Source organism: Triturus cristatus, chromosome 1_2 (genome assembly GCF_964204655.1).
Source record: "Triturus cristatus chromosome 1_2, aTriCri1.1, whole genome shotgun sequence".
NCBI lineage: Eukaryota > Metazoa > Chordata > Amphibia > Caudata > Salamandridae > Triturus > Triturus cristatus.
This window is the reverse complement of record NC_140580.1, coordinates 761153908-761298086: the sequence shown is the minus strand read 5'-3', so window position 1 is coordinate 761298086 and position 144179 is coordinate 761153908. Positions and strand designations below refer to the sequence as shown.

The following is a 144179-nucleotide window of genomic DNA, read 5'->3' as shown; positions in this document are numbered from 1 at the left end:
GGAGGGTCTAGACAGGGGGAAGGTTACTCCCATGTCCTTTGTCCAGTTTCGCGCCAGAGCGGGAGCCAACAGCTCACAGACCTGGTGTGAACTGGACTATGCACGGGGACACCAAGTGTGTCCCTCATGCAGACTTTCTGGCGCTGGCAAGCGCACCCACCTGGTCCCACTACACTAAATCCTGTCTGGGAGAGGGTCACACCTCCCTGTGACAGGATGCCTATTGTGACAACTTCCTCTGCTTGAGCTTGGCTCAGCAGCAGGAAGGCAGAAATATGTCTCTGGTCGGCAGCAACCATTTTTTGCTGTCCGGGTCTTGAAAGTTGGTACTGGGAACACTGAGACCCTAACAGATGGCTCTTCCAGTGCTTGGAATCATACCCCCACCTGATTTACAGTGTGGGGGTATGATTCCAACATGTTTGATACCAAACATGATAGGATTTGTTACAGCCGTTTTCAAGATGGCCATCTCGTAATTACGCTGTACCCCTATATATAGTATATGGCTGCTTCACTGACAACCCGGGAGAATGGACTCCGTAGGCTGCAGGGGTGTCCTTCTCATGCAGGGGCACCCTCTCACTTTGAACCAAGCACTCTGCCTTCAGGATTGCAGAGGCCTGCTATAGGGGTGACTTATAGGTTTTAAGTGCAGTGACCCTTAGATATAGTAAACCTATATCTTCAGTAAGTGGTGCATGCACCAACTTGGAGTGTACCTAAATACTCAACACAACAATTTAGGGAGAAAGCAGATAAACTGGGGTCCTGATTAGCAGTATCCCAGTCAGACTAGTCAAAATACAGCTTAGCACCAGGCAAAAAGTGGGGGTAACCATAGAAGTAGATCCTACTTTCCTACAGCATGTGTGTGGGCTACAAATCACTTTAGACATTTCATATGAGAAAATCATTTAAGCCCCTTTTAGAAATTTTGTCTCCAGGAGGTAGAAGAATTTCTACTGCCTGTATTGCCAGATTGTCCTGTAAGTTACAGGAGTATGCTTTCGATATTAGTTATGGGCCTGACCGATTGAACCAAGCAGCAAATTTTCTCTCCAGGTTACCCTGTAGTGATGAAAGAGAGAAAATGAATGAGGAGAAGGATTTTGATGTGGTGGCCAGTTTAAGTGATGTATGTGGAGGTAAGGCAGACATTGACGACGAAGATATGTGGATTTACGAATATTCTAAGGAAGTGGAACTCAATATGTCAAAAAGTACCTTAAGGAAGGAGGTCCCAAGTATTAAAAGTCTTGTAGGCCTCTTACATTCCTTTGCCCAGGTTGCGTCAGAATTATCTGTGAATGGGGAATTCCTATTTCGTAATGACAAATATATCCCATCAGTGAAATTGCGGAACCATCTCTTTGAATGGAGTCACCAAGGGCACATGGGAATGACTGCTTTAAAAGTGGGAATATTACTGGTGGCCTGGGATAGATGTTAATGCTGATCGTTTTTAAGACCGTGTGATGTATGCGAAGTTGCCGACAAAAATTGCAAGACCTAGATTCCACCTATGCCAGCAATGCCATGGGCGGAATGCACATGGCAAAAGGTGGGGTTAGACATTGTGGAACCATTGGTGAATTTAACAGGTGAGATGAGGTTGGCAATAGTCCTTATAGACTATCATTCAAAGCGGCCTGAGGAAAAGTTTATGGAAAATGTAAGCACCAGTGCTATCATTGAATTTCTCACGGAAATATTCAGTAGAGAAGGCTACCCTGAGAAATTGGTCACGAACAATGGTGTAAAATTTATTTCAAATGAAATGACACAGTTTCTTCATACTCACAAGATAAAGCATGTATGTACAGCTTTATATGATCCACAATGCAACAGTTTGATAGAGCGATTAAATTGTTATTTGAAAGAAAGATTCCCTTGGCTGAGGGGGTAAAAATTCCTTTCTTGGTATCTGTTTGCGAAAGGTTGTGGGTGTATAGAATCACACCCCACACAGAAACAGGGGTAACCCCTTTTATGCTTTTGAAATGGAGACAACCCACCTCATTCATCTGTCCTTGTGGTTCAAACTCAAATTCTCAAAGCACAAGGTTATGAATGAGTGTGACATGTATGTTATCCGGAGAAAGATCAGCGACAAGCAGAGCATGTCAAAAAGATAATATAACATAGCACATAAAGTCACTCCATGCAACATATCTGCAGGAGACTTTGTGAGAATTAGATGGGGTAGAATAATGAGTGACGGTATGAGCAAATTCTCTAAACTCACCCAAGTGATAAAAAACAATAAGAGGAGTGTGAGCACCCAAGAGGGAAAATGTTGGAGCATGGGCAGGCTGTCTAAGTGCACTCTTGATGAGAGTGGAAAAATGCCTGTGGAATGCAGAAATGGTACGGAACGTGATTTCATAAATGAACCTAGTGAAGTAGGGAGTGGGATGCTCTTTGAGGAGAATGTGTGTGTAAATGAAAAGAGCTTGAAACCACAGTATGAGGTAACTGATGAGTCCATGACAGAAGAAAGCTCTGTAGACTATGATAGCCTGGCAGCATGTGGTAAGGACTGTTAGATTTGGGGGTCTCTGGTTGGCACAGGTAGGTACTTGTGACACACAGGGACCCTCTCCTCTAGTCAGGACAAGGGGATTACCCTCTCAAAATAACTCCTGCTCACCCTCTAGGTAGCTTGGCGCGAGCAGTCAAGGCTTATTTCAGAGGCATTTTAGGTTAAGCATTTGTGACCACATACAGTAACTTAGTGACAACACCACAAATGGACACCACACTCGTATCATGTCAAAAATAGTTTAGCTTTTATGGAAGACTTAGCACAAGACCACATAACGACAAAAATAATCCACAATACTGTCAGCAATAAAGAGTTCTGGTTTAAAAAAGCTTATCTTAGAGTTCAACGCGCTTCGCACCCTTTGTCTGGCTCTCACGGTGATGAAAATGCCCAAAAGAGTCTAACCGGTGCAGCGGACGCTCCAGCCTGATGCGCACACAAATGCAGTGCGAGTCGTTCACAGTACCTTAGTTTGATGTGTCCGGCACGGACGGGGCGATGCAAAAGAAAGCGTTGTACGCGGCGATGTCCTCCTGTCACGGTGCGAGCTACGGCTCGTAGACGTCCACAGTGCGGGTCGTTTGGAACTCAGAGACGCGTTGTTTGAGGGGAAGGTGCCTGGTGCGGTGCGATCTCTTTACGTTGCGGCGTACGAGCCGTACCTTGGGAGCTGGTGCCTTTCAGTCTTTAAGCGCGGTGCGAGGTGCCCAGTACGACGCGGATGGGCGAAGCGTACTCCACCTTTCAGCGCGATTGCAGATTTGACATCAGCGGCAGGGTGCGCGGTGATCAGTGCGGCTCGAAGGGGTGAAGCGAAGTGCGGTACGTGGTCCCCCTGTCACGGTGCGAGCTACGGCTCGTTGACGGCGCTTGTGCGGGTCGTTGGGCTCAGAGTCGCGTTGCTTGAGGCGGACGGCTTGGCACGGGGTTTCACAGAGTTCGAGTAGATCCTACGAGGCGCACACAGCTCCCTGCCTCGGCACTACAGGGAAAACAGCGTTTCCAGCAGCTCTCCTCAAGGCGGGTGAAGTCCACTGGTCCTGGGACTTCGTTCAGGGGGCAAGCTCACTCACAAGCCCTTGGAGATCTTTGGCACAAGTTAAAAATAAAGTCGTTGAGTCTTTCTCCTCTCCTTCAGCAGCAAGGCAAACCCTGCAGGCCAATCACCCAGATCAGTGACAGTATTCCTCCTTCAGCTTTCCCAGTTCCTTCTTTTCAGGCAGAGGTTTCTTCTTGGCAAATCTGGATCTAATTTGTTGGGAGCAGGGTCCCAATACTTATACCCCTAAATCCTTTGTTCCTCTGGGGTAGAGAGGCCTGTGCCTAGTTTAAACCAGTTCTGGAGCACTCTGTTGACATGACTCTGGCTTTTCTTTCAGTGTGCAGGGCAGAGACATCAGACACTCCACAGGAGGTGGAGCCAGTATTGTGGTGGAAAGGCACAGTCCTATTCAGAGTCCAGGTGTACTCCACCCACCCATCTGGATGTAAATCTCACTATTCACCACCGGGCTGCCCCAGCCTGACTCCTGGAATTCCCCAGCCCTGTCACTCACAGAAACCAGACAGCAGATACACATCCTAGCAAAGGCGGGGAAATGGTTAGGCAGGCAAATACCAACTTTTTAAAAGTGGTATTTACAAACACAGAATATTAAAATAACCTTTACTAAAAGATGTATTTTATTATTCTGAGTTCAGGCATACTAAACTCGAATTTCTACCATGTTCTCTGAGTCTGCTAGGATTATAGAATGTAATAATTCTAACAGCCCATTCTGGCCTATGGAGAACAGGTAGCCTTGCAATAGTGAAAAACGAAAATGGCTGTAATTCACTATTAGGACATGCCACACCCACCAGGGCGTGTCCTACCTTATACTTACAATGCACCCTGCCCTTGGGCCTACCATAGGGCTGACTAATATGAAGTTAAGGGAAGGTTTAGGGACTGGCAAGTGGGTGCACTTGCCAGTCAGCATGACAGTACCAGACTGCATGCAGGCTATGCAACGGCAGACCTTAGACACACTTTACAAGGCTGCTTCTGTGGGTGGCACAACCAGTGCTGCAAGCCCACTAGCAGCATTTGGATTTACAAGCCCTGGGCACTCCTGGTGCACTGTACTAGGGACAGTAAACCAAATAAGCCAATCATGGAATCCAATCAATATAGCAATTTACACATGGAGCACTTGCACTGTGGCACTGGTTGGCAGTGGCACAGTGCTCTGAGCAGCTAACACCAGCAAAACACACGAGGCAACAGCAAAAAATGGAAGGGAGACCCACGCCAATGGTGCCAGGTCTAACAAGGACACTATAGCCAACCTGGTGAGAATTCCTCCTAGGTCTATAATTCTGTCAAGGAAAATATTGTTTGATGATTAACCTTTAGATTGTTTGAATATTGTCTAGAATGGAGATGCCATGTTTTAATACATATGTACATATCACAGTAAAATCCTCTTTGCTCTTCCTTTCCCATTACGTGTTTCCTTCCTCTCTTTCTCCTACCCTTTTCCCCGCATGTGCACCGATTGGTTACTGGGCTCATGCCCAGAATGTTCATGTCATGGGGGTTATATGGGTTGACAGTTGAATGTGATGGTTGGTATTATTACTGTTCAAGGCGTGGAGATCAGAGGTTGACTAAAGACACTCCTGCTACATACAAGACCTTGTGATATCTTCATTCAAATCTACCTCCAGTACCACACTGAGACTCGAACCCGGTTACCCAAGTCATAGATTCGGAAAGAACTTATCTAGAAGCTGTCCATCTTGTGCTTGACAGTTGCACGGTACCATCAAGCTATAATGTGTGAAGAAATACGTGTAAAAGCAGTTTCTATAACTAACAACTCAATCTAATTAAAGTTGTTTTAAAAAAAATATATTTTTATTTGAAGAACTGGTTCCCCGAAGTCAGCAGCTCTTTCCCTTACTTCACATCTTTATTATTTTTTTTTTTGGATAAATCTGTTTTTATTGTTTTGCAGAATTTACACCTTGTAGACAGGCAACAGACATCAAATAACAACGACCATACCATAAAGTATTAGGCAATAACGGATGAGCATGACCGTGGACCAGGAAACACCCCCCCCCCCTCAAAACTCAAGAGACCCCCAATAACCAAGAACAGCAGCATAGTCCGACATTTAAGTGTATATCCTGCATTGTTTCCCCCACCGCCCCCGCCACCCCCACCCCCGTCACCCCACAGGTGGGCACCACCACACAGGGAGCCCAGCACTAGCCATCCTAAGCGTCAGATAGTACACAGGCATCTAAGTGGCGAGAAGCTGATCCCTGGTGGCCTATTCAGCAATCCCCAGGAAAGCGCCTCCTCCATGTACAGGATGTCCCTCCGCGGTGTCCCCCCGATCCGCGTCAAGGCCTGTAATGAACCCTCCCATTGTGACGCTATAGGCGTTTTCCGGAGCCCCAGTGTTTCCTCCCTCAGGAGAGCTATTCCCTCTGCTTTGGCCCACGCCTGGAGCGAATGCCGCCACGCCTGTATGTGCGGTAGTCGTTTAGCCACCACCAACCCCAAGTCGAGGAAGCGGGAGGTGACTTTCGTGGACGGTGTTCTGCGAAAGAGGTGCAGCAGGTAAACGGGCCATTCAAATGGTATGGTACGGCCTGTGCACGTATGCAGCGCCTCTTGAATTGCCTCCCAGTAGGGGTGCAGCTTGTGGCAGCTCCACAGCATGTGTACTAGCCCCGCTCCCAACTCCGCCCAGCGAGGGCAGACCGTGTCTGTGCGGTGAAAGTACCTGTTGATCGTTTCGGGTGTAAGGTATGCCCTGTGAAGTATAAATAGCTGTATTTGGCAGAACCGCATATTTTGGGTATGCACGTTGGACTCTGTAGCAACTTGCCCCATGCCCCATTCCTTGTCTTCTAGTGGCCGCGCTAGGTCCAGGCTCATCGCTGCGTGTGTGCGTAGGGTTGCTGCAAACCACCGAATTAAGTGCCTACCACGCCCCATAACATGGAGATACTGCATGGTGAGGTGTTGGCTCGGTTCCTCCCAGCTAGCGGTCAGTGTCGCAATCAGGGAACGGTGTCTGAGGAATTGCCCAGGTGGTAGCCCCGCTTCGTCAACCAGGGATTCATACGTCATGAGGTTTCTGTCCCGATAGAGGTCTCCCAGGGTCCGTATGTCCGCTTCGTGCCACTCCACAAGCTCAGAAGATGTGAGCGCCCCCAGCCCGCTGGGGGAGCCCTCCAGTGGTATGGCTGGAGCGAAGGGGACCAGAGATCTGGTAAGGTATAGACTGCAGTGGTAACATTTGTAGGCCACCATCATGAGGAGTGGTGTCGGCGTTGGGGCTTTTGTGGCAGGGTGAAAGATCTTGGTAATGTCAGTTAGAGAGAGGGGAGGTGCTGTGGTCGCGGTGTGTTCGCGGCCTCTGTTTACTAGCCAGAGGGCTATCCATTGTAGTTGCGTCGCCAGATAATAATGTTCAAAGCACAGCGCAGCCAGGCCTCCCTGGTCGGTGGGCAAGTACAACTTGGGCAACGCTACCCTGTGACGCGCATTACCCCAAAGGAAATCCTGGAGCGACTGAGCGAGTGTGGTGAAGAAGGCCGCCGGTATATATACTGGTAGGTTGGCAAAATAGTACAAGTAGATAAGGCTACCCTGTCAGTGACTGTTAGTGGGAGCATGTTCCAGAATCGTATGTCATGATCGCAGCCCGGGAATGCGCTGAGCACCAAAGAAACGCACTCCCGAGCAGCAGCTCGAATTCCGCTCGAACTTCAATTCCCATGATGCCCGAGTGAAGCACGCCCCACGTGATGGACGTAACGCTCGGCAGAGCGGATATAGACCAAGACGCCTAGGGGGGTGTTGCCGAATATTCCCGGATGTTTTCCTGCTTTCGGCCTACAGCGTTCTTGCTGGTTCCCTTCGGCTGTTTCTTCGTCTATCGGCTTCCCGTGTTGCCCAAGGATTTCCAGGCCCCCAGACCACCGCGTAAGCGCTCCTCTGCTCACAAACTCCCAGGAACATAGAGTGGCAGTGCGAACGCCAACCTTCGTTGCCCAAGGGTTTCCGGGCCCCCAGACCACCGCATAAGCGCTCCTCTGCTCACAAGCTCCCAGGAGCATAGAGTGGCAGTGCGAACGCCAACCTTTGTTGCCCAAGGATTTCCGGGCCCCCAGACCACCGCGTAAGCGCTCCTCTGCTCACAAACTCCCAGGAGCATAGAGTGGCAGTGCGAACGCCAACCTTCGTTGCCCAAGGATTTCCGGGCCCCCAGACCACCGCATAAGCACTCCTCTGCTCACAACACCCCCTTGAGCATCGAGTAGCAGCGCGAGCACCCCCATTCGGGCCCAAGGAATTCCGGGCTCGCACGTTCATCGTACACGCTCCTCTGCCCTAGGATTTCCGGGCATAGAGTGGTAGCACCCCCGCCTGAGGTCTTCCAACCAAAGTTCTCCCAACGCTGCCGAGACACTCTTGCGGCGCTGCATCACCGTGAGTATTAACGGGGCGGTGCGCACTTTACTGACTAGAGGGAAGAAAAAAGAGGTGCGTTACTTACACCACGAAGCAGAGACATCGGGGCATGAAGCTCAAGCAGGATTGAGCTGCTCTTTGCTCCGAGAAACCCGCTCCTTGTGTTTTCAAGTGTTCCTCTCTCAACTACACACTCCGCCCAACGCCACCCACCAGTGTTGCGTAACTGGATAGAGGCAACAGGCGGCATCGTCCAGAGAGGGCATAGGTCGTGGGAGGAGGCAGCAGGTAAAGTGCGAGAAAACAAAGAGCGGGTGTCCAGCGGGGAGGTGGTGGGAGAGTTATTTGTCTCATAGTTTGCTTGTCTCGTTACAGGTCTCTCTCCCTGCCGTTCCTACCCTTCCTTCCCTCGCTCACCTGTCTCCTTAGTCCGAGTGTGTTATACCTTCTCCGGACTATGGGGCAGATGGGAGGTGGACCCCTATAGAGCATCAGCGCCATCCCGAGGAGAGGAACCCGAGGCAAACTCGACAGAATATTCGGCCCACGAAATATTTCTCCTCCTGATCGCGCTGAGATAGGGTCATGGCCACGTTGGAAGACGTAGTAGCTGCCTTAGCACAAGTGCAGGTAGAGTTAGCTGCTTCACGGTCTAAAACAGCCGCGTTAGATGCTCAAATAGATCGACTCAAGAGAAACCCCTTCGATGCAGGGAGCGTATTTCCTACATAGACACCTCAGGTTGTGGTAGAGATGCCTGCTCATGTCCCTTTGGCCCCCCCTGAAAGGTTTCACGGAGACATACAAAAAGTTCAGGTCTTCATGACACAAGTCTTACTGCACTTCCATTGCAAGCCCAAACAATTTCCCACCAACCAAGCCAGGGTGGCGTTTCTTATCTCCTATCTGGCTGGAGAAGCCGCGCAATGGGCAGTCCCTATCGTCAGAAGGGACGACGCCCTGCTGTACGATTGGGACACCTTCCGCACAGAGTTTGAAAAAACCTTTGATCGACGGGCTGACACCTTCTCCGCAGACCGCGACCTGCTTGATCTCAGACAAAGCAGTACCGACTTCATCGGATACCTAAACAGCTTCCGTCGATTAGTGGCAGAAACCGATTGGCCCAAATCAAAGCAGTCCGCAATCTTCTACAGAGGGCTAACAGAAGAGCTGAAGGACGTCATTGCCCAAATCGACCCTCAACCTCGTACTTGTGCGGCCATGATAGAATTGGCCTCCCGGTTGGAATACCGGCTCAAAGAAAGAAAAGGGGACCATAAAAGGAAAGAGAAACTTCCCTCTTCCTACGAACACTCCCGTGCTCCGGAACATGCTCCACCCCGGGCCGACCCTATGGAAATCGGAACGGTGAGAGCATCATTGACATTGAGCGAACGAGACCACCGCTGCAAACAGGGCCTCTGTCTATACTGCGGCAAAAAAGGCCACTTCCTTCGAGAGTGCCCAGTTCGACCCAAGAACGGCAGACTTCGCGGAGGGCAAGCTGCAACCGTAACTGGTGACGGAGCGGCGGGAAACTCCAGCGCTTGAAGGACCAGGAAGGAAAACCTTCAAGCTATCACTCCATCCCTTCTATGGAGTCAGAAACTACCAAGGAACCAGACCATTTTTATTTCACATTGGACGTAGTGATAAACCAGCATACCCAGACCATAAGGGCTATGATTGACTCCGGGGCTACCGGATGTTTTCTGGATAAAACGGAAGCTGAACGTCTAGGATTCCAGCTACTAAACGAGAAAACGCCAGAACTTGTCTACGCCGTAGACGGTAAATAACTAGAGTCCGGACCCATACGGTACGTTACACCATCCCTCTGGGTTACCATAGGGGGGGATCATAGCGAATGGCTTACCCTTAATGTTATCCAAGCTCCTCGGTGTAAACTCATCCTGGGGTTACCGTGGTTGAGACGGCATGAGCCTAAGATAGAGTGGTCTACAAACTTGATATCATTCCGCTCCGCCTTCTGTCAACTCCACTGCAGGCACCCTGATTCCTATCCGGTCACGGTAACAACGTCCCCACAGCACGTTGCCACAGCCGCCGAGAAAGACGTGACGCTCCCGGAATGGTACGCCCCTTATAAAGAAGTGTTCGATAAACAGAAGGCAGAGGAATTGCCTCCACATCGGGATTATGACTGTCGCATAGACTTAATACCTGGTGCCATTGTTCCGTGTGGTAGAGTTTACGCCCTCACGGGTCCCGAAACCAGCCATCTCCGAGAGTACTTGGACACCTACCTAGGATTGGGATTTATACGCCCATCAAGGTCACCAGCAGCGTCTCCCCTCTTTTTCATACCGAAGCATAGAGTGGCAGTGCTCCTGGGAGTTTGTGTATTACAAGAGACAGTGGTCCCTGAAAGCAAAGGAGTATATCAAGCAACAATCAATATAGCCACACTAGGTACTATATTATAGCCTATGTCCAGCCGGACAAGGCAGCTTTAATAAGCAAAATGTCTTTCAATGATCAAACAAAATGTAAGCAAAATATTGGTGGGACACAAGCCTGTATCCTATGGCTTACATATCAAGAGGACAAAAATTATGCGGTGGTCTGGGGGCCTGGAAATCCTTGGGCAACACGGGAAGCCGATGGACGAAGAAACAGCCGAAGGGAACCAGCAAGAACGCTGTACGCCGAAAGCAGGAAAACATCTGAGAATATTCGCCAACGCCCCCCTAGGCGTCTTGGTCTATATCCGCTCTTCCGAACGTTACATCCATCACGTGGGGCGTGCTTCACTCGGGCATCATGGGAATTGAAGTTTGAGCGGAATTCGAGCTGCTGCTCGGGAGTCAGTTTCTTTGGTGCTCAGCGCATTCCCGGGCTGCGATCATGACTGTACATCCCCCCTCACTCCTCAACTGGCGCTGAGAGAAGCTCCGGGTTTAGCAGGACACCTTCGGTGAAAGGCAGCTACCAGGCGATCCGCGTGAACCGCCGCAGCAGGCTCCCAAGAGTTTTCTTCAGGCCCATAACCCTTCCAGGCCAGTAGGTACCAAACCTTGCCTCTCACCAGCTTGGAATCCAGCACTCGTCTCACCACGTATTCACGTTCATGCTGCACCCATACGGGAGGTGGGACTCTCCGAACCGGGCACAGTGAGGGCTTGAGTAGCGAGACGTGGAACACCGGGTGGATATGGAGATGCGGAGAAAGTCGCAACTGCACCTCCACGGGGTTCACGTGTCGAACCACTGGGTAGGGGCCAATATATTTGGGATTGAACACACTGGGTCTCCTAAATCTGATATTCTTAGTGGACAACCACACTCTATCCCCTTTGTGGTACACGGGATTGGGCCTGCGGTGTTTGTCAGCTTGAACCTTGTAACACGTCTTCGCTAAACGAAGGTTCGCGCGAGCTTGTTTGAGGGTTAAGCGAATCGTGTTGAGTCTGCTCTGTAAGTCTGGAAGGCTGACGCTTGTGCGAGGAAGTAAGAATGGGGTGAAACGGGGGTGATACCCTGATGAGAGAAAAAAGGGTGTCTGTCGAGTGGAGGAGTGTATGGTGCTATTATATGCAATCTCTGCCACCCACAACTAGTCCACCCATGCTTCAGAAGCATTGTCCACATAGCATCGAAGATATTGTTTTAATGTCTGGTTGAGCCTCTCCGTCTGTCCGTCGGTTTGGGGATGGAAGCTCGTGGACAGGGATGATTGGATGCCCAGCTCAGCACACCAGACCTTCCAAAAACGAGCGGTAAATTGGGAGCCTCTGTCTGACACGATTCCGAGAGGAAGGCCATGGAGACGTACTACGTTCACTAACAAGAGTCTTGCCAACGTACCCGCCGTAGGCACCTGTTTGCACGCTATAAAGTGTCCCATTTTTGTGAGGTAGTCTATCACCACTACTATAGCCGTGCTTCCGGATCCTCCAGTGCAGCCGGTTGGAGACGCCAGGTGGGGACAGGGGGGCGACCGGGGTCCCAGTTCAGCCGCAGCCTCAGAGGATTGTGGTCAGAAGGCGTCCGCCCCAAATATTCAGCGTCCTCAATCAACGGGGTTAGTGTTTGGGAGCTCACTACCCTGTCTAATCGTACGTGGAGGTCGTGTACTGCAGAGTAATAAGAATAGATACGGTCATCGGGATGTAGGCTACGCCACACATCCAGTAATGCCCACTGCGATATCCAGTCTGTGAGGGCCTGCGCGTTTGAAACAGCCGTTGTGGTTCGGAGGGGTGGAAAGGACCTATCTAGGTGTATGTCCAGTACTGAATTGAAATCCCCGCCCAACAGCCAGGGGAGCCCAGTATATGGGGCTAACGATGTGGACAGTTATGCCAAGTACGAGGGTTGGTCAGTGTTCGGAGCGTAAATGGAGCCCAACAATATTTGTTGACCGTTAAGCGTACCATGAGCCAGAGTGTACCTGCCTGCAGGGTCTATCACTGTATCAGTACAAATGAACGGGGTACCCGCCCGCACCCAGATTAGTGTGCCCCACGCATGTGCTGAGTATGTGGTGCTATATAGTTGGCCTCTCCAACGTTTGCGCAACCTGCCTAACTCCGGCTGCGTCATATGTGTTTCCTGTAGGAGCGCAATAGCTATGCGAAGATGGTGTAGCGACGCGTGGGTGTGTACATGCCCCGTATGTTCCACGTGATTATGTCAGTGCGTGCCATCCCGGGTGAGGCAATGCAATGAAGGCGCCGGAGCCACGGCAGGCCCAGGCGATGTGGGGAACAGGGACAGGCAGTATCATGTTGGTGTGCCGCAACAAAAAACATAACTGATGAACAAAGAACGGTGTAACATCTGGGGCAGACATTGTACGGTGTCTGTCCAAACCTCTGTAACTATGAAGTAGCGTGAACTAGGTCAGTGGTGTGGCTATAGGGGTGCACGCGCGCTAGCGGTGTCGTGCTGTAGCCATCCCCCTTGCTCCTGCACGTGCTAGGTGTCATCCATGGGAGCACCGGTGTTGCCATTTGGGACCAACAGACTGTGAGTCAGGCCGGCGGACCAGGTAATTGTGCTTCCCCGCACATTCACCCCCTTCCCCCGTCCCCATGGGGTGGTGTATGAAGCTTGACCGGTGACGGGCGGGCCACCGCTGCTCCACCACCGCGGAGACCGGGCAGTGCCGACAGTGCAGTAGACCCATCCCTACACCCAACTATAGCTAAGACACAAAGTGAACAGACAATGATCTACTTGCGTGAACTGTCCATGCTGATGACTAACACAATAAAGTCAGTTCAGATAATATCATCGGCAGTTTGCGGAGTCACCACTGGCAATTCGAGATCTTCTGAAACGATTGTGGAGGGCGAGGAGGAGCCGCTGGGTACAAAGGTGGTGTGCATGTGGGAGTCCAGACGTTCTTGGACGTGTGCGGAGCAGAGGGTGGTGACCGCTTCTAGGGCTTCCATTCTCTCCCTGCGCATGTTTTCCGGGCTCTGGCATTTGTCCCGGGTTGGGCGGTCTTCATAGTCCCACGCCACCGGCAACGTCTGGTTCTCCTGCCTGCCGAGGCGTCCCTCTCTGAATTCAGAGGCCTCACGCCCCACCACTGTCCCGACTCTTCGAGCCAGTCCCACGCCTCTTCTGGGGAGTCAAAGAAGTGGGTCCTCTCCTTAGTTACAACACGCAGGCGGGCTGGAAACAGCTATGAGTAAGGCAGCTCTAGGGCGCGGAGTTGTCGTTTCACCGCTGTGTAGTTGCTCCTACGCTTCTGTACTCGAGCTGTGTAGTCGGGAAATAGCATAACTGGGTTGCCGCCCACTTTAAGATCATCCAGCTTGCGTGTTTCACGGAGGACCACATCACGGTCTCTATAGTTGAGCAGCTTGTAGATGAACGGCCGTGGTCTGGTTCCCGGCTGGGGTTTCGGCGCCGAGATGCGGTGGGCTTTCTCGACCACAAACTGCTGTGACAGTGTTCCCTGAGGCAGGAGATCGCGTAGCCAACGTTCCGTGAACTGCTCCGGGAGTCTACCTTCTTTGCCTTCCGGCAGGCCCACCACGCGAACATTACTGCGGCCGGAGCGGCCCTACGCATCATCCGCTCTGTCCTCCAGTTCGTGGACATGATCCATTAAGTCTTGCAGCGCAGCAGCATGGCTTCGCGTGGTAGGCTGGAGCTCCTTAATCGTGTGGCCTTGCGCGGTGACTTTTTCGGCCAGCTTACGATGATCAGCATGTAGGAGGGTGAAGTCCGAGGTGACCTTGTCTATCCTGGTTTCCAGGGAGTTTCTGGTGTGTTCCAGCGCGTCACCTATCCTTTCCACTGCTGCAAGGCCAGAGTCCATTTTGGATTCCAGGGCCGTGGACGTGGGTTCCAACATCCCTCCATTGCTCAGATTCAGGGGATCCAGATCGTTCCCGCGCATGGGCCCCTGCTGAATCTTGGTTCTCATTCGGCCCATCACAAGCTGCTGCGCTGTTGGCATTCGCAGGTGTCCACCAGCCGAGGCGGAATGCCAGCAAGAGGTTTACTGACGGGATAGGCCACCCCCGCTGCAGCTGCACACGGATATGGTCCGGTGAGGCAAAGCATAGCGGCTGCACCCCGTTATCTATAGCCAGGGCTCGGATGCTGACCCGTAGAGGCCGTGGATGGACTCCTGCTCAAGTTGGCCAGCAATGGCGCGGCGGCGGATCACGTCGGTTGTTTAGCCGGGGTGCGGGCCGTCAGTTATTTGTCAGTTCAGGTGGTTTGTAGGTCCCTGGGGGTGGCTGTCTGCGCAGGTGGTTGCCTCTCTAGTATCGGAGCCTCAGGCGCGCAAACCACGGGGTTTTGCCTTCGTCTGCGTTCACCTAGGACGTCCTCCATCCACTTCGAGGGGACTCTGCGGAGGTTGCCACTGCGCCAGCAGCAATCGCTGATCAGCGTCCTCCTGTGTGTGGTGTACACCCAACGCTTCCGCCCTTGCCACTCATCCAGGCACCAATCGGTACGGGTGTGGCCACTGTGGGTGATAGGTGCCGGATCACAGCAGGGTGGTCCCAGTGGGGGCCCCCCAGTTAACGCTCCGTGAACGTGGCTCCCCGCTGCTCCCACCTAGGGACACCACCGTTGGCGCTACAGTCTGGCGCGGGGTGGCCAACCTTTGCTCAGGCCTCTCCAGGATCCCCGCTGGTTGCGCCCAACCACCACAGCCTCGTCACTTCAGAGCCGCACGTTCTCCATAGGCACGACAGCGCATGAGGGGCTCCCTTGACACCTTCAGGGCTCCGGGAGGCAACTCATGTGCTGTACTTCAGTGCCCTCCAGCGCCAAGCAGCGAAGTCCGGGCAGGCACAGCCACAGCCAGCCACCACCGCCGATAGGCCCCTGGCTTCTGGTCCATATCTTCTCCGAAGGGACTGCATGAGCAGATTGGGCCCCGTCGGATGCAGCGCCACTACCGCCCGGGTTCACCCGGGGCAGCGCGAGTGTCTATCCCGCTCACCTCTGCCGGCACTGTCCTCACGGGAAACACTCCGCCACCCAGGCCCGGGACCGAACTTCGGGAAGGGGGGGCAGCACGGTCCGATGCTCACCGCCGATCGTGTGGCCTCCTCTGCACAGCCCACTTGGTTCCGCTTAGGGCCAGAGTCCTCCACTGCCGCTGGCTACTGCATTCGAGCGCGGGCGGCCATCTTGCGATGTGGGGACACCACGCGCGGGCTGACAGCAAGCAGGGCCGCGCGGTTGTCACCGTCACTGCCGCGGCACCAGCGGTTCAAAAGGCACGAAGCACAGCTCATTGGGTACGGGAGCGCTTCCGCTACCGGTCTTCAATTGTCAGGTGTGTGGATGGTAGGGATTACAGGAGAAATTAACAGGATTGGGGGATTAGCGATACGAGCTTCACGGACCCGCGTCCGCCCTTTCGGCTGGCTAGCCACGCCCCCGTTACTTCACATCTTTATTATAGTCTTCTGCAAGCATTGATAAAGCTAATAGATTTTGCATAGGCAAAAACTATTGGCTTTGCCTATGTTCTTTATTATTACATATAATACGATCTTGAAATACATACCTTCAGGATGTGCACTGTGCAAAAACTTCTCCAACATTTCATTTTATTAAAATGTGGTTCATGTAAGATAGCAACCCAAGCCATCCAAAGGGTTCACTATTGGCATTGTCAGTGTGGGTGGAAACATGAACATTTAAAAATTCATGTTTGAAAACTATTCCTTAAAAAACATACTTGCACTGATTTAGGCTGATCTACTACTAAGATTAAACCATTCTGCATGTGAATACAATACATTTTTGGAATTTTTGAAGAGGCTTTTTCATATTTTACACTTCTGTTGCAGAATGTATTTAAAAATGATAGTGGTCCAAAAGTTAACTGAGCAGGACACCCCAGTAACTTGCTTTCTTTCATGTTTATTAACTTGTAAATAAATGCTTGCCTGTTTTGAACAGGGGGCCGCATGCAAAGGTCAGGAGGGTGATGGCTGCCCTCAGACTATAAATCTACAGGGACGTTATAGTTTAGATTATACTGTACAGCAGTGCTGGCTTCAGTGCAGCATAGCTGCAAGTATTTTGTTTTTTTTTAAACGCTATGACACAGTGGTGGCTATGTCATAAAACTTTTTTTTTTCTTTCAGTCATTTGCAACATGGCTAAAAAACATTAGCAAAGACAATAGATCTCGTATAGGCAAGACCTTCTGGCTTTGTCAATGCTTGTACTTCTTAAAATTCAGCTTGAATAAGACTACAAGTTACAGAAATCTAGGAAAACACTGTACATTGTGTTGTAATCTGGTCCTGTTTACCTTTCCCCTTTTCCCCCCTCCTCTCCCTCGCCTTTTGGGCTTGCCCTGTTTAGAACGTTGGGGCAGAAGCTCCTCTTAGAATGTTGGCGATCTCACTGTGAGAGGCCGAAGGATCTGCATGATTAAACCTTCATCTCCTGACTTACTTTGTTGTGGAGTATTCATTACAACATTTAACTTAACTAATCACGATGAATCGGGGAAGCTTGGAAGCTACACAAATATTTAGAAACTTTGTTTAGAGTTGTAAATTAGCCTCTTGCTACTTGCGACTGTGCCTACATTTGAGCTACCTCGAATATTCGTCGACTGGAGAGATGTCAGTTGCCACATAAAATCCTTACAGTTTGCTTTCTGGCGTAGTTTATATATAAGGCTCCCAGTTTTCCGTTTTTACTGATAAATACAGACAGAAAACTATTTATTTTCCTGTCTGTGTTTATTTTTAAATACAGAAAAATACGGAAAATTGGCTTTCTTCGGATATATTTTTACTGTCAATCATGAGTGCCAGGTCAGTAGGTGTATAGATTGCGAGGTAGGGGAGATTGAAAAAGACAATATATTTCCAAAGTGTAGTGTCGCGGTCTAGTTGACGCGCACTACGTCAGGGCAGCAATGCGAGTAGCGGCCATATTGGACGCTACTGCGCATGCGCGAGGAGCGCGGCGCGAAAGCTAGCGATCGGAGCGTGTTGCCCGGCGCTCTCTCTAGGCGAAGTCTTTATTTGTTTAATAAATATATATATAACCCTCTACACTGCCTCCAGCAAGTCCTTGGGGATAACAGCAAGCACCTACAGAACATAGCAACATTACAGTGGCGACGAGGCTCGGACGGTGAGGACCCCGTGTGACCCAGGAGGAAGGTGCCCCCCAACTTGCTTCTGGGAGGAAAACCCACGAGGAGGGACGTCACCCCACGCGGTAAGAAGACCGACGCCTACGCACAGGGAGAGCGCGGCAGTGGCAGAAAAAACGCCAGAGGGTGGCACGTGGGCAGTGAGTGTGCCGGCCACGAGGCGGAGGAATATTACAGGCGGACCGCAGGAAAGCAACGGAGACCCTGGCGGAATCGGGAGACGACGGCGCAGGCAGCTCCAACGAAGTCCCGGGAACCCGAAGAAGGGGAGAGAGGACAGACGCGCCAGGTAGCCCGAGGCAACAGGTGGTAGCCAAAATGAGCGCACAGGCATCAGCTTTAACGACGCCGATCCCGTTCCTTCCACGTCCAGGAGAACCCCAAATGAAGTGGGAAGACTGGAGGGAGTACTTTAAAAATTACCTGGAAGCGCTGGAAGATGAGAACGAGGAGGCGTTCTCCAGTGCCAGGAGGAAGAGGATACTCTTACACAATCTAGGACCAGAAGGAATACGGGTATTCCAGAACCTCACACAGGTCACCAGACCGGCAGCGGACACGGACGTGTTCAAACACGCCATTGAAGCCTTGGACAACCACTATCGTCCTGCAGTGTGCACCTCCATCGACCGCTACAATTTCCAGCAGAGGAAGCAAGAAGCGGGGGAAACGATAGATGACTACGTGGCGGCACTGCGGAAACTTGCGATAACGTGCAAGTATGGAGCGCTACAGGAAGAATTCATTAAGGACCAAATCGTAATGCATACGACCAGCAAGACGGTGCAAGATAAACTGTGGGCGAGTGGAGATGCGACGCTGAAAGACGTGATCGCCATAGTGAAAAGGGCAGAACTGACCAAACGCTGTGCAGAGGCCGCAAAGAGAGACCAAGCCCCAAGACTCGCAGTCAATAAGGTGGATGACGTGGACCAGTACGGACGAGGAAAAACAGCGCCTGGGGAGTACAGAGGAACACCCAAAGGGAAAGGAAAACCAGGACAAACGTGGAAGCAAGACAAAGGAGAAACGGTGAGGTGCTACAGATGTGGAAGCTCGAGCCATGCAGCGCACGACAAACGGTGCCCCGCCTTCAGAGCCAAGTGTGCGTTCTGCGGCCTGGTCGGCCACTACGAGAAAGTATGTCGAAGGAAAGGGAGACAGCACGCGGTGAAATTCGTGGCGCATGACGCAGGAGAAGAAGTAGACCAGTCACCTACACAGGGGAACCTATCCCGATGGTAGGGTTCAGGAAGCTACTGTTCCAGTTCAAAGAACGAAGCGCCCACTGCAAACTGTATGTTGCGGAGAAGGGACCTGCAGTACTGGGATGGATGGACCAAGGAGAGTTGGGCGTACAGCTGAACCCCGGAGGGAACACCCAAGTGATGGTAACCCTGGACGGAGATGAGTCGACGGCGGAGAAATGGCGAAGTGGACACCCGAAAGTTTTTGGCGGCACAATCGGAAAACTCGAGAAATTCTCCCACAAGATCGTCCTTAAGGAAAACGTCCGCCCTGTAGCGCACAAAGTAAGGAACATACCGATCGCAGTGAGAGAGGCGGTACAACAGGAACTACACTGGCTGGAGGACGGGGGAATCATCGAACCCATCGACAGCGCGGAGTGGTTGGCGCCTCTGGTAGTGGCCATGAAACCGTCAGGCAAGGTGCGCCTATGTGTGGACCTCAGGGAGTTAAACAAGTGCATCGTGGTAGAAAAATTCCCCTTACCACGCATAGAGGAAATGTTGGCCCGCACGAAAGGTGTGAAATGGTTCTCCACTATCGACCTACAATCGGTGTACCACCAGGTAGTGCTGCATCCCACGAGCAAGAAACTGACGTCATTCATCACGCCGTTTGGATGTTACCAGTTCTGCCGCATGCCCTTCGGTCTAGCTTCGGCAGCAGCGGTGTTCCAGAAGCTGATGGCCCGCCTATTCAAGGGCATAGAGGGAGTGCAATACTTCCAGGACGACATCCTAGTAATGGGGACAGAGCTGGAAGACCACGACAACAAGCTGGGAGCGGTATTGAAGATCCTGGAGGAAAACGGCCTGACGGCAGAATGGGAGAAATGTCATTTTGGGATGACATCAGTCACATACCTGGGGCACGAGATAGGAGCGCAGGGGATAACACCGAAGAAAGGGAACGTGAAGGCCATCTGCGATGCACCCCCGCCCACCTCCAAGGAAGAAGTACGGTCATTTTTAGGGATGGCGGAATACTACAGCAAGTTCGTCCACCACTTCGCCACGAAAACGCACCACATGAGGCAACTCACGAGGGACAAGACGGCGTTTGTGTGGACGGAAGAGACGCAGGAAGAGTTCGACATGGTGAAACGGGAGATCAGCCAAGCGATCCCGCTGCATGGGTACGATCCTCAGGGGCGATCCATATTGATGACGGACGCGAGTGACAAAGGGTTAGGAGCGGTGCTCATGCAAGAAAGACCAGAAGGAGGGACAGAGACGATCAGCTTCGCGTCCAGGACTTTGACGTCACCAGAACAAAAGTTCAGCGTGATCGAAAAAGAGATGCTGGCCGTGGTATGGGCCATGGGGAAGTACTGTCAGTTCCTGTGGGGCACAAGATTTCAAGTGAAGACGGATCACAAACCCCTAGTGAAGGTTTTGACATCCGACGGCCATGCCAGTGCCACACCCCGGATTGCGAAGATGACGCTGAAACTCCTGGAGTATCGGTACGACGTGGAGTACATACCGGGCTCGAGAAACAAGATTGCAGATTGCCTCAGCAGGGCGTCAGCGATGGAAAGTGCCTCCAACAGCACGGAAGACGAAGATGGTAGCCCTGACAGACGACCCGGAAAAAGCCATCAGTAGACAGGAGTGGAAAGACGCGTATGCGGCGGATGAAGACATGGACGACATCAAGATGTACATAGTACGAGGGTGGCCGGAGCGGAGACGACAGAGACCCAAGGTCCGGCAGTTCTACGAGGTCAGAGAAGAGCTGTCAGTGGGGAACGACGGGGTGTTCGTATACAGAGGAAACAGAGTGGTACCACCGGAGAACATAATACCGGATCTGCTCTCCATAATACACGAAAGACACCTGGGAATTGTGAAGACGAAGGCCAGGACCAAACAGACGTACTGGTGGCAAGAATGGATATGCAAGTAGAGAGGCACGTGAGAGACTGCGTGCAGTGCCAAGGAGCGGACAAGATACTGAAGCCAATGAGGCCGCCTCTAGGGAAGTTCACGAGTCCCAGTAACCCATGGGAAGAGGTGGCAGTGGACATCTTAGGGCCTATACTGGATGATCAGGGGATACCTAAATACCTCTGTGTGTTAGTGGACAAGTACTCAAAGTGGCCAGAGGTACACATCCAAGAGGTCATGGACACGGATGAGATACTGCGCATCCTCAAGGCAGTGTTCCTCAGGGAAGGCATACCCAGGACCATAATCAGTGACAATGGCCCCCAATTCACCTCGGACAAATGGACCAAATTTGCTGACAGGAATGGCATCCTACTTAGTTACACATCAATATATCATCCGGCCAGTAACGGACAAGTAGAAAGGTTCAATAGGGTGCTCATGGGCTCCATACAAGCGGCCATCACGAGGGGCAAAGACTGGGAAAAAGAAGTGCAAAGTACGATATGGGCATATCGCATCACCCCCACCGGTACGGGGTACAGCCCCTTCCAGATCCTGCGAGGAAGGCAACCCTTCACCAGAGACAATGTTGCTTGGCAGGAGAAGACCATCACCAGCAAATGGTCTCCAGCGGTGGTACAACACAACCTGGAGAAGGCACAACGCATTTACACGGACCACTACAACCGCAACAGGAAGGTGAAGGAGACAGTATTGGAAAAAGGGGAGTGGGTCAGAGTGAAGCTGGCAATTCTGAAGCGGAAGGGAGAAAGCAAGTACTCCCCACCCCTAAGAGTAGAAGAAGTGTACGACCGGGCAGCGTTGCTCAGTGACGGAAACGTGTGGTCCCATGATCGCATGGCCAAGTGCAACAAAATCCTACAATGGCCCAGGAAGGACACGGAAGGGGAAACACCGACAGAAGGAGCGACAAGGGACGCAGTAACGTCCAAAGGAGGGTGCGGAGAGAACAGGAGTGAAGAACAGGACGGAGAGAGAGACATACCGGATGGAGGGCCCATGGAGGAAAGGACCCGGGAAGACGGTGAGAAAGGAGAGAGAGAGGGCCAGGGCACTCCGGAAGGAAGGAGAGGAGGCCCGGTCGCAGGAGGCCGAGAAGGACATACCACTCTGGTAAGACACACCCGGGTGGGGCGAGCAGTGGTGAGACCATCCAAGTTTAGAGACTATGAAATGGACTGACCCCCGGGTTGGAGTACACTGTGTTGGATGGTATAAAAAGGGGGAGATATGTAGTGTCGCGGTCTAGTTGACGCGCACTACGTCAGGGCAGCAATGCGAGTAGCGGCCATATTGGACGCTACTGCGCATGCGCGAGGAGCGCGGCGCGAGAGCTAGCGATCGGAGCGTGTTGCCCGGCGCTCTCTCTAGGCGAAGTCTTTATTTGTTTAATAAATATATATATAACCCTCTACACTGCCTCCAGCAAGTCCTTGGGGATAACAGCAAGCACCTACAGAACATAGCAACATTACACAAAGTAAGCTTAATTAAGTGCATATCTACAGTTATTTATGCTATTGTACATAGCAAGTGTACTGCAAGTGTAGTGAAAGCTATTGTACTGTATACTGCTGAAACCTCCGGGACATTCAAATGCGAATATACATTAATCAGTTAAATAAATGTGGAAAAATACCAATTGCAGCTTTATTTATACAGAGAACACAAAATAAAAATGGATAAATACAGAATAAACGTTAAAAAAATAAATATGGATAAATACAGACGGAAATATAAAAAATAAATACCATTAAACCGGGAGCCCTATTTATATAGTCCTCTCTCAGTTACCCTTAGATTTGTGCGCAGGCAATGCCTAGGCAGCCTGGGCGGGGTCCTCTTGACGCCATCTTGGATGATGTGTCAGCCTGGAGTCGGACCAAGGAACCTGTGGGTGAATCCTTCACCTGACTTGATCTGAGAGCTGCTGGGTGTGCACGACCCAGGTAATTGGCAATTGGATATTCCTCTGAAGCCTCAGGTAAGGGCGAGGACAGTCCTGTTCCCCAGAGGCTAAGGAAAAACGATTCTAGAGTACCACCGGCTCAGGTAATTAGGGATGGACCAGGCTACCGTCTCCTCGGGGACAGAGTTGTGCTCCTCCCACAGGCTCACGTTTTCAAAGACTTCATCAAATGACCGAAAGTTGTTGTCAAGTTATAGCATGTGAACAGACTCAGAAGTAAATTGAAATTGCAGAAGTGTTGTCGGCAAAGCGTACCAAAAAGCAAAATGTTTACGTGATAGCCCGTAAACCCCATGTTTATTCGCGGTGAATCGTTTTATGTCAGAAGGCAAGGTTCTATGTGTTTGTATTAGTTCGTGATTTGAAATTGATAGCGTGGATCGTTTTCTTTTGTTGGAGGCTGCGTAACGTAAGGATGGAATGTGACATTATTGAAATCCACCCATCTTTTGTGGTATGTGTATGTTTAATCTCTCCAATAAAGGGTATTTTGTTTTGCATTAAATTGTTTTGTGATAAAATCCTACTTGGATCAACGCAGTTTCCTCAGTGCTGACCCAAAGTTTGCTCAATTATGAGAAACCCACAGCTCTGCGAGTGATCCGCTAACCTACCAGGTAGTGCTGCATTTCAGAACTGGAGTTGGTCAGCTTTGTCACTCCTCATCTAACGTCTAACACACTCTGCAGTTGTACTGATTTCGCGCATGGTTATTAATCTTTTTCACATTGTCCCTTCTGTTGTTCCAAAAGTAAAAACAAAGACCGTTTGCCCTGCATCACCCCTCTTCCAATTGTAATACTGAGTCCTGCACAGTGAAATGCACTTTATTTCATTCTTGATCTGTAAAAGCCGAGCTATCCCCTGATCTGAGATAGTTCTTTTAAGTTCTCCACAGTAAAGGCACAAGGGAGATACTATATAATATAATGAGCGCTGGTGGTTTGTGATAAAGCACACTCCCTCCACACGTTCCAGAACAAAAATAAATATTTGCTACTGTGTGCCAGTACTTTTTGTGTTGAAACAAGGGAGAACCACTCTGTTGCTCCATCCTTAACTCACTACCTCATCTGGCTGCCTCACCTAGAAGAGTCAGTACTTTATGTTGTGGGCACCAGGCGCAGCTTTTCTGGGACTGTTCTTCTAAACTAGTCCGCATGCAGTAGACCTAGTTTTCTTAGTGTAGCATGTTGCACAAGCTTTCAACGAGCAATACAGATTTTAGTTTAATCGTAAAATGTTCACCTAATTTTTTTACACTCCAGAGGTTCAGCCTCCTACAAGATGTTTGTGCTCCTTACCCTTCCCACCACTCCTCGCCCTTTCATTCTACATCCTTCTTGTTTGTGTGGTGTTCATACGTACATTCCTATCTCTACTACTGGTATTTGTACACATTTGAGTAAGTGGTGTGGACACCAATTTCGTTTTCCCTCTGGTACAGCACTTTTATTTACTTTCCTCTTCATTCACTCTTAGCAGTTTGAACATTATGACGTTCAAGTCAACTTAGATATACAGCATGTAAGCCACTTCCCTTCTTTTTAGGTTAGAGTTGCACCAAAGATGTCCTTGTGCCAGTTGCACTCAGTCTGGCTGATAAATGTGGGAAAAGTCCCTAATTCTGTCCACTCCAAAGCCCTTCACGAAGTATTTTTTTTTTTTTTTTAAATAAACTTTATTCCAAAAGTTCATGGCTAATTTGAGATCCAAGATGGCCCAGTTTTTAGGTCTCGCCTGGTCTGGCGAGACTTATTGAGAGGGCTAGAGCTACAGTGCATGTGCGCGCCGCGCTTTACCGCGATTACTTTCACTTTCGCGGCCGCTTTAATGTTTGATCGTGATCACTTTAACTTAGCCAATAGGTCTCGCTTTTGGGATTTAGTTATGCAACTTTTGCATGGCTAAAAACTTATAAGGTCCCAAAGGCAAGACCTATTGGCTATGCCAATGCTTGTTTAGTTTTACTGCGTTGTAAATGTCATCATACTGTCTTGTAGCATGAACACAAATCAAATCTTGGGCATGAAACCCTGAGTTGCACTTGGAACAAATAGTAGTTTGGCTGTTATATTAGGTTGACCAGTCCTTGAAAGGCAAGATTGTTAAAAGTGCTCAAGAAATAAACATAAATGATACATCTGGTTTTGAAGGTGGTGTGGGCAGACAGTGGAAGCTAGTGTAATTTCTTCGTGGTCAGGGTGATATGCTCTGGAGTTGTTTGTGGTCCCGTTCAGCTGGTTGCCAGCGTTCATGGTTTTCTTGGCAGTGTGTTCCTTGGTGAAACTAGTTGATTTGATGTTTAGTGATAGTTGTCTTTAGACGTTGTCCAGGTATGTCATTGAGCCAGGTTTGGACTAGTTGTTGCTTGTTCTCGGTGAAAAGAAGTAAATCTATTTCTGTGGGAATACGTTGCCTGCATGGGGTAGAAATCCTGAGCTGTATGAAGTGCAGGTAGTATTTGCGATGTTGTATATCTGGATCTGAGATGACTTCTAAGTTGAGTTCTGTGTCATTGGCATATTGGGGAATCTTAAGGCTTTAACCTGTGGGGAGTCCCAGGGGGCTCCAGGCAAAGCGTCAAAATGACTGCGACAAGATGGAAGCTTTGAGGGACGCTGTCGGTTTGCAGGAATTTCTGGGACCTGGAGGTGCCTATGTAAATGAACTGGTATGGAGGCAATACACTTCATTCTCTTTAACTAATAAACATATTCAATAGGTGGACAGCCAGTAGAAAGGCATTGGCATTGTAAAATTATATTGTTTGGCCATTGTGTCATGATACTTTCCCCAATTGAAATTACAACCTTCATAGTGATCTTACCTATCCAGGTTTTCTTGATCTTTCTTTTCCAGCAATTTGGTGTGACAGCAGTTTAGGTATGAATCTATCTAGTGGCCAGAGAGAGCTGTTACCTGCTGGGCCATAAAGTACGCTATAAAATCGGGCAGATTCTCCTGTTTAGTGATCACTCGACTAGGATCAGGCCATCTCCTGTATGAATGCAAGGTACCGATCTGGGTCAGTCATCCTGCTTACTCATCCAGTATATTAACCTTCTTGTTTGTTCACCCTGGTCGTTTAGTCTGAACTGGAATGCCAAGCGGGCCTCTTTAACTTCCTTCATACTCATGTGGTGGAATTGCAGTTTAGCTGCAATTTATTCATCGTGGATATGCTTGGTAGGTTCCTTCCTATAGCTGTCATCTAAATCAAGGGTCTGTGTCTCTGTGGTTCTCAAGGCATATCCCTTCTCTCTTCTTGCTATAAAACCAATAGCCACTCCTCGAACAACAGGTTTAAAAGCCTCCCAGTTTGTCATTGGTAATTCCACTGAATCTTCATTAGTTTGTCTCTCTACTGAGAGCTTTCCTGAAGGACTCCTCCTGTAGCCACAAAGCATTCGGATGCCACCTTGATGCCTTCTCAAGGACCCCACAATCAAAACTGTATGCTTACTGATGCGTGGTTAGAGAGTGCATGTATATGTGTCTGTGTATCTGCCATGGTAGTCCGTATACATATGTAATACGGGAGGATGACCAGTGCAATCCGGAGAAAAAGATGAAGCCTTACTCTCATGTGTTACTATTGCCAAACATGCACAGAGGTCGTCCGCCTCCACAAAGGATTCAAGGAAGAAACAAGCCTTTATAATTTATTCCACCTCACGTATGCCTATCCCTGTTCTTGTCCATTATTCAGTTGAAATCGTCCCCAATCAACATGCATTCCAATTGGCCCTCCCATATATTGGGCCAATTACTAATTAGAATTTCTAGGACAGAGGAGGTGGTACATAGACATTTAATAATGCAATTGTGGTTAATTTTATTGAGCCCGATATCACTAGGTATCCGTCCTTTCCCATCCTAGTTTTCTGTATACCAAATGGAAATTATTTCCTAAAGAGTCCCATGAGACCAAAGACGAAATTTAGACAGAGGATTTCCAGTGGTGTGTGTGAGTAATTGTAACTATTTTTCTGCCTTTCTCTGATCACCCATCTGTTTTGGGTTATTGAGCAGTTTGTGATGCATCCTAGTCCACCTCAGCCAAGCTTTGTGACAACATAACAGTTGAGGATTGTCTTCCTTTCCCTGTTCCAAACCAGATGGTTCTCCACTGGGATTGCTCCACTTAGCCTCCCAGTATTGTCTTATGATATATTTTGTGAACTAGAGTGGGGTCTGCGTCTCAGTCTATGACGCTGTTCTTTCGGTCTGACATCTTTTGCATGGGCAGCATGGTATTGCCCTGTATCTGTCTCCCTATTGCCATGTAGCACATGTCGCTCTTAGACCCACCCATAATGCAGAATTTCAAAGATGAAGGACTTATTTTGAAAGATATCCATCAGTTTAGCAGAGTAAAGGATCATGTACTTTAGATTTATTGGTCGTAGTTAATATTTGACCTACTAAATTATTTTGTGGTTTTTGCACCATTCTGGTGTAGACTGGGAAATTCAGACTCTTGTAGGATTCATTCATCACCTTTGTTTTCTCTGTGGTACCCATATAGATTGTATCTCTGTCCTTATAATTCAAGCACTAGGCAATAAATGAATGTGTAGGAGTTCGTGGCAGAGGCTCAGGGCTCGATTCACAGAACTAACCTAAGACAAAATCAGGGCTCGAAAAATGTAATTGCCCGCTCGCAAATGCAGTCAGTTTCTTTCAGGGCGAGACAGTTTTCAGGCCTACTTGACCGTTCTGGCGAGTGAGCTCTTAATTCCCAGCCAGCCGACCGAATACCTACACACATTAACCTGCTAAGCGATATCAGTACGGGCGAAACGGGCAGAGAAGGAAAAGGACTCTGTCTTCTTTGGGCACGAAGGAAAAGACAAAGACATTGTCTAGTTCCCCTGCCGCTGGCAGCTGCCCCCCACCCCCTTTTTGTTCCCTCTCTCTCCTCCCTCTCTTACTGTCGCCCTCGTGCTCATTTAGTAAAACCGAGACTTCAAGAAACTCGTATTACCTTCTCTTTCCTCCTTTCGTTTATTTCCTTGTGAAATGGATCCAAAAAAGAAAAACACTTGCTGGATACGTCGGCTTTTTCCGACATTCTTCAATTTCAAGTGCAGCCTCGGGGTGGAGAGAAATAAAACAATCAAAATATAAAAAAAAAAGCAACTAACTAACTAAAGCAAGACAGAGTGGTTGCAAGGTGGCCAGATAATCCAGATTGAGTTATTCACCCCTAAACACATTAGCGCCACTTTACAGTGTTTGCCAGTGAAGCGCTACTTTTGTTTTCTCCTAGCTCTTTGAACAACATTGTTTTTCCTCGGAGGGAAAGAGCACTATTCCTGGAGGTAATGAAATACCTGCTAGATGGGTGAATTGGAAAACAAAATGCATACTGTGGCTCTGTATTCACAAACGTGGTCTTTTTGACCCCTTCAGTGCCACGCCCTTTCCCCCGCCTGTGCCGGGCGTTGTATTAGTGGGTGGGGTTCATGACGAGATAGTCTCGTCATGGAGCACGGTTGCGCTGTGCCCATGACGAGACTCGTCATGGAGCACGGTTGCGCTGTGCCCATGACGAGTCTCGTCATGGAGCACGGTTGCGCTGTGCCCATGACGAGACTCGTCATGGAGCACGGTTGCGCTGTGCCCATGACGAGACTATCTCGTCATGGGCACAGAAGAGGTTAAACCACACTGCTTACGTTTTGTAAGGATATAAGCAATGGGCATTGAAACGGGCCCCTTCTAGACCCTGTAGTCATGGACTTAACTTTTCAGGCAAAAGCACTCACTAATTTCTGAATAATGAGTGTAAAAAGAAAAAGGTAACCATGTTGTTCCTAGTTACATTCACATGCTTTATTTAATATTGCATTCTATATGAGGGTTTGCTTTTTCTAGGATGTTGTTAATTGTTTTTTAGGCAGCATATTGCTTCTAATTAGTGTTTAATTTGAATTGAGTCCCATCCAGGTGTTTATAGCGGGTCAGTGCAGTGCAAGTTTCTCTCAATGGGGCAGTATGGTGTTCAGTGGAGGAGAGGATGTGGCACTATAGTCAGAGCTGCTGAATTTGGAACAGGGGAAACAGGTTCAGCCTTCATGACCAGTCCACCAGACCACTCTCCCTGAAGGAGCACATTCCCATGCTAAACCTTAGAAGGCCCCACAAGATCTTAAAAGCCCTGGTGTCTTAGCACCAGCAGGTGGACCCTAGCAGTGGCAAGTGTAGGTTAACCTTGAAGGCCTGTCCACCACAATTAATTCTGAAGTTCACCTCCAGTCTTGAAGGCAGGCCTATGAAGCAGCACACCATAGAGTGACAGTGACTCTGTCACTGAGGTCACAGGACCCTTGAGCATGTGTTTATCTGGGGCCGTACTCTAATATATTTAAGGTACAGCGGTGTACCAGAGTACTGCTAAGAGTCTTTTTTTTTTTTGCAGATATTTATATAGCGCTTACTCGACCCAAAGGTATTGGAGTGCTTAACATGAGCACCAGTTATGGTACACAAGGACACACTCATTTTTGTTAGGCACGGGGAGATTAAGTGATTTGTGCAGAATGACAGGATGTTGAGCCGCCGGGGCCGTAATCTAGTATGTTAAGGTACAGTGTTGAACCTGAGTACTGCTAAGAGTATTCATCTGGGGCCACGCTCTAGTATGTTTAATGTACAGTAGTGTACTCGAGTACTGCTGAGAGTGTTTATCCAAGGCCGGGCTCCTAACTTTAAAGACATTTCAGTGAGAATAGTAATGAGGCTAAAAAATTCGATCAGGTCTTAATGGTCATAGATCAACGGCGCTGCAAATGTTTTAAAGAAAATTTGTATGCAACCAATTTGTGGGTAAAGTGCATTGATGTTCGGTCGAGTAGAAAATTCTAGTCACTAGACCTACAGGTCAAGTAAGATTTTAAAGATTTGTCGAGCCCTGCAAAATCCTAAACTTACTACCATTTTCGTATTCACAGAAGGCACTTACTCATTTTGGTATTCACAGAAGACACTTACTCACTTCGGTATTCACAGAAGTTAGGAGTCCTAACTTTAGGACTCCTAAATGCCTTCTGTGAATACCGAAAGTCTTAAAATTAGGATTTTTCTCAGTTTAGGAGTCCTAAAGTTAGGACTCCTAACTTTACTACTACTAAACTGAGAAAAACCCTAATTTTAAGGCTTTCGGTATTCACAGAAGGCATTTAGGAGTCCTAAAGTTAGGACTCCTAACTTCTGTGAATACCAAAATGAGTAAGTGCCTTCTGTGAATACCAAAATGGTAGTAAGTTTAGGTTTTTGTCTTAAGTTAGTTCTGTGCATCGGGCCCATAGTGAGCATGCTCAAGCAAGAAAACTACAGCTGGCTAGCCTTTCAACCTGGATATTTTACTTCATCCTACATTCTATAAATTGTTCAGGGTGGGCCCCTTCCACTGCCCCTGACAACCCCAGAAACCTTGGACGATTATGGCAATAATGTCCCTCCACATTGTCTATATGGCACACCATTACTTTGGTTGTTGATGCCAGCTGTTGTGCAGCAGTTTTTAAGTTAAGTTCCTTGACATTGTCTTTGAGCTCACATATTTTGTCTTTGGCTGTCATAACTCTTTCAACCACATTCTTGAGGTCCCGTTGCTGGAGGGTTAACATCTAACACCATCTCTCTGATTATTATTATTATTTCCTTTCCAGGGTACACCTGGACTCTTGAAATGCTTGTAGGATCCGCTTAGTAAAGGGGGAGGTCTCCTGCTGGTCGAAATCTTTATCTCCAACATTTGCTGTTTCTTTTTACATTTTACCCTGTTTCTGTGGGGATCATGGGTTATATCTAGTTATGGATTTCAAGAGGTGAGATATTGTTCCAACATTGCGCAAGGAAAAGATGCTGAGGTATTGGAAAACCTTACACCCTCCCCAGAGCGTGGGGACCAGATCTGTTATCCTAATTCCCCCTGGCGCTGCTCTCCGTAGTGAAGCTGTCTGTTCCTTCTTATTTAACAGGCGAGACAAGCAAGATGCTAGTCCGAAATGTTCTCTTGCTTGTGTGGTGGGTTTTTCAGATACTGGAAAGATCTGTTTATTCTGCCGTTGACTAGGTCTTCAAGGGCTGTTGCCGGCAACATGGTCTTATTTAGCTTTTAATTTCACTCACTGAACTATCTTTATGACCAGAGGGTCCTGAACATATGTGGCAAGGCTAAGCGCAAGGGAGCTCCTTGGGCATGGCAGCAGAGATAGCATGACTGATCTGGAGATATCTGAAGGTCTCGGTGGGAGCCAATTGATACTTGGCTTGTAACTCGGCAAAAGAAGCCAGTTTTCCCTTCACCCACATGTCCCCCACCGTTGAGATGCCTATCATATCCCACCTGTCAAAGCCAGGACATTTACTTAGCTGATTCAACATATCTGGTTTCCAGAGTGGCGTAGCTTTTGTAAGTCAGTTGTGCCAGCCCCATTTCTTTGTGATTCCGTGCCATACCTCCACTGTACGGGCGGTGGGGCCCGTAATATAAAGTTTACGGGGGTTCGTGTAAAGTGCCCTATTGTATCCTCCCCGTCCCAAAAGCCAACTGTCTGTAAGAAAGTTTGGATCGTCGTACTCCCCATGCACCCATCTATTAACCGCAACCAGTTGCGACGCTTGGTAATAGGCAACGCAATACCTCCATCGGACCACCCCATGGTAAGTTTGTTCATGGCTATACGCGGTGCCCGTCCCTACCATAGCAGTCCCCGCACAACGTTATCAATACTGGAGAAATAGGCGTCTGGTATCACATTTGGGGGTGTTTTGCAGTGCATACAGGCAACGCGGTAGCGCAAGCATCTTAAAGAGCGCCACCCGCCCCATAAGAGTGAGAGGAAGAGATTGCCTATTTCTGTCGTCCGATTTCAGACGAGTCAGTGGCCCCAGCAGATTGGTTTCATAAAATAAAGTAGGGTCCGGGGTGACGAAGATTCCGAGGTATCTAAAGCCTCGATCTGCCACCGGTATGTTGTAGCCCCTGGGACTAAGCGGCGGATCACCCCACAACACATATAATTGGGACTTATCCCAGTTGATTGTATATCTCGAGTGGGCACCGAATATATGGAATAAGTGGCGCACTCGATGTAGGGAGTGCGAGGGCAAGTAGAGGAGGATGTCTGCAAAGAGCGAAAGGCGATCCTCAGTCCACCTAAGTCCCCTTATCTCCGGGTCACCCCTAATCCAGATGGCCAGCGGCTCCAGTACGAGTGCAAAGAGTAGGGGCAACAAAGGGCATCCCTGCCTTGTGCCCTGCTGCAATGGAAAACGACTGGAGACCTGATTATTAACTGTTGCATACGCCATCGGTTGGGTGTTAAGTAGCCTGATCCACTTGATAAAATGGGGTCCAAAGCCCATCCGAGCCAGAACCGCAAACAGAAAGTCTCATTCAATGGTGTCAGACGCCATGGTGGTGTCCAGTGACAACCGGATCGCATCTTCCCTGATGGTGCCAAGTCTGCCGAGGACCCCATTCAGCCGCTGCAGGTTCAAGGCCGTATGCCTTCCTGGCATAAACCCGGATTAATCAGGATGCACCAGCTCGGTGACATGGGGGATAAGTCTTTTAGCTAACACTTTTGCTAGAATCTTTGCCTCCACAGAGAGGAGGGATATGGGGCGTTAGGATTTGCAGTCATCCGCTGGCTTGCCTGATTTTTGTATTACCACGATTGAGACCGTCCTAACATCGGCAGGGAGGATACCCAGCTCAAAGCTTTCAGTATACATGTGCGATAAGTGGGGAGAGCGCTTAGAAGCCATCGGTTTGAAGAGTTCAATGGGGAGCCCGTTGGGTCCCATAGCTTTACCTGATAGTACACCCCGAATAGCTTTTTGAATTTCAATCTCTGTAATGTCACTCTCCAGGGAGTCACTGTCCAGCGTGGACAGGCACGCAACTTTGATAGTAGACAGGAGGTCCGCAGCCATAGGGGCATGTGACGTCTCAGCGGTACTGTATATCGATGCGAAATGAGTGGCTAATGTGTCGGCAATCTGCTAGGGGTCCGTGAGTAGCACACCTGGAGGCGCACTCTTTTTTTTTTTTTTTTTTTCTCTCTAGCCAGGCTAGGAGTTTACCTGTGCGCTCGCCATGCTCGTAAATCCTGTGACAGGTAGCGAGAGAACGCGCCGTGGCAGCTTCCGTCAGCAGTTGCCGGAAATCCAGACACACCATATTTAGTGTGTGTTGCGCACCTGAATCAGGAGCACACGGAAGGGCTTTTTTCCTTAACCAAAATTTCCTCTTCCAATTCCACTACTCGCTTGGAAAGTTCCCTCCTATGCCGCACCATCAATGATAGGGCACAGCCCTTAATGACAGCGCCTAACGCCCCCCCACAATACCCCAGCGGAAGCTACTGACCCCACGTTTTCAGCAAAATAAGAGTCGGTGTCTTTGAGCAGTGTCTCTCTAATTGGGGTATTATAAGCGCCCAAGGATTAATAGAGAGGGTATTGCGGCGCCTAGTCTGTCCCAAGGTTAAAGTCGTGAGAATGGGGGAGTGATCAGAGATTCCCCGCGCTAGGCACCGGGACTCCGTAAAAACATGAATGTTCTGAGCGTGTGTGAGCATGTGATCAATACAAGATTGACGATTGTGAGCCCCAGATTGAAACTCGCCGCTCCTGCAGGATTTATTATGCCATTGCTGGGCCCAGAGCACGCCCGGGGCCTCACTGCCGGTGAAACATGTTCTCTCAAGACACTGCTGCACCCTCTGGAAGGCCGGGGTGTGGACGGCAACTCTCACGGCCCCAGGACGGTCCAGTCGGCAGTGGGAAGATAAGTTGCGATGCAGCGCACACACAGCCAACGCCGTCAAAGATGCGCACGCTGCTCTGCCCCCCTACCGTAGCCGTTGCCCGTTGCACCAGTAGGCTGCAGCAGCGGTGTTGATGGGCGCCCCTGCCTGATGGGTCCGGCGGGGCATCTCTTGTGTCGACAGGGCTGCCAAGGAGCAGCACACGCGCCCCACTCAATTAACTATTGTTGGTGTGGATGTTGTCAGTGTTGGCGTCGGTAAATGCGCCCCCACCAGGCTGGGGCCCACAGCTCTCGCTCGTGGAGGCCGCTAGTTCCTCGCTGGGACAATAATGGCCACTAATCCGGGGCAATCTGTCCAACAGGAAGTCGATGCGTAAGTGGCACACTCACTGCCAGCACAGCCGATGCTGAAAGCTCTGCGCGGCCGCTCCGGCGCCAAGGCCTACACGTAGATAAGGCCACATCCGCGGGATAGGTTAGAGCGCCTTCCCAAGGAGCACTTGATCAACCATCTGTTCTCGATCAGTCTGATATTTATGCAGGCATTGGCTTGGACACCTATGTCCCTGAGATCCATCTCCTGTAATCCCAGGCTTATTTGGATGTTCCAGGTGACCATTCCGATCACAAGTCCTAGTCAACTAGAGCACCTACTCCTTATTTTTATTTCATCAGGTAGCCTCGATGGGCAGATAACTGCAACATCTACTCCGTTTAAATCCGATCAGGTATTTTAGACAGGCAGTGGATCAAGACACCCAGGTCCTTCCCATGGGGTCCTTCCCCCTTCGGTCCTGGTTCAGGCAATTGGTCGGAATGACCCGGACGGTCTACCTCCGATTCCGGGTCTCCGTTTGCAGAATCAGCGCGCATTGGACGTTTACACCTAGGCGCAATTACACTAATTGATGTAGCTATTTATAACGCGCACCGTCCGATTCAGTTCTATCGACGGAGCCAACCGGGGTGGTTGATTTGGCGGGACACTGATCCCTGGAGTCGTAAGTACGGCGCTTCAGTGAGAATGAGGTAACATCTTGACAACGCTAGTATTTTGGTCGTTTGCCCACTTTTGCCTCTCCTGTTCCTCTCTTCATGCAGGTAGCCCACTTGGCACGCCCACCACTCGGTTCACGAGCTCATGAGGTTACTTATCTCCTGTGAGCAAGTATGTCCATACTTTTGTGGGGAATTTGATTCTGGCATGGATATACATTGAACTAGTCCCCCCTTTTTATTAGAGTGTTTGCTTTTTGTTATGTGTGTGTGTTATGTTTAATGTTGTATGTCCATCTGTCACACAGTACTTTCATCACTGATCACGTGATAACGTTACGGATAGCGTCAAGAGACCAGTACTCTTCACCTTTTTTACAGATCACCGTACTCACACAATGGATTCAACTACTTCATACGTAATTAATACGCCTTTTATTTCCCTCTAGGTTAATAGGACTATGTAAGACCTATTAAGGCATTGATATCGTGGAGGCTATTTACTTCCTTTTACATATTCTTTTTTTCTCTCACAATCTTTGTTACTTGACACAACACAGTTAGTGACAGGAAGGGATCCTTAAGGTCCTGACGAAGAAGCATGGGGAAGCTTCGAAACATGTCGACACCACTAGGAGATATAGCTCATTGAGGCTTACACCCTCCTTACCCCACCTTTTAACAATACCAGCTCGACCGGCAGAATAAATTTTCCTAGACCTGAGAGCCAGGTATTTTTTAATTCACTCCTTATTCACTCCTGACCCTTCCTCTCACACCCCCGCATCACACATAGCTGTCTCACCAACAACAGTGCTCCCGCGCAAACGTAGGTCGTAGCACGCCCTGTCCCGTAGAGGGGCAGGAAGACCCCTATGATGAAGCATGACACCAAGGGCCCTTTTGGTGTGTGAGGGGTATTTAAACAACTAATGTGTATTTTCCACGATCGTGGGATACACATTGAGTAATTGGGTGATCTCTTGTACTTGTGGGTGGATCCTTTTTGTTTATGTGCACTTGAGCACCGCCACGGCTGCCGGAACACTCGGGGAGTGATTGCAGTGCGGGGGCACCTCCGATCAAGATAGCCTCTCGTCCAGCCGCAGGGCTCAACGTCAGGTCCAGGTAGGCACACTTTCAGGCGAATCTGGCCAGGGCAGGGTTTAAATGCGGATTTATCGGGAGTGGCGCAGCAGAGCTCGGCTACCGTGCGGCCACTCCCTTCGGTAGTTGGCCACGCCCCCCTTAGAGAGACTTTTTAAGTGTTTTAGGACATGCATAAACAAATATAGCTTATGTGAATTGAGTCCAAGTTACACGATTTTGTTGTCATTGTATTTGGATTGCCATCCTTGTGTCAATCTTTGTTACACCCACATTGGCAGCGATTGCTCTCTTATAAGATCCCAAAGGCGAGACTTGTTGGCTTTGCCAATGCTTGTTTATACGTGCCCCCCTTCTCACCAACTAAAGCAGCCTTCCTTTTCTCATATGTTTTCTGTGCCAAATGTAAGTGACCCTCAGCCTTTGGGAAGAAAGAAAAGAGCTGAGCAGGATATTTATTTTCTAGTTTATACTTATAGACTAGTTAGACAACAAGTGGCTTATCCTACTTTGCTTCTAACCACCTATCTGGAGTTGATCTCTCAGTGCACTGTATTGGTACCACACAACTTAGGCTAAGAGATTAGTAGGAACGTACAGTGCAGTAGCTGATTTGGACCACTAACCTTCGATTGTGACCCAGACTAAAATCAGAGGTGCAGAAGTGACTGGAACAGAGAAAGGTTTTGTACCGGGAGGCCTTTGGCTCCTGGACCCTGAACTCCCTCTCTTGTCTGGAGCATCACGTTTTGATCTGTAGGAAATTTGTAGATGATCAAGAAAGTCCAGGGTGTGGGGAAAAGGTATATACACACCGAATAAACTTATCTTCTCGTGCCTCCGGACAGACTTATTTAGTGGAGAGAAGTGCTCCGCCAGTGTGCCACGTTTCTGTTGCAAAAACCCCAACAAGAATCGAATTATCTTGCAGAGCCCCACTGCGGTCATCTCATTGAGAAAAATGTGTTGTGGTCCACCCATGGGAAAACGTCTTAATCCACTGCTGCATGATGTAGTGCTTTACTCGATGAAGGGAAAGAAGATGTGGCTGTTAGGTAAGATTTTTCTCATTGCACAGTGAGCTGGGGTGATGTGAGAGCAGGCTTTGCATTGAGGCACACCACTTTTTTGTTGCTAAAATGCATCATACTGCATGGCACCACAAGTATATTGTTGCCACATAGTGAAGGAAAGTCATTGTTGAGGGGCACGTCACCCAGGCAATAAACAGAGTGAAAAAGGAAGTGATTAGTGAGAGGACACTACATTGTGAATTATCTGTCAATCTAACCAATGAACTGGGCATTCTTGGAACTACGGTAATTTGTTTGCACCTTTCATAGACATCGGTAGCCATTGCACGTGTTTAAGCATGATTTGTAAAAAAAAATGCTTGCATCTATAACAAAATTAGATCTTGCAGAATTAGATATTTTTTGTTGAATGAACGTAATCATCAATCATTTACTTCATTTCAGTCATTAAAACCATAAAAGTACATAGCATCATCAATAATAATCAGTCATCATCATTTAAAAAAATAAGAAAGCACACTGGTAGAAAAGAGATTAAGCAGTACAATGGCTCTTAATAACAACTGCTGGTAAAACGATAAAGTTGTATTCAAGATCACCTTAAAATTAATTTTGCAAATGATTGTCCATTTTAGGGTTGGCCCAGTGTCTTTGCATAAAATAGAAAGCAACCATTTTCGCAAGTTCGTTTTACGCATTCAGATTTCACATTTCTGTCATTTGCTTTTTACTCAGATCTAGGAAGATTATTACATTTGTTACCAATATGAACTCGCATTTCCTGGATTGCCAAGGTAAAACACAGTGCAGAGTGCCGATTTCACTTTAATATAATACAGTATACGTATCCCTTAAGATTCAGGATTGTGTAAAATTTAAAGAGCATATTATAAAGCAGTCAAAACGGAGAGATGCTCAAAGTACATAATGCTATCACACAATTGTTTCTAATTCATATATGTGCAGTGACCTAAAGACCGAGTCCTTGGGTAGAGAGACCAGAATCCTAGCCATATCACTTTAACCAATGAACTGGGTATTCTTGGAACTACGGTAATTTGTTTGCGCCATCAGTAGCCATTTCACGTGTCTAAACATGATTTGTTAAAAAGTAAAGGAAAAAAAATGCTTGAATATATAACATTACAAAATGTGATATTTTTTGTTGTTGAATGAACGTAATCATGGAATCTGTTTTACCACCGCCTATGTTACTTCATTTCCTGGGAGGTCTGGCCATGTGTTTAAATGACTGGAAAGTATATCTAAAGTATATCTAAAAGGTTTTTGGAGGGGAGAGATTTGTGTTAAATTTGCACTTTTGAGACCTGACTTGGGGGTAGAAGACAGGAAAGTTTAGAAGCAATCGCCACTTTCCAAGCAGATATGTGGTTGATGAATATGATGTGGATTTAGAAGATGCCGGTGATTAGTATGTAGAAGTTTTTCTGACATTAGAACGAAACTACAAAGCATGTTCATGTTGCAGTAAAGAGACCTATATTATTTTCAATAGAACCGTTTCCAAGTGAAACAAAGTTTAGTACATGAATGTTTTCACATAATTCATAAGCAATAATATGTAGATTTAAAGACCTCCGCGATTAAATTTTCAGAAACTATTTGCTAATCCGGACCAGTAAACACAAATCCAGGAAAAGTTGGAAAGTGTTTAGTAGCCTGGACACACCTATACATATTGCAGAAAAGATGGAAAATATATGTACATATGTACGACAATTGAATCATAAGGTTTCGTTTAAGAAGACTGATAATAATCTGCGAGTTTGTGGTGTGAATGCTGTTGTGATAAGCCATTACATAGATCACATTTTTCGGAAAAGCAAGGAGGAGGAAATCAGTATGAATGACTAGGTAAAATTATTTCCTTGAATCATCTTAAAACATTTGGCCACATCTGTTAGTTGACCAGAAGTACAGGTTCGTTGTTACCAATGCAAGAAAGTAGCAAATTTTTTTTCAAGTTAGGAAAGGTGAACTCAGCTAGGTAAAACTGCGACTAATGTGCGAATGGACAAGAGTGGGAGTATCAGTGAGGCTGAAGTGTTGGTGGAATGCATACAAGAAGAGTGGTGTGATGCACAATGTAAATAATCAAAAGAGGTACCCTCTATAGGAAGGAGGAGTAAGGGATAGAGAAAGTATTACCTTGCAGAGAAACAACTGAAAAGGAAAAATCTTTTCTTTTTAACATAAAACCCTCACCCACCCGGGTTTCCAATTGGTGGCATGCTTCATCATCGGGTGCATCCTGGCTCTCTAAGGACCGGGGCGTGCTACGACCTACGAATACGTGGGAGCACTAACTTTTTAAAATACAGGGGTGTCCTTATACACCTAACTGCTTATGGTGAATCAGAAGGGAGTGGGTTTTTTATGCACATTTCGAAAGTTAAGTTAAAAATACCAGTTTAGTGGGTCCAAAAAGACAATTTTATTTCTTACCACCAAAAAGGTATGCCAAAATGTGGGGACACATGGAAAGACTCTAGGCTTAGTTACCTAATGTTTCCCTTGGTGGTCAACTAGTTTCATGCCTATCCCCAAGGCATTTCATCAGGACCTAGAAAGGAGAAAATGATGTTCCCACTCCTAGTGTTATTATAAACACAATATTAATAAAAATACAAAATAAACATAAACATACAGCACCTAATTAGTCTGTGTTAAATCAAAAAAGACCTGCAAGGATATAAAGAGAAAAACAAGAGATTAAAAACATACACGACCGTAAGGTCCATCTGGTATTCCTTAGGTTGTGAAAATTCCGTGGTGGTGAAATATATTTTTCAAACTATGCCCACAGGCGTGTGGTAAACGAGACACACAAGACAGAACAAACATTAAACATATAATACGGTGTCACCAGCATATTCATGTGTTAGAGCTAATTACATACTTTAAATGCGACCATCATTGGACCTCATGAGTCCATTGAAGTTTAAAGGAGGGACGCCTGTAGTCAAACCCTACAGATGCGGTCAAAAAGTAGAGAAATGCGTGAAAAAAAAGATGGGCGATCCGATAGCCAGCGTTTTTTCCGAGACGGGTAGGACGCCCCTACTCACTTCATCAAGGCTACTCCCTCACAGTGGACTTGTCAGCACTTGCCTGAGGCTCCGATGTTAGTGGAGCAGCGGGGCGGGAAATATTTAAACACGTGGGTGGTGCAGGACCAAGCAAACCAACCAGTTTAGTTGTAAATCTCACTAACGCTATTCTCACCTCCATCCAACAAGGTGTCCTGGAAAGGGGAGTTGGCTTTGTCCCCACATCCAACATAGACAAGTTCAAAGTAAGTTGTGAAGTCAACGAATTTATAAGAATGCTCAAACTGAGGGCTTTCTTCTTGGACAAACCAAACGACGTTGAACAAAAGGATGACACAGGACTGAGGAATAAATCAGCCTTCACACCCCCAGCATCCAGCATACCAGCGTAGATTCTTGCTTTTGAGAAGGCAGTATTAAAGGAAATAAGAGAATTCAATCCAAGGAACAACAAGGTGTTCTACAAAACCTCTAGGGAAGAGTTACAGGCCATCAAGGATCTTTCACGAAATGACGAACTAGTTATAAAACCTGTGCACAAAGGGGGTGCAATAGTGATCCAAACCTAAGAAGCATATCGTACTGAATGCTTTCGTTTGCTACAAGATCAGCTGAACTATGAACAATTGACTATAGACCCTACAGAGAGGATCAGAATACGAGTGGGCAGTATGGTGGAAGTGGCTTTAGCTCACGACTGGTTATCGAAGAAAGAAGGGGATTTCCTCATCAACAAGAAATCGGTCACACCCTATTTCTACACCATAGCCAAGATGCATAAAAACCTGGAAAACCCCAGGGTCGTTCTATCGTCTCAGGGATGTGGTCTATTCTGGAACCCCTCTCCAAGATGCCCATGCATTTCTACAACCCATTATCCAAGGAACCAAGACATACCTAAAAGGCACCAAGGATATTCTACGCATCCTGAACACACAACCATTCAATGAAGAAACACAATGTCTCATTGGACTCGACATAGAGAGTTTATATACCAGCCTCCCTCCTACAGAGACCATGGAGATTCTGGAGGCAGTTCTCTTCAATACCAATTGGGAATACCAGACACCACGTCACCTGGTGATGGAGTGTGGTCATCTGGCTTTGACGGAGAACTTCTTTGCTTTCAAGGACCTACTCTTCCTACAAAAGCACGGGACGAGCATGGGTAGCACTTTTGCTCCAAGTGTGGCTGGTTTGTATGTCCACCACCTTGAGCAACAGAAAATGTTGTCATCGAACAACCCCAATAGAGACAACATTAGCATCTGGAAGAGATATATAGATGACGTTTTCGCCATCTGGAATGGAGATGAGAACACAGCAAAGTCTTTCATCGCATGGCTCAATGAACAGAATCAATACTTGAAATTTACCTACATGATCTCAAGGACCACGATGCTCTTCCTTGACTTTAATGTCAGTGCCAATGGAGCGGGCCTGAAGACGACCACCCACTTCAAAACGACGGCTAAGAACTGTCTTCTAAGCTTTGACAGCCATCACCCGAGAGATCTGAGGAAGAACTTACTGTTCGGGCAGTTCCTACGCCTCCGGAGGAACAGTTCCGAGGTTAAGGACTTTAAATTACAAGCAACAGACCTCCGTGCCAAACGGAGAGCACGCAACTATCCAGAGAGAATAAGAACACGTGCCAGGACTAGAGCCAGGAATAACAGACAGTCCCTACTGGAACACACCAGCAAGGCATCAGACATGACTCGTCCTATATGTGTCACAACATACAACAGTGCCTCGAACACCATCAGAATAATAATTAACCAACACTGGCGTATCCTGAGTGGATGCACAATGACACTGCTAAAACGCATGTTCTCACACAGAAGGAATTGCAACCTGAAGGATATGTTGGTCCACACACGACCACGAAAATCTTGGGAGAGCACCCCGAATCAAGGGTTTCTGGCACCCATCAGCGGCCATCATCCATGCGGCAACTGTAGCATGTGCCATATCACAACTACCAGCAAGAAGATTACCTTCAATGATGGCACTATTTGGGAGCAACAAAGTTTCACTAACTGAGAGTCAAAGAATGTCACATGTCTGATCACATGTCCCTGCAAACTCCACTATGTGGGGATGATGTCAAGGAAAGTAAGAACACTTATGTGCGAACATCGCAGTAACATAAGATGCCAACGAGCAACAACCAAGATGACCTCACACTCTGAGGGATTTTAGATGGACTGTGATTGAATTAATCAATAATGAGGCTGACCTCCATGAAAAGGAGCTGAGATGGGTCTATAGACTCACATCACAGGACATTGGATTAAATGAGAATGTACCGTGGGTCAGTTTATCTGAAATGTAAATTTTTAAAAAATATATATAATTACCACCGAAGGGTACCCTAGATCATGATCTTGTATGACCACCTACTGCATCCATACCTTTACATACTTCTCTGTATAATTCATGTTGACATGTCCTACGACAACGGGATTACTTTTTTGAGTTACTTAGCTCTGACCCCTTGTGAGAATATCCTGGGATGACTCTTAAGTTTCTCCCCCTATACCAATTGAACTTTTAGTAAGATGCAAATATATTTTCCTCCAGTGATTTTTCTCCAAATAATATTTTTTCCAAACATTGATAACCATGCATTTTACTGCTCGCTCCCAGTCCGCTACTATTGTGGAAGTTTAATAGTCTATTCACACACAGTTTTTTTGTCGTGTCATGCGTCTCTAAAGCTTTTCAACGTGCGACATAACCGCCATTAAGACATCGCTTGTCTTTGGTTTACCCCCATTACAAGTTTTTTTCTTGTGTCAGACCCTTGCCAATAATCCTTAGCTATTTTGTATTTTTGTATTTGTATTGTTATAAATATTTTGTCTATTGGAGCCGAAACCGCTCGGAACAGAGTATTTCTTGTAACAAGCTGGAAGTAGCCAGTGCGAATACTTTCGGAACGAAGTGCGTGGTCAAGTCTTTTTCCTTAATCAATAAAGGAGCACGCCACACCACCCACGTGTATATTTCCCTCCCCGCTGCTCCAGTAACATCGGAGCCTCGGGGAAGTGCGGACAGGTCCTCTGAGGGAGTAGCCTTGATGAAGTAAGCAGGGGCATCCTGCCTCTCTCAGGAAAAACGCTGGTTATCGGATCAACCCGATCCTTTTTTTTTTTTTTTTTTTCCCCATGCATTTCTCTACTTTTTGACCGCATCTGTAGGGTTTGACTACAGGCGTCCCTCCTTTAAACTCCTCAATGGACTTAGGAGACCCAATGATGGTCGCATTTTAAGTATGTGATTTTCTTTAACACATGAGTATGCTGGTGACACCGTATTTTATGTTTAATGTTTGTTCTGTTTTGTGTGTCTCATTTACCACACGCCTGTGGGCAAAGTTTTAAAAATATTTCACCACCACGGAATTATCACAACCTAAGGAATACCAGATGGACCTTAGGCTCGTGTATGTTTTTAATCTCTCGTTTTTCTCTTTATATCCTTGCAGGTCTTTTTTGTTTTAACACTGACCAATTAGGTGCTGTATGTTTTTTTTATTTTGTATTTTTTTTAATATTGTGTTTGTAATAACACTTGGATTGGGAACATCATTTTCTCCTTTTTAGGTCCTTATGAAATGCCTTGGGGATAGGCATGAAACTAGTTGACCACCAAGGAGAATATTAGGTAATTAGGCCTAGAGTCTTTCCACCCGTCCCCAGATTTTAGCCTACCTTATTGGGGGGTAAGAAATAAAATTGTCTTTTTGGACCCACTAAACTGGTATTTTTAACTTAACTTTCTACTTTTGCATAAAAAACTCACTACCTTCTGATTCACCATAAGGGGTTAAGTGTATAAGGACACCCCTGTATTTTACAAAGTTAGTTCTCCCACGTATTCGTAGGTTGTAGCACGTCCCTGTCCATAGAGGGCGGAGATGAACCCTATGATGAATCATGCCATCAAGGGGAAACCTGGGTGGGTGAGTTTTATGAAAAAGATTTTTTCATTTTCAGTTGTTTCTCTGCAAGGTAATACTATCTCTATCCCTTTCTCCTCCTTCCTATAGAGAGTACCTCTTTTGATTATTTGTATTGACCCGTGGAGGACAGGTCCCTTGACTTCCTACCTCTACTCTCCCCTTTGTGTTTTTGATAGTGATGCACAATGTGGCATAGTCTTAAAAGCCTCCAAATTAAAGGTTAGCAGAGGAAGAAGTGAAATTGGGATCTGTGCAGACTCTTTTTCACCATACACATTGATAGAAAAAGATGCCTTTTTTTAAATCGAAAGGGGTGGTGTTACATAGCATCGATGTGAAGATTAGGGGCCTGTGGAGTTAAGTTGTCTTTTTTGCGTTGGTCTGAAGATGAGCTCGTGTTAAAGGGGCTAAGAACTCAGTGTGCAATTCACGTGGTAAAGAAAATACTGTTGCGTTGTTGAAAGTAAAATAAGTTGCATATCATTCTTTTATTATTATTATTATTTTTTTTAACTTCTTTTCATTAAACAGTAGTCAGCTTTAACATACATGGTCATATGCTTACAATGGGTTGCGCACAGTATCATTCGAGTATACATTTTATTAATCAAGACCCACTCAGATAGTAATAGTCAGAATCACCCAATCTCGGAGCCAGCCTAGCTGATCAATACCCACCCCAATCCCCCTATAACCTTCCCATTGTCGCCAAACTTTTCCCACTTCCTGGGACATTCCCTGCCCTCATAAAAGTTGGATATCATTCTTAATACCAATCATTCTGAGCTGGTACTATTGAATGACGGCAAGGTATTGTATTGGCTGGTGGAAGTATATATTCTCAGAAGTATTGCAGTCATGAATTGAGTCGCCTTAAGGGGTTTTCCCACATCATAGTGCTAAAGGAGGGAGTCACACCTTGTTTGCATAGGGCTGGAGGGGACTGTTTTCATTGAGGGTGCATTGACGAAAGAATAAAAACGGTTGTATAGTAGTGATACAATGAGCCTATAGGATCTCCTGAGTGACTAAGTCCAGTGGTGCTAGCAAGAAAACCACGCACTAAGAAAAGAACGTACATTAAGAGCTCTTAACAGGTCTTTGTTGACTGATCAACATCCCTTACTTAATAGAAATTAGATGTTTTCTACCGGCCGGGATGCCCTGATGTTCACTGCATTTGATCTTTCTACTCATACCACTCAATTAAATTACGCCCCCAGCCAAAAAATCTGACCTCTTTTATTGTGCTGATTGGAGTGAACAGATTGGTTAAGATGCCCTAAGGTCTAATATCTGCTCTATTTCAGTGCGTGATGCAGAAATTGTTCATTGGAATTGCTGAACTAATTTTGTTTCATGTTGACATTATGGCATGGGAAGTGATTGGGACAAACATAACAGGGTGTTAGTGAAACCTTTTGAACATATTATATGGTCGAGGATTGACAGTGGGTATTGAGAAATGCAAAGTTGCCAAGGAAGAGACTGAGTGTTTGGGTCAATCCATTTCAGGTGCGAGAATTAAACCCAGTTTCATGTTGCCAAAGGCTCTACAAGATGCATGTTTTCTCAAGAATAAGGAACAGTTACAGACTTTTCTTTGGCATAGAGGAGTATTATACCAAATGTGTTAATCATTTTTCAGTGAAATTTGAATGGATCAAGAAATTCGAAGAACAATATATTTGGCCATGCAATTGCTCTTAAGCTTTACGACCCAAAGGACAAAACAGTTGTGACTCATGCAAGTGCATATTGATTGGGGGCTTCTTTGATGCAGGAAAAAATTAGTCTGAAAGATTGGTTGAATTTGCCTTGATTATTTTCAGAGGAGCTGAAAGAGCATATTTGAAAAGATGAACTAGCTTACTGGTGAGCTGTGAAGAGGATAATGTGTGTTTGGGTAATAACGTTTGAAATGCTCACAGATCATAAACCTTTGGCAAAAAGTTTTCTACTCGTGGATAGCGGTAGATCAATGCATCATTTTGCCAAGTAAATATATGATTTATGGCAATTTTCATTCAATTTAGTTTAAATGCCAGATTGTCAAAATGTGAATGAGGATTGTCCATCGTGTTTGTGATTAGATGTCTAGGATGAGGAGACTGAGGCTGAGGATTAGTTGGTGTTGTCACAGTAGGGGAGTTGTGGTGGTGCTATAAACCCTTTGGTGGTTGTTAGCAAGGTCCAGCTCCAAGTTCTCTTCTCTTCACTGACTACTAGACGCAGCAGGCTTTAGGTATATGACTCACCCTTTGGGCATGCTTTGTGCCCATGCCCGCTGTCCTCAGTGTAATTTGAGTGTGAATCTGTTTAGCAATTACTAAAAAGTTTACAAACTGGTGTTAACCTGCTGGCACTCAAGCTTACCACAGAGTTCCAAAATGGTGTCTTTGATCTTCTTTTTAGGTCTGGAAATCTACATTTCTTTGGGAGAACTTCCCCTTTCCATTATTTTCTCTCTCTCTCTAATAAAAGATTTTGATCACCTGCAGGTTATAGGCCAATCTCTGCCTATTCCCTTGAACCTTGCTAGAATCTTAGAGTACCCTCAGATTTGTTTGTAAGATAATCCCTGGTCTCCTGACGATGCGTCAGTTGCAGATTGCGTGCTACGTAATTGACAAATCACATAAATGACAAATAACAAAATTGTGTTTTTTCTCAGCAGAAAATGATCCACAGCCTCTTCCTTATAAACAGCTCTGGTGACATCTTCCTAGAGAAGCACTGGAAGAGTGTGGTGAGCCGCTCTGTCTGTGATTACTTCTTCGAAGCTCAGGACAAAGCTGCAGATGTTGAGAATGTGCCTCCTGTCATCCCAACCCCTCATCATTACCTCATCAGCATCTACCGTGATAAGCTGTTTTTTGTGGCTGTCATACAGACCGAGGTGACACCCCTCTTCGTTATTGAGTTTCTCCATCGAGTAGCAGAAACTTTCCAGGTTGGTGGCTTTATGTCTGTCCTACAGCAGAAGCTCTGTTAACTGTATCATGTTTGACTTGCGAAGGTGGTTTTGTGGGTTGGGGTAGCTATACTTGCTTGTTTACTTATTGACCTCTAAACTCCGTGCCAGTTGCTACTCCCATTCGAAGTGCTGTATGATCTTTACCATCTTTTACCACTGTCACCCACATCTGCTTCTCACCTTGACATAACATTCAAGTATATTTTTCACACAAGTTGCTCTGCATGCAACTCTAAATTCGCCATTTCTCTCTGAAGTCTGTGGAAAATATTCTTTGCAGTTTGGCTTCGAGTAAGGCTCACCTTTCTCTTGTCCCTTTTTATGTGCTCCTTTAGTCCTTCATCCTTTCTTGTATACAAAAGACCATTTTAACTGTCTTAATGTAAATGATCTGCAATGGTTCTCCAAGACTGTCATCCCTGTTTATTTCTCCTTTGCCCTGTTGCTAGGTTTGTGCAGTATGAGTGCCCTTACATTGGCATCATTGGAGACTCGTTTTTATTACACTATTTGATATAGAAAACAATTCTCTTGGACAATATAACATTTTCTGTTGTAATTAATGGTGACTTTGACGGCTTCCTTAGTTTGCCAAAGTTGATAGTTTTGGTTTTAGTACTTGTGTTGGATACAAGCTACAACTCAACCATTTTATTTTTAAGGATTACTTTGGGGAGTGCTCAGAAGCTATAATAAAGGACAATGTTGTCATTGTGTACGAACTTCTTGAAGAAATGTTGGACAATGGTTTTCCACTGGCAACGGAATCGAACATCTTGAAGGAGCTGATCAAGCCACCCACAATTCTTCGCTCTGTAGTCAATTCCCTCACAGGTAGGAGAGTGCTTTTTCATAGTGCAAGGCACGTTTATTTTGCATCTGTGCGCCTAGTTTATGATTTGTTTTTGCATTTGTAGCTGAGACTGAGGTGTGAAACCTAGATGATGGCATAACACAAGTTATGACTATTTGAATCTGTTTGTACCTCATACATTTCCTACTAGCAAAGGTTTTTGTAGCTAAGAGGTCCTTGAGCAGTTCAATTTCAGGAAAGCTTGGCAATGCTATAACGTTTTCTCAATGTAATGAAAGCAGTAGAACACTCTTGTCTCTTATCACAACTCCAGTGAACGATGCGCCCTTTAATAGAATCTTCCTCTCTTCTCAACTACTCAGTTGCTAATACTTAACCAGGCAATTTAAAAGGCAAACAGAAAAAGAAATTAAAGTATAATATAACCAAGTGGATTATCATAGTAACAGTAAACATTAAAAATCATAACTTGTACAACACAAAAAAGAGAAAAGGAGAACCTGAGCTTGGACTAATATGATGAAACCTTGTGAAATGTACAATAAAACAGTCTAAACTAGGAAAGTTGCAGAACCAAAATATTGCTAAAATCTCAGAAAAATTTAAGAATTGCTTTCCAGTACATAAGTGTAAGTCAATTTCAGAATAATGAAACATGGATTATTTGTTTTGATTTACAAAAAGGAAGTAATGTCTGTTCCTCGATGAATGACTGCCTCTGGGTTTCAGTTTTCTCAGAATGATCTGTTTACTAATTCATACCAAGCCCCAAATCCAGGTAATCCCATTTCATGCCAGAATTGGTTTGTGGCAAGTTAAAATGAAATTTTGTATGTCCAGCCTTCAAATATCTTCATATTTTAACACCTTCCCAAGATATTCACCTTATGAGCACCCGGTGAATAAATGTTTGTAGAAACCTGCAATGTCACATTTCCTGCAGAGATTAGAATGTGCCAGACCTAGTTTCAAAAAGCTTAACAGGATCCATTATAGCACGTCCGTACCATTGTGATACATATTAAGTAACTCAAAATCATTTTTCATCCTATTGGATGTTTGTTCATTAAATTATTCACTCCACTTGTACTTTTTTAAGCATGGTTTAGAGTTGGCGTTAGCTGTGTAGCCTGCGTCATGTAATCAAAAAGTTTTCAAAATAATTTGGGATTTTAAATAGAACTCTTCACTCATTGGTCTGTTCATATCTGTCTTTCACGTTTTGCTTCCGTCTTCCATAGCATACAGCATGGTTCAGCCCACTTAAGCCCTTGTGCCTGATGGCCTGCACAGCTGCATAGAAAAAACTGCAATTCAGTGCCAGAGCTAGTTGTCATTGCTTTTTCTTCCCCATTCATTAAAAAAAATTAATCATCCTTTTTTGTTAAAAATGTGACTTTAGCTAATAATATTTCAAAGTCAAGAGAACTGTTTTTTGCGACAATTAGAATAATATTTTCTACTGGTGTGCATTCAATTTAAAATAGTGTCTGCATCTGCTCTAAGTACAGCTGCCTATTAGGAAACACCTAAAGGGTTGTTTTAAAAAAAATTGTATGTGGTGTTTAATTTTTTTTTGTATTTAACATTTTTATTGCAACATTCAATAAATAATAGAAAGCATCAGCTTGACAAGGCCAGACTCTTATGGGTTTGCAATTGTTGTTTTTATTTTACTGTAATAAAATGCTGTGTCGCATGAGCTCCATAAATAGCTGAGATCATGGCATAATATTTGGGCTCAAAGACAACATGTTTTCATGTTTGTGTCCACTGGACAAGTAAGCTCCACCTGAAACATGCAAATTTGCCTTTATTATTGGGGACGAATGTTCTACAGAAATAAATTGAGCATTAAGCTCAGCTTGCATTACTGACAGTGGTACTTATATAAAAATGCTCCTTGATTATATGCAAATGCATGCCAACATACAGAATCAGAAGTAGCGATTGTTTATTAAAAAATTTAATGTACTGAAACTTAAATATATACAAACAAAGGTTGCAAGTAGTTTAGCTGAACTGTTTTGCAATTTTTAGCAACGCATTTAAATACCATACCTATAAGGTATTAATAAATAAAGTGTTTGATGGAGGATAAGTATAAACCCATTATGTGTAACATGAAAAACAAGCATTGGCATAGCCAATAGGTCTTGCCTTTGGGACCTTATAAGTGTTTAGCCATGCAACAGTTGCATAACTAAATACTTATAAGGTCCCAAAAGCGAGACCTATTGGCTATGCCTAGCGGCCGTGCGGCCGCGAAAGTGATCACGATCGCGGTCACTAAAGTGAAAGCAATCGCGGTAAAGTGCGGCGCGCGCGCCCGCGCACATGCACTGTAGCTCTAGGCTAGCCTGGTAGCACTTTTTGGAGCCCTCTCAATAAGCCTCGCCAGACCAGCGCATGCGCTGGGTCAGGCGAGACCTAAAAAATGATGGCTGCATTGTTAAAGTCCTATCTGTCCACTCGCTGATCTGTGGCTTGGCATGAGTGCAGGTTTACAGTTTCCAGGAATTCACAAGTTCATAAAAGATGACCTGGAAACCTGCACAAGTAAAATGTTTCTAGGCCTGCTCCTAGCACACATATCTGAACTTCATTTTTGAATACGCAAATACACACACCCACACACGTTTTCAAATCAAAATTCTGATGTGCAAGTGCAGATTCTCTTGATTTTTAAATATTTTTTATTTTTTCTCCAGTGGAAGTATACTTCCCAAAGGAGAAACAAGTTTCCTCCCCTTTTATTTGGAGGGTGGTTCCCTCCCCACCCTGGAAAAGTTTTTACTGCTTTTGACAGCAGTACATTTTTGACTTTTCCAGGGTCAGAAAGGGATGGAGAAGAGTTGAATACCCTTAAACATTGAGGTTTGAAGAAGTGCACAACCTCACAGTGCATTGAGCCCTGGATTAACAACTCCCCCACCTACTCTCAGCCCCTGTGAATAGATTTACTCACACAAAAATGTTCATGCAAGTTAATCATTTTGAGTTCCAAATCGGGGGAGGGGCAAGGTAATCAGGAATAGGAATTTGCCTAGCATCGTAAAGGTAAGTTCCAATTCTATTAAGGACACGGAGGCGAGTATTATGCTTGTATCTCTCTTCGCTTTATTTCTAGAAAACTCCATAGCAGCCAAAAAAATATTCAAAGAAATCATCAAACATTCACAGAAAAACTGTAACTCCCTACACCCATAGAGGAATCCAAGTATATAGTCCTTCAACTGTTTCCATTATCCTCAACACATAGGCCCATGTTTGTCTCTCTCCTTCCTCTTTGCACAAGTCACGCCAAATCATCACTGGTCTTGTTTCGACCCATCGTTTCCTGGAAAACAAAGACAACGTAAGGGTTCTGAGAAACCAGCGCAATATGTAACTTACAATGCAACACAACATCGTACAAGTGCTCTATCGGGAAGGAGAACGTTGAAACTGAATCTCAAACATCACAATGTAAACAGAAATGGATTACTTACTACAATACGGGTGAGTTCGCACCACTGTGCTCTGGGAGGGATAATCTTCGCCTCCATGTCCTTAATAGAATTGGAACTTACCTTTACGGTGCTAGGCAAATTCATATTCTATGTCAGGACCGTAGGCTTCAGATTATGCTAGTTAAAAGCTTACTTACCACTAATTGAGACACTTCCAGAACTGGTTTAAAATAACACCTTTTGAATGTTGAGTCCGAGGACCAATCGGCTGCACGCATCAAATCCTCTAGACGAGCCCCCAGTGCAAACGCTTTAGAGGCCATTGCTCCCCTGGCTGAATGGGCTCCAAATTGTTTCGTGTCAATACCCGCATCCTGCATGACCCAATGCACCCACCTAGCTATTGTGGGGGAAGAGACAGCTTTGTGGGGTTTCTTAAGAGCTATCCGGAGTTGTCGTTCGCCCGGAGTGCGGAATTCTTGAGTCGTCTTCATACGCCTTCAGGCAATCCACCACACATAATTTTGGGGTGTCCCGAAAAGCTGGATATGAAACCGTTCGGGTATGAGACTTAGTACGTCGGCCTACTGTGAATACAACCCCGTCCGGTGAAAAACTTTGTGCCGAGATGTCCAATGCTCGGACGTCTGAAACACTCCGACAGGAGATTAAACATAGAAGCATAGCCAGCTTGGAAGATAATTCCTTTAAAGAAAGATACGTATTCGGTTGCCATGACAAAAACAGATTCAATACGAGATTGACGTCCCAAAGAACCGAATAGCGAGGTTTCGGAGGCAGAGAAAGTCTGATACCACGCAGAAGTCTGCAGACAAACGGATGCTCCCCTACTGGAGCTCCGTCTACCGGGGCATGGCCCATCAAAATTGCCGACCGTATCGACACCTGCGACCACAGGATCCAAACTCTGTCGAAGACACCAACTAACCCATCTCGTCCAGGCGGACCGGTAATGCTTTTTGGTACTATCCGCCCAAGCCTTTGACAGGAGGACTTCAGCCGGTCCCAAAAGTCCCGGCAGCGATCACCGTTGCCTGAAAGCCGCCACACCATGAGACGGAGCAACCCCTGCGTGTCTAGATGATGTGGGATTTCTTCCGGGTTCAGAAGCAGGTGAGGAAATGGAGGAGTAGGATTGGAAAATCCCAAGAAAGTTCCAGGAGAACTGGAAACCAAACTTGTGACCTCCAACAAGGTGTTATTATGGTCACCTCCGCCTCTTGCTGGTGAATCTGGGCCGCCGCTCTCGTTATCATTGAAAAAGGAGGAAACGCATAGCCCCTCTCTGCGCTCCAATCCTGAAGGAAGGCGTCCGTAGCCAGAGCCATCGGATCCGTTCTCCAACTGAAGAACCACGGAACCTGATGGTCAAGACGAGAAGCAAAGAGGTCCACCGACAACGGCCCCCATAGAGCGTCCACCCACCGGAAAATCCGAGGGTCCAGTTTCCAGAGAGTGTAGTCCCAGAGATTTCTCGAATGCCAATCCGCAATTTGATTGCACTGACCCTGAAGGTATTCTGCTGTGACCGAAATAAGATGATCCAAGCAGAAACCCCAAAAATCTTTTGCTAGGTGTGCCAAAGCCTGAGATCTGGGGCCTCCCAATCAGTTGACGTATCGAACCGCAGAGATGTTGTCAATTTTTAAAAGAACACAGGACTGCACCCTGTCCTTGGTCCAACATCGTACCACAAAAGAGCCCGCTAGAAGCTCCAGGCAGTTGATATGAAGGCTCTGTTCGTCCAAGGACCAAACTCCTCCGGTGGAAAAATCCCCACACCGAGCACCCCAGCCTGACCTGCTGGGGTCGGACTCTATGATAAGGTCTGGAACCGAGCCGAAAATCGCCCGACCATTCCATGCCTCCATTTGGGGCAACAACCAAGCGATCTCTTCCCTGGCCTCTGCCGAGTGGGGAACGGAATGGTAGTAAGACAGCCTTCTTCTCAGATGATACACCTTGAGGCGTTGGAGAGCCCGATAATGTAGGGGCCCCAGGAAGATCGCCTGACTGGATGAGGACAGAAGACCCACCAGTCTGGCCAGACGCCGCAGTGAGGTGCAAGGTCTGGAAATAGTTTGACGCAACTCGTGATGAGTTTTGGCCATTTTTCGAGACGGGAGACTTAAAGTCGCGTGGATGGAATCCACTACGAACCCGAGAAACATCACAATTTGGGAAGGTCTGAGAACCGACTTGCCCTAGTTGATGGTAAACATTAGGTTCTGCAAAAGATTCACCGTCTGCTGGAGCTGTCTGGAGAGGACCCGAGGGCATTTCGCCGTAAGAAGATCGTCCAAGTATATGATCATGCGAATGCCCTGAGTTCTGAGGAACTCTACAGCCGGATGAAGCACCTTGGTGAAACTCCAAGGGGCGGATGGAAGGGCGGTGAACTCGTACACAAGATCTCTGCAACAAAATTGAAGGACCCGCCGATGAGGGGGAGTGTATTGGAACCACCAGATAGGCATCCTTCAAGTCCAATCGCACCATCCAATCGGAAGGCAAAAGAACGTCTCTGAGCAGATGGATTCCCTCCATCTTGAAATGGCGGTAAACCAACCACCCGTTGAACTCCTTTTTGGTTGATAACCAGACGTCGACCCCTATCGGGCTTGTCCACCCAAAAAAGTTCCTGAGAAAACCATGAGGATGCAAAGTTGATCGTCAAATGGCTCCTTTGCGGAGCAGCTCGGAGACCTCCTCGTCGATCAACTGTGCCTCGTGGGAACTGAATGATATTGGTCGAGGAAAAACCTTCTGGTGAGGGTTTCCGTAAAACTCTATATGAAACCCTTGAACGGTCTGAAGGACCCATGCGTCTCAAGTAATATCCGCCCAAGCATTCCGAAAGGCCGCTAGCCGATCCCCGATGCGAACACGGGGAAAAACACTTACCGCTGGTATTTCCCCCGCTGGCATTGTTCTTGAAGCCTCTGCGGCCTCTGAAGCGCTGGCCTCGCATTGGATAGAAGTTTGTGTAGTTCGCGGTGGAATTATACTGTCCGCGACCAGAGCCTTGTCCCCTTGAGGGATTCTGCTGGAAACCACGGCCGGACGAGCGGCCCCTGCCTCGGCCGGCCCCGTGGAAAACCCGCTGGTTAAAGACCTTTTTTATATTGGACTGGGCCTTGTCTAGTGATGTAAATGTTGCAACAAATTTGCCCAGTTCTTTGACAAAGAGGTTGCCAATAAGGCCCCCCCTGGGCCACTGCTCCCGCCTCCAAGGAGGCCAAATCCCCAAGCTTAGGATCGAGCTTAATCAAAAACGAGCGACGACGCTCTGTTGATAGGGCACAATTAGATTTGCCCATAAAAATGATAGCTCGCTGGACCCAATTGGAAAGGACCTCCTGGGAAATGGGTGATCCTGAGACTTTGGCTTCCTCGGCCATGTCCAAGATTTTCGTCATAGGACCAATGGCGTCAAGGAGCTTATCCTGAAGGGATCGCCAGGACCCATCTATACCCTTCCAGTATCTTTCATATATTTCGCCAGAAAAGTGACCATTTTGGAATCTGGCGTGAAAGCAATTTTATCGTCCAAGGTGGGCCTAGGGCACTCCGCCCTTAAGCAACCCTGAGCCTCCTTCTCGAGGGGCTTACAGAGGCGACCTGCGACAAACTTGGCTACTTTGTCGCCGGGAACCCAGGCAGCAGACCGGGGGTGAATTATCTCATCGGGATTTAGCATACCAGTCATCTTCCAGCACAGTGGAAGGGGTAGTGGCCAGATGCCAAGGCTGTGAGGGGCCCGCCTCCTCATCCGTATCCCCTTGGGTGTCATCATTGTCCGTCACAGGGGAAGGTGGGTCTGGGGTACTCTGAGGGTCGGCTGCCGGTGGAGTAATGGGTGCGGCTGGTGACACTGTAGCCAGAAACGTGCTCTTTAGGCGCACACAGGCATCTATATCCACCCCTTCAGTACACTGTTTCTTGGATGGTAGAGGACCCTCCCCCGTACGCTCAACCGGGGGCGTGGGTAGTTCTGCGTGCGCTTTCGCCAATTTAGCACATTCCTGGACTATCCTATCAGAAAGGCGTTGTTCCATAGAGCCAACCACCTCATTAACCACCCTGTAGATGGAGGAGTCAATGGCTTCATAAAAATTGTCATCCCAGGGCAAGAATCCCTGGACCACCTCCTCATAGTACTCAGTTTGGGCATCCATGGCTGGGGGAAGAGGTAAGTACTAATGTAAGTATATAGTTAAGTAAAAAAGGGTTTGAAACAACAATTCCCCCCTTTAAAAATGTGCTCTGCATTGTAAATAGCAGGTTTGCTTAACAAAACCAAATTTAGGCAGACTGGAAGGCTGCACAAATATGGGTAGCCCGAGGGCCACAAATAGGCCTGCACTGACCCCAACGCGCTAATGCCCTCAGGAAAACTGACCAGGCCACTGCCTCCCGGCGCGTTACAAACCAGAACAACCGTGTGCAATAAAAGCGCTCTTGTGCGTCAGTCGCGGGCGTACCTGCTATACAGACCCCCGCCGGGCGTGAGATTAAAGAAATGCGGGAAATCAACCCGTTAATACGGGCGTCAAGGTGAGGCCGTTGGGGACAAGGCTCGGTACACTTCCTCTCAAACGAGAGCAACGTGACGAGCGAGTCCCTCTAGCGGGCCAAACGAGCAATGCACCAGCAGGGGGCTGGCAGCGTTAGGAGCGGAAAAACGTTCCTGCGGCCGGCTCAGGGATCTGAAAAGAATCAGAACGCCTTAAACAACTGGGAACCAACAGTCATAGCCCCCAACTAAGCGCCAACCCTGAAAACCAGAGGTAATAACACCAACTTTAAACAAATGGAGACCGAAAGAAAAAATTGACTTAACTGGCTGCGAAGAAAGAGGAAGGAGAGAGACGAACATGGGACTATGTGTTGAGGATAATGGAAACAGTTGAAGGACTTTATACTTGGATTCCTCCCTGGGTGTAGGGAGTTGTAGTTTTTCTGTGAATGTTTGATGATTTCTTTGAATATCTTTCTAGCTGCTATGGAGTTTTATAGAAATAAAGCGTAGTGAGATATAAGCATAATCTGAAACCTCCAGTCCTGACATAGAATTAAGAAACAATGAGATTGGGGTAAATACTCGGGAGAAGCACAACTGCACAAAAGAGAATTTAAAAAAAAAAGAAAATTAGAATTCTTTGCAATCTAGTTGAGAGCATAAGGGGCAGCAGGGCAGGACTCCATAGCCCACAGCCCCTTTGCATCAGGAGGAGGAGGGGCCCTTATGATTTAGGAGGTTGTTGTTTCAGCTCTCTTGTTCTCACTAAACCCCTACTGGTATACAGATGCACCCTTTGGGAATTCTTTATCCACCCAGGTCTTTGCGATCATTTTTGATATATTTCTTTATTGGAATGATTTGGTGACCACTCCTCAGGCTGCTCTTGTGGTAGATGGAAATATTCATATTTTTTCTGAGAACAGATTTGAGCCCCTTGGTCCTCCGCATTGATTGACTGAGCATCATTCCTGCCTCAGTCTTTTTAGCTGTGGGCACTGACTCATCCATAACTCCTGTCTTGATTCCCCCACACTTTACAGTTTTTAAGTTGGACTATTGCAGGATTGGGTGGCAAGGATCATGACGTGGATTTGCTACATTTTATTAAAAGCGTCTGTTTGCAGGAAACCCGAGTGGTCTCCAAGTCTTTTTTCGTGGATGTTTTAACTTTTTTTTTCTCCTTAACTGGCAGGGCGAAGGGTGGCATTGATTATGGTAATTACGTTGATCTAACTACAGCCTAATTGCAATGCTACACCACTTGGCACAAATTCTGCTTATCTGGTAGTATTGTTAAATTTTTTAAAATCATGAAATCTATTGTTACTGAATTTCTACATTTCAAATTCTACACAGAGGACTTCTCAGCAAATCATAGCGTTGGAGGCTTTCCTTGGGTGTTTTGGATTTGGCACCTCTTTTATCCCACTAGTGCTCATGGGGGATTTTAACCTACACCTATCCAATGAGATCTGTTCTACTTCTGGTAGCGGGCAGGAAAATGTTGACCGTAGTCTCCTGCAAATGGAACATACCACACATGGAGAGATGTTGTACTCAATACAAAACAAGTTTAACCATGTATTTATGCTGAAGGAGCTGTGTGTGTGTGTATTGCTGTACACATAAAACTCCATCTTTTATGGGGAGAGTGCCTCAACTGTAATTGATTGCATCTTTGTTTTGGCCACCCTTGTTTTATCAATAAACTATTTGAAAGCTATTTGGAAAGCCTTTAGTGATCACAACCCTATTAACCTTTTTTTTTGTTGTTGCTCTGGGCAAAGACCATAGGAAACTACTTGGTTACGCATTTAAAAAGTACTTTTGTTACCCCTACTGAACAGGGCCGTAGGCTTAGGTGGAAAAAAGCGATCCTTGAACTTTTCCAGTCTAATCTATTTTCAAACTGCACCTCGGAATTTGAGGTATGTCTCTGTGAGCATTCGGGAAATGTGGCAGTATTCGGTTAAGTTAGGAAAATAGGTGAGAAAGTTAATGCAGGGTTAATAACTAAAACCCCCACACCCCCATTCAGCCTCCTAATGCATGTGGTTCAACCATAGTTGTTCTAGACCGTGGTGGCTTGTGACTTTTAAAAGTGGTGGGGCATAAAAGCTGGCTTGGAAGTGTTATGTCACCAGTAAGAGAAACTAGTGGGCCTGATGGACAAAAGTGTGGGGGGGGTTAAAAAAGAGTGACAATTGGCAGCTGTTGTTTGCAGACATTTGCCGCTCGGTGAAGCACAGGACCTATATGTCCGGGCCTGACTGATGCTGCACGTGCTGTCATGCCACTGCAGCGTGTTGGCTGTATTGCGATTCAGCTACAGTGCGTGGATTTGACACAAACATCCGAGAAGCATGGGACCGAGCCACTACTGTGCAATCAGAAGGAACACAAATAGGGGGATAGAAGCACAGCCTACAATGAAGGCTTCAAGTATTAACAAAAGGCAGGACTGTGACAAAAATTAGACTAATTAGCAGGGAAATTATTTATGCATGGTGAGTCAAACAAAGAAACATTTACATAGATTTTGGTGCAACTGTTCTCTTTTCTATGCAGCCCCTCAGCAAGAATTTGCTGATTTCTATCGTCTAGCTTGACAATCACTGACAGGTGTTATGTTTCATAGGATACCCCAATATAGGCCCGAGTATCCTCCTAACCTTTTACCTACATTTGCTGTACCATTACACTACATAACCGGTTTTTGGTATTGACCGTTTACCTAGTTAAGCGCTGCATATAATGTTGTGTGGTTTTCCCCGAAAACTAGCCTCATTAATTATGTATGAAAATTCTCAGAATCACAGTAGGATTACCATCTTCTACATAAAAACTATGTATAAGGGTCATCCCTTCCGTCATCATCGACTGACATGACACAGCAAGGTAAAATCCCCTGAGGGTATCTTTTGGGTATATATACACAACATTCTGGCCCAGGCAGGAAGAGGAGAAAGACTTCCATGCTGACGCACTGACGCGAGGTGCTGAGGTTCCTGCACACAGACACTCTAGCTCGCAGTGGTCTGACAACCCTCACGGGGTGTCCATCTGGAGACCAAGACTGGGTCCTACAGTCTCTCACTTCAGGTAATGGGGTTGGCTTCATTCTAGGGGGGATTCTTGGCTTTACACCTACATACATGCTAGGTACACTTAGGTACATCTAGTTCGGGTTGCATCGTAGGAGTACGCATTATCTGATAGAGACATCTAGCCGCAGATTCCTTAACTTAGAATATCCCCAGGCTTGAGACTGGATCCGGAATTTTTTTGCAGCAGCACCTCTGCGCGCTGGGTGACGGTGCCACACGACCCCGCCCTGACGTCGTCCACGTATGTGACGTCAGTGAGGTCATATAAGTCCCTCCCGGCGCGCTGACATCAGTTTCCTCCTTTTCCGTGTGCAACGCCGATCCGGTGTGAGCTCCTCTGGCCTGTTTTCAGGCCTCATTTTCGACGCTTCGCGTCGGGAACAGTGTGCAATGCCTTTGGGCTTTAAATCTTGTAATTCCTGTTCGCGGCAAATGTCCGCGACAGACCCGCATGTTGTTTCTATGTGGTGTCTGGGCGAGCCGGGGCATCGCACACAGAGCAAGAACAAGCAATGACCTTGTAGGAACCCCATTTGGGTTCCACATAGCTCTCCGGTAATCTGAGGAAGCCGCACACTGAAAGTTTCAAAGGTACAGATACAGCAGATCTGACTGCAGACTACAAGGGTGGTGAGTACAGCCCCCGTGATTAAGAGCCAGAATGCGCTCATGAACACACCCTGGTCCTGACGAAAGCCTCTAGAGGATACACGAGGCTGAAACAAGTTGACCAACACTAGTGCGATAGACCAGTAACTGGGTCCATACACGCACGACTGCATTTTTAATTTCCCACATCACAACCTTTTTAATAAAATACATGTGAGAAGTGATGTAGGGAATTTTACTCCACTTAATCTGAGCACGAGCACACCCTCTTTTTTCATCTCTGGCCACTATCGAAAAAACAGTTGGTCTTCCTCCATGCGGAGGTCTGCATATTGACAAAGGAAAAGACCCTATGATCGTGCTGTTACGATACACCGAGGCGTAGAACCAAGATATACCGCCGTTTTGCCTGTGTACGTATATTAAGGTTTTTTTAAGAAGGTTCACACCCGAACAAAGACCCTGGTTAAACAGGACAAGTGTTCCATTTTCCCTCCTCTTTTGATTTTTGTACTAACCATTGGATGCCGAATGGATCACAGCTTCTCTTTCCCTCCTCTTTGATACTTGAGTGTCTGGGCGAGCACCATGACTCCACGGACTGTGAAGCCTACCAACATCTGAAACTGAAGTCTCGGCGGGAGCGCCGTATGAAGCTTCTCTCAGCACGGCTGTCCCGGTTGGAGTCGTCTCTCCCCCCGGCCTCGTCATCGGCTGCAGGTCCCTCTTTTGTTCGGTTCCGCCGTCTATCGCCCTCTGGGGTCCGGGGCCGTCGTTCTCCACTTGGTATGTCAAGGCGCTTGTCCCCTAGGTCATCGACCTCACCACCTTCTGTAGTCAGGGGCACTGGTTCCCGGAACTTTCTGGATGTGCGCTCCCAACGGTCACCCCCCCCTCTATCTGCCCTTTCCGGGTGTGGGGGCTACTTGGGCCCAAATGGAGGCCTATGCTACAGCTTTGCAGGCCTCCATTGGGTCCTTTCCAGTTCCTGGGGCGTCCTCGGGACCTCCGCTTCTTGTGGGGTCTCCGACGGACTCGCCACCGGGTTCGCCCCCGGCGCCAATTGAGCCCTTGCCTCCCAGGAACGTCGGAGATGTGGTGTCGTTGGAGCGCGGGCGGGTTGGGTCCCCCTCGACGCTCCACATGGAGTCGTTAGGGCGTGGCCCAGCTGGGTCCCACTCTTCGATCCACGGCTCCTCTGCCGCGCCGGATAGCCCCGCGGGGCTCCCTGTGGCGCCGCATGTGGTTGCCGGTGCTCATAGCCCTGACTTGAGCACACAGACGGCCGCCTGTCCGGAGCCGGGGTCGGTGCCGCCCTGGCGCTGGAGGCTCGCCTCCTAGGCTCTGCTCCTTGCTCCAGAATCGGAGCCTGTTCTGGATGAGCCAGCGCCGGGGCAGCGTCGGAAGATTGCCTTGCCGGCCCCGGCGCGCCCTCCCTCAGAGGGGGAGCTTGTCATATTTTCGACGCCAGATGATGCAGAGTCGGCATCTGACGAGGCACAATCGGCATGGACACGTGTCGTGTCAGCGCCGTGTCGACGTCGAGTTCTGGACTCTTCTATAGAGGCCTCTGGAGAGAGTTCGGCACCGCCCTCCCGCCCGGCGTTCCCGGAGCTAGTGTTACCAGTGCCCCCCTTGGAATTTTTGGAGCCTCCTCAGGCGCTCCCAGATCCGGCAGGCTGTTAGTCTCCCCAGGAGCCCCGTCAGGATCCTCACTCTTCCATGGGGCTTCCTTCTGTGGGGCATTGAGCGCACCCTCAGTGTCTTGGGAGGGTCAGCTTACAACCCTCCCTCACTGATGAGCTGTTTTCCCCTCCACGGAGGGCTAACAAGGCTGGTGCAGCTTTTTTGAGAGTGGTCTCTTTGGCCACCCGCATTTTAAATCTGCAACCCCCCTCTACCCCTTTGTCTGTGGACCCCTTGCTTGAGGTCCTCCACCGTGGGTCTGGAAATATGGACCCGCTTTTGCCTTTTGAAGCTTCCCTTTCTGATGCCCTCTTGGGTACCTGGGTCCAACCTGCTTCAGGTGACCCGGTGGCTCGTTTAGTTTTGCACCACCACAGTCCAGCTCCACATGATCCGGTCGGTCTTTTTGTGCACCCTGATGCGCAGGGGTTCGTGTTGCAGACTGCCTTTCTGTTGGACTTGGCCCTTCTGGCAGGTTCAGCCCTGTACTTTTTGCATTAAGCTCTGACATATTGGTAGTGATTTTTGGCCTCTACGCACTTTACCACTGTGGCCCAGTGTAAAGTGTGTGTGCTCTCTGAGTGCATGTGGTGAGTTAGGCCTGCCCTCCCAAAGGAATGCATGGGGGATCTGAGTGACCGTGTTAAGTCCTGATGTGAGAGGAGTGCAGGGTCGAGTTTGGTATGTGCAAACTCGTGAGATGGAATGCTGCACAAAGATGTGTACGGCGTTACTGTGTCTAGTGTAGAAGTGCCACTTCTAGAAGCTGGCATGTCTGTGTAATAAATGTGAAGTGACTGTCTGGCTTGTGATTGGCTGGTGTGCCTGGCTCCAGGAGTCAGGATGGGTCTGCCCCGGTGGTGAATGGAGAGATCTGCATGTTGATGGCAGGGAGGAGTACACCTGGGTCCTGAATAGGGCCGGGCTTTCCCTCCACAATGCTGGCTCCACCCCCTGTGGTGCGTCTGATGTCCCTGGCCTGTCCTGTGAATAGGGAGAGGGGCTGAGCAAAACAAAGTGCTCAGGAACCAGTTGCATCTGGTTCGCCCCTTCCCTGCACCTTTGGAGACAAAGGGAAATGGTGTATAAGAGAAGGGGCTGTGACCCCAGAAAAAATGTTCTTGCTTGGATCCTGACAGGAGGGGGCTTGCTGCTGGTGGGGCCCAGGAGGGACCGCCATGGGGGCTGCCTCCCTGCCGGAGGGCCCTGTGTGCTGGCCCCTGGGCCCTACATTGCCCCCTGGATGCTTCCAAGACTTTATCCAGCCTTTTTGCGCCCTGGGTGCGCTGTGCTTTTCTCCAGGAGAGGGAGAGCCTGGGGGCTGAGCAGCGTGGCGCTGCAGCCCTGGCTGAGGGAATCCCCATCGTAGGGATTCCCCCCTCCTCGTGAGCCTTGCGGATGCCCCGCTTCCTTCACTTTAATCATATGCAGGTTCCCACCCTGCGTCTTTGAGTGCCCCTTCTAATTGTTCCTTGCGGGCGCCCACCCCGCTTATGGCCGCTACGTATAATTTAGATTGCGCGGGTGCCCACCCCGCTTATACCTTCATTTTCAATGCGGGTGCCCACCCTGCTTATTTCTCTATTTTAAACGCGGGTGCCCACCCCGCTTTTGCGTGTTTACTTAACGGGAGCCTACCCCGTATTGCCCGCAAAGAAATCACCGCCGTGGCCCGAGCCGCAATGAAATCTATTCCGGGCCGCTGCCCAGCGGGACCCGGAAGGCAGGAGAGGCTGCGTCCCTGTGGGAGGGGCTTCCAAGAGGGAAGGGAAGCCCCGCGAGTGAGGATGCCAGCGGCAATTGCGACGCGGGGCTCCCAGGTGCAAGGGAGAGCCCCGCGGTGGCAGCCGAAGAAAACCAAAGTCCCGGGTCCCAGGAGGGGGCCCGGGTGAAGAGTTGCCGAGGCCGCTGATGGCAGCGCGGGGCTCCTGTGAGGACAGGGAAGCCCCGCGTGAGGCAAAGAGAAAGGCAGCGTGGCGCGAATGCCCTGTACCCGGAGGGGAAGTGGAGGAGTGCCGCAGTTGTCAGCAAAGCCCCGCAGAGAGTCGGTGAGTGAGGGCTGACATCGGGTGGGCTGCCACCATTTGTTTTCAAAGTCCCCTTGGGGGCATTGTTGTTTGCAGCTCCCCATCCGCTCCTACGAGGGGGCAGACCAGTTTGGGGAGGAGCCCCAGAGTGCCACCGTTCTTGGGGGTATTGTTGGTTGCAGCTTCCCATCCGCTCCAACGTGGGGTACAATGGTTTTTAGAGCCTAGGTGGCTCCAACGATGGCACCATTGTTTTGATAGAATGCCCAGAGGGGCCCAGGCTTCGCCCCGTGTGGGAGCCACATTGAGTCCAGCAGCACAGTGGTGCCCGTGTTTTTGCTGATCTCAGCTGCCCTGCGAGAGCGCAGGCAGCTGCAACGTTTATGCACAAGTATTTGATTTAGGAGTCTCTGAGAGGTACAGGAGTAGCACAGTGGAGCCAGGCCTCATTGGATTCCCAGCTGCCCAGCAAGTAGTGGGCAGCTGCACCGTTTAAGCCCTCATTCTAATATTCCCAGCTGCCCAGCAAATAGTGGGCAGCTGCAACGTTTAGGTCTGCGCTAAAGTGCGCACCTTGACTTTCGCTGCCTTTGCAGCGCGCCCTGACTGTTGGGACACAGGGCATTTGAGCCCCTCCTTTGCGATGGCCAGTTGGCCAGGGGGGCTGTTGGGATTGTTAGGTTCATAGGGCACCAGGCCCTAATGTGATTTTGATGCTAGGAAATGTAATGTGTGTAGTATGTTTTACGCACCCTGTGTTATACCTCTAAATGTGATTTATGATTAGGAGGTTGTTTTGCATATCATGGTTTATGCTAGTGAGAATTATTCCCTAAGGTAGTTATGCTTAGGAGGTTAGGGTCTAATGTGTTTAGACTTGTGAGAGAAGTGCATAATGTGTTTATGCTGATGAGGTTGGCGTACAATGTGTTTGGCGCCTAATGTGATACTGAGCATCAGCCTGTAACATAAACCACATTATGCAAAGTGCAGTGGTTACCAGTAGTACTAGTTGTGTTCTATGTTTATGCTAAATTCTACATTTACTAAGTTCACTTTGTGATGGTACTGACAATGGTCCAGTGGGCCCTGCCAGGTGTAAATAATCCCTTGTAAATATTGCCCAGTGCCAGGTGGCACAGTGTATAATATGTGCATACTATTCTAAGGTGTTATGATAATACAAAGGCTATTTTTATATATAACCTTGTGTGGAGTTTCCTTTGTGGTGGGCCTGGGATGTTGTTGCTGGGTGCGTGCGCAAATGCTTTACACATTGCCTCCGGGATAAGCCTGACTGCTCGTGCCAAGCTACCAAGGGGGTGAGCAGGGGTTATCTTTGGCGTGTAACTCCCCAGCCCTGACTTAGAGTGGTGGTCTCTGCCTGGCTTTGGCGCAAGCCTTAGCCAACCAGAGATCCCATTTCTAACACTTTCCTTCTCTGCCCCCTCTAACGCTTCCTCCCTCTCGGCAGTCCAGGTGGCTTGAGTCAAGGGGTAGGAATGTCTTTGCATCCACTAGTGCTGTCCTACGATCCTTAAATACAGTGTGTGTTTTGGCTCGGGCTGCCTCTGCCCTGTGGGACTCTGCAGAGTTTTTGCATACTGCCACCTCTGAAAGTGCTCGCGTTGATCTCCTTCACCTCATCCGGGATGGCCGCGACATTGCCGAATTCACAATCCGTTCATCCTTAGATAATGCAGATTCTTTGGGCCGAGCCATGGCTAGTTCTGTTGCCTTAAGGCGTTGCGCTTGGTTGTGAGATAGCGTCTACCCTGAAAATATCCGAGAGCGACTGGTTGACTTACCCTTTGATGGGGTTTTGCTCTTTGATGCTCACGCTGAGTCGGCGGTTCACCGGCTCCTGGCGGGCTTTCGTCCTCCCACTTAGGCCCTTATAGGCCTGTCTACTATAGTACTTTTTCATTTCTCATCCTTTAGATGTGCTCTGCGCTTAACATGGGCAGTGAGCCTTACGTCTTCTTTTTTCTTACCCTTTTATTGGCATCCCTTGGATGCATTTTTGCATTTGGCTGCCTGTTGGCCTTCTGTGGCCAATTTCCACAGGTTGCTGTGTCCTCTGACTGTGGTATTCAGCCGGTGGCTGTACGCTATTATATAGCCTTGCTTATCTCACCTGGGCCTGGAGATCATGTGGGCTCCATGCGTCGCTTGGTGGTCCGTTGTACGGTGTTCTATGTTTTTCCCTGGTGCCATCTGCTTTCGCCATGGTCATCCACCTCCTTTGGAGGTTTCATGGTCTCCTCTTCCAAAACGGCTCCTACCTGCCCTTAGTGTTCTAGGTATGGCCCGATATATACATGTTCATGCTCCTGGCTCGTTCTGTCTCTACATAATTGTATGTTATACATTTATGTCTACATGCCGGTTGCCTTGGTATCCTCTTCCTACGTCGCCACCTCTTGTCGAGGGCGAGAGATCTGGACCAATATTTCCATGTTGGGGGGGCTTTTCTGAGTTGTTGCAAGTTGCCCATAGGTTCCTCCTTGCTTCCGCTTACTGGGGTAGTTTCCCAAATTGACATATGCTCCCTTTTTGATGTTCGACTGTACGTGTCTTTCTGGAGTGTTGGTCTTGGATTCTGAGACTTTTCCCACCATTCGTTAACTTGGTGTTTTTGGTCTTTTCCTTCGGATCTGCCTACTCTTGTTAAAGCTACGCCTGCGTGACAGTTCTTTTGATGGCAGTGGTCATTAATTACTGTCTACAAGTCTATATTGTGGTTTGTTTATCACTTTGGCCTCGTGCTGCCTGGTCGGGCACGCCTCTGTTCCTGTGTAAGCCACTTTAAGGTCTCTATGGCCGTTTGCTGGCGAAATATTCTACCTGCTTCAGCGGGTTGGGGATTGGTGCTATTGCCCCTCATTACCCTTTTGGGGTTGGGTGTGCGCTTGGTGTGCTTCTTGTCCTGCTGGCTATTCCTAACGCATTGCTCAGGTTCTGGCTCTAGCCTTTGGGCTCTTGCCACCGGCTCCTTCTGCTTCCTTCTATAGGCTAGTCTATTAAGCGCTGGTTGCTTCTCTTCAACTTCATTTCAAGCTTGGGTCAATGCACTCGTCGTGTGCCATTTCGCGGAGAGTGATCCTTCTTCCTCTCTCTCCTTCCTTGCTCTGGTATAGGGCTCATGCCGTTCTACCTGTCATTTTTTCTACGGGTATTGTGTGGCCCCATTCAGGCGTGTTTCCGGATATCTTCTATCCTGTGACTTCTGCTCTTCAAGCTGCTGGGGTTGCTGTCGGGCTGTTCTGCCACAGCTTCCCCCCCTTATCTGTCACTCTGTTGTCGGATCAGATGCTTGGCGCTTTCTGTTGTCCTGTCGCAGACCCGCCTCCCTTTGGGGTATGGCTGTGGTATCTATTCTAAGTTAAGGAATCTGCGTCTAGATGTCTCTATCAGATGTACGAGTTACTTACCTTCGGTAACGATGTATCTGGTAGAGACGTTGTCTAGCCGCAGATTCTTTAACACCCACCCAGCTCCCCGTTCTGCGAGGACCTTGTCTAGTGGTGTTCTTCGCTGGCCTCTTCAGTTGCCATTGGGTTATATCTCAAAGTGGTTTAGATTGTTGCACTCCCCTGGGTGCTTTCAGTTCACCTCTGCTGAGGGGCTGCTTTTCTTTTATATGGTGCCTTTGATTCACCAGGAGATTCGTTTTCCTCTCCAGTTCCCTTCCCTTCCATCTGCTGTACTACCCTGGGGTCCTAGTCTCCTCCTGGTCATCCTCTTTGAGGGTCGGTTGTGCTCTGTTTCCTACCTCTGTTTTTAGAGGGGAAACGCCAGTCTTCTCATTCTTTCCTACAGTGGACTGTTGTTCTTTCTGGGTTCCGTTCTTAGTGGACGGCACAGTTCCACATGGCACTATTAGTCTGTTTCTGTCTGTTGAGATGTTCTTCTCTTGTTGCACTCGGGAAGGGACCTCCGCTTAGCTTGCGGGGCTCTTTCTCACAGCTTCCGCTTATGTGTAGGCAGTGTCTATTCTGTCTTTAGGATGGTGTCTTCCACCATCCTCCTTTTATTCACGGATTTTTCATCCCTCGCACACTGTTCCCATACTTTCACAGTTTTTGGTTGGTGGCTCTGCGTTGTGCCGCGGAAAAGTTTCTCCGGAGAAAAACGAAGTCAGCGCGCCGGGAGGAACTTGTATGACCTTGCTGACTCGCGTACGTGGACGACGTCAGGGCGGGGTCGTGTGGCGCCGTCCCCCCGGCGCGCAGAGCTGCTGCAAAAAATTTCCGGATCTATTCTCACGCCTGGGGATATTCTGAGTTAAGGAATCTGCGGCTAGACGTCTCTACCAGATACATTGTTACCGAAGGTAAATAACTCGTACATTACTGTCATGTATTTTTATACTTGCCTGTATTCATTGTTTTAGCTCTATCGTAGGAATCTATCATCCTTTTACTCTGTTGGTGCTTATAATCATTTAGAACTGCTTCTGTCTAATGGTTGTTTCAGCACACCTATTTTCTACTAGAATGACGCTTGTTCAACAAATGCTTATTGAAAAACTTCCCCACTGTTTATTCTGTGTATCTCTCTCTCTGAGACAAAGTGAGTACAAGTGACTGAGCAAAAAGCACTAAACTGTTTCCATGATCCCTAGGACAGGATTGTCACGTTCGATAGTTGCCAGGAACTATTCTCTCCTTGGTAAGAGGAGTTTACAATGGTACTGTGAGCTAGCTAGCTATACAGGCGAACATACCCGTTGGGGGTGTCTGGAATCAGTCTGGACACCAATCCTACAGTCTATGTTGGCTAAACGCACAGATCCTATATAGGTTTATAGGAACTACACAACACAAGAAGAAAATAAGAAGCTGGTAATGTAGGGTGGATAAGTAAAAAAGAATTAGTCTTTCGGTTTAATCATAACCACTGGATTTGGTAGTTTATTCTGCATCATTAATTGTGAGGAGAAATACTATAGAACATAGCCTGGTTAAGAAACAAAAATGAGGCTTTCAGTTTGACAATAGCCACTGAGGAGAATGTGATCTGATCATGCACTATCACAAAGCACAGACATCTGAACGCATTTGTGCATTATCCGATGCCATAAACATGCACACAGAGCAACCTCTGCACTAGGACTCTCCGACTGTGCACGAGTGGTGCTTTTTGTGTATGGCTGGAAGGTGTGTTGTAGGTTATTACCATCCAACTCACAGCAATGCAGTGAGGCCCATGTTGGCCACAGTACAGTTGGTTTGCAGAATCTGCTTGGCACGCTAGAATACATACAGTTACAAATGGGTTGTCATCGACTGCAATATGTTTAACGATTTTGGGTACAGCTTTGACTCGCAAGAATCTACTCCAATTGTGGCCAACCTGCTTGTTTCACTCGGCCTGGAATCTATTTTATATATGCCTAGAATTACCTTAATTATGTGGTTCAGTTGGATCAAATGTTTTTGTTGTTGTAGTTTTATATAGTGCAAATTAGACCTGACGGTATTGGGGTTGGAGTGCTTTACATGAGCACCAATTACATTACACAAGGGCACGTACATTTTTGTAAGCATGGGAAGAATCAGTGATTTCCTCAAAATCACAGGATGTTAAACTGGCGTGGGACTTGACCCTGGTTACCCAGTTCCAAAGTCGGCAGCTCTGGCCGTTACGCCACATCCTGTCTTTGTAAGGAATCATTTTGTAGCATTTGGTACATGTTCTATTATTTGCTGAAAAGGTAATCGTTAATTTCAGCAAAGCAGTTTTGTTACAAGTTCACACAATGTTATGTACTACCTTTCATATATACCCCCATGAGCTTTCTGTGGTTTGATGATCTTTGGCTGCGAGCAGCGACAAAGGATTCTGTGCAGATGAACAGCTGCGGGTGGAAGATGAGAGTAACTTGCAGTCTCTCTGTCAGGTCTAGCCTCGCCCTCTTCTTTTTCAACCTTGTCTTGTGAGCAGTGCACTGAGCATGAAGGAACAACAAGGGAGAGAAAATGGCCAATCACTGCACAGTTTCAAATAGCCATATAGTGATTGATCATGTTTTTTTTTTCCTTTGCTATTTATACTAACAAACCGCATGAGAGCAGTGCCAGGATCGACTTTAGCAAGCACGACCAGCGCTCCTTAGGATACCAGGGAGGCTGCAGCTGTGATTTCCCAGCTCCCTAAGTTGCGCAGGTAGGCTAGGCCTTCAGTGCACATGTCGGGTTGGTCAGGAGAAGAAACCCAGACATGCACACTTTACTTAAGTGCAGAATAGACCCAACCAGCCTGCTCTGCTGTCAATATTTACTTCCCACCCCTACCCACACATTCATGATTCTGCACCCGCAGCCCTCCTGCAGTGTGCCTTGTCACCCGACCCGCCTGCTCGTGGCTGAAATAAAAGTACGGCAGCTGGAAAAATAAACTTTTACGTTTTAGCATTATTTATTATTTTTAATATAGGGTTAAGGGGGCCACAAGTACGGGGGCAACGTCCTAACCCTTTCATTGAGGAACCACACCTGCTTCTAGGGCTCATCTGGACTTATTAAAGACATTGTAAAAAATACCTAGAGTGAGACATGATATTGTGGTTTGTTGCCAGAGATAGCAGGCAGCTTTAAAAGAGCAATTGAGAGAAGAAGTGTGGACGCTGCACACTAGTTAATCTTCACCAAAGTTTGTTATTCTGGAATATAGTGAACCAACCAAATTTTGCTAAGGTTGATGGAACTAGTTGCGCTCTCATATTTCCCATGAAAAGTGGGTCAAACTTTTTAAGTGATTTACGATCTAGCTGACCCAAAGAAGTATGGTTTATGGGCCCCCATTACTCATGTATCAAATGCTGCTGCCAGAGAAGGAATCCTCTCATTATTGTCCCTGTCTTTAAAAAAAGGTGATGGGAATGAGACACTGTGTTAAAGGCCCATCTTGTTGATTTGAGTTGATTGTCTAGGTCCTATGACTGGTGGTTCTTTTGAGACTCCTGGATTGCGTGGAGAAAACTCAGATAATTTCGAATTTCCAATATAGTTTCTGACCTGTTCAGAGAACGCTTGATCAATCTCTTAACTTTAATTTGATTACAAATAAATATACAGTGGCTAATCAGGGCAATCTACAGATGGCCTTTATAAACCTCACGTCTGCATTTGACATGGCCAGTAGGGACCGATTGTGGCCTATGACCATTTCCCTTGGGGTTGACTTGAATATAGTTTATTTTTTATCCGATTTGCATAGGTATCTGACCGCTTTGGTAAGATAGGGCTCTGATGGCACTTGAACAGAGTTTTGCTGTTAAATGCTAGTCAGACGAAGATGCATTTTGTCCCCTTTTGTATTTGCACTGTATGTTAATCAATTGGAGGCCTCCCTGGTCAGAGATGGTCATGATGTGCCTCAGGTGGGGTCTAGAATAATTCCAGCATTACTTTATGCTGATGATGAGGTCTTGATTGCCAGAATAGCACTTGGTCTTAATTTTTTAATAAATTAATTTGTTAGTTTTATGAACTTTTTGAAAATTTGTACTAACTTTAGTAAGTCCCACATTATGGTCATGGGCCTTAGTTCCAGAAAGTTGATAATGTATTAGTTCGAAGGATCTGAGATCTCTAGGGTCTTGTCGTTTCCGTATCCGAGTGTGTTGTTCGATCAACATGGGAACTGCTTTTAAGTACTAAAAACGCTCATGTCTGTTTCTGCTGTATTTGACTCGATCTCTAGACTGGGAACTAAACCAATTAATACATTGATGAAGATCTATTTGGCCAAATGTCTCCCAGAAGTCTCCTATGGTAGCGACTTCTGGGGTTTTGTGGACACTTCTATGTTGCAAACCACAGAGAATAATGTTAAATGTTTTCTATTCTCTTTACCCCAGAGTCCCACTGCTTACATTACCCATGAAGAATTGGGTCTGGGATACATCTGTGATGTACTTCAATTTCCCCACTTCCCCTAATATGGCTGTCAATTTGGATTGAAAGCAAAACCGAACTAAATAGAGTAGTCTTTAGGGATTGTTTGAGTCTGGATAAGGCCCTAAGAATCCTTGGCTTAGCTACATCGAGCCTGTTTTTATGGCGTTAGGCCTCCCTGAGCTCTTTAACACTCTTGCCTGTATCACTAAATCTGACCTGAATTAGACCCAAAAACCCTTTTTCTTATATAAACGGTCTCTTAAATAATCAAATGAAAGCTAAAATAGATTGCTATTGAAATACTTTGTTGAACACACCTCATCGGATTTTTGTTTCGAACTTGAGCCATTGCTTATTAAGCTTTTATATTGTTAGTTTTTCAAAATGTTCTGTCAAAAGGTTGTTGATATATTTTTAATGATTTTTAACTGTTATTACATTTTATAGTATGTGCACTTTTATGGGTTTTTTGAATCCAAGGTAAGGAGAGTGGATAATGCGGAGTTCAAAACTAACCTTTATGAATGTAAGCCAAGCTTGCACATGTCAGTAGCTTTGAGAATCTGACCTTGCACAGTTAATCAATCACTAAAATGTGAATGTCTTGTGATTGAGCACGTGGTATGTGTTTGCAGCTATAGCTGACACCGAACGTGAGACACAGTGAGAAGAAGTGATAAGCTGAAGAATTACACTTTATGGTCCAGTGGAAAAGACCAGTCAGTTGACACTCTTTGTCCCTCAGTTGGTAACTTAATCACTGGACCGCAAGTATAGACTCGTTTTACTTAAGTAACATTTTGTGAAATCAAGAGAATGCTTAAAAGTAAATTTGCCGGAGCAATTCACAAGAATTTTTCTCCGAATCTTAAGTAAGAAGGAGAAATAGTACAGATAAAAAAGATTATATATCCAGAACTCTGCGGCAATAAGATATTAAGCATAATTAAAATGTTGGCATATTCAGACCCCTTTCATAATCAAAAATCTGGTCTATGCAGTGCCCATACGTAAGTAAAGACTTCGAGTGTAATGAAAACGTGAACTGGAAACATGCTGATACTTTTAATGAGGCCAAAAGACAAGCTTAACGTCTCTTTGCGGCTCCCTCTGCAAACTTTGTTTTTTTTGTTCAGTTTCTTTTTACTTGAGGATAGAGTGAAAATGGTCAGATATTCTAATCGATTATTAACAGTTTCCTGCAATTTACCACACTCCTTGCATTTTTCACCATGTGCTTATTGAGTTAAAATGTTGTAGCAGTGGTTGATGGGCCATGCTTTGCCAGCCAATGTTTTTGATTTGCCTTTGCAGGAAGCAGTAATGTGGGGGATATGCTGCCCACAGGACAACTGTCTAACATTCCTTGGCGCAGGGTGTGTGTGAAGTACACCAACAATGAAGCTTACTTTGATGTCATTGAGGAGATAGACGCCATTATAGACAAAACGGGTGAGAGATGGCCCTATATAGCGCGAGATGTCTGAGAACTGTAATAAAGGCATTGATGGTGGATAAGATGAAGGAGGACACAGTAAATAAATGCTTGGATGAACCAAAAGTGAGGACGACAGTGTGAGTGGAAAGAGAATGCAAGCCGAAAGAACCACTGAGGAAAGTTACACATAAGATGGAGGAGGCACATTAAGATATTCACGAGTTTTGGGTTTTAAGTTGAGGAGAGACTCTGAAGGACATAAGCAATGAGAAGAGAAGGCTGGAGTGATCAGAGATATTGATGGCAGAAGGCAAAAGGGGACGAAAACCAATTGAGGTGATGGAATCAGGAAAGAAGGGAAGCTGTGAAGCAAAAAGGACTGAGGAGAGCTGCTGTGTGATCACTAAAGAGGCAGTGAGGTGAGGGCACATATAGAAATGTGAGGAGGAACAAGACTGTTAAGAGATCATATCAGATAAGCGAAGGAAGAGGTAATGATCTGAGAGAGTGAGGGAAAAGAAAAAGACTGCGTAGAAATAATATCTTGAAGCTAGGGAGAATGCTTAAATATTTGGGTCGGGAGAGCACGTCTTTGATGCCTGTAAGTTAATCAATACACCTTATGCTTTCCATTTTTAGGTTCTCCGGTGTTTGCAGAGATCCAGGGGATTGTGGATGCCTGTGTCAAGCTTTCAGGGATGCCGGATCTCACTCTTTCCTTCATGGTAATCTCCACTGACTCCTTCTGTTAAACCAAGTCCGTTGAAATACCCCAGACATTTGCCTCCTTGGTTATCTGGAGGCCAAGGGGTACATTGGATTTGCCCCACTTTGAAATCCTGTGTTTGATGTTTGTACCCTACAAAAAAATAACCGGAGGCAAAAGCCTCCTTTTAACTGTAAAAGTTTTCTGTTCTTCAGATAAACCACCCTACAATTTTTCATCACCAAAGACTTTCCCAACCATCAAAATGACTTTAATTAGCTAGTTCAACAAATTCCTCCCAAAATAACGGACTTTCATGACAAAATACTTGTAGGAGGGCACCCACTAACTTTAACCCTCCTCCTACATCATCTGCATCTATCATACTCTTGGAGTGTGTGTATATCCCAGCAAGACAGACACTGCTTTCTGTCTCTCAGAGGTGGGTCTGTTGAGCACCATAAAATGTGATAACTGTTTTTACTTACTAAAAAAACTCAGAAGTGTAGTAGGTAGTGCTGTATAAACTTATATAAATCAAGTTATTATTCTGCCTTTTCTAATTCTTCCTCTCATATGAGTTATACGTACAGACACAAAGTCTTCCTTTTCCCTCTGGAGCTTTGCAATTTTTTGTTGTTAAATTCGACAACTGTGATATTCACAATCCCAAAGCATAATCTCATCCGTTCGAGGCATGTGGGCTGCTGAATTCATATCTGTGCATAGATCGCCGCCTAGTGTTGGGTCCGGATGTTTGCACGTTGTTGTCCTGGAAGAGTCTTCGAAGTATCCTGGGATAGGTGACTCCTCCCCTGGACTACAGTGCGCATCCTCAGATTGTTTTTTTCCGCCATTGGGTTCGGATGTGCTTATCTTGACTCAAGTTAGGAAAACCTTTTTTCAGGCCAAAAGGCCTTTAGTTCGCGTCGGTACTGTTCCCGATCGGTATCGATAGTTATTTGTTAGTTTACTAACTTCAAGACCAACTCTTTTCGCATCATATCCGACCATCGACCCGACTTCGATGATGGAATCGAGGACACCATTCAAGCGGTGTCCTGTCTGCAATGCGAAATATCCCCATGTCGACGTCCACCCGGTGTGCAACAAATGCCTTTCACCGGATCACGACGAGTCCACATGTATGGCCTGTGCCCGATTCCGATCCAAAAAGACTCTCCGGAATCGACGAGCAGTGAGACTTGAAGCGCAGCAAGCGGCACCGGCCCCGACCAACATCTTCAGCGCTGAGGACGAAGATGTGGAAGACGTGGAGAATCTACCCTCCAGCCCCACTTCCGAACACGACTCCAGATCGGAAGACATCGAAGAACGACTCTTTCACAGAGACGAAGCAGACACCGAGGTAGGAGACTACAATGAGGCCTTAGGGGCCGAAGAGAGTAGCTCCGGTGACGAGCAAGGCCTACCCGTACAGACGGAGGATATCCCAGTGCGTCAGTCTATGGCTCCGGTCGAGGGATCGCCTTCGGGCCTTACCCAAGACTTATCCCGCAGTTCTTCGGCCCCGCCCTCTGGCCCGCCCTCGGACATTCAGCGGCAGCCATTACTACCCAAAACGACTGGTTTCCCTTCATCGAAACCGAAAGCCGTATCGGTTCCACAGAAACCGAAACTGAAAGTAACACTGGTCGGATCGAGGCCCACCACACCTTCGACGCCAGCCAAACCCGTCGTCACCGACTGCACCAAACGGGACTTCGGTGCCGAGCTCGCAGCAGCCGACGTCGGCGCCGACACACGGAAAAAGGCCATCGGTGCTGCCAAACCGCCTCGGCTCCCGGCACCGAAACTATCGGCTCCAGCCACAAAGGTCAAAATAGCTGCTGTGTCTCACACTACTTCGAAAGCAGCACCAAAGGCACAATCATCGACGCCGTCGACAGCTACTACCTCTCCTCGACTCGATGACCCCGTGGCACCGAAAAAGTCCACGCCTGCCTCTACAGAACCGGTCGGCGCCAAAGAACCGTCGGCGTTCCAGGTGCGGCAAGTTGCAGCGTCCTTGCAACGCATCAAAGAAAAGGCAGCCCTACAGGACCCTTCAGGCTCCGAGCCGAAAAAAGCTCAAAAAGCTTCTCCGGCACCGGCCAACATCACTTTTGGCCTGCCGCCATCCACGGCACCCAAACTGTTCGAAATCAGAACACGTGTCACCCACACTAGGATCACGCCTGCCGAACGCTCTCCTACGGAGACGTCACCATCCCACATCGATGCCGACACCGGCAGAATGATGCTCCACAAGCGGAGGATAACTTCCGAGCCAGCTTTGGACTCCTACCGGATCCCTCTAAAGAAAAAGCTGCCAGTGGATTCGGAACCAGTTCTTTACGAACCTCTCCATACCTCTTACCAAGATCCACAGTCCTTCTCTCCGACACACTCCGAAACCGACGTTTTGGAGGACTACATGGGTGACCACGTCCCCTACCCCGGAGAGATGGACCCTGACGGCCAACAGGACCCAGATCAGGCTTGGGATGACCCTGCAGACCCGGGTGCACATATGGATACACAGGACACGCAGCTATATGGCGCGAAAACGTCTCCCACAGAGGACACTGCCGCATTCAACGCCCTTATTGAACGTGCTGCGGCCAATCATTTTGTGCAACTCCACTCCGACACAATCGAGGACGATTTTCTAATGGATACTTTCGCATCCTCAGAACGGAATATCAAAACTCTACCTATGTTGAAAGGTGTCCTCAAACCAGCAAAGGACATTTTCAAAGAACCCACCAGGGCACGAGTTATAAACCCCAGGATCGACAAGAAATATAGGTCGGCGCCTGGGGACCCTACCTACATTAGAGGCCAGTTGCCTCTGGATTCCATCGTAGTCGCCAATGCTCGCAAACGGGCGCACTCACAGACAACTGGGGATGCTCCTCCCCCGGACAAAGAGTCCAAGGTGCTAGAGACCTCCGGCAAACGAGTTGCAGCCCAAGCAGCTAACATATGGCGTATTGCCAATACTCAGGCGCTCCTAGCTCGCTACGATCGCGCACACTATGACACATTAGAAACATTACTCCAACATCTCCCTGACCAATACAAAGAGGGAGCAGGGATCCTCATCAGGGAGGGACAACTCCTCACTAACGCATCCATTAAGTGTGCACTGGATGCCGCAGACACAGCTGCCAGAGCAATAAACACTAGCGTCATGTTACGACGACACGCCTGGTTGCGAATCTCCGGATTCAAACCGGAGGTTCAAAATAACATCCTCAATCAGCCGGTCAACCCCGACTACTTATTCGGACCAGAGGTTGACACCACCCTAGAAAAAATAAAAAAGGACACAGACACTGCAAAGTCCATGGGGGCTCTCCAAACGCAGACCTTTCGGAATGTCTCCTTTCGTCGCCCCGGAAATAGAGGAGCAGGTAGAGGACAGGGGTCACAGCAAACCTACAACAAGGGCAACACCCAAAGTACCTACGATAAAAACACCCGGGGTGGATATCGTGGTTCAAGCACAAAGGGCAGAGGATGCGGATACGGCAATACCAGATCCTCTCCCAAAAACAAACAGTGACGCCCTCTCCCTTCCTCCCGACCACATAACACCTGTCGGGGGAAGGCTACAAAGGTTCCTGTCCACGTGGAACCCCATCACCACGGACAGGTGGGTCAAAGATATTATCAAACACGGTTACTGCCTAGAATTAACCTCAACTCCACCCACAATACCGCCAAAACACCGTCCTATGTCCTCAGAGCACTTAGCGCTATTACAGCAGGAAGTGCTAAGTATGCTGCAAAAAGGCGCAATAGAGGTCGTCCCCGTCCACGAGCACGGTACGGGGGTGTACTCCCTGTACTTTTTAATACCAAAGAAGGACGGGTCACTCAGACCCATACTAGACCTGAGACCCCTCAACCGCTACATTCTCTCAGAGCATTTCCACATGCTCACCCTCCAACAAGTCCTCCCACTGCTCAAACAGGGAGACTTCCTAGCCACGCTAGACCTCAAAGATGTGTATTTCCACATACCCATTCACCCATCACACAGAAAATATCTCAGGTTCACTATTCAGGGGCAGCACTACCAATTCAAGGTTCTTCCCTTCGGCGTGACAACAGCGCCCAGGGTCTTCACAAAGTGCCTAGCTACAGTGGCTGCACATTTACGGAGGCAACACATTCATGTCTACCCTTACCTGGACGACTGGCTTGTTCAGGCAAAGTCAGCCCAGCAATGCGCCAGCCACATGTCCCGCACCATTCACCTCCTTCACAGCCTGGGGTTCTCACTAAATTACCCAAAATCACATCTCCAACCCGCACACGTACAACAGTACCTGGGTGCGACCATAGACACTCTGGCAGCCACAGCTCAGCCAAATTTAGTGAGGATCAACAGCATGCAAATGCTGATTTCCAAGTTCAAACCCCAACACTCCCTTCCCGCGCGAGTGTTCATGCAGTTGATAGGCATGATGGCCTCCTGCATTTTCATAGTCCCACGCGCGAGACTACATATGCGCCCGCTTCAGGAGTGCTTAGCACGTCAATGGACTCAGGCTCACGGGCAACTAAAAGACCTAGTGTTGGTGAGCGGTCGGGCATACAACTCTCTGCATTGGTGGAATCCACAAAACCTTTGCAAGGGCCGACCGTTCCGAGAGCCTGTTCCACAAATAATACTGACAGCGGACGCGTCTCTCCAGGGATGGGGAGCTCATGTACTCAATTACACAGTGCAGGGACTATGGACAACACAACAAAAGAAGATGCACATCAACCTTCTAGAACTGATGGCAATCTTCCTAGCCATGAAGGCATTCAAAGTACACTTGTGCAACAAAGTCGTGTTGATCCGGACGGACAACATGACTGCCATGTACTACATACAGAAGCAGGGAGGAACACACTCTCCACAGTTGTCTCATCTGGCTCAGAGCATGTGGAAGTGGGCCATTCAGAGGAACATGTTCCTCATGGCGGAACATCTCCCCGGCAAAGACAACCAGATGGCGGATCTGCTCAGCAGACACAGCCACCAGATGCACGAGTGGGAGTTACACCCATCAGTACTCCAACCGTACTTCCAGCAGTGGGGTCACCCAGAGATAGACCTATTAGCCACAAGCGAAAACGCAAAATGCCAAAGCTTTGCCGCCAGGTTCCCACATCCGCAGTCGCAGGGCAATGCGATGTGGATGAACTGGTCCGGCAGGTTTGCGTACGCTTTTCCCCCAGCACCATTGATACCGCTGGTGGCTCGCAAACTCAGACAACACTCACTCACACTCGTCCTGGTTGCTCCAACGTGGGCACGCCAGCCATGGTACACCACCTTTCTCGAACTTTCCGTGGTGTCCCATCAAAGACTGCGGATCAAACCCGCGCATTTGACGCAGAACCATGGAGAGATTCAGCACCCAGATCCGCAACAGCTGAACCTGGCAATCTGGCTCCTGAAGTCCTAGAGTTTGGCTACCTAAACCTGCCACCTGACTGTATGGACATCATTAAGGAGGCCAGGAGACTCACTACCAGAGCTTGCTATGCAGCCAAATGGAAAAGGTTCGTCATTTATTGCGATAATACTGACATTAACCCGCTAGACTCATCCATCCAAAACATAATTTGTTACTTCCTACACCTGTACCCATGCAATCTGGCATACACCTCAATACGTGTCCATTTGACCGCAATATCAGCCTATCTCCAAAACAGGCAGCACCTCTCTTTATTCAAAGTGCCTGCCATCAAAGCCTTCTTGGAGGGACTTAAACGAGTAATTCCCCCAAGACACCCACCAGCACCGGTGTGGAACCTCAACCTGGTCCTCACCCGACTGATGGGTCCACCCTTCGAACCTCTCCACTCATGTGAGATTCAATTCCTCACCTGGAAAGTAGCTTTCCTAGTGGCAATCACTTAGTTAAGAAGAGTTAGTGAACTCCAGGCACTAACCATTCAAGAGCCATTCATACAGGTTCACGCCAACAGGGTCGTACTACGTACCAACCCCAAATTCATGCCCAAAGTAATATCGCAGTTCCACATGAATCAAACTATTGAACTGCCTGTTTTCTTTCAAAACCCACAAACTGTCGCAGAAAGAGCACTCCATACACTGGATGTAAAGAGAGCCCTCATGTACTATATCGACAGGACTAAAGTCTTTAGGAAAACAAAACAACTTTTCGTTGCCTTTGCCCCACACCACAAAGGTAACGCCATCTCCAAAGCAGGTATAGCCAGATGGATCGTTAAATGTATTCAAATTTGCTATCAAAAGGCTAAACGCACATTAACGATTCCCCCACGAGCCCACTCAACACGTAAGTTAGGGGCCTCCATGGCTTTCCTTGGAAACATTCCTTTGCATGATATATGTAGAGCAGCCACCTGGTCCACAACACATACATTTACCAAACACTATTGTGTAGATGTGCAATCAAAACAGCAGGCAGCTGTAGGACAGGCTGTTCTCAAAACTCTTTTTCAGACCGCTGCAGCTGGCACTGGTAGCCGCCGCTAATAGAGGGTACTGCTATATATTCTATGCACAGATATGAATTCAGCAGCCCACATGCCTCGAACTGAATATGCTACTTACCAGTATGCATCTGTTCTTGGCATGTAGGGCTGCTGACATTCATATCGCCCTCCCTCCTCCCCGGCGCCTCTAGCAGCTGCAGCTCTCAGAATTACTGTAAGCATGGTCATCACTTTCTGTATCTACTCCATCACTGCCACAATGGCGAAAAACAATCTGAGGATGGAGAGGATGCCCATGCGCACTGTAGTCCAGGGGAGGAGTCACCTATCCCAGGATACTTCGAAGACTCTTCCAGGACAACAACGTGCAAACATCCGGACCCAACACTAGGCGGCGATCTATGCACAGATATGAATGTCAGCAGTCCTACATGCCAAGAACAGATGCATACTGGTAAGTAGCATATTCATTTTAAGCAATTTCAGCTTTTTTTGGCTGATAGGAGCTACCCACGGTTTTCTAAAAGATGTAGAGGTGTTTGACCTCACTTTGATAAAAAGTCACCCTACAAAGCATCCTCAATGCAATCTTTACTTCCCCAACATTTAATTCACCACAGGGGCATGTATTCCATTAATTTCATCTGGCAGTCCCTTTTTCATTTGGCATCCCCAATCCCTCTGTTTTTCGTACCCAGTCCTGTTACTCAACATTCGAATGATATCAACTATCTTTTGCACACCTTCAGGTGTAATTCATCATACCCTTTTGGATCCAGGCTTCCTATAATGGTCCACAAACACATTAACAATCCATTTTCTAAAGGTAATCCTTGGTTTCCCCAGGATCTTGCTATGCTAAAGCTTTAGGCACCCAGGTTAGAAAAACGAAGAGGCAAATACAGTTATGTGTTAAAATTGTAGTATGCTCCAGCTTTACCTTTAACTTTATACAAACCGACGTTTCGGGAAGGAAAACATAGCTATTTCTATGTATTACCAATGCTACCACCTTGCCAAAATAACTTTTCAGAGTGATTCCAGATCTTTTCTTCCCTTTATCCTATCCTGATAAAGTCAGCCCACCCAAGATCTCTGCAATAACTTCTCTTCGATTTTCATCTCTAAGGTAAATAACGTTAGATAGCAGATCGAACAAGCTATATCCCCCCCAACCTAGTCTAACTGACACCAAGGTCTTTCTTGTGTCTAGACTGTCTACATTGAAGTAAACAATACAGAAATGGGTGGAATGCTTTTAAATTAATCTCGGCCACTGATACTTCCTTGGAGGCACATCACAATACATAATTTTGCTCACTAGACCACTTTTGATTAGACCTAGCTGTATGCAAATCAGCCTTGGCCCTGGTCTAATAGGAAGAGCACAGTCCTAACTGCCAAGCCGAGCCCTCTGAACTTAAAGATAAGCAAACCAAGACCGGTTTCACCCTGATTGGGGCTCATTAGTTGCGTGTAGCTTGGTTCCAGTGGCACAGTGAGCTTGGGACCCACATCTTGGATGCACTTACGGCATCACACTGAAGTAAACAAAACAGTGATGAATGGAATGCTTGAATTCATCTCAGACACTGGTAATTACTTGTCTATTGTTATTTTGCTCATTATGCCAACTCAAATTAGACCTAGCTATAGTCAAACTAGCCTTGGTCCTGATCCAGTAGGAACATTCTAGCCTCTGTTTCCAAGCCAGTCTGTTTCGGAACCCAAACACAAGCTGATTTCACCTTGATTGGGGCTGACCAGTAAGGGTGCAGCTCGATTTGCAGTGACATTTCGGGACAGACTGTCATGAGGAGCAGAGTCGGTACTGATTTGCATAACGCAGGCTTTTGTCTAGAGTGGCAGAGTGGCTGAAAAACGATGGACTGGAATGCGATGCCAGCAAGTGCCAGTGGGTGATATTATTTCAAGCATTCCATCCATCACCTTGCTTTTGTTAGTTAATGCACTAAGTGTGACTGATGTGCCCAGACGTGGCTCTCGTGCTCACTGTGCTACAAGACTTAAGCTACACCCTACTGAGGAGCTCCAAGCAGGGTGAAACCGGTCTGCGATTGCTCTCGGTCTCTTCTTGGGTGGGTCTCGCCTGGCAGTTCAGGACACTGTTCCTATGAAAAGCACGGTTAGTATTGAGTTGCATATGGCAGACCTTTGTCTAGAGTTGCATGGTGGGTGAAAAGCTATGGATTGGAATGTGGCCTAAGCGATTACCAGTGGCTGAGATTAATTAAAGTATTCCATCCATCACCTTGTTGTAGAAGACTGTGTACATTGACTCATTTTAGAGAGGTCACTACAACTGATGTCATTTCCATCACTTCAACATCCATGCTGTTGAGTAGTCCTTTTGATATCTGCCATACCAAAATATTACAACACCTCTGGTCTGACCCAGCAGCTTACCTCTTTGTTCAACAATTCACTAAACATCTTTGAGGGCACCCAATTAGGGAAATCAGCTGTGATGAAAACATTGTTAATAAGCCTTTTCTGGCCCCAGATTCTCATAATTTCTATCTGATCACCTTGTGACCATAGATCGGAAAAATCCTAGAAACTGTTATCTTTGTTCAACTTAAAACCTTTTGTAGAAACTAATAACGTCCTTTATCCATTCCAGGTAGGTTCTTGACTAGGCCTTAGTAGGGAACTTGCTTTCCGCTCTGTTAGTTTGACTTCTGGGTGTAGTGCCAGGGCCCTGGTCCTTTTAGATCTGTCTTTAGCCTTCAGCACATTCAGCCACTATTCTTCTGGCTAGTTTAATTAACATTGACACTCTTGCATGTAAATGGCTAAAATCTTTCTTGGCTGATCGGTCCCAGTCTACTTTTCTCCCACCGTTTAGGTCTGAGGCAAGACACGTTGGCTGCAGTGTCTCTAGGGGTCTGTATTTTCTCCTCTCTGGTTTGACATCTCTGTGTTATCCCTGGCTTGTTTGCTGCCCACAAAGGGTGTCAAATTTTACATGTATGCCAGTGACTCACGACTGATATTCATGTAGTCTACCTATTCAGTCTCTTTTTTTGCATCATCGTACAGCCCAAAACATTCTTAGATATGTTGTTTACTGGGCATTGGTGAATCTGGCAAAGACAAAGCTCCATATAACAAGAAAGTGAATAACAAAAGGAATCTTTTCACCCTGGCTGAGGCCATGTGCCCTCCACCACTGTGTCACGTTGTCTGCTCCTATATTGATGCAGGCCTCTTTCTAGAACACCAGGTGTAGGAAAGTAAGATCTGCTTTCATGGTCACCCCCAATTTTTGCTAGTGTCATTCTGTTTTAAAAAAAAAAAAATCATATTTTATTGAATTTTCACCATACGGGCAATCGCCCGATATATACCATTTTGAAACAGGATAATGACAATTTACCAAGGAGGGACAAATTATTGGATACATTTGGCATATGTAACAAAAGTGTAAACCAAAACTTTACGCAGGCATTACCACCCCACCCACCCCGGCAAGCGTACTTAAAGATGGATACAAGGCCTGAAAGAGAGTATACCATGGCATGTAACATGGTCACTAGCCACCCGTGGAAGCTAATGTTTAGGGGGTTTGCGAAGGAAAGGGGGGGGGGGGGAGATCTATCGGGACCAAATTTTCCTATGCTTCTGAGGACAACCCCTCACTTGGAAGACTGCAATTTCGGCACCCATGCAATCATCTAGCCCTTTTCTCCATTTCCATATTGTCGGTGGGGAAGTTCCCTTCCATGACTGAGCGATATCCCGTTTGGCGAGTGTGAGAGCAAGGAAGAGTAGGTGTTGCTTGTAGCGATTTCCTCCTATTTCATCCGTGCTATGAAGGAGGAACAGCCCAGGGTCGAGCGGGATGTCCCAGGACAGCACCTCCTTAAGGCAAATCAGAACTCTACGCCAGAAGGGCTGGAGTGCAACGCAACTCCATACAGTGTGAAAGAAAGAACCCTCTTCCCTGTCGCAACGTAAACAGTGATGGGATGTAATGACTCCCATCTTCCAGAGGCAAAGGCATGTATAATAGACGCGGTGAACATATTTAAATTGAATGAGTCGGTATCTAGAGGACACCGCTGCACCTCTGGGACTAGCTATAGACTCCGCCCAGTCGTCATCCGTTAATTCTGGGATATCAGCTTGCCATGCCTGCCTGGTCTTATGAAGAGTTGTGGTTGAGTGTGTTGTCAGTGTCTGATATATCTGTCAAATCTTGTGCGCACCTAGATCCCCCATAAGAAGGCGTCCTTCCAATGGATGAAATTCGGGGAGGTCCTTTAGGTGCTGAAGCAAGGGGGTAAGAGCATGGCGCAGTTGAAGATACTTGTAGAACTGGGTTTTATGGAGCTGGAAATCTTTCTGTAGGTATGAAAAGGATTGAAGAGTGGTGCCCCGCATAATGTCTCCCAGTGTGGAGATGCCTATCTGATCCCATTGGCGTAACCCCTGCAGTGTCGTCACCTGGCGTAAGTATGTAGCATGCCACAAGGGCGTAGCCTGCGGCAAGCGCTGGTACCATCCCATCCGCTGAACCGTATATCGCCACAGCCGGATTGTTGTTCTGCTGGCGTGCGGTAGGAAAACGAGGTTCTGTGCACTATAGAATAGTCTAAGGAGGGGGATCCCTGCCATAGCAGTGTGTTCTAGAGCAAACACAGGGTCTGTAGGTGAATTATACCACCAGTCATTGATGACCAAGAGATGGGAGGCAGCATAATATGAATACACGTCTGCTGCGGCTATTCCGCCTCAGTATGTAGATTGCACGCAGGTTTGTAGCGCTACTCTGACTGCACCCCCACCGCATCGGAATTTGTTAAGTATGGCATTTATTTGCGCAAACCAGGACCGTGGTATATGATGTGGAAAGTTTTGGAGACGATACATCACTCTGGGGAGAGAAACCATTTTGAAGATTGCTGAACGCCCATATAATGATAGAGGTAGGGAAGACCAAATGGAGGTCTCGTCGCGGAGATCAGCAAGGAATGGATTGATGTTGCACGACCTTGAAATCTTGGGGGCAGGGAGATGTATATACACCTAAGTATAGGAATCCGTCCGTAGCATGTTTCAACTGCGATGCCCATGTACCTCTGCCCTGTTGCCCACAAACTGGGAAGAGCACCGATTTAGAGGGATTCGTATGAAGCCCTGTGGTCTGGCCAAAGACACGGAGGATCTGTAAGATACCTGGGCCCTAGATCCATGGATCCGTCATGAAAAACAAGACGTTGTCTGCATACAATGCAATACGATCCGGTTGCGATCTCGGCCAGTCAAAACCTCGGAGCACCGGATCACGGCAAACCCAGATAACCAATGGTTCCACCGCCAAGGCCAATAGGAGCGGGACAAAGGGCAACCATGCGGTGTGTCGCTGCTAATGGGAAAGAAGGGGGAACGAAGACCAGCGATGCGTATGGAGGTTTCAGGCTCTGTATAAAGCAAGCGAACGTATGTCATGAAGCATGGGCCCAAATTAATCGCCTCCAAGAGCTGGAATAGATATTCCCAGCTCAGAGAATCAAAGGCCTTATCTATGTCGGCAAGAAGAATGGCCGCGGTGTGTCCCAACTCTGGGGCCAATGCAATGGCATTATGGACCCGGCGAATATTATGGCGGGTGGACCGGTGTGGCATAAAACCAGATTGATCCGGGTGGATCAGGTCCTGAATGCTAGCCCGCAGGTGGTCTGCAAGAACTTTTCCCAGTTGGTCATTCTGTATTTTTGACTAATCTGACTGGGATCCTGCTAATCAGGACCCCAGTCACTGTGCTTTCTCCCTAAATTGAACTTTGTTAGTACTTTTCGTACCTTCCTAATTGGCTCCTGGTGTACCCTTCCAAGTCCCTAGAATATGGTACTAAGGTACCCAGGGCATAGGTAAACCAGGGGTTTCCCATGGGCTGCAGCATGTATTGTGCCACCCATGAGAGGCCACTCAAACTGAGACTACATGCCTGCCATTGCAGCCTGTGTGAGCTGGTGCTAGCACCACTCACAACAGGTATAAGTTTCCTTATATCTGTGGTCACTGCACTTAAATCCTATACGTCACCTCTAAGGTAGGTCTTTCAATCCTGAAGGCAGGGTGCTTGGTTATACAATTTGATGGTGTCCTGCATGAGCAGGAGGACTCCCCCTTCAAACCTAGGAGTCTATTTTCCCGGCTTTGTAAGCGCAGTCAGCCATTTTTGACATATAGTGAACATCAGGTCAATTATGAGATGTCTGACTATGTATTGGCTCCACCGAAACCGGTCATGTTTGGTAACAAACATGTTGGAATCCTACCTTAACACCAATTCCAGTGTTGGATGTAGGATCCCATGTACTGGGAGCCCCCCTGTATCCCTGTACCAGCTTTTTGGGGTTTAATAGCCAGCTAGTGCTGCTGCCAACCACAGACATGAGTCTGCCCTCCTGCTGCTGAGCCAGGCTAGAGCAGGGGAAGGTAGAATAGGTTTCCTGTCACAGGGAGGTGTAACCACCTTCCAGACAGGACTTATGTATTGGGCTGGGGTGGGGCGCTTGCCAGCTCCACCAGACTGCTATGAAGGGCACATTTGGTGCCCTTCTTGCATACTCCAGTTGGAACCAATTCAGGAAGCGGTTGGCTTCCGCACAAAACTGGACAAAGGACATGGGAGTATCCTCCCCTCTGTCCATCCTCTTGGAGGGATCCCTGAATCGTCCCAACTCTTTCCCTGGGGTACTTAAGGGCTTACCTATGGGTTTCTCTTCAGATTCGTCGTGAGACAAGAGTCCGATCCAAAACCAATTCATCTTCAACCGTCTGGGCACTTTTGACTTTGTTAGACTTCGCCTGTGCTCCATACAGGTTCTTCTCCAGGCCTGTGAACATCCAAGACACCCGAAGGAATCTGCCTTGGAGTGAAGGAGTCACTCTCCTGCATCTGCAGGCACCGCAACCAATCTGACCGGTCTGCTGCTCTTGACGTCCCACGGACTCTGAGAGGCTCAGTGACACAGGTGGTGGTTCTGCAATTCCTCAAGGTCTGCACTGTATTCTTAGCAAGTTTGAGGTCAGTATCCCTTGTCGGACACCCTGGAGCAGTACCCCTGTGCACCGCGTTGACTTTCCCTTGGCAAGACTTGTTGACTCTCTTCTACAGAGATCTTCGGGCTCCAAGAAGCTCCATCCTCCAGCATCCCTTGCTACCAAGGCCTTCGTCTTCACCTCATCCTCTGCACCGTGGGCCTGCATTCTTGGTGAGCTGTTTGAGGTCCTCTTGCGACTCCTGTGCCTTCTGCCTGTGGGTCCTCTTGAGGGTCTTCTTTGGCTGCAGTGGGATCCCCAGCTTGCTCAGCGCCTGCTCTGACTTTCCTGCACTTAGTGAGTCCCTTGAACCTTGCTGGTCCAGACACTGCACCTTCTTCGCTTTCCTCATCTGTTGCTGCTGCCAAGGCTTGTTGCGCCTGTAAGAAAGTGGGTTTCTGTTGCAGTAACCCCCCCCTTTTTTGCCTAATAGCTGATGCACTTTTCCTTGTTGTGCCCTGGGCTCCTGCCAATCAGGTGCCCAGGGCCTGTGTTCCTTCCCTAAAAACTGCCTAACAGCCAAAACCCAAATTGGCAAACCCTGGCCACATGTCAGCCCCTGGTAAATGGTACCCTAGGTACCCAGGGCCTTGTGACCAGGGAAGGCCTCTAAGGGCTGCAGCACTCATTGTGCCACCCTTAGAGGCCCTGTACCCTAACACACACACACTGCTCTTGCAGGCTGAGTGTCTGGATACAAGACCAAACAGAGAGTCGACATGGCACACATACCTGTGTGCCATGCCCACAACCTACACTGCCCTGGCATTTATCAGCCACCCCTCTAGCTGGGTGACCTATGCCAGTGGTGTGGACACAGAGACAGGAGCCCTGTGCCCCTACAGTACCCAGGTCCATTCCTGGGTCCTGCAAGTGCAGTGCTGCCAGCTAAGAGAATATGGGTCTGGGAGCTTGTCAAACACGAACCCCTCAGCACCATAATGGCAGCACTGAAGACTGAGAAGTTTGGTATCAAACTGCTCAGCACATTAAATCCACACTGATGCCAGTGTGTGATTTAATGTACAAAGCACCACAGAGGGCATCTTAGAGAGGCCCCCTGAATCCTAAACCTACGATCCACGTCTGTTCTGAGGCTGCCTAGGCTGCCACACAGCAGACTTGTTGCTGGACCCCTGGGTAGGAGAGCCCCTGCTCTCCTGGGCCTGCAACAATGCACATCCTGGGCGAGGTGCTAAATCTCCTCCCCCAGGATGGGCAGGGGGAAGCTTCAAAGGCATTCCGCCTCTGTGAGCTTCCCCAGGCCACTTCAACCCCCCACTCTGGCGGGAAGCTTGGCCGGAAACCCCAAATAAGGACAGGAGATGTGCCAGCCTGCCAACCCCACCCCTCAGGTGGGGGAGGCGAGGTGAAGCACATCTCCGGGCTCTCGCCATCTTGAAGATGGGAAGCCCTGCCCAATCAGGACTAGGCTCCTGCCCCCCTCCCACAGGAGAGAGGCAGGATAGGGGGTGTACCCACCCCAGGACAGGGACCCATTGGCCCCTGCCCTTCACCTACCTGTAACGCCCCTAAATCTAGTATTTAGGGGCACCCTGAACCTTCCTTCCCCAGATCCCAGATTCGAAACTACAAGAAGAGCAAGAAGAACAAAGACCTGCCCTGCAGCTGCTAAAAAGAGGAAGACACCAACTGCTTTGACCCCAGCCCTACCGGCCTGTCGACCCTCGAACCTGCTCCTGCTCCAGCGCGGCATCTCTTGTGGCCAGCAACCTCAGAAACCCCGGAGGACCTGGCTACCTTTGAACTCTGATTCCCTGGGACTCCCATGAGTAGAGGCTCTACTCAGAACCTACCTTTCACCCCTGGCAGCAGCCCGGAACCGCGATCCCAGCCCACTCTGCACTAACCAAGCCTGACCGGTGCCGGAGTGAACTAAACCCACGAGGACGACCCCACGGCAACTGTGACCCCGAGTCCGGCACCCAAGGACCCCCCTCGACAATCCTGAAGAAGCCTGCAGCCTCAGAACAGTGTGCCACCCCAACCGCGATCAACAGAGGGTATGATTTTCCGACACCAAAAGGCACCCCTGCACCCGGCGCCCCACGGCCCTCTGTGTCCAATCCCGGGGTACCTACCTATCCTCCAACTACCCAACTTACCTCTCGAAGTGGTGGTGGCACCTGAAGAGTCCTCGTCCCCGAGCTTGCAGTCTTTTTCCTAACCGGAGATTTCCCATTGACTTCCATTGAGCGCCCGAAGGCTCAAAAGCACTCTGCACCCAGCCGCCAGAGTGGCCCTGGCAGTGAAAACTCTATTCCTTCCTACTTCCCCACTTGCCCTGAGTAAGTGACCAGGAGCCCAGCTCCCACAGCCGCGTGGCTTGCCCGTCAGCAGCCACCAAACAAGGCCCCCCTATCCCTCATAGGATAACATTGGGCCTAACTCTCTCTGCACCCGGCCGCCCTAGAGTCGCTGAGGGTGAACCAACTGTACCTACCTGACCCTGGGAGACCCCTGAGTCTGTGCCCAGAGCTTCAACTCTGCCAGTCGAGTACTTACCCTTAAACCGCAACTCTATTTTCCTCATAGGGTAACATTGACTGGCTTTTTCCTGAAATTTCTTCTAAGTGTGGACTTTTATAATCTTCAAATATTCACCAAAAATCAGCCGAGTGACAAAAACGAATTTACTCACCTGCTCTTAGGTGAGCTCCCAGTGCTGGATCTTGGTGCCCAGCACTGACTCTGAAAAGTACCCACAACTATACTTACCGTTAACTCATTTTTCTTCCATAGGAAACCATTGACTGTTTTTCTGTGAAATGTCTTCTAAGTGTTGATTTCTGCAATTTCTAAATATTCTTCAAAAATCGTATAACATCTGAAAACGTAATTACTTACCTGTTTTGGCTAAAGGTCCCAGTACTGAGTCTAGGCACCCAGTACTGGATTACAAAAGTAACGATAACCTACTGTACCTATAACCTGAATTTTCTTCCATAGGGAATCATTGATTGTTTGTTCTGAAATATTTTCTAAGTGTCAACTTTTAAAATAGATAAATATTAGTTAAAAATCATTACAGTACCAAAGTCGACTTTCATCAACTGATTCTGAGAACTGACCCAGGGCTGAATCTAGGATCCAGTCCTGGAATTACAAAAGTAATCTAAAAAGTAATCTGATGCATATAACTTGAATTTATCATTGAGCTCAATGTATTGTGTTTAGAAATAGAGTTGCCTACTGCAACTACTTGTAACTGTTTACTAAAAAGTCTTTTGCATATACAAAAGTATTTTTATGAAACATCTCCTGTCGAGAAAGTATATTTTAATTCCAAGTGTTGGTGCTAAAATAAAACAAGCCTGTATTTTTTTATATACAAACCATTGGCCTAGAGTTCAGTTATTGAGTGTGTGGAACTATTTGCTGACTGAGTGTGTACAACAAATGCTTTACACTGTCCTCTGATACTGCCTTACTGCTCGACCAGGCTACCACTTTGGAGAGTAAGGTTATATCTAACTTTAACCTCTGTTAAACCCTTGGGGTCTGTGGACTCTGTACACCCTGTACCTATTAAGGAACAGTATATACAGAGCCACTTTCTCACAGCGCCAGACACCAACTTCCCCGTCTCTCGACGTGGGACAGCTTGTGAACTGTTCCTGGTCTTCCACAGCGTTGCCTGGTCCTCACAGCTGCAGCGACAAGGGCACAGCAACTCTCCTGCATCTTCCGTCATCGGTGGTCATTGGTTTTCATGCCTCCTGGTCACTCCCGAGTGTCATCGACTCAGTCCCTCTGCTTGCAGGTACTTCTCAACAAGAATCCACCCTTGAATTCCACCAGACTCTTTTACCTTCTTTGCCAGCGGCATCTTCACTGAAGTCCTTCATTGTGGTCTACGGCGGTTTCCGACGTCACTTCACACCTATGTACCCGGTTTTCCTGGTGTAGGCATTCTGTCTCCTCGGGTATCCACGGGTGGGGTGACTCTCCAACCTTCCATCGTCCTCTGGGAAGGGTCCTTCTTCTTGAAAACTGCAACTGCGACTTCCCCATTGACTTGTATTGCACACATGGTTGTGTTTCTACTCTACACATGGCCTCTGTGGGGTTCCTGGGTACTTAGCGTTGGTGGTTCCTTGGGTCCTCGGCTCTTTTATGTCTTCTGGGTCCAGTCTCGACTTTGGTCGTGGATCACATTCCACTTTATTAGTATATGGTTTGATCTCCCCCTGGAGACCACTATGTATATGTGCTACTTACCTGTCTATTGTTGAAGTATTGTGTGTATTGTGATTATATCTTCAGGTAGGAGATATTGTAACGTGTTAGTGAGTGTTTATAATACATATTTTTATAACTACTCTGTGTGTCTATTTTTCACTTAACCTACACTATATGATTAGTACTGGCAAAACAAGCTGCTTTACTCTCCTTCTGGACTAAGCCTGAAGACTGCTCTCCGCAGCTACCACTTGGAGAGCTTTCTGTGGTTCTCTAAGATCACTGAAGCCACCCTAGGGGTTGTCTGGATTAGTGCAGGGTGCTTCACTTAAATTAGTGTGCACCATATACTAAGCCAGCCTCCTACACCAGGCATAGAAACTTACCACAGCCTGTTTCTGGCACGTTAAATTCCTGAAGAAGATCTGACCCTTCGTTGATGCCCAACATCACATTCCTTTAGTCAATGCATTTGTAAAATCCCTGCTTCACTATGGCAATTCTATCTGTCTCTCCGAGACACCCCAGGAAATGACTGCAGTTGGTGCAAGATGATACAACCAGGCTTTTTACTGGTTCTTGATGCCGTGATAATTTCCCACGTAATCACAGATCTCTTCATTGGCTTCAGAAAAGGATACTTTACAAAGCCTTGGTAATGGAACTCTCAGCAGTTCACAATATCGGACCCACTTTTATGTCCGCATAATTACAGCTACATTAACTTAAATGTATCCTGCGCTCATCTGAACAGCAGCTTCTAAAAGCTGATGCTGCCCAGAGAAGAATAGCAAAGCACCAGACCATGCCAAGGGGATCTTTAAATAATTATGGCATGATCTTTGCTTTTATCAAAGAAGTTGGAGTGAACCCACACTCCCAACAGGTCCATCTAGTTCTATGTATAGATGCAGTCCATTTACTGGTTACTTTATTTCTAGGATCAACAATATTGTAGATGCTTTAAATATCTGAAAAGTTGTCATTTGAGATTTTTCAGAGAATGCTTGATATTCTTGAAATTGAAGCTTTACTGTCATCCTGCCAACTGTTGACCGATTTAAATCAGCTGGTCCAAAGTTGCTGAACCTCTGGATCTTCTGAAGATATTCCTGATTACATCCATAAGACAATCTTAATGATTGAGAGAACAGTTGTTAGAGATATTATAAATTCCTCTTTAACTATTGGTTCTGTACCGAGTGACTAGAACACTGCAATTGTGGCGCTCTTTTTTTTTTCTCTTTAAAAAAAAAAATAAAACCACCATAATAACCTTCTTTTGCAAATATTTTTCTAATTTCTTACCCTTAATGTTTTGCTCAAAATTACTTAAAAATACTACCGACTTCAGAGGTTTGTTGAGACAATCCATATTCTTCCTACTTTGCAAGCATTGGTTCCCCAAGGAACATACTCTCTGTAGATCTACACATTATGTCCATCCTATAAAAATTCTGGACAGCAATAAAGACTTGGTGCACCCCTTTTGAAGAATCCCTCTCTATTTAAGATCATCCATTTTTCAAATTCCCAGCTCTGTGGTGCCTTCAGTGGAAGTGTGCTTAACAAATACCTTAAATAAACAAGTCCGTAGACCCTAATCTGTCTCCTTCGAGTATAGGGTGTCCCCCCTGTGCAGCAGCTAGGATCTGAAACAACTTCCCGACAGAGACGTGCTTACTCCTTCCTTATTTGTCTTTCGGAAAAAAATAGATACCTTGCTTTTTAATAAATAAATGAGATTCTAATTTTACTTTACCAATCTTCACTGTTGTGGATATTCTCTCATATAGATCACAGTACTCTAAAAATATTCATAACACAACATTTGTGTGTGTTTTTTTTTTTTTTTTATACAAACCAGCATAGTGGAAGAAACTTAAAACATCCCACATTTAGCCCCAACAATGTTGCAAAATTTTGTTTTATGCAGGAAACCTTTGCTTCAAGCAAAGTTAGTTAACTTTACAAACAGGTGTAAAGTTAAACCACTTCAACAAACTTCAAGAGCAAAATTAAAAATTTCATCCACCATTACCCCACACTTCCTGTCCCTGACCTCTCTCATACCCCTTGATCTTTCTGTCACAGTTGACGATGGATTTAGGCCTAGATCTCTGTACTGGGGTGAATTTATGACATTGCCCTGCATTCTGTCCATCAATTGTTGTTTTTGCATTTGTCACCCCAAGTGGGACGGGTATGCCCAGACGTGGGTCCTGTGCTCTCCATGCCACTGGAATCAAGCTATCCTGGCTGATGAGGGGGGAAACCCTGAAACCAGTCCTAGGATGCTTGTTTCCAGTCCAGGGAGGACCTGACCTGGCAGTTCGGGCTGGACTGTTCCCATTGGGCACAGGGTCAAGACGGATTTGCTTATGGCTGGGTTCAAACTGGAATGGCGAGCAAAAAAACAATGGATTTAGGTCCAGATCTCTGTACTGGGGTGAATGTATGACATGACATTATTGTGCATTCTGTCCATCAATTGTTGTTTTTGCACATTTGACACTGTAACCACACTATTCTCCTTCAGATCTCAAAGAATTTCAGTAGATTTTAGGTGAAATGGAAAGAAGAGCTCTGATAAAGGTACCACGTTCTCTGACCAGATGGAACTGCAATGATCAAACCTCATTCCCATCCTGTTCATGCATGCTTGTATTCTCTAGGCACAGTAATTTGGAATCGGTGATCCCCAAGTAGCTCATTATGCAGATTACTTAGCACCATTCTCAATTATTCGGAGTATCAATGACATGCAGTACATTTCTAAATGCTAACACTCAGAAGAGTTTTCTACCAAAAAGCTCTTCCTAATGGAAATCAAGGTAGAGTTAGTGCTAATAGGCCTTGAAGAAAAGTGCCCTGCTATCAATAAGCTGTTTTGTTCTTGGTGCACACAGGGATACACCCACTGAAGACATTAGAACATGTATGTAAGTAAATTCAAGCCCCCTGTCTTTCTTCAAACCTTTCAGATTGGCCTCTCCGATATTTATCAACTTCAGCATAAATAATGTTTCCTTGTTCATGATTATTCAAGAATCTTTACTTTAAGTTCTAAAAGTAGTACATGATGCATCTCCTTGACTGGTTTCATATATTGAAACTATATCTACTTGATTCACTGTCTTGCCACCTACAAAGAGTACAGTTCCTAACTGAACGTGTGGGGAAGGGGAAAGGGAGGTCTTTCTTCGTGATGCCCTCACACACCCCGGAGGATGTCATGCTTCATCATTGGGCCTTGCTCTTCGTCGGGCCGGCGCTGCAATGCCTGACGGGCTCCCGTAAACGGGGCTCTTTGTCGGAGATCTTTTGAAGAAGCCATAGGGTGCGTGCGGGTGTGAGGGCTGGGTAGTGCACAGGTAGGTAAGATAAACAAGCATTGGGATAGCCAATAGGTCTCGCTTTTGGGACCTTATAAGTATTTAGTTATGCAGCACAATATCCTTGGTGCAACCACATCAACTGTTGTGTGGCTAAACACTTATAAGGTCCCAAAGGCGAGACTTATTGGCTATGCCAATGTGTGGTTGTGTGTGTGTGGTTGTGTGTTTGTGTATGTGTGCGGTTGTGTGTGCGGTTGTGTGTGCGGTTGTGGGCGTGCGGGTGGTTGTGCGGGTGGTTGTGTGTGTGGTTATGTGTGTGTGGTTATGTGTGTGTGGTTGTGTGTGTGTGGTTATGTGTGTGTGGTTGTGTGTGGTTGTGTGTGTGTGGTTGTGTGTGGGTAGTTGTGGTTGGGTGTGGTTGTGGGTATGTGTGTGGTTGGGTGTGGTTGTGGGTATGTGTGTGGTTGTGGGTATGTGTGTGGATGTGTGGTTGTGGGTATGTGTGTGGTGTGTGTGTGTGTGTGGGGTTGTGTGTGTGTGTGTGTGTGTGTGTGTGTGGGGGGTTGCGTGTGTGGTTGTGTGTGTGGCTGGTTGTGTGTGTGTGGTGTGTGTGTGGTTGTGGTTGTGTGTGTGGCAGGCGTTTGAAAGCCACCCTTGGCAGTGAACCGGCAGAGAGTGATAGATGTAATGTTTGCTTTCCTCTCACTATGCCCAGCCTGCGCCCTGTCACATGAGACAGGCCTGCGAGCGACCTCCATCGAGAGAAGCACTCTCGCCTCAATCGGCGGAACGATATTACCAGAAGTAAAAGCACGCGGCGCGGCATCAAAAACAGGAACAGGCCTGGTACCCAGCGCGCGCTTCCAGGAAAGTCTAACAGAAGCAAACAATCCAAGCAGACACCTTGGATCTGTCAAAATCTCCGATAGCCCAAGGCAAGAAGCAGAACAGGAAACAAAGAGATAGGATGAAAATGAGAGGGCGCTGTGGGAATGTTTCTTTCCTAACCGCCTTCCAACATACACTTATTTCATCATAAGAACGAGGGTGTCGGGCACGTCAAGAGTGTATTTATTGCCCAGGTTGCAAGGGCATAAGGTCCACAAAGGCAAAAGGGGCTGCATGCCATTTTATACATCTTAGACAGGCAACAGCATATTACATGCTGTGCCTCTTAAAGCAAAGGCCCAAGCTTGTAAAATATAAACTACAAGTCCCAGAATGCAAAGTGCTGTTCACTAAATAGTCATGGCTGGATGAAAGCGGTACACATGACAAGCAGCCACTTGAGCAGCTGTGCATCTACATCAAGTACCCACGTTAAGTCCCCCAATCTTGATATGAGAGTTGCCAAAAACCTAACCCATTGTGGCAATCTCGACAATGGAACGTGTACATGCCACCAGAAAAGAATGAGACATTTTAACTGCAGGTAATACAAAAAACGACACCCGGGATACCATGTTCCACGTAAGTCTTCATTTAACACCTGAATGAATTTTGGAAGTTGTAGTGACTAACCACCCCTATGAGTACGAATTGAGCTATATCATTTAGATTCTCCACAACAAATAAGTAAGCGAAAACCGCGTCACCACGAGAGTAGCGAGCAGCAGCTGTGTGGGAAGAGAGTGCGGTGTATTGTATTAGCTTAGCATTTAGGTAGCGCTTTCTGCCCTTGATGAGACGCAGGAGCGCTCTGCAGACATACAACGTGAAGAAGAACAGCCATAAGTGATCTTGGTGAAAGGGTGCTGGAACCGGTGAAAATACTCGAATGAGAGAACAGCTCTAAAACTTCGAAAGGCTCGTTGAAATAAACTGTAGGCCACCCCTACCCAAAATGAACCGGAAGGGACTAATAAAAGGGACATGTGTTTGAAATCCAGGACAATCGAGTGGTCTCGTCAGTGAAAAGCCAGCGTCTGTATAACTGTCTAAACAAACAAGGAAGACAAAAGTAGCGTGTGTCTTCCCGTGGGCTCGAGCTCCCCGTGCGCTGCTGTACGTCAGTCTCGCGCCCAGATTGAAGTGTCACTTTAATCTCGCTAAACGCGGGCTTTGAAGCGGCAAGGGGCAGGGGAGCGGACCCTTTGAAGTAGGTGCACGCGCCAGTGGGCTGAAGCGCTTCCCAAAAGTGGATTGCATGGCGGCACGATGCACGTGATTGTGCGCGTGCTCGCCATGCAATCCACTTTTGGGAGCACTTTTGGGAGCCCCTTACTAGAGTCTCGCATAGCGATTGCTACGCAATAGCTAGGCGAGACCTAAAAAGGTCAGGAGCAGTCCTACTCTGGTCAAGTTTATTGGTTTAGGTAGCTCGAGCCTTCTTAAAAGACTGTGTGTGGACCCTTACGAGGATCAGATGTTCCTCAAGGGCTGCTAAGGTGCAAATAGGTCAACACGTTTCGTACCTCTTAAGCCCCTAATGCACTACCGTCTGGTTCTGCCAAATTGGTGGCTAGTAACCAGATCTGGCAGGGAATACCCTAGTAGACTTGGGGCCCGGAGCACAGGGAAGGAGAACAGCAAGTTGCCAGCATCCCACTTTAAGTATTTGGAGATATGGAGGGTCCAGCCTTTCTGGTAAGCGTAAGACCTCTGACACAATAGGGCACCGACACCCATTATTTCCTGCAGCTACAGAGCAACGACGTGCTCTGCCTCCCCCGTCGGCCCTAGGCTTGGAATCTAGGAGCGAGTACCTACAGTAATGTTGTTTGCATACCAGTATTGGCGCCTTAGTTATTATTTTTTTTTTGCCTTGACCTTTCTCATGGCTACTTTGGCGCGAGTTGTTTCTTTTAGCCGACATAACGATACCACGTGCACGCTAGCCAGTACGTCGCTACAATGTTTTCTTAACAAGTCCTAGGCAGGGCACTTAGGTCTGTCTACCTCCAGGCGCGTTTTCTGGTAGTCACTTGAGCACTTGGCGACAACTATCTTAGATAACCGAACCGGTGCATGCTCCAGCTTCTACTCTATAGCCGGCTACGTGCACTCATTTAATGTATGCTTTGGTAGCACTAACCACGGCGTCAATGGCTTACACTACCTGGTAACGTTGCCGCTCTATATTAGTCCACGCCATGCCGCTACCAGATCACTTCGCTATGTCGAACCAAACGCGCACCTATTGGCATTAACCAGTGACTCAATATGCACAATCTGGCCAAGAAGCGCATCACGGCCCTGTAGCACGACGGTCTTGGCATCTCCGAGACTCCAGCACTGACGCATGTCATGTCCACCATTAGTTCTGACGGGTGACCTTGACTCCCATATGCTCACTTATGCCATCACCGGTCGGCAACCGCTAGCATGACCCAGCACGTCACTGTGTGTACCACCGTGGGCCTCTACAGTTTTTTTTCACCCCTACGAGGGCAACACGGTTTACCTCTCGTACTTGCTGACCAGGGCCACATGCCTATTGTTGTTTATTTGCCAGCGTTCCTAGAATACACAATATTCTATGAGCGCCCACACTCCACCTATCGGGCACTGTGCTTCATAACTAACGCACTATAACCCACCATAGTGCCCTTTTCATATCCGACTGCAATTTTAACCATATGCTTGTAGTCTTTGTTGCTCTCCTAGTTTATAAGCTTGTTTTTAATTATCACTTGGTTGTCTCATTCATTTCCCCTTTCTCCCCTTTCTATCCAGGTCTGCTTATCACCCCAGTACAAGTCTACTAGGGTATTCCCTGCCAGATCTGGTTACTAGCCACATATGTAGAAGAACCAGACGGTAGTGCACCACTCACATTTTAGTTTTTTGGTCCTGATTAAGTGCCATTAGACCCGTTAGGGGCTTAAGAGGCACAAAACATATTGACCTATTTGCACCTTAGCATCCCTTGAGGAACATCAGATCCACATAAGGGCCCACACACCGTCTCTTAATAAGGCTCAAGCTACCTAAACCAATAAACTTGACCAGAGTAGGCCTGAGCCTGACCTTTTTTTATCTCGCTTACCTGTGTGCTACCCAGCCCTCACACCCGCACGCACCCTACGGCTTGTTCAAAAGATCTTCGACAAAGCGCTCCGTTTACGGGAGCCCGTCAAGCATTGCAGCGCCGGCCCGACGAGGAGCAAGGCCCAATGATGAAGTATGACATCTTCCGGGGTGTGTGAGGGCATCACGAAGAAAGACCTCCCTTTCCCCTTCCCCACACGTCCAGTTAGGAACTGTACACCTTGCTGATCCACAGTCCCACTCGGGAGCCTGTGTACAGGAGCTCTTTCTAACCTAGCTCCCAGTCCTTCTCAATTTTTGATAGATATTGCCACCTACAAAGTCATGCCTATCGAGAAACTTATACGTATTCTGATATTAATATAAGACAGCTCCATAAAGTTTTATATACTGCGAACTTGACCCGAATCCAATCAGGTATCAAAGCGCTTTACATAGCACCAGTTACGTTACATGAGGACACACATTCATTTTTTTTTTTGTTAGGCATGGGGAGATTAAGTGATTTGGCCAGAATCACAGGATGTTCAGCGTCATTACCGAGACTCGAACCCAGTTCCCCAGGTCCGAGGTCGAGCCCCCTAGCCGTTAGGCCTCCTCCTCCGTTAGGCCAAAGTTATTAGCAATACGCAAATTCCATCTTACCCTTTTTAAAGATCAGATCTTCACTTTAGCTCTCCCTCAATTTTTTTTTTTAAAATTTTTTCCGAAGTAGAATTAACCTGTAGTGAAAAGGAAGCTAAAATCTCACCGCTTTTGGTCATCTGTTACCCTACCCCCACCAGCCAGCATTGATGCACTATTTGTGCCGCCTTGAATACCGTAAATAAACTGTTTTTAAACACTGTATTAAGCATTGGACAGCCTGCATGTAGTTCCTTTTGCCACCATTGCATGTATTTAGTTTTATGCAGAGATTTGGGTGCCTGTGAATAATTAAATCTGTGCCATGTTGCTATCTCACTGATAGTTCATATTGCAAAGAAACTGACTTTTGGGTCTGTCTTGCCACATTGCTCTTGTTCCCCAGTCTTAACACTACATTTTGACTACCTGTTTTGTAGTCCTACTTTATCATATATGATATGTAAAAGCCTAATGATGATAAAATAAACAAAGTCTTTGTTAGTAAGAGCATGCAGAATCATTAGGTTAGTACCTTTACTAGCAGCCCAAGTGATCTATTATCAAAAGCTTTCCCAGGAGCTGTTCTGTGCCTCACGTAACAAAGGTGCCTGGACAGTTCTGCAGATCACAGTACATTTTCTTGATGTACCCTGAAACACAATATTATGCCCCTTACCAATAGGCACATAGTACTATTGAAGGCAAACAATCATTAACCACCAAAGATATTTTTTTATTTTCCTTCTCCTCATGGAATACTTTCCTTATATATAATAATGCATGTTAAATACTTTTTCTTATGTCCCAGTCCCTTCATTTTTACAAATGCTTCAAATATGTTTCTTCAGGTAAATTAATGAGTGATTCAACATAATATACTAAAATAAAACATTTGATTTTCCAAGGTCTTTGTGGGTGCACCACAGGGCCTTAGTGCTGCATCAATGTTCGAGAGGAGTTGGCCTAATGGCTAGGGTGGTCGACCTCGAATCTGGGGAACTGGGTTTGAATCTCTGCAATGACGCTGAACATCCTGTGATTCTGGGCAAATCACTTAATCTCCCCGTGCCTAACAAAAATGAATGTGTCCTTTGTAATGCAATTGGTGCTATGTAAAGCGCTCTGATACCTGATTCGGGTCAAGTTCGCGCTATATAAAACTCTGTTAAAACAACAAAACAAAAAAAGGCAAACCATGCTGTGCTGCATGCTTCGAGTATTAGACCTTCAACACAGTATATGCTGTCCCTAGCTTACCATGTTCAGTGAGCAAGTTTTCACTTCTGACTTTTGTTAGCTTTCCTAGTGTCCATACAGGCAGCTCAGATGGCAATTTGAGTAATAATGTAACTGGAAGCTTGTGCCCCTTAGCACAGTATCACTTTTTTGATATCTGTTGCAGAACCCACGGCTCTTGGATGACGTCAGCTTCCACCCCTGTGTCCGATTTAAGAGATGGGAGTCTGAACGTGTGCTCTCCTTCATCCCTCCTGATGGCAATTTCCGGTTGATGTCGTATCGCGTCAGTGCTCAAAAGTAAGTAGCACTATGGACTGCATTGACCGCTTTGGTAGGGGCTTGCGACCACACTTAGTTGTGTGAGTCAAGTTGTGCATTACTTTCAAATGAAAATGTGCGTACAGCTTATATTGTTCCAGCAAACCCATAAGGAGTTGTAATTGTGCACCACGTTAAAACAAAGCTCTTTCCCCTGATGGGATTAATACAGGGCTATAGTTGTCCTAAAAGCTAGTGTGCACCACAGTCTGTGCATCGCTGATGTGTAAAATTGTATAAGATTTCTATCACCAACTCTGTCACTGCTACATTTATTATTACACAGGTTATTTGAATACCCCTCAATGTAACTTGTCCAATGGACTAATTGTCATTATCATATGCAGGTTGTAGTCCATTTTCAGTAGTACCCCTGACATTCTCTTGGTGGTCAGTTTACATTTTGCGTTTAGTATCTGCAGTTGCTTTCCTGTATAAGAAAATGCCATCTGAACTGAGAATACCCAGAAGCACAACATTTTGTGGAACACCATTAAAGAAGCTTCAGTAAAATATAAGGGGTTTAGGTTCACTATTGTGTCTTGCTGAGATGCAGACTATATTCTTGGCCATTCCTCATCATCATATTCTCCATTATGTCAGCATCTTTTTGTTATTGTAATCTTTTAGTTGCTTTTAACAATTTATGATCTATGTGTTGTCTCACAAGTTCCATATTTAAGAAACATACCATAATGATAATCAAATGAGCTGTATAACATTAAAACATTACATTTTTTTAAGCATTAAAGTCTCAGGTTTTATGGTAGAACATCTTGTTTGCATTGAAATATCCTCAATATGCTTATCCAGAACTGTAACACTTCAGAGAATAAGGGCAGATGAAGTTACATATGGGGATGGGGAAGGTGTATCACAAAGTGTAGGGGGGAGGTGGGGAACTTCAACACAGCTACTTAGCTGGGGAATAGGTATAAATTCATATATTACAAATATTAATATGTATACAAGTAACTTATGTGTCAATCAGGTTAGACTATATCCCAGTATATTATCCTGGGCTTTGTCTCTTCACCAATCTTATCCTATGGGAGGAAATTCACTTAGCAGGTAAGTTATGGTATTGTTACTTTTTCTTACTCAGTGCTGGATCCTGTATTCAGCACTGGGACATTTCCTGAAAACAGTTGAGAAAATGCGTTTTGGTTAATCGGCTGACTTTTAAGCAATATTTGCAGTTTTCAAAAGTCGACACTTAGAAACTTTGAGAAAAAGTGTCAATGTTATCCTATGAGGAGAAATGAGTTATCGGTTTCAAGGTAAGTAATCGGTCTTTTGAGTTAGGGTTCTGGGGTTAGACTGGGGTCTCCCAGGGGCAGTGATGCACTGTTGTTGCACCTTCAGCGGCACTCGGGCGGCCAGGTGCAGAGTGTTGAGGCCCAATGTTATCCTATGGGGGATAGGGGGACGCCGGTTGGTGGCTGCTGGCAAGCAGGCCACAAGGTTGTGGGAGCAAAGCTCCTAGGGTTAAGCTCAGGGCACTTTGGGGACCAAGTTAGCACCAAAAGGACACCATCAGCGGTGCTAGGGCAGCTGGGTACAGGGTGCAGTTTTGAGGTCGGGTGCCCTGTTGAATTCAATGGAGATTCTCCGGGACAAAGAAGCACTGCAGGTTCTGGGAAGAAGATTTTCCAGAGTGACCACCACTTCGAAGGGTAAGTTGGGGTGTAGAGGGATGGTTAGGCACCACTGGGTTGGGCACACAAGGTCGTGGGGCGACGGGTGCAGGGGTGCCTTTGGACGTCGGATTTTCTTACCCGCTCTGGTTGCGGTAGGGGAGTCTCCTGGATTGAGGCTGCAGGCATAGTCTTGAGGCAGGTCAGGGGTCGCCGGATCTCAGGTCAGTATCGCCAGGGGGACCGCCTCGTGGTGTTTGTTCACTCAAAAAAAAAAAAAAAAAACGTTGCAGAATCACTGTCCTGCTTTCCATCGCACAGCTCAAAATCAAACTCTGTGAACTTGATGCAATCCAAACTTGTTTTTTATTCCATGTAATCAAAGAATTTGTCACATTTCTCTTGGTGATTCACAATAAGACTGTTCAAGGTCCCTATTTTTTCAAATGAGGCGGTTGTGCCGATCCGGGCCTCTTACCAAAACACGAGGGACTTGAAATTCATATAAAGCAGCTATAGATATAAAATGTCCCAATGCATTTCGGGCTTATATTATAGCCCTTTGTCAGGGGTAGCTGTTAAGATTAAAATAAACCTCTGTTAGTCCATGATCTAATACCACAATATTCATACACAAATGTTTGCTATCACTGAATGGTCTATTAATGAGCAATCTAACATTTAACAACATACTATAAATAAAAAACTATGAAATAAAGAAAAACCCCTCTAACTCGTGAAAGTTCACTGAAACAAAAAATTTACCTCCCTAGTGTCACAACCTCATCAAGTTTTTACTGCCCGCAGTGACCTCCCCCACATCCTTCCTCGTTGTAAAACCTGCCATTCTGACCGCGGTGCTGCATAAAAACTTCACCACTCAGTACTAACTGCTTAAATTATTTGACCCCTATGCGTATCTATGCCTCTTCCAATAGCTGACTGAAAATGAACCCCAACCTAAAGCACTTCAACCTTTACACTGTACCCTGCCCACGTTTTAATCTCTCCATCATACCTGTTCATTTTTCATGCATGTTCGTAACCGATCTCACACCGCTTCTCTCCATGACCATAGCAGATCACAAGCCTCCAAGCTCTTTGCTCCTCCCCATGATCACAATTTAAACTAATCCTCTCTCACTTTCCTCCAATCGTGAAAGCCAGATTCATTTAATCAGCTTCCCGCTTTTCACTTCTTGACGTCACTGTGGAAGGTAAAAGACCACTCCCTCACGGTTCCGGTTCTAGCGATTCCCTTCAAAATAGCTGCTCTTTACAACCATTGGCCCTTCCCAATCAAACCAAATCCGTTCTACGAACTATCTGTCCCATAAGCCCTTGCAAGTAGTCAAAACGAAAACTTGTCTCCCCCACTGACCCCAAATGTGAATACATTAAAAAAACACAATGCTGAATGAAACACTCATATGTGCCAAATAATAAGTATGAAAAACCAAACCTACAATATACCGGAATATAAACCAATGTAAACAAGTTGGTATACAGATGTTCTCAACATTTATAAATGTCATAACGATATTTATAGGAGCGAAAGCTCCCGAACACAGTCCATCAGTGGTTTTAACATGAATTAAGACAGTCTTATTTGTGAAGATGATACGGAAAAATGTTCTGAAGTATTCCTGCTTTTCATTCTTCCTGGGTGCAAAACTGCATATGAGGCAAGACTATTTGTAAATTTCAAAAGTGGAGCAGATGCACACCTTTTATTTCCTTCAATCTTTATCAAAGTTTTCCTTGTTCTTCTACTTGCGTGCAGACTGGAGCCGTGCCTCGCCTCAAAACACGTATGTAATGTTAAAAAAAAACGTTGCAGAATCACTCTCCTGCTTCCATCGCACAGCTCAAAATCAAACTCTGTGAACTTGATGCAATCCAAACTTGTTTTTTATTTTCACTCAAACACAGGCCAGGCTCGGCGGGTGCAGAGTGTGTTGGATTCGCGGTTTCTGGCTGGCCCCAGAAGCTGCAGTTCAAACGTCCTTTGTTCACGGGAGAAACAGCTTGGAGAGTGAATACAGGCAGGTCCTCTGGGGGTTTTTGAGGTTGCTGGCCGCTGAACACTCCGGGGTTTTGCAGGAGCAGGTTCGAGGGGAGACAGGCCTTTAGGGCTGGGACCAAGTCAGTGGGCGTCATCCTCTTGTTAGCTCTGCACGGCTTCTCGTCCTTCTTCTTTTCTTGTGGTTGCTGGATCTGAGGAAGGAAGGTTCATGGTGCTCCTAAATACTAAATTTAGGGGTGTTACAGGTAGGTAAAGGGCAGGGACCCCCTATTCTGCCACTCTCCAGTGGGAGGGGGGGCAGGAGCCTGTCCGTGGTTGGCTGGGTCCCCCCATCCTCAAGATGGCGGGGACTCGAGGTTGTGCTTCACCTCGCCCCCACCTTAGGGGTGGAGTTGGCAGAGGTGGGCACACCTCTCTTCCTCACTTTATTTTTCCTGCCGGGTCTCCCACCCAAAGTGGGGGGTAGAACCAGTGGGGACCAGTCGCTGAGTACAGCAAATGGTCTGGAGAGGCTCACAAAGGCGAAATGCCTTTTTGAAGCTTCTCCTTCGTGAACCCTGCCCATCCTGGGGGAGGAGGCTTGGCACCTTGTCCCAGAATGTGCATTGTTTCAGGCCCCCGAGAGCAGCAAGCTCTCGACCCTGGGGTCCAGAAACATGTCTGGTGGTGGCAGCCTGCGCAGCCACTCAGTCAGGTCACTGGGAGTTGGTCGAGTTTCAGGGGGCATCTCTAAGTTGCCCTCTGTCGTGCCTTTTACATTAAATCCCACACTGGCATCAGTGTGGGTTTAATGTGCTGAGAAGCTGGATACCAAACTTCCCAGTCTTCAGTGCAGCCATTATGGTGCTTTGGAGTTCGTAATGACAACCTCCCAGCACCGTATTCTCTTAATGGCAGCACTGCACTTACAGGGCCCAGGAAAGGACCATGTAGGGGTACAGGGCTCATGCACCTGTATCCTCCCCACTGGCATAGGGCACCCAGCTAGAGGGGTGACTGATGTATGCCAGGGCAGTGGTTTGTGGGCATGGCACACAGGGATGCGGGCCATGTTGTCTCTTTGTTTTGTTCTGCACCCAGACACTCAGCCTGCAAAGGCAGTGTGTGTATGCCAGGGTACAGGGCCTCTAAGAGTGGCACAATTGGTGCTGCAGCCCTTAGGAGCCTTCTCTGGTCACAATGCTCTGGGTACATGGGGTACCATTTACCAGGGACCTACCTATGGCCAGAGCAGTCAATTGGGTTTTGTTTTGGGGAAAGAACGCAGGCCCGGGGGTCCTAATTGGCGGGGGTCCTGATTGGCAGGGCCCCAGAGCACATCAAGTCTAAGAGCATCAGTAGTCTGGCAACAACAGAAAAGGGGGGGGGGGGGTTTACTGCAACAGAAACCTACTTTCTCACAGGGTTAACGTGCGAAACATGGATCCGGTGCCATGCCTCGATGTGAAAGAGAAAAGTATTGGGTGCTGACAATTGAAAGGGACCTTATATAAAAGCTATACCAAAGGAAAAAGGTGCTGATTGAAATCAGTGAACCTGTTGGTACTCCTACCTGTTGTATTGAACTGTGCTCCGATGTATGCCTAATGCCTGTGGATGACCATGATGTACTTGTTAATTATCGTGAGTCATGGTTATATTTACAATACGCAGTAAAAGACAAAGTGTCACTTACGAAAAAATACAGCCAACAGGCGTATGGCGGTAATTCTTAAAATCTCTATTATACAAGTGGATCGGTCGAAGCACATTTAACTGTGGACGACAAAAAAGGATTATGTCCGATGGTCCAACATATATAAGGAAAATCTAGTGAAAACGCTAAAATACGTGGTTCTTACCGTCGCTAGAGGCAAGTCGAGCATGTAACGTGCTCATGTAATTTCAAGATTTCTTGCTGATATATTGTTGTGCATCAAACTGCCAATAACGAGAAAATAAACATAAATGAATTGCCCCTCGCGTGAGAAAAAAACTCCAAAGGCACTACGGTAAATATTCTTACCGGAACAAACAAAGTCTGTGTCACTCGCGATCTTGCTGTAATGTTAGGAGTTTCTTCGGTGGTTCGACACAGGTGTACAAATGCGGAAGTGCGCGCACAATACGTAACGTGGTGGTGAAAATAAAAAGAGGACTGCACGTGAAAGACTGCTGGAAAACGGACTGCTCATCTTCACTGGTGAAACTGGAAGAAGGACTGTCTTTTCGTTGAATGAATGCCGATGGATGATAAACCTTGATAGATAATGATGTAAACGTGCCGATAAAAGGAAACCTCTCAAAAGAATCCGAATGGCTTATGTATATGCAATGAGTAATACAGGCAATGTGAAACCTTAGTATACAGTATGGTGGAAAAAGAATCTATGAACATTCAATAAAAGAATGCGATGTCTGTTCTTGAAGCCGCATTCCTCTTGTAATTGTGTGGATGTGGAACATAGTGAATGCTAATCCACCAAGTTATCGAAAAGAATCAGAGGGATAAATGTTGAAAACAAAAACCATGCACATAATAGAATATCCAGACTGGGAGACTATCATGTATTGAAACATGGAAGGTACCATCAGGTGTGATCTAGATATCAATGGGAGAACGTTTACCGAGTAATATATTAAGGATAGATCGTGTGAGGAACACAATAGACAGTGCTTTTATTTTCAGTAGGATTCGTGTTATTAATGTGTAGAGGTTAATATGATGTAGATATTAAATTGATTCCTTTAGACCAGAATACACCCAATAAAGAAAAAGAAAAGAAAAGTGAAAAAACTAAATAGAAGGTAGAAATTAAAATTGTGTGGCCTGCTGTTTTCACAACAACAATATTGCATTTGTAACATGTGGCATAACCATCTATTAAATAAAATTCCATTTCATAAAAACAACTCATCTCTATTTTGTCATTTAAACCTTTAGGTGATAAGGGTTCCAAGAAATGTATCCAAAATACCTCACATTGTAAGAATTTTTTGTTATCAACATCTTCAATCTTGCCCACTACCTCAACAATTTGTGCTCTTAATTGAGTAATGATGTGTTTAGCATCATGCCAGTGTACTGCTACACTGTAGACTCTATTGCCAGTGCGAATTGTACTTTTATGCTCCTTCAATCTGAGTTTAAATTTGATTGATTATAATATACAGAACAGTTGGTTCTACAATAGGCACAGTGCGCACTGCATCCAGGATGTCATCCTGTTAGGATATCCGTATTAGTTGCATGTGAGGTCAACACATTTCAGCAGTGCAGCACCCTTGGCTTCAAATTGAATGAAATTGGTTAAAAATTTAGTAATCAGTTGGGAGTGCTCCTCCAATTTCTAAGTTCTTAGTGTATGGGGTTGTCAGTCAGATGGGAAGGAGTCATAAGTCGCTTATAAAGTGGCCCTAATCCTGCCATGTCTTGTGCAAAATATTTTTCTGAAGTCACCCGGTAAGGTGCATAGGAGGCATTCGGGAGCACATGCGCTAGCCGTGTGTGTAATGCATCGTAATCCTATTCTGTGCAGAGTAGTCGCAACCCCCTTGCTTGCCTATTCGCTATAATTTTGTACTGTATTATTTTCGTTTATTGACTATGCCAAACAAAAGACCAAATTCCCATGTCTATGAACAGGGAAAAACTACCATGTTATCGCTTTGCGCTCTGCTGCACATTGAAAGATTAATTGTTACCATTGTGCCTAGTTATTGGTTGGTATAAACATTAGAGGTATTACATTGTCATTCACTGCATTTTTTGAGCTGCATTTGATGTATATCCCCAAATATTTCAGCTTTATTTGTCTTCCATGGAAAGTTCGATCGGTGTGTGGGAAGCGTATGTGGTGCCCTTTGACACTGGTAGTGCTTCAGTCGGTTTGCCCCAATTCACTGTGTAACATGAAATGTGGGAAAAGTCTGTTATTATTTCCATGAGGACTGGTAAAGATGATTGTAAGTTGGTAAGTGTGAGCAGAATATCATTTACATAGAACAATATGTTCGAGGCATATGAGCTGCAGATCACACACTGAGGATAAGATCGCCATCTGGTGTTGGGCTCGGATGATTGCAGGTTGTTGTTGTCTTCGGAAGAAGCCTTTGGTCACGAGGTTGGTGACTCCTCCCCTGGACAACAGTGCGCATGGGCATCCACTCCATCGGCAGATTGTTTTTTTCCGCCATTGGGTTCGGATGAACTTTTTTCCGCTCCAGCAGAAAACTTCTAGCAATCATTTTAAATACTTAATCTTCATTCCATCGACGTCGAACTCAACTCGGACCGGTTCCGCAAGCAGCTGATGGACAGGACACCCTTCAAAAAATGCCCCCAGTGTGGAGCGAAGTTCCCCCACAGTGACCACCACGAGGTTTGTAACCTCTGCCTGTCGCCGGAACACAACGAGTCCACCTGTCCAGCTTGTTCCGCTTTCCGTTCGAAGAAGACTCTCCGGGACCGAAGAGCTCGACGCCATATTATGGCCAAACCAGCTCCAGAACCGGAGGACATCTTTGCTCAAGATGTTCCCGAAGACGACACCGAAGATCTCGAGATCGTGTCCGAGGCCGACGATTCCGATGACCTCATCACTCCAGGGCAGCGTGTGAGTACCACCCCCCCTGCCCCTGCCCCATCCAAAAAAGCATTGGTCAAGACTCCGCCAGCTGGGCCCAGTCGCGACCGGAAATCCTCTTCAGAAGCCCCGCCCTCGGGCCCGGCTCCGAAGACATCTAAGCCTGTGGGTGGCTCGGGCTCGAGCAAACCTCACCTGATTGTGCCTTTAACACCCTCGGCACCCAAACACCCACTGTCGGCACCGAAACAGGCTCCAAGACCGAAATCTCCTTCGGCACAGAAACGTTCCTCGGCACCGAAGTCTCCACCGGCACCGAGACGTTCTTCAACATCGATGCCTGAAAGTCCATCGGCACCGAAAACTCAATCGGCACCGAAAACTCAATCGGCACCGAAAACTCAGTCGGCACCGAAAACTCAGTCGGCACCGAAAACTCAGTCGGCACCGAAAACTCAGTCGGCACCGAAAACTCAGTCGGCACCGAAAACTCAGTCGGCACCGAAAACTCAGTCGGCACCGAAAAATCCATCGGACCCGAAAAAATCATCGGCGCCAAAAACTGCGTCCCCGCCGAAAAAAGCTCATAAAGACCCGAAGCGGACATCGCAGACACCACCTTCGGAGCCAGATGAACTTTTTCGACCAGATCCTACTCAAAAGCGGATCTACATCAATCCTAACACGGGACATGTGACTGCCATCCCATATAAAAAGCGGAAGCTGGACACTACACCTCCCCCAGCTCCCATACGGAAAAAGGACTGTGCTACTTCACCACTTCGTCCTTCCTCTCCTGTTTTACCTCCTAACCCGTCCCCCCCTCCTCCTCCTGATTCTCCTTTACCTTTACCTTTACCATCTCCCTATCATTCACCTCCTCCACAGGATGATAATGATGACTTAGGGGGAGGGGCGGACCCTGATTTATTTAATGATCCTGTTGATCCAAACGACCCTTTTACGTTCCCAGACCCAGCACCCATGGATGACTGGTCTTATCCTATACCTGACATGCCTGACCCCACTACCTACCCCTCCAAGCCCTCCCCTCCAGATGACCACCTAGGGTTCGGCCAACTTATAAATAGGGCAGCAACATTCCACGGCGTCACAATGCACACAGACGCCCTTGAAGAGGACTTTCTCCTTGATACCTTTGAGCAGTCACAAAAGACTGTTCACATACTGCCCATGATCAAAGGGGTTATAAAGCATGCTACTGAAGTCTTTAAGGACCCTGTTCGAGCTAGGGTTCTCAACCCACGCATCGAAAAAAAGTACCGACCAGCCCCGCAAGAACCTGCATACATTAAGGCCCAGCTCCCTTTAGACTCCCTAGTCGTATCAAATGCCAGGAAGCGCGCTAACTCACAGACAACTGGAGAAACGCCTCCCCCAGACAAAGAGTCTAAGCTTTTAGAAGCCTCAGGCAAACGGGTCGCCGCGCAGGCGGCTAACCATTGGCGTATTGCGAATACCCAGGCCCTGTTAGCCAGGTATGATAGAGCGCATTATGACCAACTTGAGGACCTTATGCAACATCTGCCTGAACCCTTTAAGTCCCAGGCCTCTGACCTCATCCAAGAAGGCAAATTAATATCTAATGCCTCCATTAAATGCGCCTTAGATGCAGCAGACACTGCTTCTAGAGCGGTCAATACTAGCGTCTTACTCAGACGACATGCCTGGCTCCGTATTTCCGGTTTTAAACCGGAGGTTCAAACCGCAATTCTAGCTCAACCTTTCAACCAAGAGCAGCTATTTGGCCCTGCAGTGGATACTGCATTAGAAAAAATGAAAAAGGATAATGAAACTGCCAAGTCTATGGGAGCACTGCAGTCTCATCAAAACCGGGGTTCCTTTCGTCGCTCCTTTTATAGAGGAGGCTCCAAAAACACATCAACTGAGACCACGTCCACCTTTAAAAATTCTGGACAAACATCCCCTAACGGAGGTTATTTCCGGGGAGGTTATAGGGGAAACAATAACAAAGGTCGAGGGCGGGGCAACAACAACAACACCCGCACCTCACCAGCCACCAAACAGTGACTTGCCACCACTCCCCCCAGACCATTCCACTCCGGTCGGGGGGCGACTCAAACAATTCCTACCTGTCTGGACTTCCATCACCACAGACAGGTGGGTAAGACAAATTATCCAGTCTGGCTACTGCCTCGAACTCATACAATCCCCCCCAAACATACCGCCCAAACAACGTCCAATGTCCTCGCATCATCTCTCTCTCCTCAAACAAGAAGTTCAATCCCTGTTACAAAAACATGCGATCGAACCAGTCCCCCTTCAACATCAGGGAAAAGGGGTATATTCTCTATACTTCCTCATTCCCAAAAAGGACAAAACACTAAGGCCCATACTGGATCTCAGACTACTAAACCAGTATATACATTCGGATCATTTTCACATGACCACTCTCCAACAAGTCCTCCCACTTTTACAACAGGGAGACTTCCTCGCCACATTGGACCTCAAGGACGCATACTTTCACATCCCTATGCATCCCGCTCACAGAAAATATCTACGATTTGTGGTAGATGGACAACACTATCAATTTACAGTTCTCCCATTCGGAGTAACAACGGCACCCAGAGTGTTCACCAAGTGCCTAGCAGTCGTGGCAGCGCATCTCAGAAGACAACAGATCCATGTCTTCCCCTATCTGGACGATTGGCTCATAAAAGCCAATACATACCAAAAATGCGTTCTCCACACTCATCGCACGATTCAAACTCTCCACGATTTGGGATTCACTATCAACTACCCCAAATCCCACCTACAACCTTCCCACTTACATCAGTATCTAGGAGCAACCATAGATACATCCAAAGCCATTGCCTATCCCAGCACAGCCAGGATAGCCAGTATACAAAATCTCATCTCTCAATTTCAAACTCATCCATCTCTTCCAGCAAGAGTGTTCATGCAGCTCCTAGGCATGATGGCGTCATGCATCTCCATAGTCCCACACGCACGACTTCAAATGCGTCCCTTACAGGAATGCTTAGCACAACAGTGGAACCAAGCTCACGGACAACTTACCGATCTGGTGTTGGTGGACAGTCGCTCACTTCGCTCACTGAAATGGTGGAACACCATCAACCTGTCCAAAGGGAGACCGTTCTTAGAGCCTCTTCCACAAGTTGTGCTAACTACAGACGCATCTCTCACGGGGTGGGGAGCCCACCTCCTTCACCATACCACTCAGGGCAGATGGACCAGTCAACAAAAACTGCTCCACATCAACCACCTGGAACTCTTAGCAGTGTTCCTAGCACTAAAATCCTTTCAAATTCACCTAAAGAACAAAACTGTCCTCATACGCACAGACAACATGACGACAATGTATTATATACAGAAACAGGGAGGGACACACTCTCTCCAACTGTCCCAACTGGCACAGCAAATCTGGAGATGGGCAATTCCCCAAAACATCTACCTGTTAGCAGAACATCTCCCAGGGATCCACAATCAAGTGGCCGACCTCCTAAGTCGCCACACACAACAGATCCACGAATGGGAACTACACCCCAAGGTTCTACTCCCCTTCTTCCAAAAGTGGGGACAACCAGACATAGACCTGTTCGCCACTCCCGAAAACACAAAATGCCCAACCTTCGCCGCCAGGTTTCCACACCCACAGTCGAAGGGCAATGCCCTATGGATGAACTGGTCAGGCAGATTTGCGTACGCCTTTCCGCCTCTCCCACTAGTTCCATTTGTGGTACGCAAACTGAAACAACAGTCACTAACACTAATACTAGTGGCTCCCACTTGGGCACGTCAACCGTGGTTCACCACACTTCTGGAACTATCTTTAGTTCCACATCAAAAGCTACGCCTCTCCCCGGATCTGTTAACCCAGAACCATGGAGAAATCAGACACCCAGATCCTCAAACACTGAACCTAGCGATCTGGCTCCTGAGGTCCTAGAGTTCGGTTACCTCAATCTCCCTCCAGACTGTATGAATATCATAAAAGAAGCCAGACGCCCTACTACTAGAGCGTGTTATGCCGCTAAATGGAAACGATTTGCCATCTACTGCGCTAATAATGACATACATCCATTGGATGCTTCCATCCAAAACATCATTTGCTATCTACTACACTTGCAAAGATGCAATCTAGCGTATTCCTCTATACGTTTACACCTAGCAGCCTTGGCAGCCTACTTGCAAAATAGGCAACACCTGTCCCTTTTTAAGGTACCAGCCATCAAAGCGTTTATGGAAGGTCTCAAAAGAATTCTTCCCCCAAGATTGCCACCTGCACCAGTGTGGAATCTCAATGTGGTTCTAACAAGACTCATGGGTCCCCCATTTGAACCCATGCACAAATGTGAATTGCAATTCCTAACATGGAAGGTAGCTTTCCTTATCGCAATCACTTCCCTGCGCAGAGTAAGTGAAATACAAGCCCTTACACTTGAGGAACCTTTCTTACAACTACACCGTAACAAAGTGGTTCTTAGGACAAACCCTAAATTTCTTCCAAAAGTGATTTCCCCTTTCCACCTTAACCAATCAGTAGAACTACCGGTCTTTTTCCCAAATCCAGACTCGGTAGCTGAAAGGGCCCTACATACCTTAGATGTCAAAAGAGCCTTGCTTTATTACATCGACAGGACAAAACCTTTTCGAAAGACAAAACAACTCTTTGTTGCTTTCGCGCCACCACACAAAGGCAACCCGATCTCCAAATCAGGAATAGCCCGGTGGATAGTTAAATGCATCCAAATATGCTACCTCAAGGCTAAACGTACACTTACAGTTCCCCCTAGGGCGCACTCCACGCGTAAAATAGGGGCTTCTATGGCCTTCTTAGGCAATATTCCCTTAGAAGACATTTGCAAGGCAGCCACATGGTCTACCACGCATACCTTCACTAAACACTATTGTGTTGACGTGCAGGCCAAACAACAGGCCTCCGTGGGCCAGGCTGTCCTAAAAACTTTATTTCAAGCTGCTGCAACGGATACAGGCGACCACCGCTAAGGGGAGCACTGCTGTATAATCTATCCTCAGTGTGTGATCTGCAGCTCATATGCCTCGAACGGAATATGCTACTTACCAGTATGCATCTGTTCTTGGCATGTAGAGCTGCAGAGTCACACACGCCCGCCCGCCTCCCCGGGACCTGTATCTGTTCCAGCATCCGTCTTACTTAGACATTACACATGGACATCCTTTCTTTCTTTTCTATATACTCCATCTTTTCCCATCATGGCGAAAAACAATCTGCCGATGGAGTGGATGCCCATGCGCACTGTTGTCCAGGGGAGGAGTCACCAACCTCGTGACCAAAGGCTTCTTCCGAAGACAACAACAACCTGCAATCATCCGAGCCCAACACCAGATGGCGATCTTATCCTCAGTGTGTGACTCTGCAGCTCTACATGCCAAGAACAGATGCATACTGGTAAGTAGCATATTCCTTTACAGTTTGCTGCTTTAGTAGTGATCCCTGTTATTAGGTCTGTTTGTCGTATGGCAGCTGCCATGGGTTCTAGTGCTAACAAGAACAATAGTGGTGATAACAGTGCCTGAAATCATGTTGGGCCTCAAGGAAGATGGTTGTGGGCATAAGCTCATAATTTTAATCATGCTGGTGGCAGCGCGGTTTGCTATAGACAGGGCCTGGATATCACCTAAACCTCCCTCAGTAATGGAATGGTGGGCAATTGTGAGAGAAACCGGGGAAAGGGAGAAGGCCTTGGGTTGAGCGAGGGGAATTGGATACTTGAAAAAATATGACTATATGGGGCAGTATCGTAAATGACTAGAGTACAAGAGTGATGAGGGGTATCTTGGTTGAATAGGAAAGGAGTTGGGATGTATTCTGTATGTCTTTTCTTATTTCAATAATTTTAAATGGTATGATATAGACTAGGCGGCGCCCCCCCTATGCAGAAGAGGTATATCTACTTTCTAATTCATTGTTTAAGATTTACTATGATTTGTAATGTGTTATTAGCAGTGCTACAGGCTATGTAATGGTATGACCTACTATGTTACAATGAAGAATGTATTTAGTGTTCTTTTTATCTGAAAGAAACACGTTATTTAGATTCCTCACCTTAGAATATCCCCAGGTGTCAGACTGGATCCGGAAGATTTTTCGTCAGCAATACCCCTTGCGCGTCGCTAGGCGTCGTCTGCGGCTCCGCGTCCGTCGTCGGCGTCGTGCGCCGGAATGACGTCGTCGGAGTACTTAGACGCCGCCCTCGCGCGCTGACGTCAGTTCTTCTTTTTTCCGCACCAGTAAGCGCAGATCCGGGAGAGCTACCCCTTTAGTCAATTTTGACTAACTTTTTTGATCCTTTTTGATCGTGTCTCGACACCGGTGCCGGTAGGATGCCTGGGTTTAAAGCCGGTACGGACTGTAACCGATTGATGTCGGTTACGGACCATCACCGCCGGTGCCTTTACTGCTTGGGCCTCGTTCACGACGCGGAGTCGTGCTCGGACTGCAAGGCCCTGACCTCGAAGGCTAGACGGGAGCGGTCCCGTAAGCTTCTCGAGATTAGCCACTCGGCTCCGCGCGCCTCTCGATCCCGGTCTAGGAGGAGGTCCAAGGATCTGTCGCGGAGCCGCAGCCGACATCACCATCGGTCGTCGGGATCCAAGTCTTCGGGTAAGTCGAAGCATTCCAAGAAGTCCAAGAGGCGACACCGCTCTTCGGACTCCCCTCGCCGGTCGCGCGACTCGGCCGAGGGTCAGGGTGGTTCCATCCCCGCGGCTCCGGCGGAGCCGCAGGCGCCGCGCACGTCCCCATACCCTCCGGTCCCTGGGACTGATGCGACGCCGGCGGAAGTCAGTGCCTTCCTCTCGGCCATGAGGAAGCTGGCTCCGCCGTCGGCGCCCGCTGGTGCACCTTCGGGCCCCGCGGACCCGACTGGGCTGCCTTGCCTGCCGGTGGCTCCGGCCCCGGCGCCGTTGACGGCTCCGGCCTCGACGCCGCAAGCGCCCGTGGGACCCGTTCTCGAGTCCCCGTCGACGCCGGTCAACCTCGTCACGCCTCCTCCGCCGGCGTCGACACCGGTACCACCCCCGACGCTGACGTCGACTCCGTTCGACGTCGAGCCCCGGTTCAGTCCCACTCCGGGCCCGGCGCCAGTACGGCGTCGATGGACGCCGCGATCGGCGCCGCTAGAGACACACTTTGTCTACCGCCCGGCTCCGTTACTTTCTCCTCTACACCAGGAGTCGGATGATGGGGACTACTGGGAGGGATCCGAGGATCCTATGGCCGCTCAGGCCCAACTGTCCCAGGACTGGGCAGATGAACTGGGGGAGGCCAGTGGCCTGGATACCTCGCCAGACACTGGATTCATCTCTCCTCCGACTGTGGCTTCGGAGGAGGGTGCTGCTTTCTCTGTGGTGCTGCGCAAGGCGGCCGCAGCCCTTGGGCTCGAGCTACCTGCCGTGGCTGTGAGGACGAATTTCCTCACTGAGGTGCTTCAGTCTGCAGCAAGCTCCACTGAGCCTCTGCTGCCATTCAATGAGGCCCTCACTGACGTTCTACAGGGCACCTGGTCCAAGCCCTCCACAGTTCCTCCTGTGGACAGGAACGTCGCCAGGCGCCACCGCCCTGCTCCGGGCGACCCCAGTTTTCTGTCCCAACACCCTACCCCTGAGAGCCTGGTTATCCAGGCCTCCACCTCCCAATCCTCTTTCCCGACCGCCCCGCCGGACCGGGATTCCAAGAGACTAGAGCAGTTTGGCAAGAAGCTGTTCTCCTCCCTTAGTTTGGGCCTGCGGTCTTTGAACACCGCTTGTCTCTTGGACCGTTATTCCCACTCTGTGGGATGCGGTGGAGGACGCGCTGCCCCTGTGTCCGGAGGAGGTCCGGACACGACTTACCCAGGCTCTGGCCGATGGGAGGGATGCCGCGCGACATGCTATACGATGTGGGCTTGACACCACGGACTCGCTTGGTAGGGCGATTTCTACCTCAGTGGCGCTTAGACGTCACGCCTGGCTGCGGTCCACGTCATTTTCGGATGATGTCCAGAGCTCTCTCATGGACATGCCCTTTGATGGCACTCGCCTTTTTGGCGAGAAAGCGGACAGTGCGCTGAATCGCTTTAAGGACTCCCGGGCTACGGGCAAGTCCTTGGGCCTCTCGGCCCCGCGGTCGCACACTTCTGCCTTTCGCCCCTTTCGTGGCCAAGGAAGGGGTGCCTCCTCACGTGCGCCTAGCCACCAGCCGCAGAATCAACCTGCGCGCGGTCGCGGACGTGGTTGCCGCCGAGGCGGTTCTGAAGGACGACGAGGTCAGCCCACATCCACCCCGGCAGCATCCGCCTCAAAACCTTCCTAGTCCGAGCTTTCAGGCCCATTCCACGCCAGTGGGCGGCAGAGTTCGCCATCACCTGCTCCACTGGCGGTCCATCACATCGGACAGGTGGGTGCTGCAAATCGTCCGAAGGGGCTACTCCCTCCCCTTCGAGACGACCCCTCCAGCCATGCCACCGCAGCACCACCGTCTCTCGGGGGATCATTTGAATCTTCTCCACGAGGAAGTTTCGGCCCTCTTGGCCAAGGGGGCCGTCGAGCGCGTTCCGAACCCAGAAGTAGGTCGTGGTTATTATTCCCACTACTTTCTGGTTCCCAAGAAGGGCAAAGGGGGCCTACGCCCTATCTTGGACCTCCGGAACGTCAATGCCTTCCTCCGGAAGGAAAGGTTCAAGATGTTAACTTTGGCTCAGGTTCTAGCTGCCCTAGACCCTGGAGACTGGATGGTAGCGTTGGACTTGCAGGACGCATATTTCCACATCCCCGTCCTGCCGGCCCACCGGCGTTACCTGCGGTTCACGGTGGGCCAAGAGCACTTTCAGTTTACCGTGCTCCCCTTCGGCCTCACCAGTGCCCCTGGGGTGTTCACGAAAGTGATGGCGGTGGTCGCAGCTCATCTGCGCAGATCAGGGGTCTCAGTCTTCCCCTATCTCGACGACTGGTTGTTGAAGGCGGGCTCGCCCCAGACAGTCGTCTCCCACCTCCAGACTACGGCGGATCTCCTGCATTTGCTGGGATTTTCCATCAACGTGCCGAAGTCACACCTGAGCCCCTCTCAAAAGCTCCTCTTCATCGGAGCGGTTCTCGATTCGGCGCAGTTCCGGGTCCATCCACCGGAACAGCGGGTCCGGGATATACAGGCCCTGATTCCCATCTTTCGGCCTCTATCCTGGGTCTCGGTCAGGCTAGTGTTGCGGCTTCTGGGGCTGATGGCCTCCTGCATCCTACTAGTGCATCACGCCAGGCGGCGCATGCGGGCTCTGCAGTGGGACCTGAAGTTTCAGTGGGCCCAGCATCACGGCAACCTGTCCGACCATGTCTTGATCTCGGAGGGCACTGCACAGCAGTTGCAGTGGTGGCTCACGGACCGCGATTGGGTCAAGGGCAAGAGCCTCTCCCTTCCCCAACCGGAGCATGTCGTAGTGACGGATGCGTCCCTCCTGGGATGGGGTGGCCATATGGGAGAGGCGGAGATCAGAGGCCTCTGGTCTCCGGCGGAGTCTCGTCTCCACATCAACCTGTTGGAGTTGAGAGCGATCCGACTTGCACTGAAAGCCTTCCTTCCCTCTGTCAGGGGAAGTGTCGTGCAGGTGTTCACGGACAACACCACCGCCATGTGGTATTGCAACAAACAGGGCGGGGTGGGGTCGTGGACCCTTTGTCAGGAGGCTCTGCGCCTCTGGACATGGCTGGAACACCAGGGCGTAACCCTGGTGGTTCAACATCTGGCGGGCTCTCTGAACGCCAGAGCAGACGAACTCAGCCGCCGGTGCATGATGGATCACGAATGGCGTCTGAACTCCGAAGTGGCGCAAGGTCTCTTTCAGCAGTGGGGAGAGCCTTGGTTAGATCTATTCGCCACCGAAGAGATCGCGCAATGTCAGCAGTTCTGCGCGTTGGAATTTCCAAGGCGGCACTCGCTCGGCGACGCTTTTCGTCACGAGTGGAGTTGCGGTCTGTTGTACGCCTTTCCGCCTATACCACTTCTGCCCAGAGTGCTGAAGAAGACCAGGCGTGACCGGGCCCGAGTCATCTTGGTGGCTCCGGATTGGGCACGAAGGTACTGGTATCCCGAGCCACTCAGTATGCTGACCGATCCTCCGATACGTCTGCCCCTTCGGGAGGATCTTCTGTCGCAGCAGCAGGGGACGGTCCTCCACCCGAACCTGTCCAGCCTCCACCTCCATGCGTGGAGATTGAGCGGCGGCAGTTGATGCCATTTGACTTGCCTCCTGAAGTCTGTGATATCATTCTGGCAGCCAGGCGTCCCTCCACAAACACGGTATACGCCTGCCGGTGGAACAAATTTGTGGCATGGTGCACAGCAAAGGCTGTGGATCCCCTTTCCGCCCCTCTTTCTGAGGTTCTCCTCTTTCTTCTTTCTTTGGCCCGGCAGGGCTCTGGCCTGGGCACTCTGAAAGGTTATCTTGCTGCCATCTCTGCCTTCTTGCGGCTTCCTGATCAGCCTTCTCTTTTCAAGTCCCCTGTAGTTACACGCTTTCTAAAAGGCATTACTCTCACGTTCCCTCCTGTCCCTTTTGTAATGCCTCAGTGGGACTTGAATCTTGTCTTGACATTCCTGATGTGCGCTCCCTTCGAGCCTCTTCACAATTGTCCTCTTCGTCTTCTGACTCTTAAGACTGCTTTTCTGGTAGCCATCACCTCGGCTAGACGGGTGAGTGAGCTCCAGGCTTTATCTTCAAAGCCTCCTTTTCTGTCTGTTCATCCGGACAAGGTTGTCCTTCGGCCTCGTCCCTCCTTTCTTCCGAAAGTGGTGACTCCATTTCATCTTGGGCAGTCTGTCACCTTGCCCACCTTCTTTCCGCCTCCGCATCCTTCCAAAGAGGAAGAGAGGCTCCACCGTCTGGACCCAAAACGTGCGCTCTCCTTTTATTTGGACCGCACAAAGCAGTTCCGGGTGGACGACCAACTTTTCGTTGGATACGTGGGTGCTAAGAAGGGGAAAGCGGTGCACAAACGGACCATCTCTCGGTGGGTCGTTTTGTGCATCAAAATTTGTTACTCCTTTGCAAAAAAGGACCCTCCTGTTGGGCTGCGCACCCATTCTACTCGGGCCACAGCGGCTACTACTGCTTTGGGACGGGGTGTCCCTTTGCAGGACATCTGTCAGGCGGCGACGTGGGCTTCGCTACACACGTTTGCCAGGCATTATTGCCTTGACAGCCAAGTCCGGAGGGATGGCTTCTTTGGCCGTTCTGTCCTCCAGGACTTTCTGGTGTGATCTTGGTTCGCAGACCCACCACCGGGGATGGTATTGCTTGGGTATCTATTCTAAGGTGAGGAATCTAACTAACGTGTTTCTTTCAGATGAACAAGTTACTTACCTTCGGTAACGATGTATCTGTAAGAAACATTAGTTAGATGCCTCACCGACCCACCCATCCACCCATCCTCCCCGTTCTGCGAACTGACATCTAGGGTTAAGGTTATCCTTTTCAGGCCCCTAGATTTTATTTTTGGCACCAGTGTCGGTCTTTGCATGGCTCTGCGTTCCTGGCGCGGAAGGCTATGTACAAGAACTGACGTCAGCGCGCGAGGGCGGCGTCTAAGTACTCCGACGTCATTCCGGCGCACGACGCCGACGACGGACGCGGAGCCGCAGACGACGCCTAGCGACGCGCAAGGGGTATTGCTGACGAAAAATCTTCCGGATCCAGTCTGACGCCTGGGGATATTCTAAGGTGAGGAATCTAACTAACTAATGTTTCTTACAGATACATCGTTACCGAAGGTAAGTAACTTGTTCTTTACCATTATGAAAAATAAAATAAAGAAACTTATTCTGACAAAAAAAGAATCATTAAGGAGCACCAGTGTTAAAGATCTGCTGTAGGCATTAGTCACCCTTTCCTGACCCTGTCCACAAACCGACCGCAAAACTGACTAACTACAGGTATAAAACAAAAAAGGTGGTTGAGGTGATCAAGTGGATGATTGCACCCTTGTACTTAACTTTTCGTTTTTATAACAATTTGTATCTGATTTTTGAGAGACACAATATCATAACAGCATAATTTACCAGGTTAGTGCTGGGTGAGTAGTCTCATTGGAAACCAGAGTATAGCAATCATACCAGGATCCACTGAACAGTCTGTCCATTAATGTACATCTTAGTCCACCAGCCTTATTTTTTTCAAACCTCATCCTGGAGTTCCCTTCTTTTCCTTCAGATTTGTTACAAATTCCTGGAGCAACCTCCCTTCTTATGTCATCTTTCTTGCCATTATACACCCATTCATATTTTCTTGCCGGGCTTTAAGTTGCAGGAGAGCTCAACTTCCCCGTATTCATAATTCAAGTAAGTGTTATCTTCATGATCGCAGGTAGAGCTGAAGGTTACTTACGTTGTTTGATGGTTACTATTGCCAAGCATTGTATGCACCAGATACTGCTATGAATGTTACAGCCGACTGACCTCTAACCGTGGCCGGCCCAGATGGGTTGTAGGCGGCTTGCTGTGTACTCCCCTACCCCCAGCTGCTTGGATATTTACATAACGTGATCATGGCATTGCCAGCCCTGCAGGGATGTAGGCGAGTTGCCGAACTGTACACTGACCATATTTGTTGTTAAACTGGTGCAAAAAAAAAAAGAAAAGTGTTATCTTCCCATATTCCCAACGCCATAGGGTCCAACTATACAACTTATCCTGTCTCCCCACAGTCAACTTATTTTCCCCCCCTACCCCCCCCCCCCCCCCCCCAAGACTTCCTTCAGTCTAGGACATTCCCATAGTATACAAGTGGATGCGTCCTGTCTGATAGATCATCTTCTGCTCTGCCACACCTCATCTTCTGTGTTCTAGTGTATTCGACTCATTGAAGTGATATTAGCTAGACCAGTCAAAATGAAGTCTTTATTACAAGTGCTCGAGGGATCCCACGTTCTCCACCCAATCCATTTCTGAATGGGTCCTATGTCTGCTCCCTCCATTTTTCTTTCATTCCCCCCAGGCAATTATGCATGTTGTTTGTCAGTATTCTGTACTTCTGGGGTATATTTTTGTTCTCCAGCCTAGTGGACAACCACCTCTGTTCCAGGGTTGAGGTATGTTAAATTTCGATCAAGTATTTGTCATACTCGGATCGTAGATATTGAATTCTCAAAATCCGCTTTGAGGGTTTCAAAGGAAGCAGCTGTAGTTCAACACTTTCCAGAACGTTAAGACCCCTATCATATCCCATTGCCAAATCCTCTCAAGCCCCTCACTTCCTTCAGAGTTTACCTACCCATAGGACTCTTTTATTTTCTTGCGTGTTCCTTATCTCATCTTCTATTTCCTCATAATATCTTGTAACCTCCAAAAGAGACATTAAGACTTACCTTAGCAGATACTCCACACAGAGTTACAAGCTTGTTGAAAACCGTATGCTGCAATGGATGTAGGATGATTTTGATATGTTCTTTAAGAGACTTTGCATATTGAGTTCATGAAACCTATACTTTTTCAATGAGTTGTATCGCTTGTTGAGACATGTCATTGTGACACAATACTTGAAACGTGATGTTTTCTTGTTAATCCTTGTATAATAAACTACAAAAAAGAAATGTAAAAATGATAAATATGTTAGAGAAACACAATTGTAGGCAGGCAAGTTTTCCGGCCTGTGCATTATTCTTAGCCTGTTTGCAACCTGCACTTCTCGGCCACTGCTCGGGAGTGAACAGTTCAATTGTAGCTCCTGATTTGTTAGTCTGGTAATCTTTGACATAATTGATTTTTTCCTCTTGATGTGTTGCTTACAGTGTGCAAATAGATTCTTGTTACTCAGGTTCCCTGCCTTTTGTCGTTTGTTTCAGTTGGGGAGTACATGGTCTTACGTGGTGAATATAACATTGAAGTAACAAAGATGGGGTTGGTTACTAAGCAAATGTCTCATTTTCTTTGGTCCTGGCCCATCACCTCTCAAAACTAGACTAAATAAGTTGAATTTGAGGGTGGAAGTGCTAGGCTACACCAAAGATCAAATAGGAAGAAAAGAGCCACATAGTTCCTTATGCCTATTTATTTTGCTGTAGCATACACTCAGAATGGTAGCAGTGTCCAGCAGTCCTTCAATGCATATTCTGTCAGGGCTCATAAACGATTTGCAAGGAGTGTTTTAGCCAATAGCAGGATCCCAATAGGTCAGGTAAAAGCTCACAGCCTCTTTTTAGTGATGGTCTTTGTGTTTTGCTCACACAAAAGAAGCCAATCAGTTTAGTGGATGTTGTGGATTTGCTGGACCTTCCAAAAACCCTATTCAGAAAACCTAGTCCGAATCTAAAGGGATTCCTGATAAACCTAGGGGTAAGCCGGTCTCCTACATCGTAGGACCTTGTAAGTTAAATGGAAGATTGGCATTTGGGTGATTGTGGCAGCTGGCATTTTGCCAGATCTATTTAACTGCAATCTAATTATCTCTATAATAAGTAGCTATATGATAATAATCTCACACATGTTGTTTCTATAGTCACCAAAACAATGAGTTTGTCTCCCACAGCCTAGTGGCCATCCCTGTGTTTGTCAAGCACAACATCAGCTTCCAGGAGAATGGCTCGCTTGGGAGATTTGACATCTCTCTGGGGCTAAAGCAGAATATGGGGAAGACGGTGGAAGCACTTATTCTTACAGCTCACTTGCCAAAAGTGGTGCTAAACATGAACCTGACACCCACACAGGGCTCCTATACCTTCGATCCTGTGAGTAAGGTAAGTGCAGCTTGTAGCTAAGACCATTGTTCGGCCTGGGAAGTGATTGCCATCAGAAATGGAACTATGTACATTTTTTGTGTCATTTTCCAATCTTTCATGAGTAGAGGAGACCTTATTGATCACTTCTGTATCTAGATGTGATAAGCCAGCAGTTTCCCCGACAAGTTATAGGATGATTCGGTCTCACCTGGTTGGATCTGTAACACCTTTTTTAAGGTGTTTATACTGTTATTATTTTTTTTAGTAAATCCTTACTGTTTCTAATCAAATAAACCAAGAACAGGGCAGCTGAGGAACAGTGTACATCAGCACATCACATAGCGTATGTCTTATCTTGTTGACAAACATTAAGCTAAAGACATAGAGAAAATCACAATATAATTATTAGCAATATTAGTCATAAGAGTCCCTAAGTTCGCACATGGTTTTGTATATTTCTCTCCTGCATTGCAGATCTTCTTGTATATGGAGGGGATAGTGCTATTTAAAAAAAAAAAAAAACTAAACATTTTTCAATCCATGATAGAGAGATGGTAAAACAATGCCCTGAGATGAATTATTTCCTTAATTTTTGAAGCAATTGGCGCTTGCCTCTTAGACTACAGTGCTGCAAAGCAGCATTTGCCCTTTACTCCCAGAAAGCTGAGTCCTAGACAAGCCTTCTCTGTAGTATTTTTGCTCCACCAAAGCTGTGTTCCAAATTTTTCCTTGCATTTTACTGATTTTCGTTCTATTCTTTCTATAACTACTATTCCTGACAGTATTGATGAAGTCAAATTTAGGCACTCACAAACTAATAGCTACTGAATAAAATAGCTGAGTTGTAAGATTACACTTAAAGGCTGTAAATGAGGATTTATTGAGTAGCTACTAAGAAGTGGAATTCCGGGCTTTGTTGCTTGAACACCAAAGTTTCTCCTTTCTCTGGAATCTATTCCAAAGGGTGTGAAGATCAACAAAAGATACTGGGTTCAGAGAAAAGAGATTTGGACATATATTAATGGGAATATTCGCTGTTGCATCTTTTAAATGCAAAACTGTTCACTGTAAACAGTATTTTCTCTTTCGCATGTAACCAGCAAAGGTATTTTCTCTCTTGGTACATAGATAGCATTAAGTTTAAAACGTGCTGTGCAAATTGAAGGCTTTGTATGAGGTATGATGGGAAGCTCACACATAAGGAAGCAAAGGATCCTAGCTGTAAGAAACCGGTTTGATAGTAACCGGGGAAAGCAAGCAGACAGCTTCTACACTAAGGGTGTTTTGGGAAAAAGACTTGCACCTATGAACTGTAATCTACTGCCACCACCACCAGTTATCGTGCATAGCCTGAGAGGGGTGATGGGTACAGGGCGGAAGGGGTGGCACTAGCCACCCTCATTATTGGCAGTATACTTGGCTGTAACACGTTTCTGCAGTTGTGCATTTCTTTTTAAAAGAGTGAGGTGATCCAGTGGTCTCAAAGCTCATCAGAGACACTTAGAGGAAAACGTAAAACAAGTTAGAAATGTGCATTGGTAAGAATAGCACATGTTTACCAAGTCTTGCATGACACTTATTTCACAACATCCTTAACCTCTTTGACCTAGCAAGATTAATGAGCAGTGTAGTCTGGTGAAGACTTTGGCATGGAAGATTTGCGTGCCAAGCATTCTACTGATGACAATTATGGCCATTTTATTCATTAGATACTCCCTCTACTATTATTCATGCTATTTTGGAGCCTGTGATGCCTTTTGTATTGAGCTCGACTCTTGTAAGACCTGTCCATTTGCAGCAGAAAAGAAAGTATAAGACTCATAACTCCGACATTTTTTGGTGGTGGTGATGAAAAATAGGGTTCCGAACAACGGAGGATCTTTCATTCATTGACATTGCTTGATGTATTCTCTGTTGTCAGCCTTCGACTTGCTGGTAACATAATAAATGGCAGCAACATTTTCATGAGCCTTTCTAACAACCGATCATTTAAAAAACAAAACTAAGAATAACACATTCAGCTCTGCTTTTTTGCGTTTGTGGGAGGGGAGGTTCCCATCCTGATGAAGTAGCTTGAGTCAAGCATGTGAAGAAGTCAGAATCCCGTGCTGGAGAAATGTACATTCTCCTTTTTTTGCTGGAAGCTGATGAGTAATAATGAAATTGGTCTTGTCATACCAGCTTTGCTCATGTGTTATAGATTACTTCATTCCTATTTCTACATAATGGTTAGTAGTGAGCCTTTCATTTCGCTATTGGGCTCAACCATGAATACCTGAGCTCAACGTAAGTGTGCATTAATAGCCTATTTTCCTGTTCAATGTAGCTCGTATTCTGTGACGGTCACAGTCTGAAATGGTACTTGACACCACACACTTCACTTTTGAGCACCTGTATTAGTTTTCTTTGTAGAACTTGTTCTTTCATTTTCTTCTGTCAGTCTCCCTTCCCTTAGGTATCTTTTCTATCTTTCGATTTAGTTATTTTGTGCACTCTTGAGTTTTTACTTACCAGGAGGATATTGGCTTTGAGTTTTGTCACTTGCACCTTCTCTGGACCTTAGCGTTTATCTGGTTGTTCTCAGATGCATCTTTGAATTTGATGGTTTCCATGAGAGGTGACTCCTTTGTATGCATCTAGATTGTGGTTAAACTAATTGTTTTTCATTTCACCATTCTTCATCTTTATTTTGCGCTATATCTGGCTTCTCCCCCTTGAGCTTTCCTTTTGAAATTCTGGCTTTCATTGTATAACTCTTGTAATAGCTCGGGGATTCTCCTAATTTTGTTCTGGATTAACCACTTTCAGCAAGGTTGGGTTCCACCATAGGGCGTAGATTTAATTTGCAGACTTACGCCTATTGGATGTTGGTGCTACACTATGATGGAATGTACATTTCTGATTCAGTGGAACTACTTGTCATTTACATTGAATGCCCCAGTTGTGACTATGACTATGCTGACTGGCATTCTTTGCACACACCATTTCATGTCCATCATGTATTCTCTTCCTCCTAATCGGTGGCTGGCATTTACCCTCCAAGTTGCTGCTGTCACCCTTTTGAGTCTATTTGCCCAATACAGTTAAGAATGGCATATTTGTAATTCAGCGTTTCATTGCAGTGGGGATCAATGAAAGGAAATGGTTTCCACTCCTCTGTTGCATCTAAATTGACCCGAATTATATAATGCATATTGCTCTGTATGGTTGGGTCCATTCTCTACTTCTTCTTTTCCCTTGTATGTATGGTATCAATCTAGATGTTTGTTTTTGTTTCCCCAGACTTTAGAGACCCAAAGCAATTCCTTAATTATGCTTTGTATAGCGTAGTAATTCAGAATGTTTGCTCAAGTTGCATTTTGCAACTAGCTTGTCTCTTCTGTGGCACTTGCAACATTGCACACTGTCCCTCTATTTCCATATTAATCTTTTTCAATTTGGGCATTTGCATCATGTATGTTGTAGATGCCAAGGATTCTGGAGATACTACTCCATGAACCACACAGGTGTCAAGAGGGGATAGACCTAGGTAAGAGTTTGCATTCAAACCCTCGGATCTGCCTTGAAAATGATAACCTCTATCTGGCAAAGAGACTCTAAAAGCACAATAGATTGACCCTCATAATTGATAATTAAGGAAACCTTTGGCTGTATATCTTAAGGCTTCCACCCTGGAGGATTTACATCAAACTGTGGTTTTCCATTTGAGTGTTTCCATCCATATAGAAGAACAAGTCTTCCTTATAGAAACATTATAAAGAAGAGAATCAACCAATCAATATCTTATTATGTTAAAAACTAGCATGCTCATTTTAGAGCCTGGCAGGTGGTGGAACACAAGCTGACATCTACTGATCCCCGAGGATGGAACATATGTTCTTTTTTTAGGAATCTTATTGCCTTCAGAGAAGCAGCCACTGCAGCAGTTATTTTAAATCATGAGTTTGCCGACCAGGTGCCTTGTTGCTTTTACCCTGCTTGGCATACTTTTTTGTATTTAAAAGAAAAAAAACTCCCAACTGGGTGCTTAAAATAAAAAAAATAAAAAAGTGACGCAGGGGTAGTTTTCTCACTGTGTAACTGGGTCATTGTTGTTTTTCTTTGCCTGAGACTGCGATGCATTACAATTTAAGGTGATTCGCCTGCTCGGCCAGACTCCAAATTACCCTCTAAGTCTCTTTCTTCTAGGGAGAAAAAAAGAATTCAAGGCTGCACCTCAACATACAGTTTATTATTTTGAGGGTCCTGTTTTGCCACACACCATGGCTGCCATATACAGCTTGTTTTACTAGCATGTATTTGAACAGGAATTGGTCTGCTTTTTGACAAAGAAAATAAGAGGCTGAATGCAATGGGCCAGAGTAGAATCTACTTTAGTGAAGAAAGTGGCCCATCATAAATGTGCCTGCACTCTTGAATTGCTGTTATAAACATCTGCTGGAGGAGGTGGGGGATATTCTGCTGTACTTTACTGAGCCACACAAAAAGAGGACACAAGCTCGTTGGGAAGGGGAAACTATTATTAGTGGTGGAGTATGGTTTGCTCTTGATGCAGAAGTTGCATCCTGCGGCTAATTTATGCAAGCCTTTTGCTCGGAAGACATGCATGGATTATCAGGATTTCATCTAGCGGAAACTATTGAATCCTCTTGGTATCTCTTTTGATAGAGAAGCTTCTTTTTGTACTAACGTGGTGAAAAGGGGCACAAAATATTCCCTGACTGTGTATCGACATCTTCCAAACTATACAAGGACTCAAATATATCCTCCAACAGGTCAGTGGATACCTTATCAGACTTGCCAACAATAAGGACAACAAGCCATTTTAGCAGCCTCTGCTTCACTACGTGAGCATGTGTTTTTAGGCAATGTGAACAAAACATTGACATCCTTCACCTTAATGCACACAGCACCTATCTGGAAACAATTGAGTTTATTTCCCCATTCGTAATAGGAAACTGACTGAGATCAGTGGGTTTTCACAATAGTCACCAAGTATTACAACATTGAGTTCAACCATCCACCAAAGAGTGATTGGACACATAGAATTCATTTTTACCTTCTTTTAAAAGAGGTGAAATCTTTACTGGTCAGAGGCACAGTGAAGGAGGTTCCATTCTTAGAACTGGGGAACGGAGTGTGCTCCTTATACTTTTTTGTTATAAAAAAAGAATGAAACACTCGCACCAGTCCTATACTGGAGGCTGCTAAACAGTTTTGTACATAAATGCATTTCAAGATTACAACACTGCTGTTGCAGTACTGAGCCCAAAAGATGATAGTAGCCCTGAAGAATTTATATGTCCACATTTCTAGGTTTCCATCTCATCACTAGTACTTCAGTTTCGTTATAAAAGGAAAACATTAAACAGTGCTTAATTTGTAAAAGAAATAGTGCAGGTGCCCACAGTTTTGCTCTGAAACCGCAGGCAGTGCTATTAAATGTCAGTGCTCCAAATACAAAGGCTGTGTAATCTAGAATCCACCTCATGCCTCAGTAATAGATTACCAGACACCATCTTCCCATTTATCTCCCTCCTGCAGGTTCCTGCTTTCTCTCTTTGTGATGGTTTTCCCATCTTTCTCTCCCTCCGTCTTTCTCGTCAATGTTTTTTGATATACGATGAACTCGGGAACTGGAGGGCTGGGGGACCTCATTGGCACTGCTGGCCCACTTCAACTCAGGCTTGGAGTGACGAGTGCAATGGAGGTTTCAGGCATCAGGATTTGGCTGTTTTGGATTCTTCAGAGTACTTTCTTTGGAGTTTCTGCCAGTGGCTGCTCCTCCACTAAGGAGGAGGAGCGTTGCCTCACTGCGACACAACAGTGAAATAAAGGAAACAGAATGATAATAACAGAGTTATTATCATTCTATGTTCTCCTGCTGCGGCACATTTGTGGGCGGGACAGGGCGGCTGCTCACACAGGAGCAGGGGAGGAGTGGTTTGCCCACTCCAAGTGTGCTTAAATGTTTGACCAGCTGTCTCGGGCCAGCCAAACATTCATGCACACTTTGCATGTTCTCCACCCAGGCTGCATTACAGCCTGGGTGGGGAACATGTCCAGGCTCACACAGTCTGTCTGAGCGCCGAACCACGGCGCTCAGACCAATCACAACGCTGCAGTGCAGCGTTGTGATTGGCTATGGGGAACCTGGTACTTCCTCCTTCCTGTTCTGGCCGGGAGAGACTAGGAGGGACACGGAGGAGAGACGCGGTAAGCAGGTAATTTTTTTCCTATTTATTTTACACCTCCTCACCCTCCACCCTAGCCCCAGATCATTGCCGGCTGCCACTGTCAGCGCCTGCGGGGCAGGGTGCCCCCAGCGTACAGTGCCTCTCCCCCTCTTCCTTTGCAGCCAAGAGCATGTTGCATTCTGGGGCTTGTGGTGTTTGCATTTTGCCTTTAAGGACTCAAAATCCCTTCATAAGGTTGGCTGGGGTGCTGGGACTGGCTGAAGTTGTGACGCATTGCAACGAGGAACTCCCCAGCTGTGTTTTATTTTTAACGTTTCACAAGGTTGAGCTAGTAGTGAACACTTCACATATTGTGTGAGTTCACTCTTTCGTTCATGAGTGCAGCAAAACAAGAAATGACAGTTGCAATTGATTTGAATGCTGTTTAATGAAAAGGTTTAAACTAAACTTCACTCAAATCATGCCTAGCATGAACAGCAGCAGCCTCCCTGAAACAGAGTATGTACAAGACAGGTGCCAGCAGAGGGAGCAGCCAATGGTTCCATCACACAGACGCAGGTGGCAACAACGAGACTTTCCTCTTCCCACAAAGTGGGTACAGATCACATAGCAGCAGTGCAAGTTTCTTTTCATTGGCAGCAGCAAAGCGGGCCTCCTTCTTTCACAGAAGGCAGCCACAGTGCAAGCTTCTCTTCAAGAACAGGAGGGGCAGGGTAGGAGCAAATAAGGCTTTCTTCTTTCACAGAAGGCAACATCAGTGCAAGCTTCTCTCCCTTGTAGAACAAGTACAGACAGCATGGCAGCAGCAAAACAGACTTGCTTCTTTCACTGAAGACAGCCACAGTGCAAACTTCATCTCTCTGCAGAACAATACAGCATGGTATCAGCAAAACAAAGTTTCTTCTTTTATAGAAGGGAGCACAGTGCAGGCTTCTCTGCAGAACAGGAGGGGCATGGTATGAGCAAAAGAGGCTTGCTTCTTTCACAGAAGGCAGCTGCAGTGCATGCTTCCCTTCCTCGCAGATCAGGAGGGGCAGGGCAGCAGCAAAACAGACTTCATTCTTTCACTGAAGGCAGCCGCAGAGCAAACTTCTGTTCCTCACAGAACAGGGACAGCATGTCAGCCGTTAGACAGTTTTCATTCTTTCACAGAAGGCAGCCGCAGTGCAAGCTTCACTTCCTTGCAGAACAGTACAGTATGGCAGCAGCAAAACCAGCTACCTTCTTTCTCAGAGGGCAGCACAATGCAAGCTTTTCTTTTCTGCAGAACAGGAAGGGCAGGGTATGAGCAAAATAGGCTTGCTGCTTTCACAGAAGACAGCCGCAGTGCAAGGTTCTCTCCCTTGCAGAACAGGTACAGTACAGCAGCAGTTAAACAGTTTTCATTCTTTCACAGTGAGCAGCCGCAGTGCAAGCTACTCTTCTCTGCAGAACAGGAGGGGCATGGCAGCAGCAAAACAGGTTTGCTTCTTTCACTAAAGATATCCGCAAGTCAGTGCAAGCTTCCATTCTTTGCAGAACAGTACAGTACAGCATGGCAGCAGCAGAATAGGCCTGCTTATTTCACAGATGGCAGCTGCAGTGCAAGCTTCCCATCCTCACAGAACAGGTACAGCATGGAAGCCATTAAACAGTCTGTATTTTTTCGCAGAAGGTATCACAGTGCAACTCTGCAGAACAAGAGTGGCATTGTATGAGCAAACCAGGCCTCCTTCTTTCACAGAAGGCAGCTGTAGTACAATCTTGTCTTCCTTGTAGAACAGGGCCACATTCCAGTTCATCGTTCTTGTGCCCACCATGCCACCTCAGGCAGGAACCAGCCATATGCAAATCATTTATGACCCCGCTCTAGTAGGAATACTCCAGCCTGAACTGCCTCGCTCTCTCGGCACAGGAAAACAAGCAACTGAAGACAAGTTTCGTCCTATTTGGGCCTCTTCATTCGGGTGTAGCTAGCGCCCTGTGGCACAGAGAGCACAGGACCCACATCTAGGCATACCCGTCCCACATACAGTGCCACACTGAGATGCACAAACAGTGATGGGTGGAATGCTTGAATTAACCTCAGCCTCTGGTAATTACTCTGGGCCACACTCTAGCCCATCGTTCCATTTCCCATCATGCCACCTCTGGCAGGAACCTAGCAAATTATTTTAGATCCTGCTCACCAGTATCCTAGATGATTTCAAGCATTCCATCCATCACTTTTTGTTATTTTTTTATTTTGATGTCCTAAGTGTGACAGGTTTAACCTGATGCCCCACTGTGTCTCTGGAACCATGCTACACCCGGCTGAAGAGACCCATGTATGCATAAACTGCTCCTGGGTTGCTTGTGTTCCAGTCTGAAGAGGACCTGGCTTGGCAGTTAAGGCTGGACTGTTCTATTGGAGCAGGACCAAAGCTGATTTGCATATGGCTGAATCTAAATTCAAATGTCATGGTAAGGAAAACACACAATGGACTGGGATATGGACAAGTAATTATCTGTGGCTGAGATTATTTCAAATATTCCACCCATCAGCTTTTTGTCTTCTGAATTAATCTCAAACCCTGGGAATTTCTCTGAGCTGCATTACAGCCAATTGTTTTATGCTCATCATGCCTCCTGAGACAGCAACCAGCCATACGGAAAGCTGCCTTGATTCTGCTTCAATAGGAGCAGTCCCATCCAAACCGCCGGGCCAGGTCTCCCCTGAATTGGAACAAAAGCATCCTCAGACTGGTTGCGCCTCCTTAGGCCTTGTCTGTAGGGTGCAGCTTGAGTCCTGTGGGACAGTGAACGTCCACTCAAGCATTCCACCCGTCACGTTTTTGTTTTCATCAGTGCTGCCTCTGTCATTTCTGAAAGTTCTGCTGTGGGCACTCTGGCCTGCAGTTACTACTGTAACTCCTATTGTTGTCATATCCTGTAGGCTTGCTGCTGTAATCATGAAATTTTGATGTCCTTTCCTGTAGCATGTTCTGGTCTATCCTCTGACAGCTCTGCTGCTGTCATCACAATAGCCTACTTCTGCTGCAGCCTATCCTGCTGCAGTCATCCTGAGCCCTATTGTCACTGCCCGTCCCGCTGCTGCCTCTGCTTGTCTTGCACAACGCTATCATTCTCTGCTGTTCAAGTTGTCCGCTCCGCTGACAGTCCTAAAGTCAGCAGCAGCGGCTCCTCCGCTTTGGTGGAGGAACGTTGCCCCCCCTTCCTGGGAGCCAGTCGAGGGAAGCGGGGAAAAATAAAATTATGATAAAACCAATTTATTATAATTTTATTTTTTACCTTTTTCCTCCACGGCCAGCCAAGTCTGGGCAGGGCTTGGCTGCCATCACAGCCAATAGGAGAGGAATAGTGCACAATGTAAGTGCACATGACGATTTAGTCGGCTGTCTCAGGCCTCCCAAACTGTCATGTACACTTAGGTTTCTTCAACCCAGCTGTGTTGCACAGCTGTGTTGGAGGAACAGCACAGACTCCCAGGCACTGTCTGAGCAGCCAACCAAGATGCTCAGACCAATTCCTGCGCTGCTCTCATGCTATTGAGAGCAGCGGCGGGATTGGGTGGGGAGCCTGTGGTGGTATCCCAAGGACTGCTGGGACACCATCAGGAGCAAGAGAGAAGAGGAACACTGAGGGGACCAGCAGGGTCGGAACAATAACTTACAAAAAAAAAAATTCTTTCCCGAAAGCATTAAAGGAGCCCTTCAGAGGTTAATCTTCGGCAACATGTGTTGTGTTCCACAAGAAACACTGTTCAATAGCCCCTATGCCTTTAGTGAGGTGACCTTATTGAGCAGCCAATGCACCACTGGTAACCATAAACACCCTCCTACTGATTTTGTTAAATTGTTATTATTTTTTAAAATGGAGGTAACCGGCACTTGCTCTGGGTGCAGTGCGTAGTCTTTTGCTGTTTTCTGTAGCCTACTCCCCTCCTTTCTATGTGAAAGTGCCTCTTGGAAGCCACCCTCTAACTTCGCAGCATCTCTGAATAATTTCCCCACAATTTCAGGCATCTACCGAAAGTGGGTTCGTTTTTTTTAAACATTTTTGCATTCAATAGTTTTACATAGATTAGGCAAACAACCACAACGTTATTAATAAAAATATGTTTAATATTTGCTTTTAGTCCAAAAAGCGATTTCCCAAAGCACACCCTCTCCTTTTATTCATTGAGTTCCTTTAAATTTGAATCTAGTTCAGCGTGCATACACCCGATAGGTGCTCCGTTCTATGGCACCTTTCGTAAATGACACAGTGTGACCCACATTGTTGCGGGTCTCCGGGTTGCACTGCTTTATACACACGGTAGTACAAATTAATCCACCTTAACCATAGCTTAGTTCAATTCATCCATTTTTTATTCCAAAGTTTTCATTTCATGTCACGTCAAAGGTTGCAAAATTCATCATTCTTATGCATCTTGCTTGCTGCATGATTGCCAATCCAGGCCTATCAATGAGCCGTTACAGAATTTGAATGCTCCCATAAGATCCATACATCACAACCCAATGCATTTCGGCTCGTTAGCCTTCGTCAGGGGTATCTACAATTAAAAAGTGTATGTCAGCCACATTGTTGTTACATTAAACATACTATGCGTTGCTGTGCAAATTATACCCAAAAAACATTTTTCAACATCTTACTGTAACTAATCTATATGGTCTTTACTCCTACATAAACAAACGAAAAAACGAAAAACGCAAACTAAATGCGTGCCCCTTCCTGTGGAAAAACTAACAGACTTGCCGCCCCATATTAATCAGAATAATCATTAAACCCTGTGCCAAAAACACAACAAAAGTTTACAGCGCCCCAGTGCTACTCGAGGTTTTCCCTCCCTTGTTGCCAGCAGTCCTGAATCAACGTATATGACCTACGTTGTAAACTCCACGTACCTAATGGGAACCCACCGCTAATTCATTCACTTGTGCTTGTCCTCCAAGTTACCCGACAAGTGCCGAACGGACATCATTTAAACAAACTTCCTCCCGCTCACCCGTATATCATTGGTGAAAACATACCACATGTCAGGTTAACCCCTCCTATTTCGTGCTCCTTTGTCTGTTTGCTCCAAGTTACCCCACCATTTAACGAACGTACGTCACACCAAGCGAATATTTCTCCCACACACCCGTGTATACTTGGTAAGAGAATGCCGATGTCAAACTAACCCCTCCCCTTTCGTAACCCGCGTACTCATAACCCTTCGTATTCCTAACCCGTTTGATTAACAAAACCGAGCATCTGACGCTTTGTACCAATATAAATTAACAATGTCAAAACCAGTGTCAAACCCTAATTGAAAAGAACAAAAAATTGGATGAAAAAATAATAATAATAATTAAAAATTAAAATAGTGATCAAACAAACAATCATATTTAGACAAAACATAGTAATCAGAAAATCCGCCGTGGCCATTTTTTTTTTTTATTTTTTTTATTTTTTTTAGGAAGCGTCCTTTGACGTGTGTTTGAAGTCCATGGTTTCTGAGTCATTCTTCCTTGGGATGCTAATAGGGGTTGGAATGGCCAGTATAAAGTCCAAAAAGCGATTTCCCAAAGCACACCCTCTCCTTTTATTCATTGAGTTCCTTTAAATTTGAATCTAGTTCAGCGTGCATACACCCGATAGGTGCTCCGTTCCTTGGCACCTTTCGTAAATGACACAGTGTGACCCACATTGTTGCGGGTCTCCGCGTTGCCCTGCTTTATACACACGGTAGTGCAACCCGGAGACCCGCAACAATGTGGGTCACACTGTGTCATTTACGAAAGGTGCCAAGGAACGGAGCACCTATCGGGTGTATGCACGCTGAACTAGATTCAAATTTAAAGGAACTCAATGAATAAAAGGAGAGGGTGTGCTTTGGGAAATCGCTTTTTGGACTTTATACTGGCCGTTCCAACCCCTATTAGCACCCCAAGGAAGAATGACTCAGAAACCATGGACTTCAAACACACGTCAAAGGTCGCTTCCTAATAAAAAAAAAAAAAAAAATGGCCACGGCGGATTTTCTGATTACTATGTTTTGTCTAAATATGATTGTTTGTTTGATCACTATTTTAATTTTTAATTATTATTATTTTTTCATCCAATATTTTGTTCTTTTCAATTAGGGTTTGACACTGGTTTTGACATTGTTAATTTATATTGGTACAAAGCGTCAGATGCTCGGTTTTGTTAATCACACGGGTTAGGAATACAAAGGGTTATGAGTACGCGGGTTACGAAAGGGGAGGGGTTAGTTTGACATCGGCATTCTCTTACCAAGTATACACGGGTGTGTGGGAGAAATATTCGCTTGGTGTGACGTACGTTCGTTAAATGGTGGGGTAACTTGGAGCAAACAGACAAAGGAGCACGAAATAGGAGGGGTTAACCTGACATGTGGTATGTTTTCACCAATGATATACGGGTGAGCGGGAGGAAGTTTGTTTAAATGATGTCCGTTCGGCACTTGTCGGGTAACTTGGAGGACAAGCACAAGTGAATTAATTAGCGGTGGGTTCCCATTAGGTATGTGGAGTTTACAACGTAGGTCATATACGTTGATTCAGGACTGCTGGCAACAAGGGAGGGAAAACCTCGAGTAGCACTGGGGCGCTGTAAACTTTTGTTGTGTTTTTGGCACAGGGTTTAATGATTATTCTGATTAATATGGGGCGGCAAGTCTGTTAGTTTTTCCACAGGAAGGGGCACGCATTTAGTTTCTTGTGTTTTTCGTTTTTTCGTTTGTTTATGTAGGAGTAAAGACCATATAGATTAGTTACAGTAAGATGTTGAAAAAGGTTTTTTGGGTATAATTTGCACAGCAACGCATAGTATGTTTAATGTAACAACAATGTGGCTGACATACACTTTTTAATTGTAGATACCCCTGACGAAGGCTAACGAGCCGAAATGCATTGGGTTGTGATGTATGGATCTTATGGGAGCATTCAAATTCTGTAACGGCTCATTGATAGGCCTGGATTGGCAATCATGCAGCAAGCAAGATGCATAAGAATGATGAATTTTGCAACCTTTGACGTGACATGAAATGAAAACTTTGGAATAAAAAATGGATGAATTGAACTAAGCTATGGTTAAGGTAGATTAATTTGTACTACCGTGTGTATAAAGCAGTGCAACCCGGAGACCCGCAACAATGTGGGTCACACTGTGTAATATTTGCTTTTGCCACATCTGGAACATAGTTGTCTGTGTATGTTGTGAGCTCATAATTTTTATTTTTCTAAAGCTTATTAATGTGGTACCTGTATCCCATCTGTAGTTTAATGATAGTGGGTTAGTTCTTGCTCTATTTTTGTCACATATCCTAGGTAGAATATAAAGGGTTTTATTTGGTTTACACCATAGAGCTAATTGGCTGTATAGTCAAGCAGTTAACGAGTTCCTGCCAGCTTCTCTCAGACACAGACAATACATAAGCAGTAGAAAAGATGCATGGGTATTACTGTGGCATATACAGTATCAGAATTAGGCTTTAATGGCTTGCCAGAGCAGTTACTGTATGGTATACCTGTGAATTCAACCTCCTAGAAGTATTTGGTTAGGAACAGCAACCGTCTACTGGCCTATATTTGAATTGGTGTTGTGGTCTTTGGAGCCATTGAAATTGCAAAAAACATTATTTGTCATTTTAGGTATTGACCTGGGATGTTGGCAAAATAGCTCCTCAAAAGCTGCCAAACTTAAAGGGCACGGTCGTCCTACAGTCCGGAGCGCCAAGGCCCGAAGACAACCCCAGTCTCAATGTACAGTTCAAGATTCAGCAGCTGGCTATTTCAGGTAAGAACAGCTCCCCAGAATGTGGTTGGCACCAAGCTCGCGTAGAGGTGCATGAACTGCTAGGATCGTACCGCTTGTTGGTGTTTATATTCTGCATTTAATTTCACCTCTTATGAACATTTGCTATATTGGGTAAAGCACCCCTATGCAGTCTGAGTGTATATGTCTCTAGCCTGTAAGATAGCACCGTCTGATTTGTGTGTGTTTTGAAGATACCCAACAGTTCTAGGAATGTTAAAATTATTTTTAAAATAGTATAAATGCCGTTGGTTAATCATTTAACCATTAACTTAACAATCTGCTTGCTTATGTATATTCTGTTTATCAGGTGTCTTCACTAAAACAAAAACTAACAGTAATGTGTAAAGCTTAATGAAATGAAAGAGGCATTTATAGAGCGCATGGCTACCCTAAGGCCTCCCAGCGCTAAGAACCAGACGACCAGTAAGCAAATTAGTTAGGCAGAAAGAAAAAGATACGTCTTCAGAAGCCGCCGAAAGGGCAGGTATTCCTCCTCCATACGGATGAAGTCTGGGAGGGTGTTCCATGTTTTGGAAGCGACATATGAGAAACAGCGACCTCCACATCTGGACCTGAAAATTCTCGGGACCATAGCTAGGCGTTTATTTTCAGAGCGAAGGTGCCTTCTGGGATGGTATGGAGAGACTATCCTTTGAAGGATTAGAGGGCCGTTTGCGGCCATGATCTTGTGCGTGACACAGAGGGCCTTGAATGTAATCCTTTCAGAAATAGGGAGCCAGTGCAATTGTCTAATTGCTCCTTTCGCTGATTCTCTTCACGAAATTTGCAAGAGAATTCTTGCCGCACAGTTCTGGACCTTCTGTAGTATGCCTATTGTGGACTGGGGGACTCCTAAATATAGGGCATTCGCGTAATCCAGCCGTGACAAAATCAGTGCCTGGAGGAGTATTCTTCTTGCATGAAACGGGAGAAGAGGCATGATCTTTCGTGCTGTCTTCAGTATCCCAAAGCAGCACCCAGCTACCTTGTTAGCCTGTGTCTTCATGTCTAGCCTTGCATCCAGCCACACTCCCAAACTCTTGATGTTGTTTTTAGGAGTAGGCGGGTTTCCCATACAACTAGGCCATGCCAACGGCATGTCTGGAGGCAAAGGTTTTCCCAGCAGCATAAGGTCTGTTTTTGCTCCATTTAACTGGAGGCAGGACTTTTTCATCCAGACTTATATTTCCTCAAGGCATCTGGAGAGATTACTTCCTGGCTGTCCCGCGTCTTTAAGGGAGACAATGAGCTGGGTGTCATCGGCGTACGTGACAATTTGTATGCCAAATGCCTCCACAATTTTGGCTAAAGGACTCATATAAATATTAAAAAGAGTGGGGCTGAGTGATGAGCCCTGAGGCACTCCACTCTTCAAAGGCACGTTCCTAGAAGTTACATTCTCCTCAAAGACCTGGAATGTGCGGCCTTCGAGAAAGGAGGCTATCCATCTCAGTGCGGTACCAGTCATCCCTATCTCATGGCATCTTGCAATAAGGATTTGATGGTTGACGGTATCAAAAGCCGCACTGAGATCTAGGAGGATTATTCCAGCTGATCCTCCTAAATCCATAATTTTCCTTGCCTCCTCCACTACGGCGATCAGGGCGGTTTCAGTGCCCTGACGAGATCTAAAACCAGTCTGTGTCGAGTGCAAGCAGTCATGTTCCTCCAGATAGGAGGAAAGAGTAGTATTGACATGCTTCACTGCTATTTTGGCTATTCCCGGGAGCAGGGACATAGGGCGATAGTTAGCCATTACCTCCGGGTCTGATCCTGGTTTTTTTAACAGGGCCTTCACCATCGCTTCCTTCCATAGTAAAGGGACCTTGCCTGTTGCCAGTGAGGAGTTAATAAGTGTTGCGATGATGGGGGCTACTTCTTGGGCAGCCTTCTGCAGCACAGTAGGGGGCGCCTGGTCTTTTGGGGAACCAGATTTAAGTTTATTAAGTAAGGACATCGCTGTGTCTGAGTGCAGGGGCGGGAAAGATTCCAGGCTCTGATCTCGACGGTCTCCAATTTCTTCCGTCTGAGAATCATGGTCAACAGTGGGGACTGCCGAAAAGGCTGAGTAAATCGCCTGTACCTTGTCCTGGAAAAACTCTGCTAAATTATTACAGCGCCCTTGTAAGTCAGTGGGGGTCACTGTGGTAAATGGAGGAGTAGTCAGGGATTTAAAAATTTAAAAAATTTCTCTGGGGGTGTTAGGTGCTGATAGAATCTTTGCTTCATAAAACTTGGATTGTGTTTTCGTAATCTCTACTTTATACAATTTTATTACATCACAATAGACTTTCATTTTCTCGAATGAGAAGTCCTTCCTCCACTGTCTCTCAAGTTGCTTACAGTTCCATTTGAGATCCCTCAGCTCCACGGTATACCATGCAACTTTTTTGGGGCCTTTTTTAATGTCCCTAAGTGTTATAGGGGCTAGTATGTCCAGTGAATTCTTGATCCTGTGATTGAATTGCAAATTTGCCCTTTCCGGGTCAGGGTCGAGGCGGGGACGTGTTTCTTTAAGGATGGCAACCCATTCCTCCGTAGAAATATTTGACCAGTTTTGGTTCAGAATTTTGGAGTGGTTTTCAGCCTTCCTGCTCATGGAGGCTGACCAGGAAAATGGGATTAGATAATGGTCCGTCCAAGGGAGCGGCTGGGGGTCCTCTACCTGGATGTGGGTATTGGTAAAGATCGGGTCCAGCAGATGTCCTTTGACATGAGTTGGACCCGTCACTTTCTGGGAGAGGAGTAACTCCTCTAAGGCATCCGATACTTCCTCCACATAAGTGGCGGCACGGGATTCAAGGTGTAAATTAAGATCTCCCAGAACAGTGAAATTAGGCAGGGAACTGACCAATAAAGATGTGTTATCAATCAAGTCACCAATAAAGGATCCTATCGCACCTGGGGGTCGGTATATTAACATACCTGAGAAGGTGCATGTAGGTGTAAATTTGATTGAAAAGGAGCAGCTTTCGCAATCCCGGATAAGCCCGTCCGATATCCTACAGCTAAAGGAATCCCTATGAATAATGGCAAGGCCTCCTCCTCTAGTAAGGTCACGATCTTGCCTCTGGATGGTATAACCTTGGGGCAGTGCCTGAACAACCGCTGAATTAGACCAGTCCGTAAGCCATGTCTCAGTGAGAAACATTACATCCGGGCTGGTATCTTCTAAAAGCAATCTGATTTCTAGCGAGTGTTTTGGTAATGAACGGCAGTTTACCAGCTCCGTTTTAAAATCAGAGTTCAAAGGATATATCTTACCCGCCTGATCCTCTGACTTGAGGGCGAAGTTGCATTGAGCGCAGTGGATCTGGTCAAAGGGGGGGCCCAAGCAGTGGTGACATTTTATGCGTGCCACGGAGTTTTCTTAGCCGATCAGACGTATATGGGCGCGGCGCTACAGCCGTGGGAGCAGCGGTCGTGGCCTCTGGTCTCGTTCGGGCGCGGACGGGCGCAGACAGGCTTGCCTTCGGCGCGCAGAATTAAAGTGCAGGTAAGGTGCAAAATAGCAAATGTTTAAAAAGTTTTTTTTTAAAATGAATGTTAAGAATAAGAAATATAGAGCACAGCTCAAGACCACGCAGCTTCCTTCACTGCCGCCTGGGTTCTAGTGCGCGCTCGCCACATCCGCCCCTTTTGAGCCAGGACGCGCAAGCTCTCTGCGGCAACTGCACCGCTAACCCCCGCCTCCTAAGATGTCGGCCGCCCCCGGAGTATAACACACAACTCCGTCCCCAGAGCTCCCCGCATCAACTATCCCACAGAATTAAAGTGCAGGTAAGGTGCAAACATTACACACACACACACACACACACACACACACTGTAAATATTGAGTCTGTTCTCAAAATAAAACAGTTGCTATTGTCTTAAATGTGTGCACCAGCCGAGCATGGGGTGAAGAATGTCATTGGTCGAGGAAATACTTCCTGGGTTATCAGTGCTCGAGCTGGCAGCATTTGGAAATGGATAGATGTGCCAAGTCCAGCATTTCTCTCAGACACGTGCTGCCCAGCTGCTAGACATAGTCGGCACCCTGTGGATTTGCTGTGTTAGCAGGTTCTTTTGAATGTTGAATCTGATGAATGATTTTTGATATAGGGACTGTCTTTCTTTGTGCATCTTTACTGACTGGATGATGATCGCCACCGTTTCCTCTCCTACTTGCAGGGCTGAAGGTCAATCGACTGGACATGTATGGAGAGAAATACAAACCCTTCAAAGGAGTGAAATATCTGACCAAAGCAGGGAAGTTTCAGGTCCGGACGTGAGCTCCAGAGCACCCTAAGGACAATAGTATTTTTAAATTACTTTTGAATATATCAATCAGATGCTGCAACTGACATTTGGGGAAGAAGAAGGGAGCTGCTGCACACAATCTCTTCGGATTGACTGGGATCTTGTCCTCCAGATAAGGGAACCTTTTGTATTGGGCACTTGTAGTATTAATGATAGGAGAACAGTTTGTGGTGTTAAATTTTAATGAAGGATTTGCAGAGCACATGGTACTGTTATTGCTTTGAGAGAAAATATGTGCAACTGTTAGTGCTGCAGTATAGGTGACCGTATCCACATTGTATAGTCATGATGGTGAGGGCAAGTGCAGGACTAGTTAATTCAGTGTACGTCCAGGGATCACACTTGACCATTTGTCTGATGTATGTTTTTACAATTTCTGTTTAGTGATAGGACGCACATGTTCTGCTGCCTGCCTGCTATGAAAACACTTTGCACACTAGGATATATTAAATGTTAGTGATGTGTCGCCTTTATCCAGTTGCCTTAGTTCTCACTTGCCATTGGCAAATAAATCAAAAAGTAGCCTATAAGTAGAAGTGCCGTTAACAAATTTCTGAACACCTCTTTTTCTATATTTTGGGTGGAAGGTATTTATCTGTTATGTTGCCTTACTGTCCGTTAAATGATGTCACTTTTCCTGGGTGAAATGTCTCACATGCACAACCATTGTGATCCATGCAAAAGTTAATAGGTAAACTTTATTGTACTTTAGAGAAACTGTAAGGGAAAACTAATCTGTACGTTTCTTTGCACAGGAGGCTTTGTATATGTTTATATAAAATATGGACTATGCTGTGTGTACTGAAAAAGGGTCCACTTTGTCTGGTTCAGTAAATTATTGACATTTTTATCCTCTATTTCCTCTGTCTCCCAAAGGAATTATTGTTGAGTATGATGGAATATTTGCTTTAAAAAAATTTACTTTAAAGTTTTGTATTGCACTCGACGTGTGTGGTGACAACAGAGCTTCTTATAGTGTTATTGAATGTCTCTGCTATTTACTGTGTAAATATCTGCGGAGTTTGACTTCAGGGGTATTTTCATTTTCTGACAGGTTGGATATCCGTATCAGAGTTAAATGTTTTTCGAAACCAAATCATGTTTACATCTTCTGTTCCATGGAGTTGCTTTCATTCATTCCATTTTGCTTTGGATCTACTGATAATCTCACCAAGGTGTTGCTTCCTGGTACTTTGGAAATGTACCCCCGTGAGGGCACACTGGTGCAGGGTCACCCTCTCGTCCACGGGTCCAAAGACTAACAAAAGAGAGATCGGTACTGGAGTGGAGTAAAACAAACCAAGTTTATTAAATGCTCATGAGCAGGACTGAGTCCAAACAACACCCTCTCGTGTTTTGTTGGAGGAAGTACACTGAATTCACAAACCATCGTCCTTGTATACAATTTTGTTGCAATGCAAGCATGTGGACAGAAATGGAAAGAGCGAGTTTAGACACAGAAATAACAATCCGCAAACAAGGGCAGGTGGATGACCACTTGGTCAGCAAAATAAGGAGGAGGAGCAGGAATGTTTGACAGCAGTAAACGGTCAATAGATTGCACCGGCAGCTACAAATCCCCAAACACGTACATTGCTTAGCCAGGTCAAAAAAGGTAAACTAAAGTTGATGACACAAGCAGGGTGAAAAGGCGAACAGGAGAGGACGAAAGAATTACGAAGGAAGCGAAATGGATGTCACAGCCAAAATGGAACGTAAAATATTAGACGTTTCCACAGACGACCCTTTTAGTATAAGAGCATAAGCTAAGACATTTTCTTGTCCCTTCTAAGGGGTATGATATACATCGTGCATATCAATCATCATTTCACAAATTCCTTGTTCCATTGCTAAACGGGCCTTTGCATTTTTGACATTTGTTTTAGATGGTACACAAGTACTACAAGTGGTAATACAGAGGGAACAGAGCATTGGTCCACATTGTATGCATAAACAACAAGAGAAGATAATTGCAATAATTATGAGTAGGGCCGGCAATCCTTTCAGACCCCTTACAGAACATAAGTTCCAGAACCATCCAGTCCAAGTCCATGTTCCTGGGTCTTGATGTATCTCAGTGGCTATTTTATGCAGTTTGGAAATGGCATCATAAACAGAAGGGGCGTGGTCAGTGATAAACACACAACAGCTACTCCAGATAATGCGACATGCTCCAACACGATCATCTAATATTACATCTAAAACCATTTTAATTTGCAAAGTCACAATTCTTGTGATTGGAGTTCTTCTGTAATATTTCCAAGAGCCATCGCTGTTTGATTGGTCACTGCCTCTACCACTCGGGTCAAGCGTCTTATTTTTCTACTATTCAAGGCAGCACCAACAAAGTAAAGAGTCCCAAATTAAAGTCAACATATTGATTTAATGCAGTGTCAGTTTGATCCACTTCATCATTATTTATAGTTCTTTTGAATCGGTTCAAGGAAATGTCATTAAACAATTTTAAGGTCTCGCTGAGCCAGCGCATGCACTGCTCTGCGAGAAATTTCGTGTGTGGGTTTTCAAAGTGCTGCCACAGGCTTTTGGTGGCCTAGCGCTTGCGTTCACGCGAGCGTGCACATACGCAGCCGCCATGTGGGTTTCTGTCA

At 46.8% G+C, this 144179-nt stretch overlaps 1 protein-coding gene across 6 annotated transcripts; it reads left to right on the top strand.

Moving 5' to 3' along the window:
• Nucleotides 1–22633: 22633 nt before the first annotated feature.
• AP3M1 (adaptor related protein complex 3 subunit mu 1) lies at nt 22634–142427 on the top strand. 6 transcript variants are annotated; one of them, XM_085608723.1, is made up of 9 exons: nt 22634–22771; nt 46439–46714; nt 47401–47572; nt 72201–72338; nt 72964–73049; nt 100157–100290; nt 123080–123287; nt 137104–137248; nt 141442–142427. In XM_085608723.1, the coding sequence occupies exons 2-9, from the start codon at nt 46442–46444 to the stop codon at nt 141540–141542; spliced, it is 1257 nt and encodes a 418-aa protein (XP_085464849.1). In that variant the 5' UTR covers nt 22634–22771; nt 46439–46441; the 3' UTR covers nt 141543–142427. The 6 variants fall into 6 exon arrangements, with proteins under 6 accessions (XP_085464849.1, XP_085464848.1, XP_085464850.1 ...); XM_085608722.1 differs by having other exon boundaries at nt 22635–22771; nt 46436–46714; XM_085608724.1 differs by having other exon boundaries at nt 22674–22806.
• The last annotated feature ends 1752 nt before the right edge of the window (nt 142428–144179 follow it).

Coding starts and splice junctions, on each gene's coding strand:
- AP3M1 (XM_085608723.1), top strand. CDS start 46,442: ATGATCCACAGCCTCTTCCTTATAAACAGCTCTGGTGACATCTTCCTA. Junction 47,573..72,200: donor TGTAGTCAATTCCCTCACAG/GTAGGAGAGTGC, acceptor TTGCCTTTGCAG/GAAGCAGTAATGTGGGGGAT. Junction 123,288..137,103: donor CCTTCGATCCTGTGAGTAAG/GTAAGTGCAGCT, acceptor TTGTCATTTTAG/GTATTGACCTGGGATGTTGG.